Raw genomic sequence first — 140,706 nt, 5'->3', positions numbered from 1 at the left:
CTTTTCACTCTCTTGATAATGTCTTTTTTTTCTGACACAGGGTCTTGCTCTGTCACCCTGGGTAGAGTGGCATCATCATAGCTCACTGCAACCTCCAAGTCTGGGCTCAAATCTTTCTGCCTCAGCTTCCCAAGAAGAGTAGCTGGGGCTACAGATGTGCACCACCATGACTGGCTAATTTTTCTGGTTTTTTTTTTTTTTTAAGACAGAGTCTCACTTTCTTGCCTGGGCTAAAGTGCCATGGCTTCAGCCTAGCTCACAGCAACCTCAAACTCCTAGGCTCAAGCAATCCTCTTGCCTCAGCCTCTTGAGTAGTTGAGACTATAGGCATGCGCCACCGTGCCCAGCTCATTTTTTTCTATTTTTAGTTGTTTTTGGCTAATTTCTTTCTATTTATAGTACAGACAGGGTCTCACTCTTGCTCAGGCTGGTCTTGAACTCCTGAACTCAAGCTATCCTCCTGCCTTGGCCTCCCAGAGTGCTAGGATTATAGGCGTGAGCCACCACACCTGGCCTTACCACATTTTCTTAATCCACTCATGAATTTATGGGCACTTTGGTTAATTCCACATCTTTGCAATTGTGAATTATGCTACAATAAACATGCCAGTGCAGTTGTCTTTTTGATAAAATGACCTTCAGCATTTTAATATCAAGTCTTCCAATCAATAAACATGATATATCCTTCTATTACTTAGGTCATCTTTACTTTCTTTCAGCAATGTTTTTTTTTTCTTGTCTTCTTTTTTTTTTTATAATTTATTTTATTTTATTAGAGATGAGGTCTTGCTTTGTCCCCCAGGCTAGAGTACAGTGGCACAATCACAGCTCATGGTAGCCTTGAACTCCTGGGCTAAAGGGATCTTCCTGCCTCAACCTCCCAAGTAGCTGGGACTACAGGCACAAGCCACCAAACCCAGCTTGATTTTAGTAATTTGAGTCTTGTCTCTAATCAGTCCTTTCTTCTTTGTCAAAAAAATCTCGGGCACGTACACGCAGTGGCTCACCCCTGTAATCCTAGCTCTCTGGGAGGCCGAGGCGGGTGGATCGCTTGAGCACAGGAGTTCGAAACCGGCCTGAGCAAGAGCGAGACCCCATCTCTACTATAAATAAAAAGAAATTAATTGGCCAACTAATATATATAGAAAAAAATTAGCCGGGCATGGTGGCTCATGCCTGTAGTCCCAGCTACTCGGGAGGCTGAGGCAGCAGGATTGCTTGAGCCCAGGAGATTGAGGTTGCTGTGAGCTAGGCTGACGCCATGGCACTCACTCTAGCCTGGGCAACAAAGGGAGACTCTGTCTCAAAAAAAAAAAAAAAAAATCTCAAAGGCCTGTGCAGTGGCTCACGCCTGCAATTCTAGCACTCTGGGAGGCCGAGGTGGGCAGATTGCTCAAGGTCAGGAGTTCAAAACCAGCCTGAGCAAGAGCAAGACCCTGTTTCTACTATAAATAGAAAGAAATTAATTGGCCAACTAATATATATAGAAAAAATTAGCCGGGCATGGTGGTACATGCCTGTAGTCCCAGCTACTCGGGAGGCTGAGGCAGAAGGATCGCTTGAGCCCAGGAGTTTGAGGTTGCTGTGAGCTAGGCTGACGCCAGGGCACTCACTCTAGCCTGGGCAACAAAGAGAGACTCTGTCTCAAAAAAAAAAAAAAGAAAAGAAAAAGAAAAAAGAAATAGAACAATGAGCTGGCTGGCTGGCACCTGTAATCCCAGCTACTATGGAGGCTGAGGCAGGAGGATCACTTGAAGCAGGAGTTCAAGATCAGCCTTGGCAACATACTAAGACCCCCATCTCTAAGAAAAGAAAAAAAGAGAAAGAATGATGACATCTCAGAAGCCCCCCAGACCCTCTTGCAGTCACTATCAATCAAAGACAACCAGAGTTCTGATTTCCTTTACCATAGATCCATTCTGCCTCTTTTTTTTTTTTTTTTTTTTGAGACAGAGTCTCACTTTGTTGCCCAGGCTGGAGTGAGTGCCGTGGTGTCAGCCTAGCTCACAACAACCTCAAACTCCTGGGCTCAAGCAATCCTCCTACCTCAGCCTCCCAAGTAGCTGGGACTACAGGCATGTGCCACCATGCCCAGCTAATTATTTTTATGTATTTTTAGTTGGCCAATTAATTTCTTTCTATTTATAGTAGAAACGGAGTCTCGCTCTTGCTCAGAGCTAGTTTAGAACTCCTGAACTCGAGCAATCGGCCCACCGCAGCCTCCCAGAGAGCTAGGACTACAGGTGTGAGCCACTTCGCCGGGCCCAGATTAATTCTTATAAAAACATAAAGTGAGGTCAGGAGTTTGAGACCAGCCTGGGCAACATAGCAAGACCCCATCTCTAAAAAAAAAAAAAAAATGCTGAGCATTGTAGCATGTGCCCATAGTCCTAGCTACTACTTGGGAGGCTGAGGCAGGACGATTGCTTGAGCCTAGGAGTTCAAGGTTGCACTGGGCTCTTGATTGTGCCACTGCCTGTCCCCAGCCCTTAGCCTGGGCAACAGAGCAAGACCCTGTCTCTAAAAGCCAAAAAGCAAAAAAACAAAACAAAAATCTAAAGTAAAAGTAAAATGTAAGTACTAATTTCTAAATTGCATTGTTCTGGGTGACACCATAAAGTAAAACTATGGCACAGTTTCATCTGTTCTACCAATGACTTGAAAAGGAGAAAACAGACCAGGTGCCGTAGCTCACGCCTGTAATCCTAACACTCTGGGAGGCTGAGGCAGGTGGATCACTCAAGATCAGGAGTTTGAAACCAGCCTGAGCAAGAGAAAGACCCTGTCTCTACTAAAAATAGAAATAAATTAATTGCCCAACTAAAAATACATAGAAAAAATTAGCCAGGCATGGTGGCACATGCCTGTAGTCCCAGCTACTCGGGAGGCTGAGGCAGGAGGATCACATGAGCCCAGGAGTTTGAGGTTGCTGTGAGCTAGGCTGATGCCCTGGCACTCTAGCCCGGGCAACAGAGTGAGACTCTGCCTCAAAAAAGAAAAGAAAAAAAAAGGAGAAAACAAGTAACACTTAGCTCCAAGTAAAAGGTTATACTTTGTTTTCAGGCAAATTGAAATGATCTGTGTGCTACCTCCTGACATATTGCAGACAGACACAGGAAATTAAAGATTTTTTAAAAATCTGACTGGGAAAGTTCATTCCCTCAAAACCAAGTTGTGGAAAACAGAATGGACAAAACTTATTCATAATAAATATCTGAGCATTTATGAAATTCCAGCACTGTTCTAGGCACCAGGGGACCACCAGAGTCAGTAAATTACAAACTAACAGGGAAACATAGGATTGGCTCTTTCCATGTATGGCGGCCACATATTCAACTGAAATTTAAGCAAAATTGCAGGCAATGCCAACGTAAGCCCAGTTAATAAAATCAACCAGATTTTTATAATAAAATACAGAAACACAGCTGCAACTGTGAGCCCACCAAAGAAGTATAGGTTGATTGGCCAAATGAATCTGTTAGATCCATAGCTGCCTTTGAGATGGGAGGTGCTAAGGGTCTATGGATTAGGTCCCTCCAGGGTGGCAATGAGGAAGTGTTGTGCCTGCCGTACATACTGGTGAGTGATCATACAGACAGCAGAGGGGGAGAAAGGCAGCTTGAATTCATTCACTCATTCATTCATTCATTCATTCATTCATGTTCCCATCCAAAAAGCCCACTAGTTGTGAACTTTCTTCCCATATGAGCTTGCTGAGGTCAGGGACTGAGCCTCATTCATTGTCCTAGGGCAGTGCCTAGCACAGCATAGGTATTTGGTGTTTGTTGACTGAATAAGTGACGGTAAAGGACACAGGCCCTTGGGGGGCGCGGTGGCTCACGCCTGTAATCCTAGCTCTCTGGGAGGCCGAGGCTGGAGGATTGCTCAAGGTCAGGAGTTCAAAACCAGCCTTAGCAAGAGCGAGACCCCGTCTCTACTATAAATAGAAAGAAATTAATTGGCCAACTAACATATATAGAAAAAATTAGCCGGGCATGGTGGCACATGCCTATAGTCCCAGCTACTCGGGAGGCTGAGGCAGTAGGATCACTCGGGCCCAGGAGCCTGAGGTTGCTGTGAGCTAGGCTGACGGCACGGCACTCACTCTAGCCTGGGCAACAAAGTGAGACTCTGTCTCAAAAAAAAAAAGAACACAGGCCTTGGAGCTTCAGTCTTAGCTCGGACACCTCCTGGCGTTGAGACCTTGAGCATGATTGCTCGAGCTCTCCGAGCTGCGTCTTCCTCCACAGCACACTGGGGAAAACGCATCTGTGTACTAGGGAGGCTGTGAGAATGTATTCAGCAAATGTGTGCAAAGGGCCTGCCACATTGCCTGACAGGCATTCAAGGAATGTTTCCCTTGCTGCAGTTTTAGGGAATGTGCTAGGTATTTTGGGGATGCAGAGATAAAAATGGCACTGCCCTTGACCTCAAGGAGTTTGTAGACTTGTGGGAGGACAAAGTTGTAAACAGGTTAGAATACAGTGTGAATAGTGCAATTGTAACCAGAGCCGAGGGTGCTGGGGGGGGGGGAGCAGGCGACATTAAAGTCAGGCCTTGAACGATGCATAGAACTTTCCCAGCAAAGCAGGGGGGGTATGTGGGGGGCAGAGAGAAGAGGGCATGCAGAGATACGAAGTGTCGGAGTACACCCTGCACAGAGGGAATGGCAAACAGCGTGTGCAGGCTGGGCCCGGGGCGGGTGCAGATCAGCCTGGAGACTCCATGGTCCCAGCACAATGGGCCTTCTGTGCCAGCTGAGTGGTTTGTGCAGGACACGTTGGTCAGGATGCCTGTCATTCCAGCCGCCATTTCCAGACAAAATTACACCACCCACTCAGGGACGCTAGACTAAGCTGCTTTTTTTTTTTTTTTAGACAGAGTCTCACTTTGTCGCCCAGGCTAGAGTGAGTGCCATGGCATCAGCCTAGCTCACAGCAACCTCAAACTCCTGGGCTCAAGCAATCCTGCTGCCTCAGCTTCCTGAGTAGCTGGGACTACAGGCATGCGCCACCATGCCCGGCTAATTTTTTTCTATATATATTAGTTGGCCAATTAATTTCTTTCTATTTATAGTAGAGACGGGGTCTCGCTCTTGCTCAGGCTGGTTTCGAACTCCTGACCTCGAGCAATCCGCCCGCCTCGGCCTCCCAGAGTGCTAGGATTGCAGGCGTGAGCCACTGCGCCCGCGACCTATTTTCTTTTTTTTTTTTAATAGTTTTATTCAAGTATTTTATTTACACAGAATAAAATGCATTCATTTTTATATGTTTAGGTAAAGGAGCTTTATCAGAAGTATTCACCCGTGTAGCCCCCGCCCCCACCACAATCATGCTGTAGGACATTTCCATCGCTCTACGAGGTTCCCTTTTCCCCTCCCCATTTGGTAGCCCCCGCCCCAGTCCTGGCAATCACTGTTCTGCTGTTTGTCACTTGTCACTATCCAACGTCTCTAAGACTCTGTGTCAGACTCGGCCTGATGTTGTGGAGATTCATTCATGTTGTCGTATGTGTCACTAATCCATTCTTTTTCATTGCTGAGTAGTATTCCTCTGTGAGGATAGGCCATGACTTGTTCATCCATGACAAACATTTGGGTGGTTTCTGGTTTGGCATTACTATGGCTAAAGCAGCTATCAATTTTTCTTTTTCTTTTTTTTTCCTTTTCTTTTTTGAGACAGAGTCTTGCTCTGTTGCCCAGGCTAGAGTATAGTTGTATCATCATAGCTCACAGCAACCTCAAACTCCTGGGCTCAAGCGATCCTCCTGCCTCAGCCTCCCGAGTAGCTGGGACTACAGGCATGTGCCAGCACACCCAGCTAATTTTTTCTATTTTCAGGAGAGGTGGGGTCTTGCTCTTGCTCAGGCTGGTGTAGAACTCCTGACCTTGACTGATCCTCCCACTTTGGCCTCCCGCTTCAGCCTCCCAGAGTCCTAGGATTACAGGCATGAGTTACTGCACCTGGCCTTGAATGTTCTTATATGTCTTTGTGTGGACATTCTCATTTTTCTTGGATAAACAGCTAGGAGTGCAGTTGTTGGGTCTTAGGGTATATTTATGTCTAGTTTTTAAGAAACTGCCAAACTGGTTTTTTTAGAGAGAGTCTCAGCACAGACACTCAGCTTCCCTTGGTCAGTGGAGGAAATCATAGTGGAGATAGCAGCCAACTGTGTCTAAGAGGGAGAGGCAAGTGGAAAGCGTCCACACAATCACATTTCTGTCCCAGCCTAAACCACCATGGGCACTGCTACCATCCTGAAAAAGTCCCCTCTCCCCAGGACATGTGGGCCATGTGCAATGTCACATGGAACCCAAGGAGCCTCCATGAAAATACCGCAGCAGAGGTGGCCGAGAGTCCCGGGAAGCCAGAGGGCCACATGCAGATTGGGTTGGCTGTGATCCAAGAGTCCTCATGGGGCACAAGGCCTCAGGGAAGGCGGCCACTGCGAGTGGCACCAGGTAAGGAGGTGTCACACTTGTTTGGCACAGCAATTGCACACACACCCACAGGTGGCCAGTTCCTGTTTTCTTTCTTTCTTTTTTCTTTTAAGACAGAGTCTCACTGTGTTGCTTGGGCTAGAGTGCTGTGGTGTCAGCCTAGTTCACAGCAACCTCGGACTCCTGGGCTCAAACGATCCTCTGATCCCCCTGCCTCGGGCTCCAGAGTAGATGGGACTACAGGCGTGTGCCACCATGCCCAGCTAATTTTTTCTATTTTTAGTTGTTTGGCTAATGTCTTTCTATTTATAGTAGAGACAGGGTCTTGCTCTTGCTCAGGCTGGTCTTGAATTCCTGAGCTCAAACAGTCCTCCCGTCTCAGCCTCCCAGAGTGTTATGATTACAGGCGTGAGCCACCACACCTTGCCACCTTGCCTAGTTCCTGTTTTCTGTGGCATAGAAGGCAGGGCTGACATCCAAATGAATCGCACACAACGAAGGCAGAGGGAGAAGGGCAGAATATCAAGCCTGAGCTGCCAGCGAGGTCCCCTCCTCACCCACATTCCTGGTGTCCCACCATAGCGACACTATGTAAGGTGAGGGACAGTCATTGGAGAAGGCACAGGTCAGGCCACAGTTGTGCTGTGTCCCCGGTGGTACAGGACACCCAGGCTGCTGGCCTTTGCAGGTCCACACTCTGCCACCAGCAGGGCAGCCAGCCAAACCTTCCACCCCGGAGCAAAGTTTTCAGAAGATAAAACAGTGCTTTGCAGCGTGGAGACAGTAAGAGTTTGTTCCTAATTGGCTTCCTGTCGCAGTCCCCAGGGCACCTGCTCCTTGGTTCATCCTGGACCCAGCTTACCTTGACCCTGTGCCAAGTTGGCACAGGGGTGCAGATAACACTGGGAAGCATAGGAACGCAGTCTCAAAGCCAAACCTGCAGAACCGGATGAGTCTTTTGTGAAATTCCCAGGCTGCAGCTCGGAGCCCCAAGGCTCTTTGCACACCTGGGCCCTGGGTTTGATCTCAGAGGTGGCTGCTGTTTCTCTGGCAACTGGTTTCACGTTCTGTTTCAGCTCCATGTTGTGCCATAAGAACCTTCTTTGCAGGTCCAGTCTTGTTCAACATGAAAGACTTTGACCTTCCCACTGGCCACATGCACGTCTTTTTTTTTCTGCTCATCCAGGCAAACCTACTGGAGCACCAGTTTTGCAAAACAGGCCTTCAGTTTGTGTACGTGTATGTATATGTGTGTGCACATGTGTATGTACATGTGAGTATACCTGTCAATGTGTGTGTGAGTGTGTTTTACATACTTCTTGGTAAAGTTCAAGTTTTCGGATCTCCTGCTTTTCAGCTGTGAATTTTTTTTTTTTTTTTTTGAGACAGGGTCTCACTCTGTTGCCCAGGCTAGAGTGCCATGGCATCAGCATAGCTCACAGCAATCTCAAACTCCTGGGCTCAAACGATCTTTCTGCCTCAGCCTCCTGAGTAGCTGGGACTACAGGCACGCACCACCATGCCTGGCTAATTTTTTCTATATATTTTTAGTTGGCCAATTAATTTCTTTCTATTTTTAGTAGAGATTGGGTCTTGCTCTTCCTCAGGCTGGTCTTGAACTCCTCAGCTCAAATGATCCACCCACCTCGGCCTCCCAGAGTGCTAGGATTACAGGCTTGAGCCACCGCGCCCGGCCCCGGCTATGAATTTGATGCAACACAGCTATGGTTAAAAATATTTACTTGCACAAAAAGACAAATACTGTACAATTCCACTTCCATGAAGTGCCTGGAGCAGTCGCATTCACAGAGGCGGAAAGTAGAATGGTGGTTGCCAGGGGAAGAGGGGAAGGGGGCGGGGAGCTGCTGTTTAATGGGTACAGAGTTGCAATTTTGCAAGATGAGAAGAGTTCTAGAGATCAGTTGCACAATGTGAATGTACTTAATGCTACTGAACTGCACACTTAGAAGTGGTTAAGATGTTACATTTTATGTGTATTTTACCACAATTAAAATTTTTTTAAAAATTGCTTGGTCTATGAAGACATTAGTTGGGCCAAGGGCAACATACGTAACCTAAACATTTATTACCTAACCTAACCCCATAATATGCTGAAATTTAAAAAAAAAATTTTAAATGCCAAAAATAAAACAAAACAAACAAACAAACAAAAACAAAAGACCTAAATAATAGTGAATGGCTTTGTATGTAGGCACAGTTGTCAAATATGAGGACCTCACAGGCGCAGAGTATGGCTCATAGGTTAGGATGGGCCATAGATGTGGTCATGATGATATAACAAAGGTGCTACAGATACCCAGTGTGGCCTTGGGACAGACCAAGACGGACCAGTGGACATGTGGCCCCAAATAGGGAAATATCTGACCTCCAACAGGCCGAGTTTTGCTGCCGTCAGCTTTTTCTTGGGTTTCCAAGACTGCAGGACAGAGAGCGCCTGTTTTGTGGGGGAAGTCCAGCCTGCATTTATTTCTTACCAAGGCATGTCAGGACCACATTTTACAACAAGGCCTTGTTTCATTTGTTATTTTTCCTGGAAGGGAAAGTGGTATGAAAATTGTTTTGGTTTTAACACAGAATATAGTTTGTTTTCATCCAGGGCTTATTTTTTGAAAAATTCTGAGTTCACTTCAAATGTATGCAGATACCTCATAAAGAAAGGTAATAATAGAGAAACGTATTTTTGATGATTCAGATGGGATGGAGGACATTTCTGGAATATTCACAGTTTTTTCTTTCTTTCTTTCTTTTTTTTCAGACAGAGTCTCACTCTGTTGCCCAGGCTAGAGTGGGTGCCGTGGCGTCAGCCTAGCTCACAGCAACCTCAGACTCCTGGGCTCAAGCAGTCCTATGCCTCAGCCTCCTAAGTAGGTGGGACTACAGGCATGCGCCACCATGCCCAGCTAATTTTTTTTCTATATACTTTTAGTGGTCCAGCTAATTTCTTTCTATTTTTTTAGTAGAGACAGGGTCTTGCTCTTGCTCAGGATAGTCTCGAACTCCTGAGCGCAAACGATCTGCCTGCCTCGACCTCCCAGAGTGCTAGGATTACAGGCGTGAGCCCCTGCACCTGGCCTGGAATATTCACATTTGAAGATTCCTTATTAACAAATGTCTTTGATTTAAAACTAACCAAAACCTACTAATATTTTCATTATAGTATTTGTTGCAACTGAGTACTTGAATTAGTAAAAACAGTAGCAACCAAAAAAAAAAAAAATCAAAAACCAAAACTGAATTTCAGCATCATTGGGGGAAGAGACAGAGAAGAGGGAAAGGAAAAAAGTGTTAAAATAATGTATTTGAGTAGTTATATAGTGCCTTCGGTTATTTGGACATTAATTTCAGGGGTGTCCTTATAATTATATTAAATTAAAGATCTCTGAAATTATAGATCACAGATTGCCACTTTCAATGTTGAATAATTCTATAAAGTTGGCAGCTAAAATGCTGCTATAAAGTTGGGCACAGTGGCTCACCCCTGTAATCCCAGCACTTTGGGAAGTTGAGGTGGGAGGATTGCTTGAGGCCAGGAGTTCAAGACCAGTTTGAGCAAGAGCGAGACCCTGTCTCTACTAAAAATAGAAAAAAATTAGCCAGATGTGGTGGCGCATGCCTGTAGTCCCAGCTACTCTGAATCTGAGCCAGGAGCATTGCTTGAGCCCAGGAGTTTGAGGTTGCTGTGAGCTATGATGATGCCACTGCACTCTAGCCAGGACAACAGAGCAAGACTCTGTCTTAAAAAAAAAAAAATGCTGCTATAAGACCAGAATGAAAGTATGCCCATTTAGCTCTGGGAGGTCAAGCCAGCTTCATAGTCCAGGGATCTGTTAGGTTGGATTTGAAGCAGCTGTTTAACAGATTTATTTAAGCAGAAGCTTTGGTTTCTTGCCTGGCAGTGTCCTCAGCAAGAAAGCCACGTGAGCACGCAGGGTATGTTAGAGTCCCTTCAAGGACGTTCAAAGGGTTTACTAAGCGGTGGCTTCCAGTCCACGCCCCGCCCCAGAATGTCTGTTGCCATTGCCCTGGGCTAGGGCGAAGGCTCCCTGGTGATTCAGATCTAAGCCAAGGGAAGAGAACCGCCCAAGAAATTGGTTGCAAAGAGGATGATGACTTTGATTTTCCTTCCTTTGTCTCCCTGGTATGGGAGACAGCAAAAGGGAGGGACAAAAAAAAAAGCTGTGGGTAAAAACATTTAGGTGACCTGATAAATGTCTGATGTAACTGCAATTGACGCATGCAGTGTATATGAGTTTTTCAAGTGTTTTCACAGATAGTTCCCCCCTTTGCACTCCATGATCCTGCAGGTAGGTATTGCTGTCATTATATTTATGCTCGAAAAAAACCGGCTTAGAGAGATCAGGTGAGGAGCCCCGCTGATAAGAGGCAGAGCCGGGACTCAGACTGGCCTAATCCATCCAGCCCTTTGTTCCTAGTCTGCAACAATTCTCTTCTGTATGGGCCCATCGATGCTGCATTTTGTTCTCTGCTGCAATTTAGTTAGCTCAATTATTTTCTTAGTCTTTTTCTTACTCACATTGTAAATTAAGATCGGTGTAATTCCTGAGAAAATAGAAATGAACAGGACAGCCAGCCTCAGAGTGGCAAGTACAGAACCCTATCGGTCTGAAGCATGAAACACTTCCAGATGCCAAAATCACTTATCGCTGGCTTCATTTTGTTTGGCAGGGCTAAAATTAAATACTGCTTTTCAGTAGCTGTAGTGGGAATTGCATTTTGCATCTTTCATTAGACCCTTTGGAAATGACCTTGAAAGATAGAAGAACCACAACTGGCATTAACTGGTAAAAAAGAACATTGTCAAGAAAATAGTGACACTTGAAAACAGTATCAATATTTTTAAATTATAGATTTTACTGAAAGACAAGCAAAGTTCAAGTGTATGAAAGACATCACTTTAGTGGCAAAAAAAATTAAAATTTCAAGCAAGATCATTTTGTACAGCTACTTGAAGAACTGCTGCCACCTCATGGAAAATTTTTATAAACTTCCAGTTTTAGGCAAAAACCCATGTTTGCTGTCTTCTATGTCACTACCACTGTATAAAGTTACCTCGGACCAAAACCCCGGGATCTTTGGCCTGCAAACTGCAGTTTTATATCATTGTGGGTCAGTTTGAAAGTGATTATATTAAAGGAACAATGTGATTAGAAATCAAAAACTAATATTTCTTTTTTAAATAAAGAAAGAAATAGTATTTCTGTTGCAATTGAAAAAAAAATTTTTTTGAGACACAGTCTCACTTTGTTGCCCAAGCTAGAGTGAGTGCCATGGTGTCAGCCTAGCTCACAGCAACCTCAATCTCCTGAGCTCAAGCAATCCTCCTGCCTCAGCCTCCCGAGTAGCTGGGACTACAGGCATGTACCACCATGCCCGGCTCATTTTTTCTATATATTTTTAGTTGTCCAATTAATTTTTTTCTATTTTTAGTAGAGACCGGGTTTCACACTTGCTCAGGCTGGTTTGGAATTCCTGACCTTGAGCGATCCACCCACCTCGGCTTCTCAGAGTGCTAGGATTACAGGCGTGAGCCACGGGTGCTGGCCTGCAATTGAAACTAGCACAAAGGAGCTAACAAAGAGGAAGACTGTTCTCTGTAGAACTCTATCCCTGTTATTTTAAGAACACTTCTGTAACAGACTGCTGCTTGCAAGGCGGGGTACTTCACGCCTGTCTCCTTGTGAGCACACTTGAGATGAGCTACCCACCTCTGGATTCTGGAGAATTCCTTTTTCAAGGCTTAGCTAAGGGATGGCTCCTCCATGGAAACATTCTTCAGCTCACCTGGGCAGAGTGGGCTGTGTTCTCCTCTTTGTTTCTGCAGGACTCTGTGCCCACTGCTAGAGTCGTATTTATTATAAATATTACAGTATTTACCGCTGTGGCTCTTTATTTTATTTATTTATCGTTTGGTAGTAATTTTGCAGGGAGAATGTGTGGGGGGATAGCTCAGAGCTCCGACTCCAGGCTCAGATGCCGACTCAGCCTGTTACAAGCTGGATAACCTTGGGCAAGTTTTCTAGCTGCAAAAGGGAGATGATAATAGAACCCCTCCAAGGGGGCTTTATCTGAGTGTGATTTCTCATCTTCTCACTGCTACTTTCCACGTTGTAATTACCCACCCCCGGGTCTGACTCTCGCAGCCGACTGGCATCTTCAGGGAAGGGCGGGGTCTAGTCATCTCCGATTCCCTGGTGGCCAACAAACTGTGTCAAGTAGCGCTCAGTTGGGAGTGAGACGTTTAAAAACTTACTTGTCACATAAACAGTGTCACAACAATGATCGCAGAGTGGGTGTGTGTGTGCTGGAGCCATAGCTCTCAGCCTGGAGGAGCAGCCGGGCCCCTGCACGTTCCAGCTCTGCCAGCCAAGTCCAGCCCGCCATGTGCACGCTATGCCAGGCTCAGGAGGTGCCAGGCTGTGGGCAGACCCAGGCATGCCAACGGTGACAGCAGCTACCCCGCAGCCCGGAAGAGAACCCGTGACTCGCACAGAATCGTAACCCACCGGTGTCAAAAGCCCACCTCGTGGAGTGAGGTTTTCCCTCCCAGAAGCCAAGCCACACGTGTGCCAGTTGCCTTCCAATATCTCCACTCTCCCCTCCGCCCTAATTATTGTGTTAGTGTCCCAGCGCTGCTGTGACAAACTACCATGAAATCAGATGACTTAAAATACCAGAAATGGGCCGGGCGCGGTGGCTCACGCCAGTAATCCTAGCACTCTGGGAGGCCAAGGTGGGTGGATCGCTTGAGGTCAGGAGTTGGAGACCAGCCTGAGCAAGAGCGAGACCCCCGTCTATACTAAAAATAGAAAGAAATTAATTGGCCAACTGAAAATATACATAGAAAAAATTAGCCGGGCATGGTGGCACATGCCTGTAGTCTCAGCTACTCGGGAGGCTGAGGCAGGAGGATCGAGGATTGAGCCCAGGAGATTGAGGTTGCTGTGAGCTAGGCTGACGCCACGGCACTCACTCTAGCCTGGGCAACAGAGTGAGACTCTGTCTCAAAAAAAAAGAAAAAAAAATCAGAAATGTATTGTCTTACAGGCCTGGAGGCTAGAAGCTCAAAATTAAAGTGTCAGCAGGGTTGGTCTCTTCAAAGGCTGTGAGGGGAGAATCTGTTCCATGCCTCTCTCCTAGTTTCTGGTGGTTTCCTGGCAATCTTTGGCATCGATTGGCTTGTAGATACATCACTCTAAACCAGGTGTCCTCAAACTATGGCCCTCGGGCCACATGTGGGTGTTTTTGCCCGTTTGTTTTTTTACTTCAAAATAAGATATGTGCAGTGTGCATAGGAATTTGTTTGGAATTTTTTTTAAACTATAGTCTGGCCCTCCAACGGTCTGAGGGACAGTGAACTGGCCCCCTATTTAAAAAGTTTGAGGACCCCTGCTCTAAACCTACTGCTTCATGTGGCATTTCCCCTGGGTCTTCTAACCTCGTCTCATTTTCCCTCTGCTCATGTTCATCTGTGTCCAAATTTTGCCTTTTATAAGGACACCAGTCAAATTGGATTAGGGGCTCACCCTAAAGGCCTCATTTTAATGCGATTACCTCTTTGAAGACCCTATTTCCAAGTAAGGGTACATTCTGAAGTGCTGGGGTTGGGACTTCAGCATATCTTTTTGGGGGGACACAGTTAAACTCATAACAGTTATGAAGAAGATTGGAAGATTTTACAGCTGGAGGACTGGTAGAATTGCCACATTATTATTATTATTATTTTTTTGAGACAGTGTCTCATTTTGTTGCCCAGGCTACACCATGTTACCATGGTGTAAGCCTAGCTCACAGCAACCTCAAACTCCTGGCTCAAGCAATCCTCCTGCCTCAGTTTCCTGCATAGCTGGAACTATAGGCACGTGCCACCATGCCTGGCTAATTTTTTCTATATATTTTTAGTAGGCCAATTAATTTCTTTCTATTTTTAATAGAGACAGGGTCTCCCTCTGGCTCAGGCTGGTTTTGAACTCTTGATCTTGAGCAATTGGCCTGCCTCGGCCCCCCAGAGTGCTAGCATTACAGGTGTGAGCCACCACAACTGGCCAAATTGTCACATTTTTAAATTTAATTTTATTTAAAATATATATATATTTTTTAGCGATAGAATCTTGCTTTGTTGCCTAGGCTAGACTCAAATTCTTAGGCTCAAAGTGATCCTCCTGCCTCAGCCTTCTGAGTAGCTGGGACTACAGATGCATGTCACTGTGCCCAGAAAATTGCCACATTCTTAAGCTTTACAAGTGACGTTGAAGCCTAAGCATTAGAGTATTTCAGTTTTAGGGGCTACTATTTGGTTTTATTTTATTTTATTTATTTATTTATTTATTTATTTATTTATTTATTTATTTTGAGATAGAGTCTCACTTTGTTGCCCAGGCTAGAGTGAGTGCTGTGGTGTCAGCCTAGCTCACAGCAACCTCAAACCCCTGGGCTCAAGCAATCCTTCTGCCTCAGCCTCCCGAGTAGCTGGGACTACAGGCATGCGCCACCATGCCCGGCTAGTCTTTTTTTCTATATATATATTTTAGTTGGCCAATTAATTTGATTCTATTTTTAGTAGAGATGGGGGTCTTGCTCTTGCTCAAGCTGGTCTTGAACTCCTGACCTTGAGTGATCCTCCCGCCTTGGTCTCCCAGAGTGCTAGGATTACAGGCGTGAGCCACTGTGCCTGGGCTACTATTTGGTTTTTTTGGTTTTTTTTTGAGACAGAGTCTCGCTTTGTTGCCCAGGCTAGAGTGAGTGCCGTGGCGTCAGCCTAGCTCACAGCAACCTCAAACTCCTGGGCTTAAGCAATCCTGCTGCCTCAGCCTTCCGAGTAGCTGGGACTACAGGCATGTGCCACCATGCCCAGCTGATTTTTTCTATATAAGTTGGCCAATTACTTTCTTTTTATTTATAGTAGAGACGGGGTCTTGCTCTTGCTCAGGCTGGTTTCGAACTCCTGACCTCTAGCAATCCGCCCACCTTGGCCTCCCAGAGTGCTAGGATTACAGGCATGAACCACCACGCCTGGCATACTATTTGGTTTTAAAAGGGCACAGTGATCAGCATGGATGTTCATCACTGGGCTATTTATAATGGTCAAATAAAGGAATTAGCTCAATGCCTCATAGTAGGAAGACGGGTAAGTTGATTATGGCAACAATGCTGCTGCTGATGATGATAACTAATATTCCTCTTGGCTCACTCTGTGCCAGACACTGTGCCAGTGACATATGTAAGTTACCATTAAGCATAAGTTATGGTTTCCTAGCCTGATAAAGGACATCTACATAAAATTTCACAGCTAACATCACACTTAAAGTAAGACTAAAAACTATTCCCTTAACATGAAGAATAAGACTAAGATACCCATTTTTGTCATTGCTATTCAATATTGTAGTGGAGTTTCTAGCTAGGGCAATTAGGCAAGAGGAAGAAATAAAAGGCATCCAGATTGAAAAGAAAGAACTAAATTACTTCCATGTGCAGACGACATGATAGTGTGTGTGTGTGTGTGTGTGTGTGTGTGTGTGTGTATGTATATCCTAGGGAATCCATTAAAAAACACCCACAAAACTATTAGAACTGATAAATGAGCAACAAAGTTGCAGGATACCAGATCAATATACAAAATTTAGGTGTATTTCAACCCAAAAATGAAATTAAGAAAATGATTCTACTTACAATAGCATCAAGAAGAATAAAATATTTAGGAATGAATTTTTAAAAGGAAGTGTAAGACATGTACACAGAAAACTATAAAACATCACTAAAGAGGCCAGGAGCAGTGGCTCACGACTGTAATCCTAGCACTCTGGGAGGCCGAGGCAGGAGGATCGTTTGAGCTCTGGAGTTCCAAACCAGACTGAGCAAGAGTGAGACCCCGTCTCTACTAAAAATAGAAATAAATTAGTTGGACAACTAAAAATATATAAAAAAAAGTAGCCGGGCATGGTGGTCAATGTCTGTAGTTCCAGCTACTCGGGAGGCTGAGGCAGCAGGATTGCCTGAGCCCAGGAGCTTGAGGTTGCTGTGAGCTAGGCTGATGCCACGGCACTCACTCTAGCCTGGACAACAAAGCGAGACTCTCTCTGAAAAAAATAAAAGAATATGTGCTACCTGTGGCAGCCAGCCATTGGGGGACCATGGCCCCCAGTGTTCCCTAGCCCCTGGTGTTCACAGCCTCTGTGGCCCTCTCCCATGTTGTGCTAGGGTTGATCTGTGTGAGCGTTAGGGGAAGGGAAATATGATGACATTAGGTTATTCAAAGGGCTGTGGTTTCTGTCTCCCTCTCGTCTCGCTCTGGGGAGGTGTGCTGCTGTGTTGTTAGCAGGGATGAGGAGAGGCTCACGTGGTGGGAAACTGAAGCCATCGAGGCACCGAGATCTGCCGACAACCACAGGAGTGACCTGGGAAGCAGATTGCCAGCCCCAGTCGAACCTCCGTGTGAGTGCAGCCCCAGCAGCAGCTTGACTCGGCCACACTCTGGCTGCTCCTGGACTCCTGGCCTTCAGAATGTGTGTCATTTTAAGCTGTTCAGTCTCAGGTAATTGTTCCTCACAATAGTTCACTATAACAATACACTACTAACTAACTAATACTCTTTCACGAAGTAAGCCACTCTGGGGACATCTCACCTTCAGGAAGAAAAACACCAGCACAAAAGGAGGAGTCCACAAGGATGTTAATTGCCGCTTCCCTTGTGTTACCGTAATTCTGGATATGATTATCAATGACGGTGGTCCCATGCTGTGGGACGACTGTGCAGCTTTTGATAGGAAGGAGCTAGATCTGCATGCGTTCGCAGGGAGAAAACCATGACACATACAGCAAGGAGAAAAGCAGTGGCAGAGTGACACATGTGTCATCTGAGCGGGCTGCGCTGGAGGTGTCTCCCCAGTACCCACACCCCCTTCTTCCTCACCCACCGCCCGTGCACCCAGACCACAGTGCAAATCTCGATTTCTCGGGCTCCTTCGCAGCTAGGCACGACCACATGGCATGTTTCTGGTTGATGAGATAGACGCAGGAATCTATTGGGATTATGTCCTGATAAACCCATCCTGAGTTGAAAATGTGTCTATTTATTTATTTATTTTTGAGACAGAGTCTCACTCTGTTGCCTGGACTAGAGTGCCGTGGCGTCAGCCTAGCTCACAGCAACCTCAAACTCCTGGGCTCAAGCAATCCTGCTGCCTCAGCCTCCCGAGTAGCTGGGACTACAGGCATGCGCCACCATGCCCGGCTAATTTTTTCTATATATATATTAGTTGGCCAATTAATTTCTTTCTATTTATAGTAGAGACGGGGTCTCGCTCTTGCTCAGGCTGGTTTCGAACTTCTGACCTCAAGCGATCCGCCCGCCTCGGCCTCCCAGAGAGCTAGGATTACAGGCATGAGCCACCGCGCCCGGCCAGCCTGCACCATTTAACCCTGTACTTCTGTCACCTGAGAATAATGAAACTCATTTCTTATTTAAGCCACTCTGTGTAGGAGCTGGACGCAATCCCGACTGATTACCGCTTGCTCCATTTTCATTTAAAGGAGAAAAGGGAGAAAAATTATGTGTGTGCATGTGTGTGCTTAGTTATATCAGCATAAAGATGTTGAAGGATACATATATTGCCTTTAACATTCAGAGTTTGTTGTTGGTTTGTTTGCTTTTTTTTGGAGACAGAGTCTCATTCTGTTGCTCTGGCTAGAGAGCCGTGGTATTAGCCTAGCTCATGGCAACCTCAAACTCCTGGGCTCAAGCGATCCTCCTGCCTCAGCCTCCCGAGTAGCTGGGACTATAGGCATGTGCCATCATGCCTGGCTAATTTTTTCTATATATTTTTAGTTGGCCAATTAATTTCTTTTCTACTTTTTTAGTAGAGACGGGGTCTCGCTTTTGCTCAGGCTGGTCTCAAACTCTTGACCTTGAGCGCTCTGCCCCCCTCAGCCTCCTAGAGTGCTAGCATTATAGGTGTGAACCACCACTCCCAGCCCTGTCTTTTGTGGTTTTTTTTGAGATAGGATCTCACTCCATTGCCTGGGCTAGAGTGCTGTGGTGTCATCATAACTCACTGCATCCTCCAACTCCTGGGCTCAAGAGATCCTCCTGCTTCAGCCTCCTGAGAAGCTGGGACAGTAGGCGAGTGCCACCAGGCTCGACTAATTTTTAAAGTTTTTGTAGAGACAGGCTCTCACTATGTTGCTCAAGCTGGTCTTGAACTCCTGGGCTCAACTGATCCTCCCACTTCAGCCTCCCAAAGTTCTAACATTACCGGCATGAGCCACTGCACCTGCTCAACACTGATAGTTAATATCGAGGGATAAGATTGAAGGCAATGAGGCCCGGCCTGGTGGCTCACGCCTGTAATTCTAGCACTCTGGGAGGCCGAGGCGGGCGAATTATTCGAGGTCAGGAGTTCAAGACCAGCCTGAGCAAGAGCGAGACCCCATCTCTACTATAAATAGAAAGAAATTAATTGGCCAACTAATATATATAGAAAAAAATTAGCCGGGCATGGTGGCTCATGCCTGTAGTCCCAGCTACTCGGGAGGCTGAGGCAGCAGGATTGCTGGAGCCCAGGAGTTTGAGGTTGCTGTGAGCTAGGCTGACGCCACGGCACTCACTCTAGCCTGGGCAACAAAGCAAGACTCTGTCTCAAAAAAAAAAAAAAAAAAAAAAAAAAAAGATTGAAGGCAATGGAGAGATTATGACATTTTAGTTTTACTCTATATGGTTTACATTGTTATATAAAACATTTCTTAATGTGATATAATATAATAGGCCAGGCATGGTGGCTCACATCTGTAATCCCAACACTTTGAGAGGCTGAGATGGGAGGATTGCTTGAGCCCAGGAGTTTGAGGTTGCAGTGAGCTAAGATGATGCCACTGCACTCTAGCCTGGGTGACAGAGCAAGACCCCCATCTCTTAAAAAAGAAAAAAAAAATATATATAATAAAATAATGTCCCAAAACTTTGTAAGAAGAGAGGAAGAAAGAAGAAGAGTGCAACAGTGTTCGGGTTTTACCTGTTGTCACCGGACCCCAGTGACAGGGTGGGTGCCATGCAAGGGGGCAGCAGGCCTGAGGAGGCCGAGGATGTGGAGCAGGACTCAGCAGAGCTCTGCAGTTTGAGCCCACGCCGCCAGCTCTGCAGGCCCCGGTGTGGAGGGTCAGGCCCCAGCCCTGCCAGGCTAACGTAGCAGGTACCCAGGAGACCGTCGTCAGAGCCCTGTCTGGGGACTTAAGGCCCAGAGGGGCAGGTGCAGCCTGGCAGAGGAGGGAAGTGGCCAGGGAACGCTCCCCATAGAGCCTTGTCCAGAACAGGGTATGCAAGGCAGGGGCCCTGTCCTGTGGTGTAGGGCAGTGAGGCCAGAAAAAGGACAGCTGTGGCATGTGGCCCTGGCCCCAGGCTCCCCAGAGGTGAGTCCTCACTCTCAGGACCCGGTTCAGGTGTCCTCCCTGCTCTGGGGTCCCGGCTTGCGGCTGAGCGGGGCTGGGGCACGCAGGAGCCCGGCGTCTAGCCCAGCTGCAAACAGAATCGCGCACTTGGCTGTGCACGTGATCTGCGCCTCCTCGGTCAGCAGCTCCTGCCATCCCGAGCCTTCATGGCGCCTGCCCTGTGCCAGGCCCCTGTGCGGCCACGCGGTGGCGGCGGGGGTGGGGACCACAGCGCTGCTGGCCTGATCCTATTTCCTCTCTCGAGGCAGCCAGGGGTTTCCTGTCTCTCTGGCTGTCTGAGCCGCTTCCTCATTTATCTCTGGACATCTTGCAGCAGGTGCCTGGATTGCTTCTGCTCGTGGAAACTCAGACAGGCTGGGACCAAGCGGAGAGCCGCAGGGACTGTTCAGAGGAGAAAGAACGAAGGGAAACGGCAGTTGCGCTTCGCAGGGTGCAGTTAGATTCTGGGGGAGCCTGGAGAGGGAAGCAGCCACACTCCTGAAACGGGGTCTGACTGTTGTCCCCCAGCCCCCAAAGGCCTCCTCTCTGCAGCCATTGCACAGGGACCAAGTGAGACTGTTACTGGAGCCGTGGCTCCTAAGGTAGGAGTCGCCATATAAAACACAGGAAGCCTGGTCAAATTCGAGCTTCAGCTGAACAACAAAAAATATTTTTAGTGCGAGTTATGTCCCAGATATTGCATGGAACGTACTGGTACTGAAGAATGATTTATTGTTTATCGGGAAGTCAAATTTAACTGAGCATCCTCTATTTTTATGTGCTAAATCTGGCAACTTGGTGGTAAGATGGCTCAGCTTTCAAAGTTCTAATCAGATTTCCCAGAAAGGAAAGAGAGGGAGGAGGAGAGAGAACAAAAGAAAAGAACAAAGCACCTGCTGAGGAACAGAGGCCAGGCCTCCTCCCCATGCAGAGACGGAAGCCCCAGGGGAGTGGGCCGGGCTGGGGGGTGCCATGCTGGCTCAGCCGCCCACTTCCTGCAGGTCACCCTGGGCAGAGGCTGTGCTTCCCTGGGGCCCTGGGCACCTCTAGGCCGAGGATCCACAGGCTCTGGTGCCCCTGTCCCCAAGCACCATCCATTCATGGCACTGGCCCCCAGTGCCCCCTCCCTGTGCAGGGCCCAGGCCCTGGGCCCCCGAGCAGCTGGCTAGCAGGAGGATAAAGCCTGGTAAACAGATCCCCACAATCCACCAGGGATAGAATTTCTGCTTCCTCCTTCAGACAGAGCGTCACTCAGTCCCCACTGGGCCCTGCACCGGCCCTCTCCCCTGTGCCAGCAGCCACTCAGGGATCAGCAGGGGCTGCCTACAGGTGGCATTGCCTGCGATGACACTTCGCATGTCACCCAGCGGTGGCACTGCCCTCATTGCCAAAAAAAACCAAAAAACCAAAAAAGCCCTCCAGGCAGCTGCCTCATTCCACTTCTGCTTCCAAAGTCACAGCAATGAACTTGGTGAGCAGGACGGTGTTGTGGGGGGACTCGCTTTTTCCCGGACCTGCTGGGGTGGTTGGGTTGAGACAAGCTTGGGTCTCCCAGAAGATCCCCAGGGGGTTCAGGTCACCTGGGTGGGCCAGGGACCAGACTGGGGTGGGAGTCTGCGTGGCAGGCTGAGGGTGGTGTGGTCAATACTATCCGCTTTTCCCAGTGTGGGTGGGTGATGGGAAAAATGGAAGGGGGAATTTGACTTTGCTCACCAGGGGGTGACTTAGAAGCCACCACCTTCCACTCGGCTGGTCTGCCGCAGAGTGCTTTGAAAGATCCTTTCTTAGTTCACAGCATGGCGCTTGGGTTTTCACACTCACCTGTGAGATGGGCCTCCCTCACACCCACATTACCCATCTGACATGAAAAAAAAAAAAAAAAAAAGAAGAAGAAAAAAAGTGTTAAAAAAATGTTTTTTGGCCAAGCATGGTGGCTCATGCCTGTAATCCCAGCACTTTGAGAAGCTGAAGCAGGAGGATGACTTGAAGCCGGGAGTTCAAGACCAATCCAAACACCACAACAAAACCCCATCTGTACAAAAACTAGAAAAATTAGCCAGGTGCCGTGGTGTACACCTGTAGTCCCAGCTACTGGGGAGGCTGAGGCAGGAGGACCATTTGAGCCCAGGAAGCTGAGGTTGCAGTGAGCTATGACGACACCACTGCACTCTAGCCCAGGCAACAGAGTGAAATGCTGTCCAAAAAAAGAAAGAAAAAAATTACCGTAGCATAATCTGTATAACACCTTTACCATTTTAACTATAAGTGTACAATTCAGCGGCATTGCTGCGTAATCATCACCATCATTTATTTTGAGAACTTTTCCATCATCCCAAATGGAAACTCCGTACCCATTAAATGACCCCCATTCCGTCTCCCCAACCCCTGTAACCTCTGTTTTAGTTTCTGTCTCTGTGAGTTTACCTATTCTGGATGCCTCGTATAAATGGGTCCATTCAGTATTGCTCTTCTATGGCTTATTTCATGTAGCAATGGGCCTTTTGGGAAGACAACATGATCACTTTTACCTCCTGGCTTTGATGGGCAGCATAAGTGTCTTAGCCCATATGGGTCGCTGTAATGAAAATACCATAAACTAGATGACTTATAAACAGTAAGTATTTATTTCTCACAGTTCTGGAAGCTGGGAAGTCCCAGATCAAGGTGCAGGCAGATTTGGTGTCTGGTAAGGGGACCGTTTCTCATAGATGGTTAGATGGTGCCTTCTTCTTCTTTTTTTTTTTTTTTTTTACAGTGCATAAAGAATAGCATTTTATTAGGGACAGCCAATAATGTCCACAATGCTCTTCTTCTTCTCACTTGTCAGTTAATATTGAAAGAAAATGTAAATATGCATAGCTTTGTGAAACTGCTTTAAAAATTTAGGGGATAGAGATCTTTTAGACAACTGTATGTTCATAGAACAAGATTGACACATTATGTGTAAACATTACACCAAGTGTTTAGAGACAAAAGTATTTATTTTATAAACTTTATATTTAAAATAGAATTTTAATGTATCTACTCACAAAACCTAGCTTAAAACATGATACATTTATCTCTAGCTGATTTGATATTACTGTTTTACAAACAAGACTCATTTTGTAATTGTTTTATATCAAGAACCTGAACTAAATGAAATTTGTTTTATCAGAAAACATTTCCCTTTTATCTTAAAGAGTGGTTTTTATTTTTTTTTTTTTGAACTCTTTTCCTCCTAAAATAAAGAGTGGTTTTTAAATGAAGGCACCAATAAGAACTACTTTCAGATGGTACAGAATTTCTTTTTTTTTTTTTTTTGAGACAGAGTCTCGCTTGTTGCCCAGGCTAGAGTGAGTGCCGTGGTGTCAGCCTAGCTCACAGCAACCTCAAACTCCTGGGCTCAAGCAATCCTGCTGCCTCAGCCTCCCGAGTAGCTGGGACTACAGGCATGTGCCACCATGCCCGGCTAATTTTATATATATATTAGTTGGCCAATTAATTTCTTTCTATTTATAGTAGAGACGGGGTCTCGCTCTTGCTCAGGCTGGTTTCGAACTCCTGACCTCGAGCAATCCGCCCGCCTCAGCCTCCCAGAGTGCTAGGATTATAGGCGTGAGCCACCGCGCCCGGCTCAGAATTTCTTATTTCTTGAAGACTCTGTGGTTGACCACTTCTTCATTAGTTACCTGCAGCAAGACACCTTCCATTTTACTACCACCACTGAAGGAACCAAGAAAAGCTTTGTTAATGATCACTTGGCTTGCCTCAGCTGTTGAAATGAAGCACTTTACAGTCTTTGTGGCAGCAGAATATACTTGTCCATGGCTCCTATCAATGCCATGGCAAATTGGAAGAAGCTCAATATCGGCTCCTCCCACCATAACCCCCACTGCCCCCACTGCCTCCAGGACCATAGTTTCCTCCACCATATAGTCCCCCCATGTTCCTGCTACCACCAAACTTTCCACTCTTCATTGGACTATAGTTAGAAGGCTGCTGGTTATAATTTCCAAAATCATTGTAATTTCCACTTCCATAATTTTCTACTCCATAATTGTTATAACCACCTCTGTAGCCCCCACCCTGGTTGCCATATCCAGATCCTCCACCACCATATCCTCCTCTTCCTCCTCCATAACCAGGGCTACCTCCAAAATTGCCACCTCCAGGTCCTCCTCCATACCCATTATAGCCATCCCCAAACCCACGTCCACTTCCATATCCATCAGATCCTCGTCTTAAGTTACTTCCTGGTCCTGGTCCAAAATTTCCACCACCAAGATGGTACCTTCTTGCTGCGTCCTCAAATGGTAGAAGGACAAACAAGCTCCCTTAGATGCCTTTTATTTATTTACTTATTTTTAATCTTTTAATAGAGACGGGGTCTCGCTATGTTGCCCAGGCTGGTCTCAAACTCCTGGCCTCAAGTGATCCTCCCACCTTGGCCTCCTGAAGCGCTGGGATTCCTGGCGTGAGCTGGGTCCCGAGGAGTCAGAGAAGGAATGAGCTGTTGGTGCCAGGCCTCTGATGCCAGAGTGAGGCCTGTGGGTTCCCCCTGGGCACAGCGGAGGCCAGCAGGGCTGTGTTTGAGCAGGTATAGTCCTGTCAGAGCCAGGGAGGGGGGCGTCTTCTCACAGCTTCCTTTTCTTTTTCACATGCTGATTTCTTAATATCTGTGCGCCAAGCGCAGTGCTATTATTGGGACCGTGACAACACCTCTAACGGTTTTTTGGAAATGTAGGTGTGCGCGCAAGTGTGCCTGCGCCTCTGGTCCTTCCAGCTGTGACCTCCTGTTGATGTGGGAGGTCTGGTCCGAGCAAACTGAACCAGCTGGTAGTTGGCACCCGTTTCTTTCTACCTTTTCAAATGGATTTCTAGTATTCTCTTTCAAACATGCTAGGAAGAGACAGAAGAGAAGCCCCCCAGCCCTCCCCCCACCCCTTGGCTGCTGAGTCCAGAATTCACCCTGGGGCAGCGCTTGGTGGCCCTGGCTCTCAGTCCTGGCTTGGCGCGTAATCCTTCCTGGTTGTGTAACCAGGACGCAGCCCTCGATCTTTCTGAACCTCTGATTCTTCATCTGTGAAATGAAGGAATAATATTTACTTTGCAGGGTTGCGGGGATTAACAGTGCACACAAAAGCTCTTGCATAATGGCTGTGACGTTGTAGACATCTAGTATGCGGTAGTTATTCAGTGGTTATTTTTTTTTTTTAATTTTTTAATGCATATTTTCTTTTTTTTCTTTTTTTTCTTTTTTCCCCAAATGTACTGCTGATAATGCCACGATCAGTGGTTATTTTTACTATTATCTGCAGAAGTGCAGGCAAGGCGGAGTGGTTTTGGTACCTTCTGCAGTCGTGTCCTCTGCCCGCTGCCCCAGGGCTTATCCCAGATCCCATTTCCTGCCTGTCGGGTGGGCTATTGCAGGGACATTGATGTTGACATATGGGTCTTCTGGAGTCCAAACATGTGACCAGAAACAGGGAGTTCTCATTTTTTGCCCCTCATGGAGACTGGTGCAGTTTACTCATCATGCACTTGGCTCGTGTTTAGTGAGGACCGTCTAGGTCCCAGCACTACGGTGGTGCTAGACAAGATGGACACGGTCCCTGCCGTCATAAAGCTTAAAGCAGGCAGATGGGCAATTAACGACACCGAAAATAAAGTTATTATAATTGGTAGGAATAAAATGATGACTTTTAAAAAGGAGCTGAAATTTTAAAATTATGAGGTGGGAGGGGTGGACGTAGATGGGGTGGACTGGAAAGTGTGCTTTGATGAGGGGACACTTCTGTGAAAGGGAAGACAGGGAAGAGCTGCCAGGCACAGAGGGAAAGGAAGGGGGGCGGTGCTTGCAGAATGGCAGAGGCAGCCCTGGAGCTGAGATCAAGAGAGGACAGACAGGGGCTGTTGGGGTCTTGTTTTTCCCACCTCTGCACGCACAGACCTCCACCGCCCAGAACTGCGCCAACAAGAGTGGTGAGCCCTCAGCGCTACTGGCCACCAGGCTGCCAGACTCCAGGGGGGCTCCTCCACCGACTTCATGCTTCAAGCAAGTCCCTTGCCTCTGAGCCTCAGTTTCCCCACTGAAAAACCATCAATATTATTTTCCCAAGGAGCTTTCAGCTTTCATTGGGCCACTGCATGGATGCCTTAAAAGAGGAGCCACAGGCTGGGCGCAGTGGCTCACACCTGTAATCCTAGCACTCTGGGAGGCCGAGGTGTGAGGATGGCTTAAGGTTGGGAGTTTGAAACCAGCCTGAGCAAGAGCGAGACCCTGTCTCTACTAAAAATAGACAGAAATTAGTTGGCCAACTAAAAATATACATAAAGAAAAAAATTAGCTGGGCATGGTGGCGCATGCCTGTTGTTACAGCTACTCGGAAGGATTGCTGAGGCAGAAGGATTGCTTGAGCCCAGGAGTTTGAGGTTGCTGTGAGCTAGGCTGACGCCACGGCACTCACTCTAGCTTGGGCAACAAAGCGAGACTCTGTCTCAAAAAAAAAAAAAAAAAAAAAAAAAGAGGCACCACCATTCTTCTATACCTTTTCCCTTCTACCTGGGCCAGGTGAGAGGTGGGAGACCTGCACCTCCATGTCAGTAGATGACCCTTAATAAAGCTTCGATTCCTTACAAAAAGGAGGCCTTGCAGGGTTTTTGGGAAACCCCTGCCAGGAGAACTCAGGATCACCCTCCTCTTTCTAGCAACAAGTGGGGCACCTGGGCAGTGGGGGAGGGCAGCCCCGGGGGAGCAGGTGTGGGTGAGAGCTGCCTCCCCTCTCTTGTCCACCCCCCACCAGCTTTGTCCCTGTGCCCATTATGGCTTTATTACTGTTTTCAGTCAGATATAATTCCAGCATTTTCTATAATCTTGATCTTTTCATTGATACGAGATTTTTATACAAAGATTTGTATATAAAATGATTATGTACCCACCAGAATACATTCCCCGGCAATTAGAACATTTAAGATGCAGCTCCTAACACTCCTTCCCGCACATCCCTCATTTATTACTTTCCAAAGTGTTTTGTGGTTTTTTGGGGATGTGTTTACAAATCCAATAACAATTCTCATTTAGAGTTGCAAAACACGAAGCCATTTTGAACCGAGACAGATGGCAGCTAAATGAAGTTTAATTAAAGAATGAGTGCTTTGAATCAAATCACTTTTTAAAAAGTACAGTACACTGAGATTTCTGGAGAGGTTGCATAAACAGCATCTGGGCGCTTCTGCGAGGAAACACTCGGTAAGGCTTTCCTGGCTCGACGGGGGATGGGGACACACGGTGGGCATGTCCTGTGGCCTCTGACTTGTGTCCTGCACTCAGACACACCTCCCAAAGCCGGGGCTCCGGGGACAGGGGTCTGGGATGACACAAGGCAACTTCTCAGTTCAAAGGCTTTGGCTTGGGGGTGGGGAGTGTCCCCTCTTCTGCTCCTATGGAATGAGGTCCCACAGGCGCCAGGGCTCACCACGCTGGCCTTCTATGGCCGGCCACCTGCGCCCTGGGCCTGCAAGGGAACAGATGGGGCGTCCTGCTGGGGTCGGGTGGGAGCCATTTCCGGCTCTGGCCACGGATCTTAGCACCTGGGGCAGCGGGGTGAGTGCAGACAACCAACCATCCGACCAACTGACAGGTGCCAGTGGGCGGAGGGGACTCCCCAAGGCAGGCCCGCTGGGGACTGGGGAACAGGACAGGCTGGGAGGGGCCGAGATGGATGGGGGGATGGGTTACAGGAGATGGGGCTGGCCTGCTGCAGACCGTCTTGTCTCCAATTTGATTTCACAGGTCGTTTCTGCACCCAGGGCAGCCAGTGGAGGGGCCATCCCTGCCTTGATCCTGGAGAGGAAGAGGAGGGCCTGGCCCAGGGCAGGATGGCGTGGAGGGCCTGCTGGCTCCGGGACGGGATGTGGGCGGGAGGAGGGCCCTGCTGGCTGCTGCCTGGGCAGGGTGGCGCCTGCAGAGAGAGGAACAGTTTGGGGGTATGCCAGGCTTGCGGTTTCTGGCATCTCGCCAGGAGGAAGCGCAGCCCGGAAGGCTGGGACAGTCCCTTTCCTCCCAGCTCTGGGCACGGGGCTGACCTTGGGCGCTGGCAGCGGACCCTGGACTGTTCTGATCATGTACTCACTGACTCAGAACTCAGTTCCTCCAAGCCACAGGCCTCATTTCTGGACCCCCGCTGGGCCATTAGGACCAGACCCGGGGGCTATCCTGACCCCTCCACCAGCCAGCACCCTGCATGCTTGCTGACCTTGTCACTCTCTGCACCTGGCCAGACCACTGCCACCTCTTGCTGGAACTACAAGGGCCTCCCAGGTTACTCCTCTTCTGACCCTTTGCAGGCAGGGTCACCTTCGGAAGGTGCAGATCCGGGCCTGGCTCTCCCCTGGGTACCCCGGGTGTGACTCTCATTTTCCTTCTGGAAATCGCCATGGCCTGGCCTTTGAGGCCTTCCACGTGGGACAGTGAGAAAGGATGCAGCCCGCCCCAGAATGCATGGCTGGGCAAGCAGAAGCCAGGCGGAATGTCTGCCCCGTTCACCTGCCTGCCACCACGTGCAGGCACAACCTGCTGACCGTCCTCAGAGGCGCTGACGGAGGCCCCCATCGAGTCCCCATCTGTCCCTCCACGTCGCCTCCAGCCACTCTCCCTCCACTCTGGCAACTCCTTCTCATTCCTGGGATGCGCAGGTCCTCAGTCCAGGCCCCGCCTTTGCCCTAGAACGCTGTCCCACCCCGCCCGCCCCCTGCACCACCAACGCCTGACTGCTCTTCTGCTCTTCACGGACTCTCCCTGATTTCTGCACCAGGTGAGGTCCCCCTGCTTTGTGCTCCAGGGCACCTGCCTCCCCCATCAGGACATTCTGCCGACACGCCCAGCACCGAGAGGGCGGGGCTCAGTCAATGCGAGGGGAGTGGATGCGCAGCCACTGCGTGCCAGGCCCTGGACTGCCCGGCTCTCGCGACTTGCCTTTCTGCCTCCAGTCTTGTCCCTTCATCCAACTTCCCACCTGCCATCGGAGTGGTCTGAGACACAGCTGGGCCCCGGAACTCTGCTGCCCAAATACCCAGAGCTCTCTGGAAAATCCTGCCCCCTTCTCGAGGCTCCCCCAGCCCCCTCTCCAAGACGCTTTCCATCCAGCCATGGGGATGCCCTGGGCTGGGCCGCTCTCTGATGACCATCCTTAATACTCTGGACTGCACCGGAGTGAATGGGGTCAATCAGTGTCCCCCACCACACTGCGTGCTCCCTAGGCTGTTCCCGCCTGCCCTGGCCCAGCCCCAGGCAGAAGGGATGAGGGGCTGTCCCTCCACACACAGGTCCAGCTCACAGGCTGCAGGGAGGGGAGGTGGCTGCGTGTAGCTGGCACATGACAGACTGTGGTCTAGCCGCTGTCTGGCAGCGGGAGGCGTGTCTGTCTGTGGCATTTCTGTAGCTTCTCGTCTAGAGGTCACATGTCCCCAGCAGCAAAAAATAAGTGAGGTCTCTTAGGGACACCACCTCTGCCATGGCAAGGGAGGAGGGTGGCCTGGCAGGCCACCTGAGCTGGGTTTCCCGACTCCAGCCCCAGTGACAGCTGTGGCCGCAATCCCAAAAGAGAACATGCAACATTTAAGAGCAAACGCAACGCTTTTTTTTTTTTTTTTTTTTTTTACTTATTTAAAAAGGCCTTGGTGGCAGGAATATAGTGTAAAAATCATTGGAAAAACTAAAAGGCATCGATACATATCCGAATATACACTTTGTACATAAATTACATTTCCTTTAGTCTTTCTGAGTGAGGTCCTGATTCAGTACTGAGGTCTAGTAATTAAGAGGTCCCGGGAGCTGCACGTTCAGGCCGGCATAGTCCACCATGTACATTGGCCATTGCTAGAGAGAGGGACAAACGTACCGGGTTAGGACTCCAGGTGACGCGGAAAGAACACCAGAACACTTAACTCTGCTTTTGGAAGGGCTTCCTCAGATGCTATTTATTTTGAGGCCGCTGAGGCCCAGAGAGGGGTGTGACCTGTCCCGGGGTTCAGCAGTGGCCACCGAGCCTGGGCTGGAGCCCTCTCACTGTCCCATCTGTGTCCCAGGGTCTGGTCACATGGCACAGGCCTGGGGGCCAGAGGGTGGCCTGGCTCAGCACAGGTGTTGGCCCTGTGAGCGCAGCCTCGCTCCCAAGGAGCTGCCTGCCTCTCTGGGGCCTGGAGGAGCGAGGGACCCTCGGCGAGCACGCAGACACCTCGGCGGGGACCAAGGCAAAGCCCACACCTTCGGGTTCTCCAGGATGGGGTTGAAGGGAGATACAGTCAGAGGATAAAGAAATCCCCAAATCATTTTCAAATGTGTTTAAATATGCTCCCCATTTGCACTCAGGATTTCAAAGCTAATAGTTTGAAATCAGAAAGAACTTTCCAGTGTGTGCCCTTAATGAGGTTTTCCTCCCGGGTGGGAGAGAACTAACCCAGCACCACGGCAGGACAGACAGAGCTCTGGAGGCGAGTTCTCCATGCCACACGGAGCCGCCGGGGCCATGGCTGAGTCCAGCCACCCTCTGACTCCCGTTTTCCTCACCTACACACTCTGGGTGACACCCACACCCCACAGGGGGGTGGCAGGCTGGGAGTCCTGCTGAGGGGCGGGGGCAGGTCCCATCCCTCTCCTGGGCCTCGGCTGGCCCGGCTGCCCAGCGGGGGCGTGAGCTCCTGCCCGGGCGCCCGTGAACGCCCAGCGAGAGGGCCGGGCTGTCTCCTGGGTGCGACAGGCAGATGCGTCTGCATCCCGAGGCTGGAAGGCCCCACTCAGAGCCCGGTGCCTCCCCGTACCCCGAACCCACATCCTGGAGTAGACGGCCTTGCCCGAGTGAGGGGCGAGGGCCAAAGAGAAGAGTGGTCGAGTCCAGATCTGTGCAACTTTACCACGAGCGAAATCTGGTTGGTGGATGCCACAGACTCTGGGTTAGAGGACGAGGAAGAGGAAGACGAGGAGGAAGAGGAGACGGAGTTGCCTTCAGAGACCCGCTTCCTCTTGCGCTTGGGAATGCTGCTGTCTTTGGCTGGTGGGGGAAAAGACGGTTGACACTGGATGCGGGGCCGTTCTGTCTCGGCCCCCCGACCTCCCTGGAGAAGGCCTCTGTCTTTGGGGTTCAAGTCCCCTTCTCAGCATTCGAAGCTCCTGACCCCTGGGTGGCCAGGGCGCACCTGTCCCAGCACCCTGCTCCCACTCACCTGCCTGCCTTTGCTGACACTGTGTCCTCATCCCCAGGTCCTCTTATAGTGTCCCCAGACCACCCAGCCTGGGGGCCCGGCCTCCCCAGGCCTCCCCGCCCCGGGCCCTTCCCGGACCCAGAATCCCCTTGAAGCCTTAGACAATGTGGGGGAAAACCTCAGCCTCCAGAGCCAAGCGGACTCTTAAGTCCCCCAGTGGCCCTGATCCGTGAAACGTAAGATCTTGCCGGATTGCTGGGAGGATCCCACGAGACACGTGCCGGGCACTCAGCACAGCGCCTGGCCCTGGGCGAGTGCTTGCAAACTCAGAACTGGTATTAATGTGGTTGCTGTGGTTACCGCTGGTGTGTGATGGCCCTGAGCTGACAGTTCACAGGTTCGACAAGTGGACAAGCTGTGGCCCAGTGGTAGGAAACTCCACTTTAGAATCAGGAGTCCAAGTTCAAATTCCACTGTGGCCACTTAACTAGCTGTGCGACCCTGGGAAAATTTATTAACCACTTTGAGCCAAATGAGAAGAACAGGGTGACATGGGACACAAAGGAGATATGCATGGAAGAGCCAGTACCAAGCCCAGCTTGGAGCAGGGCTTGGCAGGTGTTTTGCTGCTGCCGGATGAAATTGATGTGAAAGTGTAAGACTTTTAACAAAGACCTGCAACTGTGTGCTACCTAAGCACCTTTTGGGGCTTGATGGAGGGGACTGGTGACCATGTGGACAACTAACTCAGCCAACCAGAAGGTCCTAGTGACACAGTAAGGGCAGGCTGGGCCCACGGGGCCACCATCCATCCAGCTGATGCAGAAAACCCAGGGCCTAGGGGACCATGAGGTGGTGTGAGTAGAGAAGTATGGGAGCAGGGGGTCCCCAGGCTGAGCCAGAGAGGGATTTTTGTGGGAATTGCCACATGAAGAGGAAGTCACAGGTGCTGGCTGCCACCCCCTGCCCCAGGCTGGTCCATGGGGTATGGCCACCTTGGGGTCACCATGAGACCCTAAAGACAGATGGCCACGGTGGAGGGAGTTGTGGGGGGAGTGGTGGATGTAGGTGACAGCATCCATCCTCAGAGCATTGGTCCCTATCTCTCCTCCCTGAGTCCTCCATGGGGCCTTCAGTGTCTCTGCCTTTGCCCGGAGAGCAGTTCTAAAACCCAGTCACCTCCGGACTCCGCGTCCTTCTAGTGCCATGCCCGACCCTTGGGACCAGCTCTTGACAGGAGGAGATGGCCTGCAGTTGGGCTGTGGAGTTCCAGGTGGACCTGGACCCATCTGGAGTCAGGGCTCAGGTCTTAGGAGCCAGGGTGGGGCATGGCCTCTCTGAGTCCCCTCACGGTCCCCACGGAGCAGCCACACTGGGGCCTGTGGTTTGCAGTGGTCTGTGGTCCCGATGGCAGGCTCTAGGCAGCCTCGGACTCACTATGTGGCCCTGGCAAGTCCCTCCCCCTCTCTGGGTCTCAGTGTCCCAGCAGTACAACGAGGGCAGGACTGGAGCAGTGTTGCTTAATCCAGTGCTCATCACAATCGCCCCGGGCTACGTTCTCCCAAGTCCTGTCACACGCTGGCTCCACCAGAACCGGCATGCCAGCGGCCTCCCGGGTGTTGCAAGAGGCTCTGTGTGCCCTGCAGATGCAGGCAGAGCAGGGGCCCAGCCAGGCCCGGGCAGCACCTGCCTGCCTCACCCCTGTCGGTCACGTGCCATCCCTCCCCTACCCAGGCAGCCTCTGGGATCCAGCCTGCCCCTGTCCTCTCTAGCTGACTTGACACACCATGTCGCGCAGGCTTCTTGGGGTCTGCGGGGGCTCTTGGCCCGGGGGAAAAAGGTGTGTGGGGTGAGGACAGAGTATGCTTTTCTCAAGGTAGTCGGCTATTTACGGCGTGCCCACCTAGACCCCATCTGTCTCTGCCTTCTTGAAGGCAACAGACCCTGGTCCCTAAGAGGCAGAAGGGTGGCTTCTTCAGCCTCTGACTCACCTGGCACCTTGGCATCATTGCAGATTTCTGCAAAAGGTCTGAAAAGGAAGAAAGGAGGTGGCAGTCAGAAAAGGAGGTTTTCTCTCCTTCTCACTTGCTTCCTGAATATGGGCAACACTTCCCATGAGAGACTAGCAGGTAAGATGCTGCCGCTGTTGCTGGAGCCAGGTAGGACCCAAATGAAAACCAGAGCATCCCTGCCTACCCCCCAGGATAGGTGTACAATGGGCCCGGCCAGGCAAATCACCTGTAATCAAAAGCATGTGCCTAGATTTATGCAAGTGGATATTCATCACAGCGTTATTTTAAAAATATCTTTTTTTTTTTTTTTTTTTTTTTTTTTTTTTTTTTTTTTCTTTTTTTTTTTTTTTGAGACAGAGTCTCGCTTTGTTGCCCAGGCTAGAGTGAGTGCCGTGGCGTCAGCCTAGCTCACAGCAACCTCAAACTCCTGGGCTCGAGCGATCCTTCTGCCTCAGCCTCCCGAGTAGCTGGGACTACAGGCATGCGCCACCATGCCCGGCTAATTTTTTATATATATATCAGTTGGCCAATTAATTTCTTTCTATTTATAGTAGAGACGGGGTCTCGCTCTTGCTCAGGCTGGTTTTGAACTCCTGACCTTGAGCAATCCGCCCGCCTCAGCCTCCCAAGAGCTAGGATTACAGGCGTGAGCCACCGCGCCCGGCTTAAAAATATCTTTTAATTTTAATTGTATTACTTACTTGCAGCACTATTTATATGAACAACAAAAAAAGAGAGAAGTGACTTAAATTTCCATCAGCAGAGGATGTTATGATCCATTTACATTACCGACAATTGGCCAGTCATTAAAGGGAATTAACACAGCCATAGGTGGTACTCAAGTGCCTACAAGGTCAAGATCAAGGTCATGATGGCCAGACAGGAAACAGCAACTTTTATTTACTGCCTACTGATAAGTACCGTGTGATGTCAGTTTCATTCCCCCCAAAAGGATATCTAATAGGTATACAAAGAAAAGTAGAAGGAAAACTCCAGAATATCTTCGGTGGGTGTCTCTGGGAGGTATGGTTATGGGGGTGGGTGCATTTTCTCCTTATAGTTTCTTGCATTTTCCAGGACTTTCTTCAGGGGGTAAGCTGTCCTTGAGATGGAAGGAAACCTCTATTTTTTTATTTGATTCTGTATAACTTGCCTTTTGTGGACACGTGCAAATATTATTTTAATTTTAAAGCATGTTACTATAAAATTGAAACATGTAATATAAAATTGGAAAGGAAATACATGTAGGGAAAAAAGAACAACAGAAATGCACCACAGTGTTGATTCCAAGTAGGAGACTCACGGATCATCTTTTACCTTTTTGTATTTCCCAAGTTTGCTGTGTGTATTGTTTTTAAATCTGAAAATAAACAAACTATTTATTTGTTGTTTTGCGAAAGGGCGTTACTCTGTTGGCCAGGCTGGAGTGCAGCGGCACATTCACAGCTCACTGCAACCTTGAACTCCTGGGCTCAAGTGACCCTCCTGCCTCAGTCTCTCACGTGGCTGGGGCTACAGGCGTGCCACCACGCCCAGCTAATTTTTTGTAGAGACGGGGTCTCGCTATGTTGCCCAGGTTAGTCCTGGCCTCAAGCAACCCTCCGCCTGGGCCTCTCAAAGTGCTGGGATTACAGGTGTGAGCCACTGTGCCCGGCCTATTGTATTTCTTAAAAAAGACTGTGAAGATGTCTGGTAAAATATGCATAGCGGTTATCTCTGGGTGTTGGGAGTATTGGATTACTGTTATTTTCTAAATATATTGAAATTAATGGTAAAGTCAAACTTAATTGAAACTTTAAAAATACGTAAATACCCATGACTGTCGAGGTGTGTTTCAGAAGCGAGTTGGAATGAGGACACCTGGGTCTGGATCCCAGCTGACCCACCGTGACCCCAACTCTTACCCCCCTTTCCTTGCTGTGTCAATTTTCTCACCCCGGACCTGTCTGGTGCAAGCCAGAGCGCCCTCCCTCCATCTCCCCTCCTTCTCAGATCCCGGGCTGGGCCCGCTTTGCCGGGTCCCCTCCCAGCTCCAGCTTCCCCTGGCCCCGCCCCTGTCCCTGCCGGGTGCTGGGCACTCACTGGAGCTGGTTGATGATGACCATGCGGACATGCTCCCGGGCCTTCAGGATCTTCTCCAGCCGGTGGATGTCATACGTGTTGGGGTTCCGGAAAGGGATGTCGTCGGGCAGGCCCGTGACCTCAACAGCGTCTGGGCTGTCCCGGATCAGCTTGTAAGGGACCAGCACAGGCCGGTTCAGGCCCAGGGCCTCACCTAGAGGGCACAGGGGGTCGGAGTGAGGGCAGACGTCCCCTGTCCATGGCAAAGCCCGCTAGGGAAGGGGCTGGAATCTGGCGCCCCAGCTCAGCAGCTGCCACACCCAGACAGCTATCAATCGGCACACACACCCACCACGCATGCATCAGGGCCAGGGCTGCCATGTCCCCAGGGCGCAGCCAGGCCAGCTGGGGGCAACCGGAGGCCAGGCTGGCTGCGGAGGGAGGGGGCCACTCAGGAGGGGGCCCCGAGGCACTGACCGTATTTCTCATTGAAGAGCTCCTTCACCTGCTCCCGGAGGATCACCTTCTCCCCGAGTCTGTTGGCGTCATCTTCATCTACAAGAGGACAGGGGCATGAGTCGGCACTGGCTCAGCCTCCGAACCTGCTCCTTCTCCCAGTCGGCGTGGAGAGATAGCACGCTCCCCTGCAGCTGAGCTCTGGCCTGTTGTCTATCCATCCACCTGTCCATCCATCCCGCATAGCCTTAGCTGCACCCGGCACAGGCCCGCACCAGCAGGAGGCAGGGCCCTCCCCTGAGGGGCTCACAGGCCCAGAGGGGGTGTCCCTCGGTCACAGCTCGCACCCCTCCGAGTGCAATGGGACACGCTTAGGAGGAGACAAGGGCAGGGGTCCGGGTGTCCACCCTGTCTAAGCAAGGTGGCAGGTCCCGAGGAGAGTAGCATGTGTCACGTGGCAGTCTGTGACGTGGGGTGGAGGTGGGAAGACACCTGGTGGAAGGACAGCTGTGCACAGGACTGAAGGGTGAAAGGTCTCGTGTGCTGGTTGTGGCTGAGCTTCCGGGTGGTACAGGGGAGGTGATGGTGACGGGCCCAGCGAGGCCTGGGAACAGGGCTGGCACATTGGGGACCACGCCGGCTGCGTGCAGGCCAAGGCCTGTGGCTGGGGAAGGGACTGCGCCTGGCAGCAGGGGTGGGGCCCGGGCAGCGGTCGTGCCAGCAGCGGCTGGTGCCCCGGTGAGCTCCTCCCTCCCCTCTCATGGCCCAGAGGAGCGGCCAGGGCCACGTAGCCCGGGCAGCAGGGCCCGGCTAGAGAAGGGTCCCGGCAGAGCCTGGAAGGAGCCCTCGGGCCTGTGCCAGGGTGGGAGGGGGCTGGGGTGTGGGGCACCCCCTCTCTGGGGAGCACGTGGCCACACTGCTGGGCCTCTGGGCGCGGTGGGGAAGAGCTGGTCCCAGGCAGGGTGATGGGGACAGAGCAGACAGAATGGGTCTTTGGAAGAAAACAACCTCTGTTTTAATCTTGAAAACCTCTGGCAGGACTCACTTCCGTTGAGAAGGCCGGTTCAGAACTGCCCGTCCCAGGCTGGGGCTCTGTGCTGCCCAGACCCCATGGCGGCCCAGCCTCCTGCACCCCGCCAAGGAGGAGCCCCAGCTCCCAGATCAGGGCTGTCCTGGGGCAGGCAGCTTCCCGCTCCCCATACCGACCTGAGCCTGCCCCCGGCGCCCCTTCACCCGCCACCCCGGCCTCCCAATCCCTGAAGGGCCCGGTCTGGCCGGTCACGCCCCGCACTCCTGCGTCTGGAATCTGGAGTTGCTGCGCCCCCCTCCAACCAAGGCCGACCACCCCCAGGTGCCCGAGAGATGCCACATCCCACAGCATCCCCCTCCAGGGTCCCCGTCTTGGGGACAGACGCCCCTCCCTACTCAGCCGCACCAGGGCCCCAAGCTCAGCACCTCAAGGACCCTCCTCATTCCCCGAGTCCTAACACGGCCCTTCCAGGTGGGCTTCAGGACCCCAGAGGTGGCAACAACAGACTCGACCCCACCCCAGGTCCTGCACAGGAAACCGTGAGGGGTCCTGGGCCCCAGGGCCAGCTCCTGGAGCCTGCGGGGAGGCAGCGGGCATTTCCCGTCTGTCCCCATGCCACCGAGGATTCCTCTGGGGGCAGGATCCTGAGCGGCATGGCAGCACACACATGGCCTGGACGGCACACCGCTGTGTAGACCGACACTGTGCTGGCAGCTTCCCAGACATGACCATGGCTGCCCCACCGCGGCCAAGGACTCGGAGGCTCAGAGAGGTCAGAAATGTGCCCAACGTCACACAGCCGCTGAGCGCCAGGAATACCCTGACTCCAAAACCCTGGCCTCTCCGCTCTACTATGTGCCCTGGGTTTCCTGAGGCCTCAGTTTTCCCATCTGTGGAAAGGGTGGGGCTGATGTTCAAGGTGTTTTCCTTTGATCCCAAACTTCTGTCCTCTCCTCCTCCTGTGCCGGGCGCAGGGCAGGACTCGTGGGCAGTGCCTGACAAGGCCTGCTGGCCTGCAGGAGGTGGCAGGCCCCCAGAGACCCAGCCCGGTAAGCTGAGGGCACCGTGGCTGTTGGAGGTGGCGCCGACAGTGTGGCTGTCTCCGTGCACACTGTGTCCGCAGAGCACACCCACCTGCCTCTCCCCTCGCCGGCTCCCGCGGCCTGCGGGCGGTGTGGATGGACAGAGACCAAGGCAGGGCAGACCTGGGCCCCACGCTGTCCTCCGCCGTGGAGAGGCACAGAACTTAGAAATCTGGGCTTGTGTTGCTCCCTGGATAAGTATTTCTCGAGCCCTTCTGGACGCTGTGCTGCCCCTCAAAGAGCACAGAAGACAGCCCGTAACTGTCACGCACCCGGGACCTTGTAGCAGGGACCCCGCCCCAGCCGGGGTCAGGGACGGCCTCCGACAGCCGCGCGGGGCCCAAAGCCCCACGGGTGCAGCCTCCTCCTCAAGCCAGGGCTCATCCCCCGGCCCCCAAGGCAATTGTGACAGGCGCAGGACACACAGGCACCTGCCAGCACCCTGCAGGTGCTCAACACAGGCTTGCTTGCTCGCTGGTGAGGAGATGTCCCCCTCCCTCCAGGTCTCGCCTGGTCCAGGGCGGAGAGCGCCCCCACCCCAGGCCGCAGCTAACAGGGAGGAGTGGCGCTACGGGGCAGCGGGCGGGGCAGCATGGCAGCTCTGTCCGCGGCACACAGGCCCAGGCTGGGCCCAGGAGTGGGGGAGCTGTGCCTGTCAGGACACTGGGGCCTGGGCTGCCTGAGGGGGCTGGCAGCAGCACGGGACACCTCTGGGTCGTGGCAGGCGGAGTGGTGCCTTCGTCAGCAACACCGAGAGCAAACATGGCACATGCCGTGTGCAACACCGTGCTGGGCCCGCATGGCCTTGCCCGCCGGGTCCTTCCAGCTCGCCCCAGGCCTCAGCAAGGAGGCCCAGGTTCCTCTGCCTCTGCTCTTGCTTCTGCCACCTCTGTTTTAATTTTGTTTAGAGGGACAACACTACATGTTTTTTTGTTTTGTTTTTTGAGACAGGGTCTCACTTTGTTGCCCAGGCTAGAGTGAGTGCTGTGGCATCAGCCTAGCTCACAGCTACCTCAATCTCCTGGGCTCAAGCAATCCTGCTGCCTCAGCCTCCCGAGTAGCTGGGACTACAGGCATGTGCCACCATGCCTGGCTAATTTTTTCTATATATATGTTAGTTGTCCAATTAATTTCTTTCTATTTTATAGTAGAGATGGGGTCTTGCTCTTGCTCAGGCTGGTTTTGAACTCCTGATCTTGAGCAATCCGCCCGCCTCAGCCTCCCAGAGTGTTAGGATTACAGGCGTGAGCCATCGCGCCCAGCCTCTGTTGCCCAGGCTAGAGTGAGTGCCATGGCGTCAGCCTAGCTCACAGCAACCTCAAACTCCTGGGCTCAAGCCATCCTCCTGCCTCAGCCTCCTGAGTAGCTAGGGCCGCAGGCACATGCCACCATGCTCGGCTAATTTTTTCTATATATTTTTAGTTGGCCAATTAATTTCTTTCTATTTATAGTAGAGACGGGGTCTCGTTCTTGCTCAGGCTGGTTTCGAACTCCTGACCTTGGGCGATCCACCCGCCTCAGCCTTCCAGAGTGCTAGGATTATAGGCATGAACCCTGTGCCCGGCCCATTGCATGTTTTTAAAGGCTGAGTTTTTGAAGCAAAGGGGGCAGGGGAGGCTCTGGCAGGGGCTGGAGCAGGGAGAGGACCTGCCCTTCTTGGGACTCAGAGAAACCAGGGGAGCTCCCTGGGTGGACTCCCGGGTGGGCAAAGGGGTGACCCACTCTCTGGGAGGGAAGCCGAGCCACAGGTGAGGAGCCCCCCCACCTGCCGTTTTCTGGAACCTGCCACTGGGTTTATGTCTGTGTCCCAGCCTTGCTCTGCTCATTCCTGTAGGGGAAGGGGCAACGTGTCAACCTGAACAGACACTTGTGCCGGGCTCCAAGGGGCAGGGGCCAGTGACCGAGGAAGCATGTCCACCCCCTCAACCTGAGGGGAAGGCTGAGATCCTCATTAACCCAGATGGCCCGGCTGAGCAGGCCCCTTGGTGGGCAGCAGGCAGGTCACGAGACCCCTTCCCGACAGGACCAGGCTCCTGCCCGCACTGCCACCATCCGGATCGCGCCCGCCTCCAGGGACTTCCCCAAGGACTGCTGTGGACAGCGGCCGCCTTGGCTGGAACAGGGCCGCCCTGGCGAGCCCGGTCACCTCCAAGTCCAGTCCGCTCATGGGCGGCACAAGCATCAGGAAACCGCCCCAGCGAGCTGCTGAGAACACCGGGGGTGGCCACAGCCCCGTGGGCTTGCCAAGACGCTGACTACGCAGGTTCAAATCCTGGCTTTGCTATCAGCTTGCGACGTTGGGCAACCCTTTGTTCACTCAGCGATGACAACAGAGAAGTCTGCAAAGGACTGTGGTGAGGATGGAGTGAGCACATGGACGCCAGCGCCTGGCCCGATGGAAGGGTTGGTTATTGATGTTCCAATGCCGGGTCAGCAAACCTATTCTGGGGGGACCTCCCTGAGCCCGGGCTGGCTGTAAGGGACACGATGGCTACACACATGTCCGAATGTCTCCATTTGGGAGTGTCAGGACTCCACGTCAGGGGTGCCCTCGGTGCACCTGTCTGCTTACATGCACTGTGCGGGAAGGCGGTGCCGGGGGCCAGTGCCGGGGGAGTCCCAATCTCGATTCTAACACTAATGCTGTCTGGCGTTTGGAAAGCCGCTCAATCTCTCTGAGCCTCAGTTTCCACATCCCTCAAATGGAAGTCTTGGCCTGTTGGGAGAATCTAATATCACATACAAAACAGTACTATAAAAGGGGGTTTGTTTTACCCATGGTGGAGAGAACGTGCTCAGAAATGCGTCCAGTACCCTTTCTAATGAAGCACGCCAGGGTGGGAGGGGTCGCCCTCATGGTCTGACCTCGGTGCTGTCCAGAAAGCCCTGCTGGCCTGTCCCCACCACAGTGACCTGACCTGCTACCCACGGCGGCCCCTGGGCCGTGACACCCTGCAAGGACAGGCACTCCCCCACCTCGATGTTTCTCCTGCCTCTTCCGGCACTTTCTGGGTTTGCGGTCTCCTCTGCCTGTCTGACGCAGAGCCTGGCTGCCCAGGCAGCCCTCAGCCTGCCCTCTCGGATTGCTGCCGGTTCGCCCGGGGATTAACTGAATTCTGCCCAGGGAAAAACACAGCCAGGCTGAATCACCGCCGTGCTAAGTACACAGCTCTCTCCCAGGGCAAAGTACAAGCGCCCTGGCCAGTCGTGGCCTGTCCCCACCTCGCTTGAGGTCTCCAGCTCAGAATGATGACTTCAGCCAGAGGGATGCAGCCAGCGTCAAGGCGAGTGCGGCTGAGAGGGGCTAGACGGGGACCTGCGGGGGAAGCCACAACAAGTATCCCCTCCCGTCCTGTTCCCCTCGACACAGCCCCAGGCTCTGCCAGGCCCGGGTTGGGGCGTCCAGGCATACGGGAGACCTGGGGGTGCCTGGCCCTCCAGGGAACATTGTGACATTGTGGCTATCCCGGAGGGGGGTCCCGCCTCCTGCCCTGAAGGGACCCTATGATGAGCACATGACCTTTGTTCTGGACCTTACAACCACCTTGGGAGGCTCCTCATGCAGGGAGCAGGGGCCGCTGTCAGGCGAAGCAGGTGGTGACAAGCCATGTCCCTCCCTTAAGCCCCGCAGCCTGCACACGACCTCCCCTTCCTGCCAACAGACCTTCCCTGGAGAAGAAGGTTCACCAGGAATCCGCCGCCTCTGTGCTACAGATGGGGAAGGTGAGGCTCGGAGAAGGGCAGGTCCCGCTGCCGTGGGGAGGGGCCCTCGGCTGGGCTTGGCCCCGCCTGTGGTTTTCCCGCCACCCCAGCCCTGGACACAGAGTACAGGAGGGCCCCTTGGGCTTGACGCACTTTACAAAGGGAACCCTCTGGAAATGGGACTGAGCTTGCTGAACTGCTCTTTGACTCCCCAGGACCCCTCTGAACCGCTCGGCACCCAGACACACCAGAGCCATCAGGTCACCAAATCCACAATCGCAGTGCAGGGAGCTGCTGGCGTGGGGACACACTCTCCCCTCTGCTCTGTGAGGCGGCCCCCCTGGGGATGTCCCGCCCGGGATCGAGCGCCAATGGAGACGGAAGGAGGGAGGGAGACACGGCTGAGTCGCCAGTCCCAGCGGCCCCACCTCTGCCCCAACAGGACTCAGGACAGCCGGGTGCCCGGAAGTCCCGGAGGGAGGGAAAGCGTGAGGCCTCAGCTGGCCTGGCCAGCTGGGTCCCCCACTCGGGGAAGGCCAGGGCAGAGAGGGGCGGAGGCGAGCCAGCTTCCCCGTTGCCCTCTGTCCTGTCCCCGTGGTGGTGTCCACCACCAAGCCACCACCCCGGGGTGGCTGTGAGCACAGGTCCCGGTGAAGGGCAGTGTGGGCCCCAGTCCAGCTCTGCAGCGTCGGCCCGGGGGGCTCAGGTCCACTCTCCCCCTTCCTGGGAGGCAGCAAGGAATGAGACCTGGCTGGCGATTCCGATTTTCCATGCCTCAGTTTCCTTTCCATAAAGTGAGGATAAGTATGTGCCCAGGTTGCAGGACTGTTATGTAAGAATTTGGGATGGTGACCGCAAAGCACTAGACGTGGCACCTGGCACCTGTTGCCTGTTGGTGTCTGCTGAGCGGCGGGTCACTCTCACCTGCTGGGACCCACTGTCTTCTGCACACCAGGGGGGCTGCCAGCTCTGATGGCACGGGCATGGCGGGCAGGTGGCGTTGGGCTGGGTGGGAGCACAGGGCTCCCTGCCGCCGGGGAACACTGCTCTCTCGGTCCCCTGTATGTCCAGCATCAGAAGGTGGATTATGGCTCTCGGTAAGCAGCCGCACATGCAGCATGCGGTCTGGCCCACACGCAGCACGAGTTCAGGCTGGAGCAACCCACTGGGATGGGATCCCCAGCCCCATTTGACAGACGAAGGAAATAAGGCACAGAGTGGTTTGGTGATCTGTCTAACGACACACAGCTGGAGAGTGGGAAACCCAAGACTTGAACTCCTGTTCATTTGTTTAATACTTACTGAGTGCCTTTGAGGCGTGGGACCTCTACTAAATTCAAAGAGGAACAGGGGGTTTGGGGTCTAGTTGGGAGGCAGGCAAGCAAACCGGCATTCACCCTCCGGGGGCACAGGAGAGCGGCACGTACATGGTGGCACAGTCACACCCACAGGACATTACAGAGCCCCAAGAAAAAACCAGCTACAGCTACACACTTCGACATCACGCTCCAGAAATGTAAGTGGGGAAAAGCAAGTCCCAAACTGGACGCAACGGTACCATCATTGTAAAAGTAGAAATATAAACAAAATGAAATATTTTTTGCTCAAACATTACATGCAATAAAATCACTGTAAAAATTAACTTGTGAACGGTGATTACATCATGGAGGAGAACTGCCACAGAAGACATTTTTTGGGAATTTGAGAATAGATTATATATTAGACGACAGGGAATTATTAAGTTTCCTAAGCGTGATAATAGCGCGGTGGATGTGTAAGAGAACGCCATTGTTCTCAGGAGATGCACGTTGAAATATTTAGGCATGCAGAGTCAAGATGTTTGCAACTTACTGCAAATGGAGAGACAGAAAGAAATGGGGTGTGTGTAAGTGAGAGAGAGAGAGAGAGAGTCGAGGGCGGGGAGAGAGAAAGAGGGGGGAAGGAAGGAGGGGAAAATGGCAAAATGTTAAGAATTAGTGAATCCAAAGAAAGGCTTTACCCGGGCAGTCGTTGTACTATTCTTTCATCTTTTTCTACAGTTTTGAAGTTTTTCAAAATAAAAAGTTGGAGGAAAAGATAAGAGGGAGACAAGCAGAAAATTCAGCATGTTTGTTCTGGGCAGGGAGGAGTGGGGGTGTTTTACTGGAACTGTTCTAACTTGTAGACGGTGGTGGATTCCGGGTGTTCGAGGCAGTATTTACTAGCAAGGAACAAAGGGACGTGGGGAAAGGCAAACGGAGGACATCGAGTGAGGACAACGGCAGCCAACTACGCGAGGCGGACACACGCCCCTCGCGGGTTGAGGCTCTGTCAGCTTCCATCTGCCTGTTCACAGTTTCGGCCCTGGCACCTATAACCACGCCCAGCACGTCCTGGGCACTGAATAAATCAGCGCGGAGACTCTGAGCTCTTATGTGCCAGGCACTGCTCTCAGATCCCTGCAGGGTTTCGTCCTTGCAGGCTGGCCCCGTGAGTGTCCCCATTTCAGACGAGGACACTGCGGCACAGAGAGGAGGTGACCTGCCCCGGGCTCTGCAGTGGGCACTGGGACTCAGCCCGGACTTGGAACCACCCTGCAAGGACGGCCTCTCTCTGTCCTGACTGCGTGGACAGCGGGAGGCGTGCTCGAAGCCTCGGCTTGTCATCACGGTGACTGCTCACTGTCACCTTGTTTCCACATGTGGGGGAGGAAAGGGCAGCTCGGTCTCCTGCCCAGTCCACGGTGCCATCCCTCTTGCCTCTCTGTGCGCCCACAACCCCAAAGCCACATTTTCCAGCTGCCTTCCACGGTCCCCCCGAATCTGCTCATCCTCCCTGGGCGTCTCACAGGTCCCTGGTCCCTCTCCCACATGGTCGCTCTGTGCAGCCTGCGTGGTGGCAGCCAAGGTGTCCACGTCCTCATCCCTGCAGCCTGTGAACGCTTCCCTCTGTGGCAGAAGGGACTTCGCTGGTGTGATTAAGTGAAGGATCCCGAGAGCGGAGGGTGGTCCCGGGGTACCCAAGGGCCCTACATGGAACCACGGGGGCTTAGCGGGACGCAAGAAGGTCAGAAGCAGGAGGAGACAGCATGACGAAGAAGACAGAGGCAGGGCCTACGGCAAAGGACAGAGGCGGCCTCTGTAGCTGGAAGACACAGGGACAATTGTCCCCTAGAGCCCCAGAAGCCCCTGTGACACCTCTGGCCTCACAAGTCTCATTTTGGACTTCTGATCTCCAGAACTGTAAGGCCACAAGTCTGTGCTGTTGAAGCCACTGGGTTTGGGTAATTTGCTACAACAGGAAGCTAACACAGACACCAAAGTGCAGCCCAGAGGTCATGGGAAACTGCTCGGTGTCGTGAGCAGGTAAGGGAGACGCGGGGCTGCCAGACTTCACGTAGCGCGGAGGGGACCCTCTTTTCCTGGCCCACCTTGCGTGGCATCTATGATCCTAGATTAGGCATTGTACCTACGAGGGGCAATTTTCCCCTCTGTCCCCAGGGAGCCCGAGTCCCTGCAAGATGCTCGGCCGGGTCCCTGGGCTCTGGATCTTCCCAACAACGACACAGGGAGAAGTGGGGCTTTCCCACGGGCTCCAGGGCGACACCCACGCCTGTGTCCCTCTGGCCTCACCGGCTCAAGAGCACCAGGGCTGGGTCCGCCCTCTGAGCCCACTGGCTCCTGGATGATCTCATCTCTTTCAGAGCTTTAAGTATCAGTTGTATCTTACGAGCCCCAAATTATACCTCCAGCCTGGGCTTGCCCCCCGAGCCCCGGCTTGTGCCCTGGGCTCCTCCTGCGTCTGCCCGTCTCAGCCAATGGCTCTCCCGTCCTTGCAACTCAGCCCGGATCCCCGAGGTCGAACCTGACTGCTCTCTTTCTCAACGTCAGCAAGTTCTGTGGGCCGTAGCTCCAAGATACACCTAGAGCCACTGACTCACTGCCCACGGCCGCCACCAGGCCTCGCCGGGATTATCATTACAGCCGCCCCTGTCTCTCCCCGCTTCCGCCTGTCTGTCCTCCACCCAGCCAGAGGGGTTCTGCTGAAGCAAGTTGGATCCTGTTCCTCCTCTGCTCAGCACGGCGCCGGCTCCCAATTTACTGGGAGCAAAAGTCAACGTCCTTATCCGGCCACACATGATCTTCCCCTTCCATTTCCCCTGGCCCCCTCCCTCCAACGCCCGGCAGGTGACCTCAGGGCCTTTGCAGCTGCCGTTCTCTCTGCCTGCGATGCTGTTCCCTGCTGCCCCTTCCAGCCTTTACTCCAACCCGCCCCGGCACTGCCCATGCACTCTTGCAACCCCCTAACAAGAAACACAATCTCTGTCACCTGAGGCCCTGTTTCTCCTTGGCACTCACATCTAACACCCGTATACTCAATAAATCGTATTGATTCTCTGCCCCGCCCCGCCCCCCCCCATGAATCTTAGCTCCATGGTGTTTTTATTGTTGTTGAGACAGGGTCTTGCTCTGTCACCTGGGCTAGAGTGCAGTGGCGTCATCATAGCTCACTGCAACCTCAAACTTCTGGATTCGAGCAGTCCTCCTGTCTCAGCCTCCCGAGTAGCTGAAACTACAGGCATGTGAGACCACGGCCGCCAGCCTAATTTTCCTGCTTTGCAGAGATGAGGAGGCTGGTCTCGAATTCTGGGCCTGAAGTGATCCTCCCACCTCGGCTCCCCAGAGTGTTAGGATTACAGGCCTGAGCCGCCTGTTTACTCGGTTTAACACCCCACGCCCAGCACAGCGCCTGGCCCAGACGCCCCGCCACTGTCCACAGCCGAGTGCCTGTGGTGCGTCCTGAAGCCCTGCTCGTCCTCTCCAGCCCACCCTGGGCTGTGTCCCTCCCAGGTGGCAGCGGCAGCAACCGTGGGGACTCTCAGCGGGCTAGGCCTGTGTGTCCCCCTATCTCCACCTCCCGACCTTTTGTCACCAGACCCCACCCTAGGAGGCTGCTACGATCTGGTCCAGCAAAGCCACGTGCCAGGCCAGGGTTAGTGCCCAGCCCGAGACCCCACCTGTGGCCCAGAGGCACCTTCATCAGCCTGCAGAGCTTCCGCTCAGCACAGGGTGCCTGGCCACCCCTTGGCGCTGATCTCATCCCAGCCCCCGTAAAGGCGCTGGTTGCTCCTGTCGGCTTGGGTGGTCTCAGCCGGGCAGTTTCTGAGAGACGTTCTAGAATGCTACAGAAGACTCTGATGCCCCCCTCCACCCAGGGGCACCTGGGAGCCCCCTCTAACAGCCACGGGGAACATGAGGTCCCCTCTCCCGCATGTGCAGGGGCAGGATGGGACTGCAGAGACCCCAGCTGAGTCCCTGAAGGCCGGGAAATGGTTGGGGCCTCCCGACATCCCAGTGTCCCGGCCCTTCTGGCACCCCAGAAGAAAGGCGGCTCGGGGCCAAGCCCGGGCCTGGCAGCCGGGCGCCTCGTCTGCCCACAAAGGCCTCCAAGCCCCGCCCCGCAGATGCCAGCTCTTCCCGGGAAGGCAGAAGGGAGATCATTACGGAAGCCTAATTAACAAAGACAAGCAGAGATAATTAAGTGGAGAAACATGTGGCTGGTGCTGGAATGGTGGTATCTTTAGAAACTTGAGAAAGGATGCTTTTATCCTGAGCTCTCAAGAGCAGGACAGAGTGGGAAGGGTGGAGAGGGGGTGGGGCAGGCTGGGAGAGGGAGGCAGGGGCAGGAGGGTGAGTGTGTGACCAGGGACAAGGCAATGACCCTCAGGTCTTGGGCAGGGGAAGAGAGGGCCACGGAGGTGTCCCTGTTCCACGTAACTTGAGGAAATGGAGGTCCAGAGACCTTAAGTTTAACTTATCCAAGATCAGAGACAGGATGTTCACTTATCCAGGATCATGTAGCTCAGAAGTGGTGGAATTGGTTCCCCAGGGGGCAAAAAAGTGACCTGTTCCTGCTGCTGCCACTGTTCAGTCCCTCCCCGTCCCCCCAACGCCCTTTGCCAAGCTTGGCCCACCCACTCTGGCATGCCGGCCCGCTCAGATCCCCTCTCCAGGAAGGCCATCCCACACACTGCCTGCCGGCGACAGGAGACCCCCCAGGAGAGAGGCATAGTAGGAGACCAAAGGGGACAATGACGAGTGGTGCCACTGCATGTGGGGCTGGAGCCTTTCCCCACTTGCACCCCTGCAAATGGGGTCACAGCCCTCGGCCTGGCAGCCCTTGCCCCACAGCTGAGCCTCTCAAAGTGGGCCGCGGGCGCTGCCGGGTGCGAGTTAGGTGGGGCGACCTTCCTCAGCAGCACGTGCTTTGACACGCTCCCTCAAGACCAAAGTGGAAAGCTGACAGCGGAGCCTATGCGGGCACCTCCTAGCTAACGCGGGGCCCTCCCCGGGAACTCGGGGCCTGCCCGCAGGGTGCTCAGGTTCCTCGGCCGCGGGGAGTCAGCGGAAGAGCTTGCCAAGGCCGGGTCTGCAGGGTCCAGTCCACGCTGCAAAGCCAGGCCTTCCAGGCCCTCCACGCTCCGGCCTGGCCGGCCTCTGCGCCTTGCCACCTCCCGATCGCGACGGGCCCTCCTCCTCCTCCTCGCTCCGGCCGTGCGCCCCCGGGCAGGACCCCTCGGAAGGCAGACGCGGTGTGGGCAACGCTTCCCGGTTCACAGGTGAGGAAACCGAGGCCCAGGCAGGCAAACCTGACTTGCCGGAGTCACACAGGAAGTCGGCAGCTCTGCTCTGTCCCTGGGTCCGGAGCCCCTGCTCTGGGGAAGGGGAGGCGGGGGCTATCCCAGAGCGCCCCTCCAGTCGGCCAGGAGGGAGGGCTGCACCCCAGGCTGCACCTGGGGTCCGAGGACAACTGGAAGGAGAGGACGCCGTCCTGCAACGGCCCTTTGGGTTTGCCCACGGGGAGGTGCAGCAGGGCGGCCGGGCCCGCACAGGGCTGTGGGGTGCTGTGGCTGGGCAGCGGACGGAAGTGGATCCGGTGGGCGGAGCGGCCCCTCCCTGGTTCGAGTCCCCCACCCACGCCAGGGCCAGACCAGCGTGTCCCTTCCTCCTCAGCAGGGAGCCCCTCGGGGGACAGCCTCTCTTGTGAGTGGCAGCTCAACCTCTGCTTAAATGCCTCCAGTGACAGGGAGTTCACTATCTTACAGAGCTTTTTTCTTTCGTAGCCACTGCTATTCAAGAACAGTTCTGGAATGTTCTTTATTTCCTTGATCCCTGTAGTGTTCCCCAGATAGGCTCTGCTGTCTCTTCTGAGGTTTGAAAGCAGCTGCCTCAATGCTCCTGACTCAGCTCTTTGTACCCGAGGGTCCTTCCTCCCCCCTTCTCCTGCAGGGCCCCCAGGACGTTGGGGTGCACAGGGGCCCCTCTGCCAGCCCTGCGCCTCCCAGTGGTGGCAGCAGCTGCTCCCTTTGCACCAACAGCCCCAGCCCCACTGTCCCCCTGTCTGCACCAGGCACCACTCCGGCTGCACGTGGGCTGCTGGACGTCTCGTAGGAGCGCAGACCCAGCCTTGGGGACAGGTACCACCATCACCCTTCTGGAACCTTCTGCCCTCCTCACAGCCCACTGCCACCCCTAGGCCCTAACCCCACCCGTCTCCGGGGCCCGGCTGCCTACTGCCCCGGGCTCAGACGCCCTCAGCTCTCTCTGGCTTCTCCGCCCCACTTTCGCCTTCTCCAGTCCACCTGGGGTGGGTGGAAGCGCCATTACCATGGTAACCTCAAGACAGTGCAGATCTGATCATGTCATTTCATGGACCGAAACAACCTCCAATGCCACAAGATAAAGCCCGAGTCCCCAGCTTTCCAGTCAAGGCCCTTTATGATTCCGGCAGCAGCTTTTGCTACCCCTCCTGGCACCCCGGGCTGCAGGACGGCACAGAGCGGGCAGGGACTCCGCCTCACACTCATGTGATTTTGCCTCGTTCAGGCTCAGTCTGCTCAGCTGCACAATGGGGATGTCAACAGCATCGTCCTCACAGGCGTCCACGAGGCTGCCTGTGGAAAGGCCACACACGTGGGTACTCCCCAAACGCCAGAGGGGCTGATGTCATGACCCAGGGAATGTGGGTGGCCGGCCTAGGAGAGCTGGCTCTCTAGGGGGGAGAAGAAGGGCTGTTCTTTGCCCGGGGGTGGCGCTGAGCTTGCACTGTGGCTGCCGAAACTAACCCGCTCCCGTCACAGTTCCTGGGGACCACAACAGAATGCAGATGCAGACTGGGCGCCTTGCAAGACACCCTTCCCCTCCCTCTGGCCCCTACAGTCCACTGCCCTGCCACCCTGCAAGTCCCTCTCCCAGAGGGGTGGAGCAGGAGCCCTCAGCACCCTTCTTCCACCCGTCCCATTTCTGAGCAGGGTGCCCCTCCTCTGCCATTCTCTGCGCCACCCCCATCACCTCCCTCCTGTCAAATCTGCCAGCGATCATGTTGTTGCTGTTCCCACCTCTAGAACGCTCTGGATCCCATTCCACCCTCAGGCTTCCCCCCCACCCTCTAAAAAGCGATCTGTCCTTGGCCCATTCGACTCCTCTTCCCTCACTCCTGCCTGAGACTACCACTGCCCCCAAACTGCTCTTAACCACGCCACTGCGGCCTCCGTGTTGCTCAGCCCGAGACGGTCTGGCCTCAGGTTTAGAGGGAGCGGTGGGCACAGCCAACCAGCCCCTTTGTTCAGTGGCTTCCTGGGCTTCACCCCCTCTGGGGTCCACCCCTCTCTTCCTTCTCATCTCTCCAATGCGGAAGTGCTGGAGGCCCAGGGCTCACCCTCGGACCCCTGTCCACATCCATCATGCCCAGACCTAGGCTCAAGACTTCCATTTGGGCTGGGCGAGGTGGCTCACGCCTGTAATCCTAGCACTCTGGGAGGCCAAGGTGGGAGAATCACTCAAGGTCAGGAGTTCAAAACCAACCTGAGCAAGAGCGAGACCCCCGTCTCTACTATAAATAGAAAGAAAATAATTGGCCAACTAAACACATATATATAAAAAAATCAGCCAGGCATGGTGGCGCATGCCTGTAGTCCCAGCTACTTGGGAGGCTGAGGCAGCAGGATTGCTTGAGCCCAGGAGTTTGAGGTTGCTGTGAGCTAGGCTGACGCCATGGCACTCACTCTAGCCTGGGCAACAGAGTGAGACTCTGTCTCAAAAAAAAAAAAAAAAAAAGACTTCAATTTGCTCAATGCAGAATGACTTCCAATGGCGTGTCCCCTGAGGGGTCCCTCCCTGCCATCAGACTTGTCCATCTGGGGGTCAAACCTGCCTCCGGCTCAGATCCCGCCCCCACCCCTCCTCCAGGTGTCCCCATCACAGTAACTCTGTCCCTCCAGCTGCTCAGGACAAAATCCTGAGGCCGTCTTTGACCCCTCACCCCCCACCCACTACAGCAGCGATCTCGCTGGCTGTACTTCCGACATACGTCCAGGGCTGACTCCCAGCTTTGCCCAAGATTTCTGTATCGCTCCCGTCCTGGCTTCTTTCAGGGCGAAACTCCCAGCGGCCTATCTAAAACTGTCCCGTGACACACAGTCCTGTATCTCTGTCGTGGCGTCCCACGGCACTTGTGAGTACCTAAGACGATGTTCTTTGTTCTCATCTATCCATCTGCCCCACTAACATGCAAGCAGCACAGAGCAAGAGATTTTTCCTATTCCATAGCATCTCGCCTGGCAGAGTGGCAACGAATAATTTATTTTTTTAAGAGACGTGGTTGTGCCGTGTTTCCCAGCCGGCAGTGTAGTGGCTAGTCGCAGGCACTGCAGCCTCGAACTCCTGGCTCAAGCGACCCTCCTGCCCCAGCCTCCTGAGCCATTTGGACTAGAGGTGTGTGCCACCACGCCCGGCCTCAGCAAATCTTTCTTGGACAAATACATGAACCCCAAAGGATTAACTATGAGCCTAAAGGGTTACACGGGCAGGACCGATGTTATAGCCACTGGCTGCCAGGAGGGGGCAGCAAAGAGCCAGCAGTGTGGATAGATGCGCCAGAGGGGTGGGAAAGGACAGTCAGGACCCACTGTGGTGCAGGCACCAAGACATGGGCTAGAGGTAGGGTCAGCCCTGGGTTCCAAAGTAAAACGGGAAAGACCCAGGTTCAACTCTCAGCCTCATCATGCACATGCTGTGTGACCCTGAGAAGTTTCTTAACCTCTCTGAACCTCAGTTCCCTCCTGTAAGACTGGTCCCTAGGGGAGATGTCACATGGTATTGCGAGTGGGCTTGGCGGTCAGTAAATCCTAAGTGTGACGTGGGTGTGAGGGGCTGCCCCAGTGTCCACGGCTGGGGGGCGGGGTAGTTACACAACCACCATGCAGCCTGACGAGGCCATGTCACAAAGCTTTTTAAAGACATGGCAGCATGTTTATGTTTTAAGGTTAAGTGTGTAAATTTATAGAAAGAACAACAGCGAGATGTAAAATTAATAAGCTTGAGGGAAATCTGGAAGAAATGTATCATCATAAAAGTGAACAGCCATCTGGGCCGGCAGATTTCTATATTTTCCAAATCTCTACCAGGGGCATATACTTGTAGGAAATGCAGTTTTTATGACCTGCTAGAAAGTTCTGAGGCTGTTATCGCACCAGCTACCCTGGCAGAGGCCTCTCCTTCCTCCGTTACCACTGCCTCTTCCCTGCACGGCCTGCACCGCCCCTATGCTGCCCCAGGCGTTCGTGGCCTCGGCCCCTCTGGGTTTTGGGCGCTGCCCACCTTGACCTTGTAATGCTGGGAGCAGAGCAGCAACACCAGGCTCTCCCAGAGCCCCTTCTCGCTGCCGAGCCCTCCCTGTGCCTGCACGCCAGGTGTCTGAGGACCTGTGGCCCTTGGTGCATGTCTGTGCCCAAGGGCTGGATGCCTGGAACTCCGAAAGCCGACTCCGCGGTGCTGTCCCCAGCCACCTGCCTCCGTGGCTCCTGGCCCCGTCCCCCTAACTTAACTCAGGCTGCTGCAGGCGGGTGGGGCGGCCTGGCTACACAGCAAGGAGCTACCAAGGGTGCTTGGCCCCCAGGGCCGAGCCTGGGTGGCCTCAGCCCCCAGAAAGCAGGGCTGAGGCTCACTCTAGTACAGGGGAGGGGGTGGCCTTATCATTGCTCTGCAGCCCTAGGCCCCCCACCTGGGCCCCCACCAGACCCCCTCCCGTCAGGCCTGGCTCCTGCCAGCACCCCTCCCCCAGAAATCCCACAAAGCCCCGGCCTGCAGCTCCCCTGACCCGAGGTCTGAAATCCACCCACTGTCCTCCGAGGCTTCATCCAAGTCCAAGTCCGTCTTCCTCTCTAGCCAAGTGCCTGCCCACCACCCAGCATGTCAGAGCAGGAAGGGCAGCACTAGACATCACTGGGGAAACTGAGGCCCTGAGAGCAGATGTGATGTACACAGCTGGGACAACACTTAAGACCAGAACAAAACCGGCCTAGGGGCGGCTGTCCTCCTGCCCTCTCTGGGCCCACAGGTCCGGGCTCCGGTGAGGCTCTTGCGATTTAGCACCTGATTTATCTTCACAGCACAATTTCCTTCTCCTGAATTCTCCTTCTCGGGATGGCTCTGTTAGGAAAGGCTTCCACAAGAGCCTTTGATACATGACCTAGACAATCTCAGAGCTGCTCTTATGGCACCTGCCCCCCAGGAAGCCCACTCTCTGAGCACCCCCACTGGGCGCTGTGGGCGTCTCCCCACCACCCCATCCCTGCACCGTGAACCCATTGATGGGCTTTCTCCAAGCACGGAAGCTACAGGGCAGGCCTCACAGAAGGTTCCGGGCTCTCATGGGCCTTAACAGGCAGGCGCAGGAGTGACTCTATGCACTGGGGGGGATGGCCGGTTGTCCACGGATATCTTATGGGTGCCACCATGCACACGTGACATCCAATGCTCGATGGGCCCCTCCCCGTGACTTCCTGGCACTGGGAATCCTTCTGGCACCTGCAGACAGGCCAGGGAAACAGGGACCCTAAACGGACTCAGATTAAGTTTCTGCCACTGTGCACTGGGGGCTTTTGGTAAGAGTCTAGTTTAATTTTAGAAGAATAAAGAAGAAAGTTTACATGTCTTGCATTTCTGAGTTTGCAGACTAAGGTCCATCTCATACTTTTTGGAGAGGACAAAAGAAAAAGGAAAAAGCCTCTGGAAGTTTCTACGGTGCCCAGGATAAGGCTTGCGTCTTTGGAATGATACGCCTCGCCCCTTCCCCAGCCTGGCTCCATCCTGCCGCTGCCCTAGGCACATGGAGTGGCTGCCCGGCCCCTGGACACTCCTCCCTTAGGCTATCCCCTGTGTCAATGCCACACACCGTCTTGCTCCCACCCAAGGCCCAGCTCTAAGCCACCTCCTCCAGGCAGTCTTCCCAAGCCCCAAGAATACCAACCACCACCCCACGGGCTGAGCTGCCCATCGTAGCTGGTCCAGGGTGAGACCCTTACAAACAGCTCACTCAAGGGCAACAGCCCACCTGGCACTGCCACCTCTCACCTCCTTCAGGTCACCTGGCGAGGCAGGTGTGCCTCTGTCCAGTTTGCAGGTGAGGAAGTGGAGGCTCAGAGTCGCACAGCCAGCCGGAGGGTGCAGGGACTCAAACAGGCTTGTGCCTTCCCGAGGCCCACATGTGGCCGGGGACCCACACCCCAAAGTGGACTGTCTGCCAACCCTCCTCGTGCCCTGGGCATCTATCTGCCTTGGGACCAAGGGGCCTGCTCCTGTCTCTGCCTCCCTCAGCAGGCCCGAGCTGCTGCGCCGAGTCGCCTCGGAACCCCAGGTGCTGGCCTGAACCAGGCTTCGGGGATGGCGCGATGGAGGGTTTGGGGACAGCCCTTTCCGGGGCCGAAGCAGCAGCAGCTGTGAGTACGTGTGGAGCTGGCCTGCCAGCCCGTGGGCTCCGGCCCTGCCAGGCAGACACCTGGCCCGGGGTGCCAGTGCCTGGAAAGGGGATGGCAGGTCCACCCTGAGGGCTGGGGCCAGGGCTGCCTCCCATCTCCTCTTCCCACCACCCGTCACCCCACGTGGGCAGGGAAGGCACTTCCAAGGGAAGCACAGAGGAGCCAAGGGGAAGGTGAACGGGTGGCGGGCAGACGGGCACAGAGACGGTGCCCGTTTCTAGAACTTCTAGAAGCAGCTCAGACAGCAAGAGGAGCCGCCAAGCTCCCCTAGCTGGCGGGTGGGCCCTGCTCAGTGCTCGGGGTCACCCGGGAAGGGCCCAGGGGCTCCGTGGTCTGCCCCAAGGCTGCCAGGCCCAGCCCTCCACCCCAGGTTTTCTCCCCAGAGCCTGACACTGCCCCATGCCCACAGGGACACCAGGCTGGGAGCCAGCGCTCCCTTCACACCCTGGTACAAGGACGGAGGCATCTCAGACAAGTCACGCAACGGTCCCTCGATCTCGGTTTCTTTGTTCCATATAAAGGGGACAGAAAAGGGTGACAATGCAAAGTGCTGAACTCAGCCTGGCGCACGTCCGGCATCAACAGTGACTGCTCCCTTCCTGCTTTCCAAGCTTGTTTAGAAACGTGCCGGCGTCCCTGGAAGGACATGCAACGTAAGAAAGAAAAAGTGCCCGCCCCAGAGCACCTGCGTTACAGCTGCCGGGGGACCCTCCTTCTGGACAGGGGCCGGGGCAGAGGGCTGGCCGAGGGGCGCCTCGCTGCCTCTCACTCTCCATCAGCATGGGGAGGCGGGGCCGTCCTGGGCCGCCCAGCGCCGGCGCCGCAGACACCCAGGGCAGGGCGGGCCAGGGCTGGAACCGGACTCCGGGGCCTCTGCGGTGACGTCAGTCAGCTTGGAGCCTGGCAGGTCCACAGAATCTGTCCCAGGGCGGGGACGGGCCAGGGGCCCTGGGCAGTACCGGGGAACGTATGTCCCGGTTCCTCTGGCCAATGAGAGGGGGGCTGCGAGTCCTCAGGCCCGCGCGCTCTGGGAGCACAGGAGCACTGCGCCCTGCCCGGTCCTGCGCTGCCCAGCCGGCTCCCGGGAAGCCCCTGTTTCCAGGCGGTCATCTGGCCCTGGCAGCCCCCAGCTCCGCCTCTGCCGCTGGCTGGTCTAGGCCTCTTCGCGGGTGTGGGTGACGACGGGTCCCGGAGCTGCTTCAGAGCACGGGCCCTGGGGCCTGCTGGGCCACCTGCTAGCCCTGGGACACAAGGCGCCCCACTGAAACACCGAGCCTCAGTTTCCCCTCTGTAAGGCAGGCTCTAGCGCCTACTTCACAGATGTGATGAGCACACAAGATGGCCCCTCCGTCTGCCCACGCTGTCACCCCACTGCCTGCAACACCGCCTGGCCCTGTGGGAACTCCTGCAACACAGGTGACGCGCACCTGCATGAAGTGCTCAGCGCGGAGACAGACACCTCCTGGCCAGGTGTCCGCCGGGGCCACAACCACTGCATTTTGCTGCTGCTACTTCCCTCAGCCCCGCCTCCTAACGTCATGGTAAGTGTCCGCACCTCTCAGAGCGCTGGGAGCACTCTGGGGCCCAGTGAGCTCCCCACCCCTGCGGTCCCGACCAACACCTCCCTCCCCCTCTGCTCTCCAAGTCTCGTCTTCGCCTGAGTCCAAGCGGGGCCTTCCTTACTCCAGAAAGCTCCCAACTAGCCCTCATCCTCACAATCCCCTTTTGGGGTCCCCATGGCCTGATGGTGGCAGCCACATCACTAAACCCCCCAGTAAGTTGCGCACGCCAGGCATGTCTGTCCCTCCCGTTCCATGGCCTTCTGCCCCTTCCCGAGAAGGGGCACTGACCCAGGCTGGCCCCTCCCTCCTAACCCCAGACTAGGTAAAGCTCAGAAGTCACCGGTGCCACCACCCCTTTCTCTGCCCCAGGAGACCTGAGCCCAGATTCCCGGTTAGCCTTCCGCTATCTACCTGGGGCAGGTGCCCAGGTGAGGTGGGAGAACAGAAGGGCAGGGGCCTGGCTTCTGCTCCCAGGCCCCAAACCTGTGTCCCACAGTGGGCTCCCTCCGGCCTCTGGCCCCAGCTCCGTGGCCAGGGCCCATGCCCAGCGGCCCCCCCACGGCCAGCGCCTCTTACCAGGCTTTGGGATGAGTCCTTGGAAAGGCCTGGAAGAGAAAAGAGGTAGGGGTGTCAGGGGAGAGCCTGGGGGACCGGGCAGCCACCCCAGGATGCAGCAGCGCTGGCCTCACCTGGGAGCTGGTGAGAAGAGTTTGGAGCCCACCCCAGACCCACTGCAGCAGAGTCTGCCTTTGCTTTATTTTTATCATTTTTAATTTTATTATTATTATACCTAAGCATACACCTCACAACCCGAGGGCCTGCATTTTAACAAGAAGCCCAGGAGATCTGTGTGCGCGGGACATGGGGCCAACGCAGCAGGCCCAGCGCTGGCAGTGCCACCTTGTAGGAGGGTGGCTGGCCCTCGTGTGGGCTCTGCCCCAGCTGGCCTGTGACCTCAGGCGGATGGCTCGTCTCGAGTCCTTCCTCACTGGTGCAGGAGCAAAGCCTTTCCCGGGGCTTAGGGGCAAGTGAGCAGGTGCTGCTGGACGGTAGAAGGTGCCCACAAGGCCGCCCTTGGCATGGTGGGTGGCCGGTCCCACGTCTGTCGGGCTCCGTCCACCCTGGCTGGCCTGCTGTCCCCCTGGGGCCCCCAGAACCCAGGATGGTGCCGGGAAGGCCGCCCCGTGCAGCGGGGAGGGACGGAGGATGCCCTGGTGCAAGCCCCGGTCTGTGCTAGTCCTGCCTCCTCCCCTCCCCTTCCCCCGAGTACCTGGTGACCGTGAACTTGATCTTGTCAGCCACGGCAAGGATCCTCTCCAGGTTCTGGGAGCCGAAGGTGCAGGGCTTTCGGAACGGGATTCCGGGGGGCAGCCCCTCGATGATCACGGAGCCGGGGTTACTCTTGATCCTCTTGTAGGGGACCTGGACCGGGTACTTGATGCCCAAGGCTTCCCCTGCGGGCGAGAGGGACGCCCTGCCCGTCAGGGCCAGAGGCAGCGCAGGTGCGCGTTCACGGACGGGGAGCAGGTGCGTGGCGGGAGGGCGTGCACGTGGGAGGGTGACGGGCTCCGGAAACCTCTCGTGTAGCAGGGGCTGATGCTCCCCAGCTCACTCAGCCTGGGGACGGGCACCCGGCGGGCACAGCGGGCCCTTCCCTATAACCTCTGACCTCCCATCAGCCCCGCGGGCTCCGCCACACCCTGGCTCAGGCCAGCCTGGCCGGAGAGGGCAGACTGCCCTTGGAAGCAGGCGAGCCCGGCCACTGCCACAGCCAGCCAGACCGCGGGTCCCCTTTCTGCATCAGGGCTTTGTTGCCGAGGTGCTGCAGGGGGCTGTGGCCCTTCTACCCCAGTGGCTATGCCTCATGGTGGCCTGGCACCTCTCTGGGGAGGGCTGCCACCGCCCACAGGGACAGGGGCGCAGGTGCCGTGGCCGTGGAGGGAGGCTGTGAGGCTCGGCTGCAGCCCACACCTCTCAGACTTGAATGGTGTCGCCCACAGGAGCCCCGCCCCAGGCAGAGGGATGGAGCTCACTGCTGCGCCCTCAGGGGCTTGCCGAGAGCATCACCCCAGCACCACAAGCTGCCCCTTTAGGAAGACATGCGGCAAAATCTGCACGGGTCTCGGCACTAGGAGAACCTGCTGACCTTTTTTGCACAATAAGCTAATTTTTGTCTCATGGACACTGGGAATTGGATAACTGACTCCTTTTCCCTTTTTACTTTGGCTCCCAGGAAACTCAGAGCCTGATTCGTGCCCCACATCTAGGAGGTACAGAATTTCTGAGTCTTCATATCGCCCCTGGCTTCATGCCATTGCTCCAGCCTGTTTTTTCTTTTTAAAATTGAGATATAATTCACATGCCATAAAATTCACCATTATAAAGTATATGATTCAGTGGTTTTTAAAATATTTACAAGACTATGCAACCATTACCACGATCTCATTCCGGAACATTTTCATCACTCTAAAAGGAAACTCCGTGCTCAGCAGCAGTCTCCCCCACCTCCTCTTCCCCAGAAACCACTCATCTACTTTCTGTCTCTGTGGATTTGCAGTTTTAACTTTTTACCTGACTTCGTTGCTGACTAGTTGCTAAGCTATTGCAAAGAGATTCTTTTTGATAAAAAAAAAAAATCGGACAGAAATGAAAATGTACACCCTACATTCCAGAAATGGGAACACGGCCGTCCCTGCCTCCTGACTTCTCTCCACCACTGGCTCTTGGCCCCATGACCGATGGCCTCCGTGTTGACAAATCCAAGAGACACTTGCAGTTCTGGCAGCAAAATCCAACACAGATGACCAGGCATCCCCTTCCTTGAAACCCTCTTGCTAGTGACCATGACACCACACGTTCCTGATTGCCCCTCTTTCTGGCCACCCGTCCCCCTTCTCGGCCTGATCTCTAAGCAGGGGGCTCCTGGCCTGTGGTCTGGGCCTTTCTTTTCTGCCCTCTTTATGCCCCTATGGGTGTCCCATCTACATTTGTGACTTAATTTTTTTTCTTCTTTCGGAAAAAAAAAATACTTCATTTATTTATTTTGTTAGTGAAAGAGTCTCACTCTGTAGCCCAGGCTGGAGTGCAGTGGTGCAATCACAGCTCACTGCAGCCTCCAACTCCTGGGCTCAAGTGATCCTCCCGCCTCAGCCTCCTGAGTCTCTAGGACTATAGGTGCGCACCACTATGCCCAGCCAAGATTTCCTTTTGTTAGCACAGTTTTAGGTTGACAGCAAAACTGAGAGGAAGGTATGGTAAGTCTTCATGTAACATCATCGTTAGGTGCTTGGAAACTGCATCTTTTTTTTTTTATTATTTTTATTTTATGAGACAGAGTCTTTGTTGCCCAGGCTAGAGTGAGTGCCATGACATTAGCCTAGCTCACAGCAACCTCAATCTCCTGGGCTCAAGTGATCCTTCTGCCTCAGCCTCCCGAGTAGCTGGGACTACAGGCATGTGCCACCATGCCCGGCTAATTTTATATATATATATTTTTAGTTGGTCTATTAATTTCTTTCTATTTTTTTTTAGTAGAGACAGGGTCTCGCTCAGGCTGGTTTTAAACTCCTGACCTTGAGTGATCCACCCGCCTCGGCCTCCCAGAGTGTTAGGATCACACAGGCGTGAGCCACCGCGCCCGGCCAAGGAAACTGCGTCTTTAAGTGAAATGACACATAATAAAACTAATTTTCTTTTCTCGTCAGCTCACAATGGAACAACTTCAAATGAAACAATGTTATACGAGGACGTCTTTCCCCTCAAAGTCGTGGTTTCCAAGCGCCTAGCAACCTTAAGTGAGGACTTAACGTAGTACGGAGATTTCCCACACGCCTACCCTGCTCCGAGCACAGCCTTGCCCGCTATCCACACCCGCACGAGGGTGGGATTCATGCGATTGTTCCAATCGATAACCCTACACTGACATGCTGTCGCCCAAAGTCCACAGTGTTTATTAGGGTCACTCTTGGTGGTGAATGTTCTACAGGGTTGGACAAATGTATAATAACACATACCCATCGTTACCTTTATCACGGAGCATTTTCACTGACCGGGGCTTAGTTGTTATGTCCCATCCAGAAGTCTCTTCTGAACAGTGGACTTGGACATTCAGCTGCCCACGGGTCACCTCCGCTCACGCCTCAACTCAACACGTCTAACATCTTCCCCCCCTCAGCGAGGGTGCTGCCCCTTCTCCCTGCCTGACAGTCCGGTGTCTGCCTGTCCCTGGTGGCTGGTGTGTGCCACCCCCTCCTTTATCAGGGAAATGCCCCACCTCCTGTGACAGTGACAGGTCAGGTGACCCAGGCCTAAGCCAATGAGTACAGGGTGTGTCCCTGCCACCGGCATTGGGTAAGGAGTGGACATGTGACATTGGTTCTCATTGGGGACCAATGAGAAACAAGGGGAGGGCTGCCAGGGAATTCTGGGAAAGAAATGACCTGGCTCCCTTAAAAGCTGGTGGAGGAGCCAAACCTCTCCCTTCCGGGGCATGCTGATGGGATGCCTTGATCTGCTATTAACATTCCACAAGCAAACGGGATGCCAGACTCTGACACCAAGGAAACAGACACCAAGGGCATTCCTGAGCTGCTGGATCCAGCTGATCCTGAAGGCCACTCTACTGTTGACCTGCCTATGGTATGAGCTGTGGCGAGCTGCACTGTCTAAAGACAGCCACGCCAATGTTCTCCCATCCCACGAGCCCCTCTTACATGCGACACAGACACTCCCCCACAGAAAACTGGAGTCTGCATCCCACTCCCCTTAAACTTGGGTGAGACTTTGTAACTGCCCCAACCAAGAGCGCCTGGCAGAGGTGACCCTGTGCAACCTCTGAGGATGGGTCCTAAAAGGCAACACAGCTTCCTCCTGGCTGTCTCTCTCGCTCTCTGGGGACACATGTCTCAGGAGCCCTGGCCAGTGAGCAGGAGCTCCAGCTCCCTGTGTCTCCCTGCTGGAGAGCTCACGAATGGGGGCAGTGGCCTTATCAAAGTGGCTCCAGGGAGAACCCTCGTCCCTTCTACCGTGTGGCACGGCAAGAGGACAGTAAATCTGCTGGTGCCTTGATCTTGGACTTCTCACCCCCAGAATAGGAGAAATCCGTTTCTGTTGTTTATACGCCGCCCGGTCTAAGGTGTCTTGTTGTAGCAGCTCGAGTGACCAAGACGGGGGTGATCTCTTCTGCAGTCAGAGTAACGGGCCAATGCGCCGATTAACCCCTTTTGTCACTGAGGCCTCTGAGCTGGTCTCCCACGTCCAGCCCCACCCTCCGCACCCATTCACTGTCCTCACGCAGCCAGGAGGGTGCTTTACACGTGCAAAGCGGCTCTGGGCACTTCAGTCCTGATGAAGTACGAAGCCAATACCGTGGCTCCCCCCGGGCCCTGGGAGGTCCAGCCCACCCCCCAGCCAACTCCACCAGGCCCCTCCCCTCCCCATCAGCGCACACGCTTCAGCTTTCTGCGCCTTCTCCGGACAAGCCCCAGGGCCTTTGCACATGCCATTCTCCCAGCCCAGCGAATACCCGCCCTCCAGTCTTTGCTCGATTAACTCCTTACCACCCTACAGTTATTTCTTCAAGAAGGCCTCCCCTGTCCCCAATCTAGGGTATCTGTTTTTCTCTCTCTCGACCAGTCTGCTCCTTTCCTACAGAACTTGTGGAACGTTTCCTCGCCGTCTATCAGATTCTGTCTGTAGCTGCTGTCTCACCGCACTGGTCTACAAGGCCGCTGAGGGCAGGGACTGTCCGCTGTATTCACTGCTGTGTCCCAGTGTCTGGGACAGGGCCTGGCACATAGTAAGTGCTCAAGAAACACGTGCAAACGGGAAAGCGGCGTCCCGAGGCAGGAGCTCAGCTAGAACTGGGCAGCTTCCTGCTTCCCCGCCCACACCGCGGGCTCTGCCCAGCCCCGCCGTGCACACTCACCGTACTTCTTATTGAACAGGTCCTGGACTTGCTCCCTCAGCGTGTTGGCGATGTCGATGCGTGAGAGTCTAGCGTCGTAATTTTCTGCAAAGTGAAAAACAATTATGAATTTGGGCTGTTAAATTAAAAGGCACTTGGTGACTTTTAAGGAATATGATTTTCTAATTAGGGGGAACTCCTTCTCTGGCAATTAACAGATCCTTGGAGCGGCCCCTCAGAGCCCTTCAGAACTCGCATCTTGATGGAGATGTGTGTTTTTCCGGAAGGACGCACACTGTTGCGACAACAGCAGTGAGTTGGAAATTAAGGTAATTGTTGACATTTGAAAACCTCCAAACCAATAAATAAGCCCTGGAGGGGAGAGACACCGGGACGCGCAGATTCCCGGGCGAGTCGGCGGGGCGGGGCGGCGGGAGGCGAGGGGGGACAGGGGCTGGCAGACCCAGCAGCCCGGCCGCATGGTGGGCGGGCAGTCCCACGGAGGCGGGGCCGGCCCAGCAGCTCCCAGAGGGTGTTTCCTAGGGACCCCTGTGCCAGCACGTGCCAGGGGGCCTCGGGCCACCGTGAGCTCTGACCTCGGAAAGATGGAGAGATTGCAGCCTGGTACCGCCTCGGGGAAGGATGACAGGGGGATGGCGGGAGGGAGGACGGGGTGATCTCTGGGCACGTGGGCCAGGCTCCTGGCGGGGCTCCCACTCTGCTAAGGGGGTTGGGCACGAGGAGAGAGACTGCCCTCATCACAGAAGGTTCCAGCTGCCTCGAAAGGAGTAAGAGAGACTGGAGGCCACGAGCAGCCGCCCCTGGGACTCGGGTCCTCTCTGCCTGGCCCCCCAGCCCTGGGGCCCTTCCTGACACTGGTCCCGCTGGCCCTCCCAGGAGCCCCCACCCGCAGGGATTCACTCGCAGCCGCACCCCCAGCTCCTCCGAGCTGCCCAGGGGGACGTGGACGGCCGTTCAGCCACGTGCCCGCTGGCAGCAGGGACAGGCCTCTGCCCTCACTCGGGCTCCACAGGGCACGGCCCGTCTCTCCCTCAGAGCCCGGCCCCTACCTGCTGCTCGGTCCCCACGTGCGGACCCCTTGAGCCTTCACTCACGTACTTCCCGTCTTCCCTGCCCCTTCCACCCTGTCCTGGCCCAGCCCTAGTCCTCCTCCTCCAAGGAGCCCTCCTTGCTTTCAGCGACCTCGCCTCCTCTGATCTCGAAGCACTAAGAGCGCGGCTGACTGCTGGACGCCTCCGCTCCTGCCCTCTGCCCACCCGGAGTCTATAACTCGAGCTGCCAGCCCGGCCCCCAGGCCCTCCCCACCGCCAACCTGGCCCTCCAAACCCAAACCAGGTCAAGGTCATGGCACTGGGACAGCGGACCTCACTCTGAGCTCAACCTTACCTTGGAAGCCCTGTCTCTTCAGGCTCTCGTCCACAAGAGGGTCCCCGGAATCCCTCTCTGGGGGCGGGGGGAGAGAAGCCGCGGTGAGGAGGAAGCTCCTGGGACCCGAGGTGGTACTGGTGGGGCAAACCCGATGGGGGCAGGGAGAATGCCAGGGAGAGGATGGAACCAGGACCAGGAAGCAGGAGAAGGGGTGGTGGCGGCAGCCTGGGCCCTCCCGTACCCGCCTGTGCCTCGGCCCGCGACCCTGTGCAGGGTACCTTGACTGTCCGCGATGGGCTCTTTGACTCCCTCGGTGAGTAGCTCAGGCCTGGAAAATACCACAAAAGCAGGGCCATCACCCAGGTCCCACCAAGCATCCCTGGGACTGCCCGGCCCTGCCCTTTGGGCCTCAGTCTACTCATCTGTGTGATGGGCACCCCTGGCTCTGGACAATCAGGGCTGGGATCCCTGCCACCCCAGGGCACCTGTCCTGCCGGCCCACATGTAGGATCTGGGGGGCTGCACTGGACCTTGGAGGGTCCAGCCAGGACTGAGACTCACCCACCCTGGACTGGTTGGGCTAACACGCTTGATCTCAGTTCCGGGCCAACATACAGTGGCCACTGCCCAGAGACAGAGCATGCAGCCTCAGGGGCCTCCCGCGGAGCTGACTGTAGAACAGGTGGGGCTAAGAAGCAAGAGCTCCAAGGTGCAGGGAAGGTCTGAGAGACGCCATGTGGCTTGGGGTCAGGAGCCTGTGGGACTGGGCCTGGCTTTGCACTAACGTCTTTACCTCCATGGGCCCGCAACGCCCTGCACAGACACTGCCAACCCTCTTCACGGCGCTGACCCTAAACGCCCATGTGCAGTGCGACCCTGGCCACCAGAGCAGGCCGGTCTGGGGCCGGGGAGGGGGCTGGGGGCTGCGGCAGGTGGAGGGCACTGACGTCAGGCTGGCCACGGGGGTGCTGACAGGGGCTGTGGGGGGACACGTGGCAGAGCCATTCTTTTCGGTCCTCCGAAGGATGTCACAGGGCAGGGATGCAGGGCCCGGGCTCAGTGCTGGCGGCCTGTGTCTGAGGGTGAGGCCGCCCGGAGAGGTGACGAGCTCGCCTCTGTCACGGCGTGGCCAAGCGACAGCACAGAGGAGACCCTGCCTGGGAGTGAGGCCGAGGGCCGGGCTCTGGGGCGCGCCCAGGCTGGGCGGCCCGCGGTGAGGATCTAGAGCCCTCTCTGGCAGCATCTCCCGGGCACTGGCTTGGTGCCGGGCACTGGGCTGGGCTCACGGGGCCAGGGCTGGGCTCACGGGCACAGGGCTGGGCTCACGGGCACAGAGCTGGGCTCACGGGCACAGGGCTGGGCTCACGGGCACAGAGCTGGGCTCACGGGGCCAGGGCTGGGCTCACGGGCACAGGGCCGGGCTCACGGGCACAGGGCCGGGCTCACGGGGCCAGGGCCGGGCTCACGGGGCCAGGGCTGGGCTCACGGGGCCAGGGCTGGGGGAGGAAGGAGGCACAGCCGGGCCTTGCACCACAGCCAGGAGCTAGAAGAGGCTTCAGATTGCATCCCATTCCCTTCTCCTTACGGGGAAACTGAGCCCCAGAAAGAAGAAGTGACTTCCCAACAGTCACCGAGAGTTAGACGCTGAGCAGTGCTCCCAGCGCCCAGGCCAGCGTGGTAACAGTGCTGTCATCTAACAGCAGAGCCAGCCACCGAGGTGACGAGCAAGCCCAGCAGCCTGCGTCACCCACTGCCGGCACCTCGCCCGCCTCCCTTCCACACAGCAGGCGGGGAGTGCTCTCCCGGCTTTAACAAATGTCCTGTGCGCTAGCTGTCCCTGCAGGGCAGCCATGGAGGGGTCAGCTCACGGGGGGACTGGCAGGTGATCCGGCTCCTACCTACCCTCAAATGGCCCGGGTGCTTCTGGCTCTTGGCTGGAGGGGACAGATATGGCAAGCAGCCCCCGCATTTGAGGCCCTCCTGAGCGCTGGCAGCTCCCACCTCCCACCCTGACCCCTCCCCTGAGCCCACCAGGCACCCACTGGCCTGACCCTCTCTCCCGATAGGCCCCTGGAGCCACTTGGAGCCCAACACCCAATAATCAGCAAATTCTGTCGGCCCTGTCTTCAACACATTGCCTGGACCTGGCACCTTCCACCATGCCTGGTCTACTGGGCCCAAGCTGATGGTCCCTCGTGGGCCCCTGTCCCGCCCACACCCCCCAGATTGACATCTACCCTGTGCTGGAGTAATTAAAACAGACCAGGCCGGGCACGGTGGCTCACACCTGTAATCCTAGCACTCTGGGAGGCCGAGGCGGGCGGATAGCTCGAGGTCAGGAGTTCGAAACCAGCCTGAGCACCCAGGGTGGCAGCGAGCACTGAGGCCCGTCTCTAGAGCGCTCTAGTAGAGTGAGACCCGTCTCTACTATAAATAGAAATAAATTAATTGGCCAACTAATATATAGAAAAAATTAGCCGGGCATGGTGGCACATGCCTGTAGTCCCAGCTACTCAGGAGGCTGAGGCAGCAGGATTGCTTGAGCCCAGGAGTTTGAGGTTGCTGTGAGCCAGGCTGATGCCATGGCACTCTAGCCTGGACAACAAAGTGAGACTCTGTCTCAAAAAAAACAACAACAAAAGAAACCAGACCACACGTTATTTGCCCTTCCGCAAAACCTTCCAGTGAGTTCTCAGTAAATTTAAAATAAAATTCAAACTCTTTAAGCCAGCCCACGACCTGTGTGATTCGGTCCCTGCTCTCTCAGGCCTCACCCCTCACTAGCCTTCCCTCGCTCACTCTGTGCCAGCCACAAGGGTGCCTCAAAGCCTCAAACACACAAGCACAGCCCTGCCCCAGGCCCTTTGCACCTGCTGTTCCTATTGCTTAAACATTCTTTGTCTGCATAACTGGCTCCCTCGCTTCTTTAGGTCTCTGCTCTGACACCACCCCCTTTAAACAGGTTCCTCCTGCCCCTCTTTGCCCCCTTACTCTGATTTATAACCTGTCACAGCATTTATCTTTAACTGACATTATACCGTGACTTCATTTGGTGGGATTGGCAACTCGAGGGCAGGAATTGGTGGCGCTGGCCACTGGACTGTAGCCTGGAACACGGTGGGTGCTCAGGACATACTTGCTGAAAGAAAGAACCCCACACTTGCTGTTATCTCTTGGGGTGCCACCCTCCTGGTGTAATAAGGGGCCTGGTGCAGGACAGCTCGCGCCCCAGTGGGCCTCAGTGCTTGCTGCCACCCTGGGTGCGAATGATGCTGAGTGTCCCAGCTTGGGGGCCGTCTAGTCCCCCAGGGGAACAAACCCCATGAGCTTCCTCCTTTTTGCCACTTACAACCAAACCAGCCTAAATTCACCAGATACGACAGCAACAGAGAAGCAACAAGCACAAAAATACATCCCTAATCCCCTCCTCTTTTCTTTCTTTTTTTCTTTTTTTTTTTTTTTTTTTTTTTATCTTCCAATAGCTAACAGTGCATTTCCATCTTTTTTTCTTTTTAAGACAGGGTCTTGCTCTGTTGCCCCAGCTAGAATGTAGCGGCATCATCACAGCTCACTGCGACCTCAAACTCCTGGGCTCAAGAGATCCTCCTGCCTCAGCCTCCTGAGTAGCTGGGACTACAGACATGTGCCACCATGCCCCGCTAATTTTTCTATTCTTAGTAGAGACGGGGTCTCACTCTTGCTCAGGCTGGTCTCGAACTCCTGGCCTCAAGCCATCTTCTCTCCTTAGCCTCCCAGAGTGCTGGGATTACAGGCGTGAGCCACCGCGTCCAGGACCCTCTCCCCTTTCCTATTCAACAGCTGCGACCGCCTCCTCCAGAGAGACTCTTCCCCCAGCTGGGCACAGAGGCTAGATACGCCGACGCCACGCTGAGCCCTCAGTGACAAAAATGAGAGAACCGGGGAAACAGAAAGGGCCTGGAAAAGCTCTGCGTGGACCGTCCAGTCCCGGGATGCGGGGGCACTGCCCACAGCAGGGCTCTGATGTCCCCAGCCAGGACACCCACACCTGTCCAGGGAATATGCAAGCCGGCGAGCAACTGCCACTCTGCATCTGGGAAGAGCGGGCGCTGCCCTCCTGAGACCAGGAGGGGTCGGGCTGGCTGCTCTGGGGCTGGCCGGTCTGGGCCAGGCAACCTCTGTTTGAGAGTAAAAGAAGAATAAAGAAAACAAAAGCCTCTGCCAATCCGAAGGGGAAGATGGGCGCTTGGTGCCATTCCTGGATGCTGGGCACGCCTACCTCTTGATGACGAACTGGATGCTGTTGCTGGCTTCCAGAATCTTCCGCAGCTTGGCGATCCCAAAGCAGTTGGGCCTGCGGAGGGAGATGCCTTCAGGCAGCCCCACCACAAACAGCTCCTCTGGGTGCATCAGAAACTTGGAGTAGGGCACCTTGACGGGCTCCGAGATGCCAATGGCCTTGGCTGCGGAGACACAGCTGCTGTAGGGCCACCCAGAGCCACGGGGCCACGAGCCTCAACCCCCGTCTCCCACGCCTGTGTGGGGGGCTGCAGCTGCCAACCTTCCTGAGGAGTGAGGCGTCACCCCCAGCCTGCAGGCAAGGAACCTGGAGCTCAGAGGGGACGTGGCTTGCCTGAGGTCACAGAGCCGCAGAGCAGCAGAGCCGGGGACAAGAGCCCAAACCAGCAGGACCCCAAGGCCCACGGCCAGTCCACGCCCTCACGCCCAGGCCGTGCAGAAGCTGAGACCCAGCGCCGCTCCACCCGAGTCCACGGGTCCTCATCCCCCTGGGAGGCTCTCCAGAGCGTCCCTCCCGCCACCACAAACACCCCCAACCCCTGGTGTGGCCCAACACCGCGCCTGGAGAACGAGCCAGATCTGAGGCCCAGGCCGGGCTCTGCCACTCAGCCGCGTGGGGCCTCGGACAAGTTCCGTCCCTTCCCCAGGCCTCGTCTTCCCTCATCTGTAAAATGGGTCTTAGGACACGGGGTTTTGTGAGGATGGGACGAGAGCACGTGGGAAGCACCTGGTCTCCTGCCTGGCAAACCTCAGGCGCTTAACCCCTCCCTGCCTTCCGTCCTCTCCCTGGACTCTTGGGTAGGCAAGTTCTCACTAGGAGTCCTCCTGGGACCCTGAGTGAGGGTGTCGGTCCGTGGGGACAGAGGGCCAGTGTGGTTACAGTGGAGACAGCAGCCTCTCCGCCCCGAGGCCGGCAGTGAGTGAGGCGGAGAGCAAGTGTGAGTGTGAGCGTGAGCGTGAGCAGGAGTGGGAGCAGGAGTGGGAGCCAGGAGGCCCGGCTGCCGCACCGCAGAGGGGTGGGGTTCTCCGGCAATGCCTCAGTCTCTGTGGGACTCTTGAGCAGGGACATGGCTGGGTGGCCCTTTCCTCCCTCGTCCCTGTGCAGGGAGCAGCTGGCGGGGGGTGGGTGTGGGGGGATGTGGCCCAAAGTCCTTCTGCAAACAGGGAGGCTGGGGGAGGGCTGGGATGCCCCGGCCCCGGCCCCGGCCCCGGCCCCGTCCTTGCTCACCGTATCTGGTGTTGAACAGCAGCTCCACCTGCTTCCGCAGGGGCCGGATCACGTCGCCGTGGCTGTCTGGAAGGCAAAAGGCAGCCTGTTGAGTCTCCCGGGTGGCAGCTTCTCGCCTCGTGTCCCAGCTCTGCTGCCACCTAGAATGACCCTGTGGTGGGACCCTGGAATGGGGAAGGCTGGGGTGGCAGGGCTGTGTAACCTATTTCCTCAGAAGCGTATGGTACCCCCAGACAGGTCCACAGTTCCTGGCTCACATGCCTGTTTGAGAAATCAGGTCTAGGGCATCACCAGCCTGGATGGAGATTTGGAAGGTTTGTGGCCTAGGACTGACAGTCTTACTAGATAAGCATCGCCCTCTAGACTGGCTCCGAAAGTGACTTAAACAGTGGGTACGGCCAGGCCCGGTGGCTCATGCCAGTAATCCTAGTACCCTGGGAGGCTGAGGCAGGAGGATTGCTTGAGCTCAGAAGTTTGAGACCAGCCTGAGCAAGAGTGAGACCCCATTTCTACTAAAAATAGAAAAATTAGCCAGCCATCATGGAATTTGCCTGTAGTTCCAGCTACTCAAGAGGCTGAAACAGGAGGATCGCTTGAGCCCAGGAGTTTGAGGTTGCAGTGAGCTATGCTGACCCCACTGTGCTCTAGCCAAGGTGACAGAGTGAGACTGTCTCAAAAAAAAAAAAAAAAAAAAAAAGTGCACACTAAGCCTGCAAATTGAGTAGGCTGCCACTAGGTGGCAGTGGACTTCCATTAAGACTTCACAGTTCTTCCTGCCAGGCTGAGTTTGGGGAAGTGACAATTCTCTCCTCTGACAACCCCTCATTCCATTCCGGGGTAGATACTGCAGAGATGGAACATACCCACCCTCACCTTGGTGTCCCTTCCTGTCCTATTTCCACTCTGAGAAGGGAGTGAGCAGTGTTCTTGAGAACGAGGATGTCTATCAGACACAAAGCCAATTTTGTGCTTTCAGGCCTCAATTCTACATGCTCAGAAAGACTAGGCTCAGACCCCCATCTTCAAATCCTAGAAGGCAGTAGGGGATGTACAAAGCCAAAACCAAAGTCTGGCAATGTCCCTTGCTAGAGCCTGCACCTGTGACCGGGAACCTCCTAGTTCTGGAAGACAGGTCTATAAATCTCCTCCCACCCCCACGCCAGGCTGCTGGAGAGAGATGGGGTGGAGGGAAGGAGCAGACCCAGAGACACTGAGGCGAGGCAGGGAGGGGTAGGGGCAGGATGTGGGGGGTAGACGGGGCCTCACCCTCCACGGGCCTCTCCTCGGGCCGCAGGTCCTCGTTGGGGCCTTTGTCTAAAAGAGAACAGAGGACACTGGGAAGCCACGTTCATCACGTCCTGGCCCTGCAACCCCAACGTCAGACCAGACAGGTGGGGAACAGCAGGCTGGTGGGCCCCGACTCTGGAGCACATCACAGCGCCCCCCAGACGGGGTCAGGGACCTCGATTCCGTACGGTGCCTGCTCCGGTCTCCACGTGGAGAGCGGGCTGAGATCATCAGCACCCCCGGGGCCAGTGCCAAGCCAGTGTGCTCTGGGCATTGAGGACATGCGGGAATAAGACGCGGTCCCGTCCTCTCAGTGTGATGGCACATGTAACAGGTGATGCCAGATAGCGGTGACGCCATGACGGAGGCAGATGGGGGACAGAGGGAGAGGCAGGCAGGGGGTGTGGCACTACGCCAGGCAGGTGGCAGGGCCTCCCTGACGCACTGGCACTGGCTCTGGCCTGGACTCAAACTTGTTCCCAGTGAGGGGTAGTGCAGTGAACACCTGGGGAGGCAGGTGCCAGGCCTGTACAGGGGTGGCAGGGCGGTCCCCTGCTGGCCTTGGAAGACTGAGGAGGGGAGGCGTCCTGCGGGAGGGGCACACCTGGGCTGGACGCCAGCATCCAGGAAAAGGGCAGGGCGGGAGGGGCTGGGGCGGTGGGGGAAGCACCGTGAGGGTGGTAACCTCAGAGCTGGAGGATGACATGCAAGTGTGAAGAGTGGGGAGGACTGACGGGGTGGCCTGACTTGGCGGCCGAGGTGTCACTCCAGGCCTAGAGGAAGACACCAGGGGGTTTCAGCACCTGGAACAACAGGCTGGGATCGGTGACCCCAGAAGCTGGCTGCAGGGCTGTGTGTGGCCAGCTGCTGTCACACACAGGACTGACCCTTAAATTCCTGTTTCAGCCACGGCCTGGGGCTGAGCAGCTGAGCAGCGGAGCAGGCTGGACCCAGGCCCGCTGCTGCCAGCCCGTGTGGGGCACGCAGGGACGACTGACACAGCACCGGACTCCTGTCCCATGGGAGCCCATGGCGGGGGAGGGGCTGATGCAGGGAGAGCCGGCAGGGCCTGCTCAGGAAGGACGGAGGGAAGGTGAGCCCGTGGCTGGGACGCAAGACGATGCCTGAGGCTCAGTCCACTGAAGGTGCTGGAAGGCTTCGCCTATGCTCAGCGCCAGCGCAAAGTGAGGGCCAGCCCTCACCTCCACTTCCCTGGGGAAATGGGCTCATACTGGCAACAGACGCTGTGCCACGTGGTCCTGCCTGCAGGCTTTATTCCGGCCATGGGAGCAGAATCCTCGAGCTGTGAGCACTGCAGTGTGAGCACCCTGGAAACAGCTCTCAGCCAGACACGGGGGGTGGGGTGGGGTGGGGTGGGCAGCCCACGCCCCGGCTCCCTCCCTGCCCGCGTTCACCCTGAGGTGCACAACCTGCACACGCTGATGGTTCCTCGGCTGGTTCAGCTGCCCACGGGGATGACTGGCCTGAGGACACCCCTCGCGGTCCCAGGCCCACCTCCCACGCCCAGCTGGCGTTCCCTGGGATCTCCCAAATAAGTGAGCGCACCCAGAGCCCTGTCTCGGCGTCGGCTTCTCAGGGATCCCAAACACATAAACTATTTCTGCCATTTCTAGACAGACAGGGGCAGAGAGGGAGAGGGGAGCATGGTGGGACGGAAGGCACAGGCAGGCTGGCAGGGGCGGGGGCGCCTGGGCCAGGGTGCTTGACCAGCAGTCACAGGTAGCTGTATGCCCCGTGGTGAAGGAAGCTGTCCTCACGTCACATGGTGGCCTGTGCGGGACAGCAGAGGAGACGCCTGGCCGGGGGTCTGCCCCACTCTGAGCTGCCGCGTGTGCAGAGGCACCTCCCCAGGCTGCGACCACCACCCAGGCAGGGCCAGGCGCGGATGATCAGATCAGCCACCCGCAGGAGCCCCTCGGGCGTCCGGGGGTCCGTCTAAGGAGGGGCTCTGGCAGCCTTGTGCTGTGGGTGCCTAAATTCTAAACGTGGGGGACCTGCCTGGCTCCCCACCCAGGCCTGGGGGGCGGGACCCTCTTCCCCTAAGCCTGTCCACGTGGTCCTTGTTCTGCTGGTTTAACATTGAGGACCTAACGGGAAACAACCTCAATCAATGACCAGCCACACGCTGACACAGTGACTGTCAGGCAGGAGCCCTGTACGGAGAATCCGAGAACCTGAGGTCTGGCCCGAGGCTGTGTGACTTCGGGGAGCTGGATGAGCCTTGCTGAGCAGCCTTGCTGCTCTGCCAAACCAAGCGGGGCTGGGGCAGGGGGGCCTTTCCAAGAGAAAGGGCGCTGTGTTCATGAGTGCGCCCCACGGCCCGCAGTGTCACGCAGCCTCGGGCCTCGAGTGCTGTGCTGGAGACCCCCACGGCGCTCTCGGGCACCACCGTGAGCCCAGCCAGGCGCCACGCAACTCCTCAGCCACCACGCCACGCCGCCAGCTCATCCTGAGCCGGTGGTCACCTAAACTCTCCAGAAGCTTCCACCACTGCCTGCTGTCAAGCCACACCTGGCTTGTGCCTGGACAAATAATATTTTTTCTTCTTTACGAAAGTGTTAAAAGTGCAATCATAATTGATTTAGGAACTGAAAAAGACAAATCATTTTACCCAACGTAGCTACGGCTTTGGTATATCTGGTTTCCCCCAGTGATTATGTGTGCAACAGAGTTGTAAGTAGAACACAGTCAATTTTTCATCTTGCTTAATGTCACAAGTGCCCACGTAACGTCACTCACGTCTTTTGGTGCCTGTGTTTAACGGCTGCGGAAAGCCCACCAGGAGGATGCGTTGATGGTCTCTCAATAGTTGGACAGGCTCTTTGCAATTTGTCACTGCCGTCATTAGCACTGCCACAAACACCTTCGTGCAGAAAACGCTGTCCCCATTTCAGACAATTTCCTATCACTGGATTCCTGGAGCCACCAAGGGGCGTTTCCTTTTTACGGCTCTTCAAGCTGACAAACTGCCTTAAAACGTAACTTGCCAAGGTGCAACCTTACCAGCACCACGAGTACCCGTCTCTCCACGTGCTCACAAAATCCCCGTCCATTCGGAAGGCGCGAGAGGTGGCCTCCCTCCCCGCCTCGCTTCTCCGTAGCTGCAGGTGCTTACTTGCTGTCTCCTTCTGTTATTTGGCCACTCGTCCATTCGAGGGGTGGCCGATGCTGGGACGCATCACCCGACGCCTGTTCAAGGAAGAACTTGAGCCTGGCACCAGGGGTATGATCCGCAGACAGCCCCCAGCAGTCGCTCCTTCAAGGACGGCCCCTGCTGCAGAGAGCCGCCCAGGCTGGCCAAGGTCATGCCCTTCTGGGGAGGCCCGCGCCCATGGGTGCTTGAGGTAGGGGTATAAAGGCTACAAAATCCCAGTTCCACTTGGAGCAGCGCTAAGGGCCGTTCTGGCCCCAGAGCCCCCGTGGGGCTGGTGGAGGCTGTCGCTGGGGCCGCCAGCCTCACGGGCTCTGCTCCTCCCTCTGTCCCTTCCCTTGCACGCATGTCGCTCTCCAAGGCAGCCCCTGACAAACATCCGCACACTATACAGGGAACACAAGCTGACACACATGTCCCTGAATGGTGTCTTTTTCTGGCGGATTCCAGCCCAGGCCGCAGGAACATCATCTTGGGGGAGGGACTGCTCGCTCCTTCCTGTGGCATCTGCAAACTGCGAGACCTCACTGCTTTCCACACCTTTATCCAACGAACCGGTCACTGTCAGAGGCGGGACCCCACCCTCCAGGACACCACGGGACACCTTCCGCAGCTGGAGGGGTCCACTGCAGCCCGGCTTCTCCAGGGCCTGTCCTAAGAGTCAGTTCACTCCTAGAGAATGACCCCACACTGGGTCCCTGCCAATTGCTCACTGAAATCTGTTCTAGAACCTCGCCCGAGACTGACCCACACGAATCTCTACCTGCCTGTGACTGGCGTCAACCCTCATCCCGCAGTCCGGTTTCCGCTGTCGGCTCATCTTCCATCTGCCTTGACTTCTCGAGTGCCACGGATGGTGGCTTTTAGGTCTCACCTGCCCGAGACTCAACCCGTGACCCAGGAGATCTGAACTCATCCGCAGCACGAGCCTAGGTCCTGTCTTCCCTGCGGAGCCTTCGTCTCTCCTACCGAACTCGGCCTCCCGTGTCCTCCTCACTCCCAGCTCTAGAACATTCTCCCTGATGGAGAAGATGAAGGCAAACGAGACACAGAGATGTTCTGCCTTGATTCTGTCACCAACGGACAGGGCACAACCCACCTGGGCTTGCAGGAAATCTTCGTATGTTTTTTTCCAGTCATTTGTTTATTTTTGGTAGAGGAGAAATTTAAAAAGGGCAGAAAAGCATATAGAATATTAAAACAAACACCTACGTACCCATCCCCCAGAAGGAATGCGTGCTGGCATTTTGTCATATTTGAGCCTGATTTTTTGCACAAAACATTATGAAGTCGAGTCTTCTTTGTTGGATTCCTGTTTCCTTCCCTTTCCCCCTTCCTCAGGAGAAACCATTGTACGTGCTCATCCGCGTACTCTACGCGTGCGTGTCTCTAGTGCCACACGACATTGTTTGTGTTTCCAGACTTAGACAAATGCTATGTTGTCTGTCTCCTTCTGTGCCTGCTTTATTCCACCAAATACTGCGTCTTGGAGGACTCTGTGCGCACTGCTCATTTGAACGCTGCCTACTCGCTTCTGAGTGCTACCCTCACGCCCTCCCGGCCCCACGAGCCCGAGCAGGACCTCGAGCACAAGGGAGACAAGCACCAGGAGTCTCCTTGGCCTGGCTCCGTCTCCATCACATAGCTTTCCAAACTCCAGTTCATTTAAGTTCCACCATCACCTTCTGCCACATTCGTGAGCCTTCTGTACTACTGTTTACATACCACTTTTCTTTATGATGATTCACTTTTTAAAAACTTTTAAATTCTTTTTATTATCCATAATAGCACCTGTTGATAATTGTTGCAGCTGGGAGCTGGGTACGTGAGATGCATTCAACTAGTCTTTTCAATTTTGTGTGTTTTTGAACATTTCCAAAGTTAAAAAACAAAAACCAAAATCCAAAATATATAGAACCCAACCTTCTCGCCTAGATTATTAGTGCAAGAGTCTGTTTCTGTCTCTGTCCCCATTTCTCTGCTGTCCACTCGCAACCCCAAGGCCAGAGTAAACCCTGCTGAAATGTCCCATGTTAGCCTCGGTGCCCCAGCAGGTCCCCATCTCCTTGGTCAAGCCCCCAGTCTTTCTTTGATGTCCTTGTCCTAAATGACCCACCCCACCACCTCTCTGACCTCACCTTCCACTCCCCTCCCCCTGCTCCAGCCACTCAAGTCTCCTTACTTCTCCTTGGACATGTTGGGCACAGGTGACCTCAGGGGCCTTTGCACTTGCCACTCCCTCTGGAAAGTTCCTTCCTGATATCTACATGGCCTTCCTTCAAGTCTTTGCTCTAATGTCACTTTCTCAGTGAGGTCCTCTGCCACCCTAAGCCTAACTACTCACCCCATGCCCCCAACGCTTCCCCTCCTGGCTCTGGTCCCCCATAGCACTTGCCACCATCCGACTTTCTATCTTATTTATTAGTATTTGCTTATTGTCTATCTCTCCACATGGGGACGTCAACCCCACGAGGGCAGGGACTTCCATCTGTTTGGTTCACGGTTTTGTCCCCAGTACCTTACACAGGACCTGGTACACAGTAGGTGCTCAATAAATAGTTGTTGAATAAATGGACAAGTTAACCCAAACAGGCAGCCCCTGGGGAAGCTGTAGTAACTAGTTACAGATGGAGCCTTCAAGTTTTCTGGAAGGAGCCTGGCCTGGGCAGGGGGGTCGGGCATGTCCTAGGCTTCCTGTGAGAGGTGGTCGGCACCAAGAAAATCCTGGGGGCTGCCCGGCCCGCCCCTCCCTGCTGCTCCCCAGGGAGGGTCCCCAGCACCGCCAGCCCCGGGCCACTTCTTACCAGTCAGCATCTCCATCCCATAACCAGAATCCTCGGAGGGCAGGTGCCCGGGCAGCGAGTCCGTCATCTCCTCAGAGGTTGGCGAAGGGTCTAGAGACAAAACTCCAAATGACAAGGGCATCTCCTGCCTGCCCCACCTCTGTCACAGTCTCTTGGGGACCCCCACAGAGCAGGACCCTCAAGGAAGCCACGTGCCGGTGCACTGGGAGGGTGGGCACGGAGCCCTGTGGGCTCCCGGGAGTCCCCCCCATGCTGAAAGTGAGGCTTGGCGGGGACCTGGGGTAGGGGTCCAAGTCTCGAATCAAACCTCTCCCTGCAATGTCTTTTTCTCTGCTCTCTGGCCTTGCAAACCCCAGGACAGAGAGGTTAAAGTTGGGGGAAGCTTCCAGAAGGTGAGGGCTGAGAGCACCGATTCCCAATGTAGAGGGAAGGCACAGCCGGAACAAAGCACTCGCCACCCTCATGGCTCTCGGAACCGCCCAGAGAAACGATGGTCCGGAGAGCCCTTCTTGACCAGGACAGGCCCTTGGGGGGCTGATGGGACAGGCCTGCTCCTGCGGGCCCAGGGGCCCTGCTCCTCGAGCCACTTGATCCCGGGGGTGGGGGGGTCTGCCCTCCAGCACCTGCCCCTCACCTGGGACGGTGACCTGAATGATGTCCAGGTCCTCTGGCTCGATTTTGATTGGCCTCAGCCCGCCCAGCTCCCCGGAGGTTCCTGCGAGGAGGAAACGAGGGATCCAGTCAGGTGTGGCACGAGCTTGGCCGGGCAGGGCGAGTCATTCCAGAACATTCTTGTGTCTGTAACTTGTTAGTGAGTCCCTAGGAAAAGTCATGTCAGCCCCGGCTCCTGCCTAGGCCAGGAACGGAGGACGGGTGGGTACTCAGGCTGGGTGCCCTAGCGGCAGACCAGAGGCAGGGTGGCTGTCCTGATGCCAGGACCTGTGGCACCAACCCCCCACCCTCCCTGCCCCTCTGTGGCTCCCAGAATGCCCTGCGCCTTGGCGGTGTGAGGCCTGGGGGCAGGGTGGGCAGAGGAGACTCCAGTACTCAGGCTCTGGGTCAGAGCTGGTCCCCTCCCCACGGCTGTGGGCTGGGGCTGGGGCTGGGGCCACCCTCCCGGCCCTGCGGCCCCACGACACACAGTGGGTCCTGCTCCTCCTCACCTGGCCCACAGTCTTCAGACACGCTGCCCTTGTCTGACCTGTGAAGGGAAGCCATGAAATGACATGGCAGCAGCCTTGGCACGGGCTGCCCTGCCCCCACTTTGCCCCACCAGGTGGCCAGGGGCCCACAGCAGCCGCCAATTCCGACACTCCCCCCCACGTCGCCCCTGGCCCCCAGTGCCCTGTCTGCAGGGACCGCAGTTCCCAGGGCTGCCTGGGGAGAAGCGTCTGGGCGTCCACCCTCCCGACCGGCTGGGAGCGGCGAGGCTGGGCTCAGCACGGTGGGCTTGGTCCATGCTCAGGGTGCGGGTTGAGAGCGGCAGGGACTGCCAGCCTCGAGGGGGTGAGGAGGTCTGGAGAGGGACCGGGGAGCGAAGGTGGGCAGGGCCCGTGGGACGGTTGATTTGGCCAGTTCCCACCCTGTCTCCCAGAGCACTGCAGGGGGAGCCCGGGCTGGTCTCGGGGAGCTCAGACCCTGGGTGGGGCGCACTGGTGGGTGGTGAGCAGGCCGTGCGCTGGGTGCAGGGGCTGGTGGGCACCAGGGCAGGCGTCTGACAGAGGGTGGGCATTTAGAGGCTTCTGAGAGAGCGACATCAGCCAGATCCCGAGGGGGTGGGTGACAGTCGTCCAGGTGGAAGGGAGTAGGCGCCATCTCCGTCCTCCCTTCCCCTCCCTTCGGAGTCTCCCAGCCCGAAGTGGGGTGCATGGGTGTCTGTGGGTGATGCCCCATGTGCCTATGAGGGTGCTGGGCTGGTGGGAGCCACCCCAGGCCCTGTCCCCCTCTGCAGGAACACGGCCCCAGCACGGAGTGGGGGTGGCCATGGGCTGGGAGGGGGGCAGGGCCTCACCTCGCATTCCCGGCCAGGTCAAGGATGGTGGCCCGGGAGACCTCCGCAGAGGTGTCATCTGGCGGGCTGGCTGGCTCCAGCTTCGTGGGGTCTTTGGTAAACTTGTTCCCTGTGGGGAGAGTCAGGGGGGTCAGGACGAAGGCCCTCTGGCCTCCTCTTGCCTGTGGGGCACCCGGGCAGGGGCCTCCATGCGATGCTCGTGGGGGATCCCTGGGGCTGGTCTGGCTCTGCCTCTCCTTGCGGGCTCCTGCCCAGATGACAGCCAGGAATGGTCCTGGGGAGATGCCTCTCCGGGAAGAAGGAACGGCAGCCCCAGGGCTAGTGGAGGCCAGGGATCTGGGAGGACAGGGCAGGAGGAAGGAAGGGCCGTGGCCACAGGTGGCTGTGCTGCCCTCAAGCCACTGCTGTGGCTGAACCAGCCCTCTGGGAGGGGCCGGGGCTCCCCCAAGGGTGCACCAGGCTCTCATTTAATTATGCCAGGAACCCGGAGGAAGGCACTCCACCCTGCCACTGCACAAATGTGGAAACTGTCCCTCACCAGAACTCGGGGGTAGGAACAGAGCTGCCTTCACAGCACTGTTGGAATTAAATAAATTACAATAAAATATGCCAACAGCTTACAAGAGAACCTGGCCCATGTCAGGGCTCAGCAAATTTTAGCTTTATTATTTCCTACCCAGGGCTTCCCACGCCTCGAGGTGTTGTCCCAACAGTCTGCAGGCATCTGGGAGCCCGGGGCTGTGTCTGTCCCAGGACACAAAAGCCACAGCCCAGACTCTCCCCCCACCACCTAGGGGAGGGACTCAAGGGACCTGGGTCCAGTGTGACGACAGCTCAGGGACTGTTGGGGCACTAACTTGGAGGCGTCAGAATGGACTAGGCGGCACCCACATACCTGTGAAAATTCGCTCATCAAACATCCTGGGGAGAGAAGAGAGACGAGTGTGAGAATGTGCAGCTCGAGGGCTCCCTGGGTCAGGGAGACGCCTCTAGGCCCCTGCTGGTGACGGTCACTGAGCCCGCCACACACGGCTACAGCTGCAGACCTGGGCCCCAGGCCGGTGTGCACGCGGAAGGAGCCGCCACAGCCCAGCACGGAACATCCCAGACCATGTCCCCACAGCTAGGAAGGCACGGGCCAGGCCGGCGTGGTCCTGGAGGGTCCGACCTGTTCACCACGCCCTAGGGGCCTCTTTCCCCACCAGCGCCCGACGGTGAATGACTCATTTGTCACCCCAGCGGCCTTCACCCAACCCCTCTGTGTCTCGCTCAGTGGAAGGCACAGGAAATGGCCATGCAGGGTGACCCGGGGACCCTTCACACCAAGGGGGCCCAAGCAGGGAATGGCCGACCCTTCGTGGAGGAGGGAAGGGCAAGATGAGGCCCAGAGGAGGCTGGGGGAAGGGAGGCGCGGCCTTCATTGCTGTGCTCGGGCCCAGCCTCTACCTGGGGGCGGGGGGATGCATGGAGGGGACCCAGGCCAGGAAGACGAGGCTGCGGCACAGGTCAGCGAGGGTGGACCTCCGCCTGCCTCCTCTCTTCGTTCTACCCTCAGCTCCACCCGGCTGGTGGCCGCTGGGTCAGGGGTCTCAGGCAGCTGGCTGGGGGCTGCAGCACCGTCCTCGTGCCATGACCAGAGGATGGGCCTTGGTCACAACACTCAGGCTCTGGAGGTGACGTGGGCTGAATGAAGGGGTCTCGGAGCCCACACATTCAGCACCGCCTGGGCTGGGGTGGGGGGGCACAGCCCGAAATTCAAACAGATGCAAAAAAGTCAGTCCCAGAGTAGAGCCCAAGTGCCCAGCAAGCCTGGGCGTGACTCCCGGGCTCATCCTGGGAGGCCGGGCCCCCCGCTGCTCCCGGAGGCCCGCGTACATCTGGATCCCACAAGGCTGAGAAGCAGCCTCGGGGAGCATTTCTGGGGGAAACTGGCGTCCGTGCTCTCGGGCCCCTTTCTCAGCCCCTCCCAGCCACGGCGGGGCTGCCAGCGCCCACTGCGCTTCTGTCATTTACGTGTCGGGCACGTGGCGGGGGGGGGGGTCAGGACAGCACCAGGGGCTCACACCGGTCCCAGGGTGGGGGTGGGGTGGGGGCAGATGTCAGGGAGAAGGTAAGACGCCCTCACGGCTGCCGGACCAGAAGGCTCGCCACGCACTGACGGTTAAGGCTCCACGCATAGTCCCCAGTTCTAGAATCTTTTCCAGATACTTTCTCTTCTTAAATTCTGCCCCTGAGAGGTGAACTCAGACACTCAGCTTATGTGAGAGCCTGGTGGGAACAGGGGCCTGAGGATTTTGCGGCCAGACCTTGGCATGAGCTGGGGTGAGGGGACCTGGCACCACCAACGACGAGACGCACAGGCCTTGCCGAGAGCACCCCGACCTCCCCCACCCCGAGTGGCCCGCAGACTCTGCGACAGGGAACAGACTAGCTCCTGGCTCCACCGTAAGCCCTCTTCTCTCCTGACCCACGTCTGCCCGGACGATCTCAGATGCTTGCTCAAGGGGTCTGGGTGTGCAACGGAGAAAAATGCACCAAGGACTCAGAATGCAGCAGCCGCTGTTCCAAGTCACTTAGTCTCCAATCAACACTATGGGGCGGGGACAGTTATCAGGTCCGTTTTATTTTTTTTTTTTTTTTTGAGACAGAGTCTCGCTTTGTTGCCCAGGCTAGAGTGAGTGCCGTGGCGTCAGCCTAGCTCACAGCAACCTCAAACTCCTGGGCTCAAGTGATCCTTCTGCCTCAGCCTCCCGGGTAGCTGGGACTACAGGCATGCGCCACCATGCCCGGCTAATTTTTTATATATATATCAGTTGGCCAATTAATTTCTTTCTATTTATAGTAGAGACGGGGTCTCGCTCTTGCTCAGGCTGGTTTTGAACTCCTGACCTTGAGCAACCCGCCCGCCTCGGCCTCCCAAGAGCTAGGATTACAGGCGTGAGCCACAGCGCCTGGCCAAGGTCCGTTTTATATAAGTGAGACACAGAGCAGTTAAGTAACTTGCTCGAGGACACACAGCCGGGAAACGGGAAGCATTCGAACCAGGGCCACTTAGCTATGCTTCCAATCACGCAGGAGGTGGGGCGAAGGAAGAGGCTCGTGTTATGGGACAGCTGCTACATGCCAGGCTGTTACATCCATGTCCTCATTTCACGTTGAAAAACCTTTGGGGTGGGGGGAAAGCACTGTCCCTGTCTTTACAGATGAGGAAACCGAGGCTCAGAAGATAAGCCACTGGTCCAAGGTTATCACGCTGTAAGAGAGTGGCCTTAAGCCGGGTCCGCCTGACGCCAAAGCCGCCTCCTCCAGGAAGCCTCCAAGACTTGCTGCGCGGGTGCCGCTGGGCCCTGCACACCAGGAATGTGTTCTGATGCGTCCTCGGCTCATCCCATGGGTGGTCTGTGACATCCTCAGCAGAGCCCAGTGAAGGGCTGGGCTGCAGGTGCACGGCCGACACCGGTGGAGGATGAAGAGGGCTGCGGTTTGCAGAGGAGCAGGGAGCTCGAGATCAGCCACGGCGAGGGCCTAACGCCATGCTCAGGGACGTGAGGGGACAGACGCAGGGCTGCCCGTACTGCTTTCTTCTCCCCTAGCCTCCTGCCAGGAGCCAACTGAGGGCAAAGGACTTAGGCAGCAGCAAGAGAGCTTTAAGCTAGACACAAGTAAGCACTGCCTGGCCAAAGGGCAATGGATTTTAATCCCCCCGAGAATCATTTGTCAAATGGGGCCCCAGTACATGTTGTGAGGGTACAAGAGGCGGCTTGGACGAGGTCCCACTGCCGCACGCCAGCAGGTGAGGAGTGCGCTGAGGGGGAAGAAGCCGCCTGCTGCCAGAGGGTGACATTCTTTCCGAATGAGGGCAAAGGAGGGCTTTTAGAGGCAGAGGAAAGCAAGTCCTGAAAGACGAAGGTAGGTGGGAGGGCGGGTAGGAGCTGCCACGGGCAGAGGGGGCTCCAGCGGGCTCGGAGGCGGCAGGGAGGAAGCTCCCGTGCGGGACAGCCGCCCAAGGGTGCACCCGATCCGGGGCGTGGGAAGCCAGAGCGGGCACTGAGGCCGGTAGGTGGCTGCGGGCAGGGTAGTGAGAGTATGTTTTATCCTAGGGGCCAGAGAAGGGTTCTGAGCCGGAGACCCGCACAGTCAGAGCTGATGTTGGAACAGTCTCCCCCCTCGGCTTCCCTCCTATCTCCCGGGCCACCCCATCTAGGCCTCCATGGCCCCGGCCTCCAACGAGGGGGTCCCTGGGGTCTCTCTGGACCCTCTTCTTGTATCTCTTTCTTCCCAGCCACGGTGACAGCTCTCAGATTTTTCTCTTTTTTTTTTTTTGAGACAGAGTCTCACTCTGTTGCCCGGGCTAGAGTGCCGTGGCGTCAGCCTAGCTCACAGCAACCGCAAACTCCTGGGCTCGAGCGATCCTCCTGCCTCAGCCTCCCAAGTAGCAGGGACTACAGGCATGCGCCACCATGCCTGGCTAACTTTTTCTATATATATTTTTAGTTGGCCAATTAATTTCCTTCTATTTATAGCAGAGACGGGTCTCGCTCTTGCTCAGGCTGGTTTTGAACTCCTGACCTTGAGCGATCCGCCTGCCTCAGCCTCCCAGAGTGCTAGGATTATAGGCATTAGCCACCAGGATTTTTCTCTCTAACCCGGACCTCTCCCCTGAGGCTCCCCTTGTCCTGAGCGTCTCCAATTTAATACACCCGAGGAGAACTCATCGTCCCATCCCCCAATCAATAAACTCAGACTCAGGGGTGGTCCCTGTCTCCACGCTTCCCCAACCCCCCTACATTTGATCCACAGCAAACCCTATCGCAGCTCAACATGTCCCCAAACCAGCTGTGCTCTCCCTCTGCCCACCATACGGCCCCGCCCGGCCCCATGGCAGCCGGCGTTGGCCAAGGCCTTGGGCTCCTCGGGAGTCTCTGCCCCTGTCTCCCTAGCACTCTTCCCCCCGCAGCCAGAGGGTCCCCCGGATCCCGGCTCCGGGCTCCAGCAACCCTGCAGAGGTCCTTCCCACGGCCCTGGGACAATGCCACGCTCTGAGCCGGCCCCCCCTTCTGCCCTGGCCCCTGCCTCCTCACAGCCCTGCACGTCTGGGCCGCGGGCACGTGCCCACCCCTCTGCCACTCTCTCCGCCCGGCAGTCCCTTCCCAGCCTCCCAGCTGTGTCCTGACAGACGGGACTCCTCTCAGAGGCCCCGATCACCCTGGTTCCCGGACCCGCCCTTTTCTCTCTCCCCTGTTCCCGTTTATTTCCTAAGTTCTACGGGGAAGCTCCCAAAGGCAGGAGCCCAAATCTGAACAAGCATTCGTTCATTCATTCTGCAAATACACACTGGGCACCTACTACAGCCCAGGATTGCTCCAGGTGCTGGAGACTCGGCAATGCGCAAAGCGCAAAGCGCAGTCCCCGCCCTCAATCCCTGCTCACGCCCCGAGGCAGCAGGCGGTGGGTGAGTGCGAACACGTGGGAGGGCGTCCAGGAACAGAGTCTGGGAAGTGCGCAACGTGGTCCTGCCTGGAGGCAGGGGCTGCAGGACCCGCCTCTGGCCGCCCTCCATCTCTAAACGTTTAGGAGGAAGCGTGCCAGGAAGTCTGGGCGTTGCTGGGGACTCTGGCGCTTGCTTGGTGGGAGGACAAGGCTGGGGTGGCACAGGCTGCGGTGGCAGGCGCCCTGGGGCTCCCTGGGGCTGCCGCTCCGGGGTCCATCCTGCTCTGCCCTCTCCCACCCACACACGCGCCAGGAGGAACCGGCGGCCGGGAGGACAGCAGAGGGGGTCAAACTCCCAGCAGACGAGAGCGGGAGAGGCCGGGAGCTCTGGGGCCCCTCTGACAGCAGGAAGTCCAGAGGCCTCAGGTCTTCCTCAGGGGCAGGGAGACGCCGCTTCTCGGGAACTCACCAGGGCCGCACCGGGCCAGGCGCTGTGCCTCCACTTCCCGCTCGCGCCTCGACAGGCCACACGGCTGGGAATTCTCTCCCAGGCCCGTGGCGTTCTCTATGCTAAGTCCGAGGACCCCTTCATCCCGCCCCGCCCAGGGCCCCGCCCCACCCACAGGCCGGTCCCCCGGGCGGAGCCCACACCTCTTGATGACGAAGTGGATGCTGTGCCGTTCCTCCAGGATCCGCTTCAGCTTGGGGACCCCATAAGTGCAGGGGCGCTTGAAGGGGATCTTGTCTGGTATGCCCACGATTTCCACGGCCTCTGGGTCGCAGGCGATCTTCCTGTAGGGCACCGGGACCATGTGGTCCAGGCCCAGGGCTTCCGCTGGAAGGGCAACGGCAAGGCTGAGCGTGAGACAGAGGGCATGGGACAAGCGGGGCCCCGGGGTTGTGGTCACCATCACCTCCCGCCACCCCGACACCATTCTGGCTGTGCGGTGACCAGAGGAATCCTGCTCAGACATCAGATCATGTCACCTGGCTTTTTAAAAAAACATCCACGGACTCCCATCTCACTCAGTGCAGCTGAAGGCCTATCTATGTGACCTCATGACCTCTGACCTCATCTGCCCCCTTCACCCGTTGGCCTGTTCCACCACCCCAGACCCCTTGTTGCCTCCCCCACGCCAGATGCACACCCATCTCGGGGCTGTCTGCCCAGATCGCCTCCCCCGGAGACCCCCACGCCGCCCTCCCCCTCCTGTCACCAGGTGTATCTGCACCTCATGTGCCCCTCCCACCCCGACGGCTTTGCCTGTCACCTCATCGCTACCTGACGCTGCAGCCGCACTCATCCCTACCTACGTGTTCAGTGTTGGGAACAGAGCGCCACGGCAGCGAGGGCTTCGTTACCGCCCTGGCTCTGCCTCAGATGGGGCCAGGCACACAGCAGGTGCCCCCTGTGGCACTGGGGAATGAATGAATGAATGAATGGCTGAAGGACACGCCCAGGCTCAAGGTCTGCCCTTGGCGGGGCGACTCCGGCCGCACAGGTGTGCACAGGTGTGTCCTCTCCTCCCGGGAGGGGCTCGGCACGCCCTTCATTCACCAGCGCCACACATGGGACGCCGGCCAGGAGCTGATGGCTTTGTCAACAGCACCGAAGTCGGAGTCCGGGCTGGTGACCTGGTTCCTGGTGCTGTTCCTCCAGATCACTGGGCCTGGTCTCTCGCCATTTCAGCCACTCACTGACACCCCAGCCCAGCGTTTCCATTCATTCGCTCACCAAATACTTCTTAAGCACCTACTACATGGTTGACATGAGCTAGTAATTTCACAGGTCCCCATTCTCCCCAAGGCCTGGGAGGTCTCGGGGACAAGCAGCGCTGGTCATCCACTCTCACCTCCCCATGTGACCGTCACTGTCCTCTCTCAGGGGTCCCACATCTCCTCTCTGTTCCTCATGCTCTGTGTTCCTGCAAGTGCCAGCCCGAGCTGGACCCCCTCCCGCCACGGCCTGGCCAGGGCAGCACAGAGCTGTCTGGGCCCTACAGTGGGCGCCGCTGACATTGTTTCTCTGTTGTTGGGGCACAAGTCTGCGTTGGTGGCTTTGGCAGCCAGATCCCACTGTGAAGTCGCACTTAGCTTGTTGTCAAATTAAACCCTCGAAATCTCAACAGCTGTCAAACCATTTCTCCCTCACCTCCCTTCCCCCAGCCCCAGCCCTGGAGCGATCAGTCCTTCGAGTCCACGTGAACGCGTCCCCGTCTCCTGGGGGCAGCTGCAGGGAGCGTGCAGAGGGAGCTCCGGCCTGAGGAGGATCAAGGCCTCGACCACTCCACACCCAGCGCTCCTTGGATTTGGCCCAGGGGCCGACATCTGGAAAAGCCCAGCATCCTAGAAAGCCCAGCATGTGCACAGGCGGGAAGACTGCTGGCCACCAGGTCTCGCCCCGGGCCGCTGTGCTCCTGGCGGGGGTGGAACCTTCCCGAGGCAGACAGAGCCGGCTCCTCCCCAGTCCTCTCCTGCTACTGCCTGTCGGGCTCACGCCTGCCTGGGCGGGGAGGGGCTCGGGTGCAGGTGCTGATGGCTCTCCCAGCTACTGAAGGGGAGAACAGGGACTGGGGGCCATATCAAAGGCACCCAGCCTAACCCAGAGTCCTCGCTCAGCCCCAGCCCAAGTGCCCAGGCCTCCCCACCGCTGGTCCAAACCAAAGGGCACCTCCTCCATGAAGCCAGCCCTGACTCCCGCAGCCTGCTGAGACATCACCTCCCCTGAGCTCTCCTCTCTTCCTGACCTCAGCCACCGTGTGCTCTTGCGTACTGGTGCCCGCCACTCTGTGCCCCTGCTCACTGCTGTGCTGCACGAGCCGCCTGCAGAAGCCCCTTGAGACCAGAGTCACCTGAGCCCCCCCGCCCCCAGTACAGGGCCTGGCACAGGTGGGGGCTCAAGATGCACGAGCGGCAAGTGAATGGACAGGGAATGTGTAGGAAGGCAAAAGGCGGCTTGCTCTTCCCACCTCAGTGCGCTGGGAGTTCCCGCAGCCACTGAGCCTCTCTGCCCGCCTCGGCGCCATCGTCCCCACAACTCTGGGCAGGGCCACTGTGCACAGGACGTCCCTGTGGCACACCTCAGGCGGCATCAGCCACGCCACGCCTGTGTGGTCCCTGAGTAGTCTGTGGGTGCCTGTGTCCTCTCCCCAGGGACCGAGAGCCCCCCACCCAGGCAAGGGACACTGCGTCTGACCACTGAGTAGGGTTCACACTCAGTGTGAACTCAGGCTCGGGCTCGCTGCGAACTCGGGCTCGCTGAAGGCTGGGCAAAGGAGCGAGGAGGGCCCCAGGGATTAAGGAAGACAGGGGTGAGAGGACACAGCAGGGGCCCGAGGCCGAGAGCCAGAGGTCCGGGGGCCACTCGGCCCAGCCCCACCTTCCCGCCACCAGTGCCTGGGCCGCCCTCCTGGCCTGAAACTCGCCAACCTGGAACACCCCACGCCTGCCCTGGTTACGCCACCTGTATCTGCTGCCCAGCGTGGGGTGGGCTGACATCTGCTCTGAGCCTGGCTCTGTCCTGGGTGCTGGGGACACAGACAGGGGCTGGCGCAGTCCTGGCCCCCAGGGAGACAGAGCAGGTGAGGCACATCAAGTGCACGTGTAACAGACAGAAAACCATCAGGGCCTCAGGGCCTCCTGGGCCCAGGTTGGGGACCCAAAGGCTTCCTGGAGGAGGTGACTACCAAGCCGAGTCTCAATGGCTTGAGACAATGAGGAGTTTGCCCCACCGAGGCGTAGGGCACAGGCCAAGGCAGGGGGCAGGAAGCAGCAAGGTGCCGTGGGGACCGGCAAGCATGTGAGGCAAACAGATTTTTCTGGGCGCTCTGGACAGTCCCCCACGTGGGAGATCTCCCCCCGCCCCGCTTCCCACAGCGGAGTCCAGGGCTGGGGCTCTGCCATCAGTTCCGCCCCCTGAAGAATCTGGAAGGGAAATATTGACACAACCACCCCCTACCCAGACAGGAGGAGCCCGCGCCGGGTGACATGAGCGTTGACGGCGCGCGGGTGCCAGCATATGGCTCCCGCTGTCGTGTTGGGGAACACGAGTGATTGCCACGTAATGAGTGCTCCACACGGCTGCGGGGCAGCGGCGGCCGCGCCGCCCACTCACCATATCTGCTGTTAAACAGGATCTGCACGCACTCCCGCAGCGTGTTGATGTCCTCGGTTTCCTTTATGAAGGCGTCCCACTTCTCTATCAAAACACAGGAGGCTCAAGTAAGCAGGGCCCCGGGACGCCACACTCCCCCCGACACCGTGACCACCGGCTTTCTCCACCTCTGAGAACCCCCAGAGACCAGCCCTGGCTCTCCCGCCCCCTCCCACCTCGGACCTGCACAAACCCAGGCTGCCCTGAGGGTCCTCGCCCCCACCTGCTCTCTCCTCTTGCCCCAAAGTTTGCCTCTGTCCTTGCCCACGGGTGCCGTGTGCCGCTCCAGGGTGGATGGGCTCCACCCATCCACCTTGGGCCCGTCCTGCCCCAGACAGGCGGGAGGGTGGGGGAGAGGGGTCCTCCCCAGGGAGGGACAGCCCGAGTCTGGATGTCAAAGATCTAACCCTTGCACCTCCTACGTCTCAGGTCTCCCCTGGCGTTGGTCTTGTCAGCTCCCCCAAACCCTCAGCCCTGCTGGCCTCTCGCACAAAGCCAAAGCCCCTGCCTCGATTTAATATTAATAACAAGAATGATATTTGGTTCGTTATAATTAGTAAAAGTAACACCTTTAATTATGTGCTTATCTGCACTAAGTACTTTATGTATATAATACATATCTTCTTTCATCCCTCATGATAATCTTTGAACATAGATGTCATTCCCATTTTGCAGAGAGAGAAACTGAGGCTCAGAGAAGCTGGGCACCTTGCCTGAGATCACCCAGTGAGACTCGATCCCAGCTTGTGTCCCTTGCCCACTGGCCTCCTGTGACGCTGTTCCACCTGGATTCCCAGGTCTCCTCCCTGCGGGGCCAGATCTTGGTCAGGGGAGTGGGTGGGGGAGGTCTCCATTCTGATCCCAGGACACTGGGTTTTCTTCAAGAGCCTCTTCCTGGAGGTGAGGCTCAGACCCCCACAAAGCAAACCTGCTGCAAACCTGCTTCATTCCTTCTTGGTACAACTGAATCCCAAGTTGTCCTGCTCTCAGTCTCTCTACCTGGTACTTTATAAATCTATCCACATATATTTTTTTTTTTTTTTTTTTTTTGAGACAGAGTCTCGCTTTGTTGCCCAGGCTAGAGTGAGTGCCGTGGCGTCAGCCTAGCTCACAGCAACCTCAAACTCCTGGGCTCGAGTGATCCTTCTGCCTCAGCCTCCCAGGTAGCTGGGACTACAGGCATGTGCCACCATGCCCGGCTAATTTTTTATATATATATATATCAGTTGGCCAATTAATTTCTTTCTATTTATAGTAGAGACGGGGTCTCGCTCAGGCTGGTTTTGAACTCCTGACCTTGAGCAATCCGCCCGCCTCGGCCTCCCAAGAGCTAGGATTACAGGCGTGAGCCACAGCGCCCGGCTATCCACATATATTTTTGATAATTTCTTCCTTCAAGAGGTAGAGTTTAATTCCCCTCCCTTTGAGTGTAAGCCGGACCAAGTGTCTGACTTGTACTGGCTACAATATGGCAGGAATACAGTGATTTCTAAGGCTGGGTCAAAAAAGACATGTGGCTTCCTCCTTCCTCTTAGCTCAGGAACTCTGAGGGACCCAGCTGCCATCTTGTGAGGACGCCCAAGCAGCCCATGCGGGCCGGCAATCACGGGGAGGAACGAGGCCTCCTGCCGACAGCCACGCCCGTGAGCCTGGAAGCAGCCCCTCCGGCCCCAGTCGAGCCCTCGGATGATGCAAGAGCACGCTTCCATTTCAGTGAGCACCACACCTCCAGCCCCGGATCCCGCCTGGCCGGGGCGCCGCCGTGGGCGCTGTCCTACCTGACTTGTCGTGGACGATGGAGAAGAGGATGCGCTTGGAGGCGTGGACGTTCTGGATGAGAGGCCCACCAGGTCCCGGGGGCTTCTGTCCTGGACAAGGAAAAGGGACAGGTTCTAGCCGGGCCCCAAGAGGTGTTCCCCAGGTCCAGCCCCGGGGTACAGGCTTTGGCCTGTGACTGGGTAACACCTGCCAAGGAGACCCCAGAACTGAGCCCTATGATTGCACACTCAAGGCAAGTTCCCTGACCCGGGGCCTAAGACATTCTGCCGTGGCATCTGCCACTCTGACGCCAGACCGGCAAGGGCGGATGCTGGAGGTCACCGTGTCCGGGTGGCGACACTTGTTCAGGTGTGTAAGTCCTAAACCCCGCTCAGCCCACACACTTGTGACTTGTGGAGGGGGTGTCCTTTTCTCTCCAAGTCACACAGCTGATATAACTGACAAGCACCTACTATGCGCCCAGCACGGACCCAGTGCTTTAACACAGAACACGTGGGCCGACTGGAACCATTTGGCAGATTTATCCAAACAGACTGCCGGGCCCCACCCCAAAGTTTCAGATTCAGCAAGACAGGCAGGGCCTGTGGACATGCATTTCCAACCTGCTCTCGGGAGATGCTGCCGCCGCCACCAATCTGCCACAGCCCCGTGAAGCAGGTACTGCTAGCACCCCCATTTTACAGATGAGGAAACTGAGGTTCAGAGAGGTAGAGAGGAGGAACAGGAGAGGAGCAGGAGAGGAGCCCAGGTCTCCCTCACACGCAGCTGTTCCTTCTCCTGTGCCCCAGAGCCCTTGATCCAGGCTGTATGTAGCAGGTGCTCATTAAGTGCATGTGGGCTGACCAAGAACACTCACTCCCTTCAGAGTCTCCTCACAGAGTCCCCCAGGTGCGTCTTTGTCCCAGGCCAAGGACACTGTCCTAGATGGCTAAGCAGAGGCCCGGGGTCCCAGGGGTCCCGGCCAGGACACTGTCTGCCCAGCCCCACCCTGTGGCCCAAACCTGCCTCCTTCCAGCCTGGGAGGGCCCAGGCATCCCGACCTGCCCTGGGAGGGTGTCCCCGCATGAGTGGCCTCTGTCCCACCCCCCAAGACTTGGAGGTCCCAGCAGCGGTGTTACCACAACAGTCGAAGTCTTGGGCACCGGGGGCCTTGGGCTCTGGCACGGGCCGGCCCAGGCCCAGGTCGCCGGGGGCGAGGGGGCAGGCGGGCGCTTCCTGCTTGAGCTCTCGGATGGCGTGGTTGGGCAGCGCGGTGCTGTACAGGAAGCTGGCCACAGAGGAGGAGGTGGCCATGGGGGGCAGGTCCTGGGGTGGCACCTTGGGGGCCTGGCCATGCAGGCCACAGTCCCGTGACCCCTTGGGGATCAGGGAGACGCCGTTCAGCTCCACCAGGGCCTTCGAGTCCCGCCCGCCGTCCTCGAGCGGCCTGGGTGGAGGGAGGACACACGGACGGCTTCATACACCTGCCTGCTGCGCCTCTTCCTCCCCAGTCCCACCTTCTGCGGAACATGACAGCCCCGTGAGGAGGCAGGATGGGAGCTCGTCCCCACTTTACAGGTGGGGATGGGGCCCCGGGTGGCCGTGCTGTGCCCAGGGCCATGCAGTGAAGCCGCCAGACGTCCCAGGCCTGCCCTCTTCTCCAGCCCACTGACAAGATCTCGTCAGATGTGGGTGACTGTCACCCCTCTCCTGTCACCTCCCTTCTTCCCTGCTTGAGCACTGCAGAGATGAGCTAAACCTTAAGCCCTCAGGCCATCCTCTTGCCAAAGGACACTGGGCCCTGGCCAGCCTAAACAACCTCCCCTCCCCTCCATCCCTAATCAACCCGATTCAAAACCCCAGCGGGCACATAACACAGCTTCTCCCACTTTTGACACCTGGAGTGGCTACTGCTGTTTCGTCCCAAGCCACCTCTCTTCTAGACTCTTCACAGTGCAGGAGTGCTCTGGGAAACTGCCGCCACTCAGCAGCCCGGCTCAGGTCCTGCTCTGTGACTGCACTTTGGCCTCACCTCCAACTTCAGACTGGGAACCTTCACGACCAGGGTCCCCCGTGGGTGTCTTAAGTTCCCTCCCCCCTGGCTGGATAAGTGACAGGTGGCTGAGCCAGATGGCACAGTGGCCTTCTTGGCCTGCCCTGGCCGGGCGCTCGTGGTCCGGCCCGAGGTGCTGGCCCGGCCCCGGGCTGCCCGCACTCACCTCTTGAGCTTGAAGCGGATGCGGTGGCTGTGCTCCAGGATGGCCATGAGCGCCTTGGGGTCGTACTCGGCCGGCCTCCGGAAGGCTAGGCCCTCGGGCAGCCCCTGCACGGCCAGCAGCCCCGGCTCCCTGAGCAGCCTCTCGTAGGGCAGCGGCACCACGCTGGCCCTTCCCAGGGCCTCGCCTGTGGGGGCGTCGAGAAGAGGGGCCTGGTTTGAGAGGGCAGCCAGGCTGGGGCCAGGGCCAGTGCACCCCAGAGCCTGGGCCCTGTGGAGTGGCTACCCCCAGGGTGGGGCTCCCACAGGCCCCTGGCGACCGCAGACCTCACGCAGAATAACCCCATGCAGGCAGGGGCAGGGCGGGAAGGGCTGTGCACGAGGCCCCGTGGGTCGTCTGCACCCGAGGGCCTGGGGCTCCCCCACCGAGGGGTCCCGGCCGGCCAGGCCCCTGTCCACTTGGGGCACCTGGCTCCAGCAGGGCCTCGGGCAGGGCGTGAGGAAGACAAAGGGGTGGCAGAGAAAAGAGGGCACAAGGGACAGAGAAGAGGGGCTTGCATGAGCCAGGCCGCAAGGAAAAAGCAGGAGGGAGGAAGAGAGAGAGGGAGGCAGAGGCGAGAGAGCAAGAAAGACAGGAGAGGAGGAGTTTGGAAAGGGACAGGCCAGAGGAACAGACAGACCAAGAAGACTCGGGAGCAGACCAGGGGAGATGAGCTGGGGACCAAGGGCTGGGGGATGGCCGTGAGGACATCTGTCATCACCCCCATGTGGCAGTCCCCAGCCAGGGCCAGAAAGCAGCCTGTTCCCTCATGGCCACCTGCGATTCTGCCCAAAGAGGTCAAAGGACACTGGGGGTGGGCAGGGGCACAGGGGCTCTGGGAACAGGCACTGCTACTGGTAAAAATGCCCACGGAGGCACAGCCAGATGTGTGTGGCAGTCCTCCCATCCCTAGGTGGCCAGTGTGCCTGCCCAGGGCCTCCGGGCCGCTGGCCCCCCTGGGCCTCCTCCTGGCATTGGACCAGCATAAGTTTCCTCGCAAACCTCTGCTCCACAAAACCAAGGGCTGCAGTAGGGAAGGGATCAAGCAAGTCAGAAATAAATGAGGTGGGACCCGAGGGACCAAAAGGATCTGCCCAAGGTCACCTTGGGAGTATGAAGGCCCGCTGGGGCCCCAAGACCCTCTGCAAACTGACACTTCCCAAGGGAGGCCAGGTCTCCTCTCCTCCCCCTGCAGGGAAGACTTGGCTGAGCAGTCAGCTTTCACCCAGTCATTCAACAAACATCACCTGAGCACCTGCTGTTGCCCGGCCCTGCAATGCAGGCTGGGGGGAGTCAGAAAGGGCAGACATAGCCGCTGACCCTGGGCTCCTGGGCTAGTGAGGGGACAGGGTACTGCAGGTGTCCAGAGGGGCTCAAGCCAAGGGGTGGGGCTTCTTGGAGTTGAGCCTCGGGGCATGATGCAGGTGTCCACTAGACGGGACGGGAGAGGCAGTCCCAAAAGACATGGCAGTACTGAGGCAAGGACATATGACATGAGCCAGAGTGGGCTAGAGGACAGGAAGTGGCTCTGTGAGATGGATCAATAGGGTCTGTGCCCCCGGGTGGGGAGATGAGGCTGGGAGGGGACAGGGATGGGCATGGTGGGACCCATGGTAGGATCATGCTGAGGGTAACAGGAGCCCCTGAAGGCTGTGGAGGGCAGACCTTCATGGTCAGACCTGTGCTTTGAGAAGTTGCCCTTGATCACAGGGCAGGTGAGGGTAGCAGGGAGCCAGCCTGGAGGTCATGGCGAGCCTGGTGCCACTTCTAGGTGGGCAGCAGGGATGGACGTTGTCAGGGAAACCGGGCCAGGTGAAATAGCCACACCCTGGGGGGCAGGGATGAGTGGGGTCCGGGCCGGAAAATGCCCCCTGCCTTGGGGTCCACTTTTCCACAGGTTCCATGGGGGCAAGGGGGGCCCCCTCCACTGGGTGGGGACTTGGCCTCCCACCCACCCTGGGGGCCCCAAATGGAATGAGGAAGGATCTTACTATAAAGAACATCAAACACCTCCTCTACCATCTTCCGCAGAAGGTACACGTCCGAGCTGTGCTCTAGGGAGGACCGTGGGATGCTCCGGCCGCCACCCTCGCCCCGCTGCACCTTCTTGGGGTGCTCTGCCTCCGGATCCTTCCATGGGGGCCCTCCTGTGGGACACAGAGCATGCAAGGCCACAGTGAGCACCTGTCTCACCCCCCGACCTTCAGGTTCAGATGTCTCTGCCCTGTGGTGAGGCCTGAAGCCAGGTACCCAGTGTGGTGCACAAGTGAGTGAATGAATGAATGAATGAATGAATGAATGAAAAGTTAATGAGTGAGCAAGCCTGGCCCTGGCCAACCCGCTGAGGGCCAGGGCTGGCCATCTCAGAGTTCCCAGTGTCCAGCATGGAGCCTGGGTCTCATCCCTCGTGACCTCTAACTTGCTGTGTGACCTTGGGCAAGTCCCTTCCCTCTCTGAGCCTCCATCTATGAATGCCCCCAGGAGATCAGCTGGCCTGGCGCAGACCTGGGTGTGATGAATGTCTGTCCCACGCGCCCCTGTCTGCGCTGACACTAACGCTCTGTCTCAGCCAGTCTGGGCCCCAGTTTTCTGCTCTGCTGAAGGAGGACACAGTGGGGACCCCACCCGGGAGGCCGTGGGCTGCAAAGAGCAGGTTCCCACCAGGCTGGGCCAGGTGGGGACCTGGGAGTACTGGTGGATCCTTGGAGAATGTGCTAGAAGCTGCCTCAGAAAGGGGATGAGGAGGGCCCCACAGCCCCCGCCCAGCTCGGAGCCTGCTCTCCTCTGGGATCTGTGAAGCTTGAAATAAACCAGCCGCGTTCCCGGTGCTATAAATAGCGGCTCTGCCCGGCTCCGGGAAGCCAGGTGCGCCCTCCCCAGGCCCCGCCAGGAAGCTGGGGAGTCACAGGTCCTGCCAGTGGCCACCCTGCCAGCCCAGCCACCGCCCGGCCTCGGCGAGGGCGCAGGCTCTGCAGGCTGAGTGGGGTCGGGTGGGCTGGGGAAATGGCTACCCCCCTAGTCACGTCATGCCATGCCCACAGCCGGGGGATGCCCTTCCCGAGGTGGCTGATCTAGGGACGTAGTGTGAATGCTAATAATAGTCATGACAACAGCTAGCGTCCGCCGAGTGTGAGCTCAGTGCCAGACACCGTTCTGATGCTTGCCAGGCATGAATTCGTCGAACCCTCGGCCACCCCACGTTCTGCCCTTTCGCAGACCAGCAGGTTGGGGCCCAGCAGGCGGCAGGTGGCAGAGCCGGGACGCAGACCCAGGCGGTCTGACCCGTGCTGTCTTGACCTCGTGCTGTGCCATGGTCATGGCGTCCCAGGCCGTGGGCTCCCGGGCCTGCTTGGGCGTCGGCCTCCAGGGCTAGGGCCAGGCCCTCGCTGGCCACAGACGTGAGCTGGCCTTGGGGATCTAGGGCGCGGATGCCGCTGTGGCGTGCGGAGCAACTGCAGCCGGGCGGGGTGGGGGGTACTGAGAGGCCTGGGTGGGAGGCAGAGGGGAGCCGGGGCTTCCAGCTGGGGGTGCGGTGGGGCGGGGCCAGAAAGGAAGAAAGGACATGGCACATGGCTCAGCACAGTGTAGCCAGGCCCGAGCACAAGGGGCCGCCAGAGCCGGTGGAGGCAGAGGCGCGGGCTGGCTTAGGAGGCTCCTGGAGGGCCCGGAACAGCGGAGATCTGGGGGTTGCAGAAAGACCCCTCTGCCTCAGGGCTCCCGGATGGCGGGGCAGGTCTATTCGGAGGGTGACCAGGACGCCCCGGCAAGGCCCTTGGAGGTGCCCGCTCTGCACCTCCCAGGTTCTGAAGGAGCGCGCAGACGGGGCGAGGGTGTCAGAACCAGACGCCTGGCTCGAGCCCCGCCCCCACCACGTGCCCGCCACGTGTGCCTGGGGACGGGTGTGCCACTCGCGATCTCATCTGTAAATCTGTGCCCGTTTCCTGAGCCCGCCGGGGAAGCACGTGAAGCACCCAGCGCATGGCTGGCCCGGAGCGCCGTGTCTCACGACATCACTGACAGCTCACGCACGTCCTGCCCAACTGCGCCAGGAGCCGGACACGCGCCTGCGCCAGGTCGCTTTGCCCCAGGAGCCTCCCTGAGGCGGCACCCGGATGACAGCAATGGCAATGACCATGACAGTGCCCGTCCCGCAGGGCTGACGCCAGGGTGGGCTGGCGCTGGGTGGGCGCCGCGCACGCAGGCGCTCGATAAACCTTAGTGGAACGAGTGTGCTTGGTCCCTGCGCTCGGGGACGCGCAGTCAAGAGGAAGAACCAGGCAGCGACCCCAGGCTCAGTGTTCTCGTCTGTAAATGGGCAGATGCGGGTGGCCCTGGCCGCCCTGGGGTCCAGCAGCCGGGCTCTGTGGACTCAGGGGCTGCTGGATGATTCCAACAAAGACCGTGGCCTCCCCGACAGCGCCACACTGGGAGGCTCAGACAACCCATCTGGTCCGGCTCACCCCCAGCTGGGCCACCCAGCTGGGCAAGGCTGGGACCCAGAGGCGGGCCGCAGCGCCGCCCTGCAGACCCTGGGGTACTCACGGCAGAACCTGAGGAAGTCTGACTGCAGCTCCTTCCGCGCGTTCAGGAACATTCTCCCCTTCTCGGTGCCCACCACGAAGGCGCTCTCATCGTGCACGGCCACACAGGCCACTTCCGCGTTCAGCTTGGAGAGTGCTGAGCACTGTGGTGGGGGGTGTGTGTGAGCGGGAGGCCCCCCCCCCCCCCCGCCCGCTCCAGAACAGCTCTGGTGCCAGCTTTGGGGCTGAGATGTGACCTCCCAGCTGCCCGAGACCCCCCAAGCAGCTCCAGCGAGAGGGCGCCCCCCCTCCGTTCTTGGTCCCAGACTCTGCAGCAGGAGTGAATGAATGACGCCCCAGGACTGGCTGTGGGGGCTGGAGGAGGGAGGACACTGTCCAGCAGAGGTCCCCCTTGCTCGCGGTAAGCCCCGGCCGCAGGGATAACCCCGCCCTGGGCTCTGCTGGCCTCCACAAGGCCCCCAGGAGGAGGTGGTGGGGTGCAGCCCAGGAGAACAAGGGGCTCCAATCCCTTCTCGGCCACTTCCTGCTGTGGGACGGGGATAAGTCACAGCCTTCTCTGGCTCGTTTCCACGTCTGCAGCACTGGGGACGGGCAGCCCAGCTCCAAGCATCGCACCGTGCCCGGCCATGGGGATTGAGTGAGGACTGGCTGGATGAAAGGGGGGTTTTTTGTGTTTTTTTTTTGAGACAGAGTCTCACTCTGCTGCCCGGGCTAGAGTGCCGTGGCGTCAGCCTAACTCACAGCAACCTCAAAGTCCTGCACTCAAGCGATCCTCCTGCCTCAGCCTCCCAAGTGTCTGGGACTACAGGCATGCGCCACCATGCCCGGCTAATTTTTTCTATATATGGTTAGTTGGCCAATTAATTTGTTTTTATTTTTTTAGTAGAGATGGGGTCTCGCTCTTGCTCAGGCTAGTTTCCAACTCCTGAACTTCAGCGATCCACCTGCCTTGGCCTCCCAGAGTGCTAGGATAAAAAGGGTTTCTAAACTGGGATAACCTATGCGGGTGTACAGGCGAGCTGGCTGCTCACCCCAGACTTGAGGCTGGCAGCCCCACTGCACAGAGGCCCCCATGCAGGGGTCCCTGCAACCAAGACCACCAGCATCTCAGGTCTGACCTGCACCCCCAGGAGAAGCCTGCCTATCAAGCATGTGGCATGCACTTGGCACCTGACAAATGCTGCCAGGACTTTTATCTGAGTCAGGTGGTGTTAGCTGATGGTTATAAAGTCTGGCATCTAATCAGAGCTCTGTGCTCTGTGACTCAGGACGGCTTCCTCAACCTCTCTGGGCCAGCCCCAGCCCGGGGAGAGGAAACTGGGGATGGCCTGGAGCCAGCGGGCCTGCCCCACAGGGTCTCCACGGGGCATTCATTTTCTGCTCTTCAACATGAAAACGAAAGCCTGCTGTTCCCTTTCTCTGCAGTAACACTGTAGGACATTAACAACAAACGAAACAAATAAACTCAGCTGTTTCCAGCCAAGGAGCGGCCATGGGAGCTGGAAAAGACCCTTCATGGCAGGTCACTCCTCAGCTGAGGAAGCCAAGGCCACTGCGGGGAATCGACTCGCTTGAAGGTACACGGAAGATGGGGGGGGCGGGCGGGCGGTCGAGGGGCTGGGATGGGGGTGGGGGCTGCTGCACGTCCCTTCCGCCCACTCCCCCTACCGACCACCAAGGACCTGGCCCAGAGCCCTGGAGGATGCCGGACTCAAGTCACTGCCAAACAAGTGTCATTGTCACCCATGAGGGTCCCTCAGGAAACCCTTAAAGGGCCCAGGGACAGGGGAGCCTGTCTCGTTCCAGCCACCAGGATAGCCAGGGCCATCGGCTGTTGTGAGGAGGCGCTTAATAAACACCCCTAGGCCAGCACCGCCCGACGGAACTCTCTGTGACAGTGGACATGTTCTATTTCTGCCCTGCCCAATCCATAGCCACCAGCTCCAGGCACTTGAAATGAGGCCAGTGCAAATGAACAACTGAATTGTTTATTTTGTTTCATTTTAACTAATTAGAATTTGAGTGCAAATAGCCACATGTGGCTAGCGGCCATAGTATCGGCCGTGGCGGCCCACAGTGGCACCAACGAGCTATCAGTGCCGTGGGGACACACGGTTGGGCTCCTAGGCCCCTGCTGTGAAGGCCACTCTGCACAGCGGGGCACCCAGCCAGCTTCCCCAAGGGTTCTCCCTAAGCCGTCCTTGAGCTGCCTACAGCAGGAACAGCTTGAAGGAGGCCCCTTGTCCTCAGGGAACTGTAGGCTCTGCACCCGGAAGTCCGCTTTAAAAAACTGGTCATGCTGTGTGACTTCAGGCAAGGTACTACCCTCTCTGAACTTCAACTGCATCATCCTAAAATGCAGGGGTGCAGCTGACTGATGCCATATAGATTTTTTTAAACACTCCCCTACCCTGCATCACAGAACCCTCCCCCAGGAAAAGGCTGGAGGAAAATGACACTACTATGTCCTCATTTGGGATAAACTGCTACAGGTCTAGGTACAGAGGCAACGGGGGCAGAAGAGTGATTTACAAGGCCCCGCTTCTCTCTCCCAGCCCGAGACGCAGTGATAGCTCTTGCTTTAACGTCGGGGATCATGCTCTATACTGCACTGCTGCCCACACATAGCTACCCCCCAGGTAACCTGCTAGGAGAGAGACCTGGGGTCTCCCAGGGACAGGATGAGAATGGCCAAAGGGGTGGAGGGGCAAGGAGGCGAGGGCCCGGAGCCAGCATTTATTCCAGGGCTAGATTTTATGTACCTGATGTCACTTAAGCCTCCCGCCCTTGATGTAGGCACTGGCCCAAGCTGCAGATGGGAACACTGAGGCTCAGGTCAGAGAAAGCTCCTCTGAGTGGCTGAGGTAGGACTTAAGCTCTGACGTCTCCCAGGGCTGGGGGGCCCACCCTCCTCAGGCACAGGCGGGGACACTCACCATGGAATCTAAGGCAGACACGAGGCTGGTGATGATCTCGTCTTTGCGGGCGAAGGCGGAGCTCCAGCGGTCGGGCCCACAGCCGTTGGCGGGGATGTCACAGCGCTTGCCCAGCAAGGCCATGGTCACCTGGTGGAAGGAGGCAGCGCGGTGGGCACAAGGCACGGGGCATGGCACATGTCGTGGCCACCTGCCCCCTGGACTCCCAGGTGGGGTGAAGAAAGGGCTGGCTGTCCCTTGGCCCTAAGGCCTTTACAAGTGATGGAGGTAGAACCTGCCAGGCCAGGGCACAGATGGCAGGATAATGACACGCAGTGGCACATCCCCTGAAGTCTGCACCCCTCAAACCGAGCCCAGCACCAGGATCAGTCTGCTGGGCAGGCCCCAACTGCTACTTCTCCCCAGGTGTGTAGTTCTGGCCACGGCCCTCCCTTGCTCACACACCCTCTGTGGCTCCCTACTGCCCACATTAGCTCTCGACTCCTCAGTCTGGTATTCTGGTTTCCTGGCCTGGACGCCCCAACCCCGTCCCTCACACCCCATGCCCCAGGTCCCCTAGGCTCCACCAACCCCCGACGTACCAATGTCCTCCATGCCTCCCCAGCCCGAGCAGGTTCAGTTCCCCCTCAAGTGCCCTTCCTGTCCCTGCTGTCATCTGCTAATTAGCCCCAGAGCTTTTATTTACTTATTTATTTATGAGACAAGGTCTTGCTCTATCACCCGGGCAGGCATGCAGTGGTGCAGTCATAGCTCACTGCAGCCTCTAATTCCTGGGCTCAAGCCATCCTCCTACCTCAGCCTCCTGAGTAGCTGGGACCACAGGTGCACACCACGCCAGGCTGATTTTTTAAAATTGTTTGTAGAGAGGGGATTTATCCTGTCGGGAAGTCCTCGACTGGCCCACCTCCCACACCCAGGTGCCTCTGAGCTCCTCCATCATGCTTCTGTGTCAAGCCACATGCTCCCAAGGGCAAGGCCACTGCCCCAAGGCCCCTGAGCCTCAGGGATGTAGCAAGAAACTGCAGGGCAGAGGCCATTTCATCTCACACTGGGCGTTCCCCAAGGCAGGACTTTGTCCCGTGGTGGTGGGGCCCCTGGAGGCCAGAGCTGCACCCTCCCCTGCACTGGGGCTCCTGTCGTGGTGCCCAGCGTGGCACATGCTCACTGCCCCCGTACCGCCCAGCCTGAACCGGGCACCACGAGATACAAAGCTCAGACCCCCTCGGTTCCTGGTTCCAGCCTGCCCTTCCTCCCTGACCTGGGAGTCAGGTGTGGGGAGCCACCCACAGGCTGCCTCCTGGCCAGCACCTGCCCCCAGCCAGCGGCCACGCACCCATTCAAGACAGGGAGGGGCAGGGACCCTCGGCTTCCCTCTCTGGGTTCGGCCCCAGTGCACCTTGTGTGGCCCTGCCCGGTGCTGGAGGCAGCGCAGGGAGGGAGCAGGGAGCAGGGCCACAGACCTGCAGAGGGGCCTGTGAACCCCACCCTCCGCCTGCCACCTGCAAGCAAGCAGTCTCTGCACACACCAGGCAGGGGGACTGTGGGGCCGGCACCTCAAAGGGCACGAAGCCCGGGGTGTCTTCTGCTGCTGCGGCTGTCCCTGCAGACCATAAGCTCTTCACAGGCAGGGACCAGGTCTACCCGCTACTGCTGCACCCCATGGCCCACCTCAGCGTCCAGCACGAGTGACACACCAAGGTGTGTGGTCCCAACCACAGACTGAGGCCTTGCAATTTTATAAAAGTTTGAAATCTATGTTATTAAGGGATGCTGAGGGTATGACAGGCCATGGATAGAACACAGGCCATGGATGGGACATGCCAATGGACCAACAGGTGGCCAGTGGCCCATGGCTGGGGACATTCCATAGCATGAAGCCCACCTGAGGGTCTGAGTGTGACCAGATTCCATAAAGGACCCAGCTGAGAGGTCTGCCCACCTGAGAGCTTGACGGCTCCCCCCTCAGCCACCCCCGCCAGCCCATCCCTTGAGCCATTCCCAGAAAGGCCTGCGACCGCCAGCCTCCCAGCTGCCGAGGCCCAAATCGAATCAGGGCAGAGCAGGAGGCACCAGCCAGCGCCCGCTCTGGCCCTGGCCTCCGGGTCGCCCAGACAGCGCCGGCTCCTTCCGGCAAAGGTCCTAATCCATTTAGGAAGGAATCAGGGAGTGAGGGACGAAGACAGGGAAGGGGGGCTGGGTGGTGGGCTGTCCCCTGACTCCTTGTCCCGGCCATCTGCGCTCGCAGGACCCTCTGCCCTGAGCTAGAGCCCAGGTGGGTGCACTTAGAAGGGGGTGAGAAAACCGCTCCCTGCAAATGCTCAGGGCCTGAGGGAGGGAGGGGCAGGTTCCATGGGGCGGGAGCAAGAACGCTGGGTGTGGGGACAGCCAAGAGGAGACCCGGGTCTGCTAGGACCACATCAGGTGAATCACTGAAACCCCGAGTTTTCTCAGTTGTTTTGTTTCGAGACAGGGTCTCACTCTGTCGCCCAGGCTAGAGTGCAGGGGTGTCATCACAGCTCACTGCAACCTCCAACGCCTGGGCTCAAGCCATCCTCCTGCCTCAGCCTCCCGAGGAGCTGGGACTGCAGACATGCTCCACTGTGCCTGGCCCGAGTTTTCTCATTGCAAAGCGGGGCTGGTTCTAAACAGAAATGCAGGGGAGGGAAACCACCCAGTGGAAAGGGAACAATACGGAACAGAGGACACCAAGCATGACAGGCAGCTGGCCATGAAGCAGGTACCTGAGGATAAACAGGAATAAACAGGAGAAACGCCCCCAGGAAGAGGAGACAGAGGCCGCAGCCTGGGCAATCCCATGCTGGTTAGTGGAGGACAGGGGAGCTGGGAGAAGGGCCGCCTCCAGGCCACTACCCTGTCCAGCATCCTTTGCTGGCCACGCCAGAGCACAGGATCCTCACTGATCTCCATGCCCCTCCTCTGTCCCCACGGTCCCTCCTCCAGACCCCAGCCAGAGGACCTCAGGAAGCACAAACCTCACATTGCCAACCTGCTCGGAAGCAACCGATGGTGTCACTGCACACAGACTGACCCAGGTGGCCCTCCCTGCCCTGCCCCCTGTGCACTGGGCCCACGGCACCTCCCTCTGTCCCCAAACACACCACATGCAGCCCCCTCTCTGCACTCGAGGCTGCCCCCGTGGAGGGCTTCTCCAGGCCGGGGCCTTCCTCCCCTGCCGCCTTCACCCGGTCGACAGCTCCCGGAGCGCCTTCCCCAGCCACCCGCCAGCAGCCCAGCCCCGCACTTGCCACCGGGCTCCTGGTTTCTTCACAGGATCTGTTGCAATCAGAAACAACCTGTTCCCGTACTTCTTGCCGGAACTTCCCACCTGGAGCGTGACCTCGCGCCTGTGTGGGTTTTCGTGGGCGCTCAACAATTACGCGCAGAACTGACAAATGCTCCGGTTGGCCGACCTGGGCTGCAGCGGGAGGTCCCCCAGCCACGGGCAGAGGGTCTGACAAGTCCCGGCCCCCCAGCTCTCAAGAAGAGAGCAGCAACATGGGAGACTGTCCCTCTGCATCACACAGGAGGGACAGTCTAGGGAACAGAACGTGATGGAAAATCCAGGTGGCGGGGGGGTCCCAATGCTCCCGCGGCTGCAGTGAGGGAGGCTGCGGGGTCAGACGGATGCCCGGGGCAGGTGCTCCTCAAGGCGTGACCCCGGGACCTGCAGCGTTGGCGTCACCTGGGCACTTGTCAGAAATGCCCAGAGGGGGCAGCCGTGTGTCTGGGTTACTGTCCCTGCGACAAACAGCATCGGTCGTTTTAGAGTTGAGGGAGGGACCCGCCCGAGGCTGCAGCCAGCGTGTCTGTCTCCAGACACGTCCTTGCTGTCCACGCGTGGAGGGAGGACCACGCTCCCCACACGCACAGCGACGCGGGGCACAGGATGACCAGCCGGTCAGATGCAGGGTGGACACACAGCCAGGGTGGCCAGCTCGCCCTGGGTCGCCCAGGACTTCCCTGGGTTTAGCACAGAAAGTTCCGTGTCCTAGGAAACCCCTCAGTCCGAGGGAACCCCACGACGAAGGGACCAACAGGACGGGAGCCTGACACTTCCCAGCAGCCAAGAACGCAGACAGATGCTAATGAGCAATGCACTGGTGGATGCTAAATATCCATCTTTTGGGGCCAAAAAAATCAGCCTCCTTTAATAAGGTGAGAGACGGGGCCTGGGGGCTACTCAGGGAAGGGGACAGAGAATGGGGAGGACAAGGAGGAGGCCAGGGCCTCTTTATCCAGGAAGATAAAGGTGGGGAGAGGAAGCCACTTTTTTTTGTTTGTTTTTGTTTTTTGAATTTTTTTGAAACAGGGTCTCACTCTGTCACCCAGGCTGGAGTGCAGTGGTGTCATCATAGCTCACAGCAACCTCAAAGTCCCAGGCTTGAGCGATCCTCCTGCCTTGGCCTCCAGAGTAGCTGGGACTACAGGTCTGTGCCACCACACCCGGCTAATTTTTTTGCATTTTTTGCAGAGACAGGGTCTTGCTATGTTGCCCAGGCTGGTCTCAAACTTCTGGCCCCAAGTGATCCTCCTGCCTCGGCCTCCCAAAGCACTGTGATTACAGGCGTGAGCCACCACACCCAGCCAGAAGCCACTGTCATCTCCAAAGGCTGGGTACAAGCCTGTTTTGTGAAGCCACAAAAGGCAGAGCTGGGACAGTGGAGGGAAGTCAATTGGGCAGAGCCTGGTTCTGGGTCCCCAGGCCATGGGAAATCTGCTGTGTCATCCCAGCCCCCCCACCAGCTCCTGACCGGGCTCTGCTCACCTGTGAAGCAGGCTGCAGGTAACACAGCTGCCACCAACACCTGCTGGTCCAACGCCCAGGCTCCTGGACCCACCCATCAAAGATGTGAGGTGACAGGTCCCCTGCCCAGCGGGCCCAGGACACTGCACTTGTAAGTTCTCAGGGGATTCTGAGAGGCAGCCAGGCACAGGGCGGGGTGATCCCTGGGGACGTTCCTGACTCCAGGCCCCGAGAAGCTCGGCTTTTCCTGCCTGCGCCTGCCCCCTGCCTGGCCAGGGACTCCTCGCCCAGACGGTGGCAGCTTTCAGAGGTGGAGGCTAGCCCAGTCCCGGAGCCAAAGATTAGCCAAGTTCTCTGTCCCTGTCTGAGTTGGTGCCGACCCAAGGCAGGCCTGACTCCAGGCTGGGGACACCCAGAGGAGTCCGGCCCAGAGAGAACTTCATTGGGGCCTCTGACCCCACAACACCCTGCACCAGGCGCTCTGAGCCCCCCAGGAGCACAAGGGGGTGCCGCCATTGCACCTGTCCTTTCTGCTGCCCACGGCCTGGACGTCTGGGGAGACAGGTGCCCCCTAGGGCAGGTGCCAACCTCCCTCTAGTGAAGCGTGTCTAGTGGGAGGTGGGAATAGGGTGTGCAGGCAAGAGAACAGGCCCCACGACGAACCTCCCAGCTCAGCCTAGTTTAAAAACTCCCCTCCGCCACCCACCACCCTAGATGCCTTCACGGGACACCTAAGGGGTCCAAAGCCAAAATGGTGAGTGCAAGGAAGTGTGACCTGACTTGACATCTGGCCCAAGGGCTCGGCCCCTACTCTCTGGCGTGGGCTTAGAGGACCGGCCCATCCGGAGGGACGGAGTCACAGGCTGCTGCCTAAGGGCCGAGACACTCAGGCCCTCGCACGTCCCAGAGGAGGGACCCTGCCCAACGCCCCGGAGCTGGGGTACAGCCAAGCTGGTATCTGAGCCCAGACCACACTGGCTACACCCTGGCTCCCTCCACCCCACGCCGCAGCCCTCAAGCCCCTTCCCTCACGACACAGCTCTGCCTGCCCCCGGGGCTGGCCCGCGGTGAGTGGCAAAGTCCACCGGCATCTGCTTCCTGCCCAGGGGGCCCAGGAGGCAGCAACTGAACGTTGGTTTCTCCTTCTCAGGCCTGCCCTGGAGCTCGGCACCCAGACCCCCTCCTCTCCTCCCTCCGCCTGGCATGCCCGGAGCTTCAGAAAATCACATGCTTAAAGCAGCAGAGTGTGAGTGTGCGTGTGTGTGTATGAAAGAGAGAGAGCAGGAGGGGGAGAGGGGGGAGAGGGAGCACATATATGTGATGGAAAGAATAGGGACAGTTAAGAAAGGGAGACACACACACTCGCGTGCACACACACACGCACACACACGAACAGCCTGGGCAGAGTGACGAGAGGGCTGACCCTGGCTGGGGAGGATCACTTGTCCCCACCGGCTTGGGGTTGAACCAATGAAACAAATGTCACAAACTCTCCTGCAACGGGCAGCCCGTCCCTCCACCACACTCTCAGAAAGCCCCTGGAGGTGGCTCCCCTAACCCACTTCCCATGTGCGGGGCTGAGGCTCCAGCTGGGAGGAGAAACAAGCAGCTCCAGCCCCCAAGATGAACTGTCAGCGCGGCCAGGCCCTTAGCAGCAGCACACATGTGGGGTGCCTCAGTCGGGGGTTCTCAGGCCTTCTTTACACGGCACACGCACTCATTCATTCATTTGTGGGTTCATTCATTCAGTCACTCATTCCTTTCACATACACTTTTCTTTTTTTTTTTTTTTTTTGAGACAGAGTCTCACTTTGTTGCCCAGGCTAGAGTGAGTGCCCTGGCGTCAGCCTGGCTCACAGCAACCTCAAACTCCTGGGCTCAAGTGATCCTATTGCCTCAGCCTCCCAAGTAGCTGGGACTACAGGCATGCACCACCATGCCCGGCTAATTTTTTATATATATATTAGTTGGCCAATTAATTTCTTTCTAATTTATAGTAGAGTTGGAGTTTCGCTCTTGCTCAAGCTGGTTTCGAACTCCCGACCTCGAGCAATCCGCCCGCCTCGGCCTCCCAGAATGCTAGGATTACAGGCGTGAGCCACCGTGCCCGGCCCACACACACTTTTGAACCCTGAAGGCTACACTTGTTCCCTGTGCCTACCGGCTACCCAGCTAGGTCACAGTAGGACAGAACAGAAGCCACCTCCGCCTGGCCATCAGCTGGGTCACAGTCCCAGGCAGAGAGCTGGAAGGAGGGGCAGGGGACAGCCTGGATGCCTTCCTTGGCCATCCTTTGCCCCACCACCCCCAACTTATTCATTCAACACCAACCAGGAGCCTGCTCTGTGCCAGGCCCCGCCGGCCCTCCTGGAACTCACAGGGCCAGTGTGTCCACAAAGAATCATAGGATCATGAAATGAGGACAAGTGGAAAAGTTTGCCTGGATACAGAGCTTGACATGGGGGAAAGGGTTACCCACATTTTATTCGAACGTTTTATTTATTTAATTTTGGGCGAGCAGGGTCCTGCCAAAAAGGCTTCCCTGAGTTGATGACAGTTGAGATGGGTTTTGAAGGGTGAATAGGAGTTCTCTGGGTGCATGAATGGAAGAGTGTCATTTCTGTGGACAGAGGCAAAGGGAAGATGCTTGGCTTGGAGATACACAACCTTTGCTCCACAGGTAAAAAGGAGTTTTGGAGAGTGTTAATACAATAAAAAGGCAACCCACAGAATGGGAGAAAATGTGTGTAAACAGTATATCTGATAAGAGATTTATATCCAGGATCTTAGAGAACTCTTAAAACTCAACAACAAAAAACAAACAGCCCAACTGAAAAATGGGCAGAAGACTAGAATAGACATTTCTCCAAAAAAGATATACAAATGGCCAATGAGCACATGAAGAGATGCTCAACACCATGACCATTAGCAAAATGCAAATCAAAACTACAATGAGCTATCACCTCACACTCACCAGGAGGCCTTCTACCCAAAAGACAAAACAAGTGTTGGTGGGGATGTAAAATGGTGCAGCCGCCATGGAAAACAGTATGGTGGCTCCTCAGCACATTAGAAATGGGACTACCATACGTGCCAGCAACTCCTCTTCTGTCTATATAACCCAAGAGAACCAAAAATAGGCTCTCAAAGAGCTTTGTCTACTCGTTTTCATAGCAGCGTTATTGACAACAGACAAAACGTGGAAGCAACGCAAGAGCCCAGGGATGGATGAATGGATGAAACACAGTGGTACACATGCACAGGGGAATCTTACTCAGCTTTAAAAGGAAGGAAATTCTGACACGTGCTACAACATGGATGTACCTCGAGGACTTTATGCCGAGTGAAATGAACCAGACACAAAAACACAAGTACTGCACGATTCCACTTGCAGGAGGTGCTTAGGGTGGTCCAGTCCCGAAACAGAAAGTAGAATGGTGGTCGCCATGGTTGGTGAGAGGGAATTGTTTAATAGGTATAGAGTTTCGGTTTTACAAGGTGAAAAAGTTCTAGGGATGGATGGTGGTGATGGCTGCACAACATACGAATGCATTTAATACCACTGAACTGTATGCTTGCAAACAGTAAAGATAAATTTTATGTTATGTGTATTTTAATATAATTTTTAAAAATTGAGAAAAAGGAGAGAAGTGTTCAGTTGCTCTTATTGAGTGTCCACTCTGGAGCGTCAATCCTAAGCTTACAGTGGACACTCAGTGGCCTTCGCTGGAAAGAGGCGAAGACGGGTTGGAGAAAGAGGGGGAGGAGGGACTACTTGACAAGGACATCTTTGCCCCCCAGGTGAGTGTGAGCACTGGCAACCCAATACACACACACACGTGCATACTGACATGCATGCACATGCAAGCACATAGGCACACTCACACGCTCGTGCGAGCCCTCCTGGGCCCAGTGCCAGCACAACCTGAGCGTGCTAAGAACACTCACAGAGAAGCGACCACCCCAGGGCCAGCCGTGCTGGGACACAGAGATGAGCAGGACACAAGCCTCGTCCTCAAGGGGCTCACCGTCCCGCCAGGAGTCAGGCCACAGAGCAAACTGCCCTTGTCCTCCCCAGCCTGCAGGACCCCGGACACACCCTGCCCTCGGGCATGGCCTTGGCACCCGCTGTGCCCTTGGGAAGAGACACCCCTGCCCTTTGCGGGACCCCTCTTAGCTGTTGCTAGGCACATCAACACCTCCTGCGCTGTCCTTGGCTGGGCGCCCACAGCCTCTTCTTCCCTCCTCCCCAGGATGGGGGTACCTGAGCCCCCACGGCACCAGGTCCTGGGGAACAGGCCCGGTTTCCTCCACCCGTGTGCGCCCGGGCCTGCCGAGTACGGGCCTGCTACTAAGGCCTGCAAAGGGCCTCCCAGGGGAGGGGCTGTGTACGCAGGCTGGGAAACATTAAGAGACATAAAGAGGGTGGGTGGCAAGGAGTGGGGCCCTCAGACAGCAGGCACAGCTGAGGCCCAGGCACTGAGGCAGGAGCGAGCCTGACGCAGCGTGGGGTCCGCGCTGAGGCTCTGGGGGAGCAGAGGTCGCCAAAGCGCTTTCAACACAGATGCGGTTGGATTCCGGGACTGCCCAGCGGAAACGCTGTGCCCTGGGTCCCGGACTCTGAGCCAAGGTGAACAAAACCCGGCCATCCTGACGCCACCCCATGGAGAGCCCAGGTGGTGCCAGAGATGCCTGAGGAGCCCCGGCTGTATCCCAGCTCAGGCCCCAGGACAGAGGGCGAGGACATCATGAACATGACCTTAACCCACCTGGCTAAGCCCAGTCACCCCCCAACCTTTGAAAGATTAAAATAAGAAATGACTGCTGTTTGACACTGCTAAGCTTGGGGCTATTTGTTACGCAGTCAGAGGTAACCGATACACCCAAGGGCAGACCATGCAGATGCTGCTGTACGTCCCCAACAGGCGACTGATAGGGAAGGTGGACAAAGCTTAGATATATGGTTTGGGGTGTCCACACACACGTCAACAAGGTCCCCCCGACATGGAGAGAGCTGAGGTGGGCAGAGGCAGGGAGTCTGCACTGGCTGCTTCTTCCTGCCGGCACAGATGACGGGAGAGCCCGTCTACAAGAACGGCTGCTTGAACGTGCCCTTAGGAACTCGTGGTAGGCTCGAAAATGACCCCCAAAAGACAGCCACGCCCCAATCGCTGGGGCCTATAAAAGCTACCTCATATGGAACAATCGCTTTCGCAGATGCGACTGAATTAAGGATCCCGAGACAGGGAGATTACTCGGGCTGATCCGCGTAAGCCCTGAAGGCCATGGCAGGTATCCTTCCAAGAAGAGGGCGGAGGGAGACTGGACATACATCCCGAAGGGAAGGCCAGTGAAGACAGAGCAGAGATTTGAAAACACTGGCCTTGAAGACGGGGTGGTGCAGCCACAAGCCCAGGAGTGCCGGCAGCCACCAGAAGCTGGAGGAGACCAGGAATAGACGACGCCCCCTAGAGCCTGTGGGGGGACCGTGGCTGCCGACACCTTGACCTTGGCCGGATGGTGATGATTTTGCACTTCTGGCCTCCAGAACTGCGAGAATGGAAATTTCTGTTGTTTCAAGCACCAAGTGTGTGTGTGATGCGGTGTTGCAGCCCCCTCACTGCCCATACCCCACCTCCCAAGGACGTCCTCAGCTCGGACAGCTGCAATGCTCAGGCCTGGGTTTGCTGGAAAGTTCTCCAATCCCTTCCCCACGGGAAGCACCACTGGAAAGGGCTAGATTTTTCTGGACACCGGGGAAGCGCCTCCAACTCGAGTCTCCCTGCCCTATGGACCAGCTGGGGTGTTGGAGCCGATAGAAAAATATACGCCCAACCACGCAAAAGGCAAAGGCAAGCGCACACACCACCCAAACACGGCCCCCGCACCATCCGCTGCCATATGCTTGTGTTTCTTGAAAAAGAAGCTTGAGAGAACAAACAAAAAAGAGATTTCTCCCCTTCTGGAGGGGTGGGGAGGGCATCTTTCTTCCCAGCAGCTCCACCCTCCCACCAGATACTCCATCTCCTGTCCCAGGGGCTCCCCAGGGGCATGGGACTGCCGGGGGCCCAGGATTCCTGCCCCACCCCCACTGACTGCCCATCGCCATGGCAGGGCAGCTGGAGGGGTCTTGCACGGGCTGCAGTGCAGGGGTAGGCAGCGTGCAGTGTGCTCAAATACCCAAGTCCCAACCCTGGCTCTGGCCCCAACGGCTGTATCCTGAGCCCGCCCCCCCCAATTGTGTCCTGGTATCTCTGGGCAGCTGGGCACCCCCAGCCCTGGGGGTGAACCTTGGAGATTCCCTAAAGCCTAGATCAGGATGCTCCCATTCCTTCGCTGGGGCTGGTGTAGAGAGAAGCACAGAACCCAGTTCTGGCCACTGAGACGTGAGGGACTTCTGGGAGACTCGACATTGCCCTTAGAAAAGGACGGAAACCAGTGATGTCCTTCTCCTACAACAATGGATGTCCCCAGCCGTGACAGCCAACTGGGGGCCGTGAGAAGAGCCAGCCCAGGAGGTGAAGGCGTCACAAGGAGGACAACAGGGTGGCCCAGGGGAGAACCTGGCCCTTCAGGACCCGGGATCTGCCACCCCCGGGGTTCAGGTTGGATAATCAATGTCCACACTGCTTGAGCCACTTCTAGTGCAGGTTTCTTTTACTTGCAGCTAAAAGCATCCTACTTACGCCAGCCTTTTCCAGTTGTGAAGTCACCTGTTTTTGTTTCCTGGTCTATTTGATAATAGACCAAGTTCCCTTTCTGTCAGCTTGAGAGTCCACATCCCCCTCTGCGATCTACAGCAGGAACCTAGGAGTCTGCGTGTGCTGGGATTCCTTGTTTTATTTTCATTCTGGGGGGCTCTACCTCCAGTCCCATCACCCCCTTACTGCGATGCCTAAGGAGGCACGATGTTCCGAAAAAAATGGAAGCCATGGAAGCGAAAGTGAAAACTTTGAGAAGATTAAAATAGAAGCAATTCTTTTGAAAAAGTCCTCCATGTTTCTGAAATGACTTCGTTCGTTGAAAATATAAAAATGTATTATGTATAAGTTGTTTTCCCAGAATTACCGCAAATGGGCTATATTAATTTCAAAACTACGGTTTAGTCAGAAGTCGCCAATTCTGGATTTAATCATATTTAAAATGCATAACAATTCTGTTACCAATGGAATTACAGTCTTCTGAGCTTTAAATAAGTTAAGCTTTCTTGTACATTTAAAAAAATTGTTAAAGTAATGTGGATAGTTTATCTTTCTTTGGCTTTTAAAAAATTTCCTAGAGATTGCAAAAACAGTTGTACTTTGGGGGACTTAGCATTTCTCACAATATCAAGCAGATCTGGAAAGCTTTCACGTTCGAGAAGGATACTGAGAAAAAAAGAGAAGTTATCTTGTATTTCTCTCATCTATATCGAGTTCAATTTTTGTCTAACGTGTCTTCTTTCTTTTTTAGAGACAGGGTCTTGATATGTTGCCCAAGCTGGACTTGAACTCCTGGGCCCCCCACCTCGGCCTCTCGAGTAGCTGGGACTACAGGCACTCGCCACCACGCCGGGCTGAGCTGAGTGTGCTAGGATTCCGAGGCAGACAGACAGGCACTATACAATCTTCCCCCCTGCCTTCCTCTACTACCCAAATCCTCCCATTCCTGTGCTCCTATGCAGCCTGGCCAGGGAGGCATTCCCAAATAAAAAGGCAGAGCTTCCTACAGAGCAGGTGTTGGCTGCCCAATCCCCTCCTCATCCTCCTGCACGGTAGCCGGAATGACCAAAGCCGCTTCCTAGGAAGGAGGAGCCAGCCCCTCTCCTATCCTGGTCAGCTGCCCTGGGCTGGACCGCTTGCCTCCAGGCTTCCTGGTACAAGAGAAACCCCTCCCCCTTAAGCCTGCTTCTCGGGTCCCTTGCAACTGAACACATCCCTATGGGGACAGAGTCCAAGGTACGCACCTTCAAACTCAGATTCGCTTCTGAGTTTCAGATTCGTTTCCATTTCAGGCCATCACTTTTTTTTTTTTTTTCATTGAGACAGAGTCTCACTCTGTTGCCCGGGCTAGAGTGCCGTGGTATCAGCCTAGCTCACAGCAACCTCAAACTCCTGGGCTCAAGTGATCCTCCTGCCTCAGCCTCCCAAGTAGCTGGGACTACAGGCATGCACCACCGTGCCTGGCTAATTTTTTCTATATATTTTTAGTTTGCCAATTAATTTCTTTCTATTTTTAGTAGAGACGGGGTCTCACTCTTGCTCAGGCTGGTTTCAAACTCCTGACCTCGAGAGATCCACCCGCCTCAGATTCCCGGAGTGCTAGGATTACAGGCGTGAGCCACCACGCCTGGCTAGGCCACCACTCGTTTTACTTCCTTCTCTATGTTGTCTTACTATATTTTATGTTTCTTTGTAAGTCTTTAAAATCACTTTTGGGATAAGGTGGAATACAAATAAATAAAAACAGGATGGGCACGGGCTCAGGCCTGTAATCCTAGCACTCCAGGAAGCTGAGTGGGAGGATTGCTTGAGGCCAGGAGTTTGAGACCAGCCTGAGCAACATAGCAAGACCCCGTCTCTATAAAAATTTTTTAAAAGGAAGGAATTCTGACACATGCCACCATACAGATGAACTTTGAGGACATGATGCTATGTGAAATAAAATAAATGCTGCATGATTCCACTTGCAGGAGGTACCTAGAGCAGTCAAATTCATAGAGACACAAAGTAAAGTAGACTAGTGGTTGCCAGGGGCTGAGGGGGAGGTGGGGAATGGGGAGTTTCAGTTTTGCAAGATGAGAAGAATCCTGGAGATTGGCTGTACAACAACGTGACTGTAGTTAACACGACTGAATTGTACACTTAAAAATGGTTAAGGAGGAAAATTTTATATTACATGCATTTTACCATAATTAAAAAAAAAAATAGCAACAACAGCAGCCATAACTATTCCCCAAGCACTACCAAGCACATACCAAGACCATTACGTGGGGCTGGTGATGCACGCCACCTCCCCAAACCCCGAGCTCTGGCCCCTCACGTCCTATGCTCAGTCCACGGTCACTCATGTTACACCGGAGGAAGTTTCAGGGATACAGGCTTTGATTCATCACAAGGAAACACTTCCCAACGGGGACAACTGTCCCAGAATGGAAGAACAAGCGGCCTCATGGGCACTGGGCTCCCACCCCAGGGGGTGTCAAGTGGAAGTTGCCCCCCTCCCGAGGGCTGTCAGAGGGTCTCTGCGCCTTCCAGAGGCTGACGCTTTCTACAAGGATCCTTCGCCAGGGAACCTGGGCTGGGGTGATTCGGGCAGAGGTCAAAGACAGTTTTGCTTTTGCTCTACTTAGCAAGTGAGCCAAGCTGCTGAACAGGATCGTAAGAGCAAACTTCAAACACTTTAGAAAACAACCTGTCAGCACTTGGTGTCACAGCACTGAGCTGGATGGGCCCCTCATCCAATCACCGCCACGCTCAACTGGGGAAACCAAGGCCTGGAGTGGACGGACTGCATCCTAGATCTCTGCACACTCAACTCGGGTTCTCGCCACTACGCCACGTGCCCTCCCGGGGGCTTATTGCTCTGCTACTTGAAAATTCTTTCCCATTTGCTAGAGAAGCTCCTTTAGGGAAACAAACTTTATTTCTTTGAAAGTGGGCAATAATGATTCGGGCACTACTCCAATTTCAGCACAGCCCACGTGTGCTCCCACTGCCGCCAGCCCTGGGGCCCAGTCTGCTGGAAATGTCAGCAGACACACAAACACACTGCAGACGCTGAGCCTCGCGGATGTGACGGAAGAACCCAGGAGGGCAAGGTCACGCCGTGGGACTCCACTGACGTCAGGTCCAAGAACAGGCCAGATTCCAAAGGTAGATGTCAGGACGGTGGTCATCCTGGCAGGGTGGGGGTGGTGGCAGTGACTGCAAAGGGCGTGAGAGGGGTTTCTGCGGGGCTGATGCTGTTCTGTTTCTTGATCTGGGTGCTGGTCACCTCGGTGGTGTGGTGTATAAATGTTTATCAAGATGTTCACTTGCAATAAATAATTTTTTCTTTTTTTTGAGACAGAGTCTCACTCTGTTGCTCCGGATAGAACGCAGTGGCGTCAGTCTAGCTCACAGCAACCTCAAACCCCAGGGCTCGGGCGATCCTCCTGCCTCAGCCTCCCGAGTAGCTGGGACTATAGGCATGCGCCACCATGCCCGGCTAATCTCTCTATATTTTTAGTTGGCCAATTAATTTTGTTCTATTTTTTTTTAGTAGAAACAGGGTCTCGCTCTTGCTCAGGCTGGTTTCAAACTCCTGACCTTGAGCGATCCACCCGCCTCGGCCTCCCAGAGTGCTAGGATTATAGGCATGAGCCACCACGCCCAGCCAATAAATAACTTTTTCTCAATAAAAAGATTGCAAAAGATGTCAGGTATTGGGACACCCAGTTAGGCCAAGTTGTCCCTTTCTAAATTCTGCCCTGCAAGTAGTGAGGGTGTGGTCCTGCCCAGAGGCCGAGGCCTCCACCAACAGCCTCCCCATCCCCCACCCCATCACCAGGGCAGGGGCTGGAGAGCCAGCCGGGGACGTCTCTGGAGATCAGACCCCACACCTGTGGCCGAGCTCTTCCTGGACCGCCAGCTCAGGAGCAGGGGGTCTCGCGCTAAATCCCAGCTCGCCCCACAGCGGGGCCTGGGGCCCACACAGTCCTCTCAGCAAAGTGATTTGGTGACATTATGACATGTTACAAGAGGTTTAATTTTAACCATGGTCCCATCCTTCACCCCAGACCTCCTAATTCTATCAAGGTATCCTGAGTAAACTATCCAAAACGCAAAGACGTTGCACCAGAGCTTTCACTGCGTGCATCCACTAATGCACACGGCTGCACACAAATACAAGCTGACACCAACGCGGACACGCCCCCAGGTACACGCGCAGGAGCCTGAATGCAAACTTTGGACGGCCCTGCCGGCAGGCTGGCTCCAGAGGCGGCTTCCCTCTGCTCTTCTGTATTTTGTATGTTACTCAAGGTCGGTAGGTATTGCTTTTACAATGTGGAAAGAAGTAACAGAAACCTCATTCTTTAAAACAAAACAAAACCAACCACCCAACACAGCCGCTCCAGCCCAGGACGGAAAGAGGGCCCCAGGCCGGGCACAGGGCAGGCCCAGGAGGCACACACTTCGTGCCGCCTTCCAGGGGCCTCCAGAGGAGCCGCCTGCCTTCTCCCGGGAGCAGCTGGCGGCAGGGGCAGGTCTGCGGCCCGGCTGTGGGAAGCCCCACCTGCCTTTGGTGCAGGCTTCTGGAAGGCAGGGCTTCCCGGCTCTCAGCTGCAGGAATGGGCTCAGGAAGGCGGCGTCACCTCTCAGCTCGGGCCAGGCCTGTGCGCTGGGCACTCAGAGGACCCCAAAATCAGGGTTCTCCATTTCTCTCCTACCCTGGAGGGGACAGTAGGGGCCCTGTGGGCAGTGAGAGGGGTCCAGGCTGCCCCCACACTGCCCCGACGGGAGGGAGGGGAGGGAGGCCGGGCTCCGTACAGACAGCTCCCGGGCTCGGGTTTCCACCCCGTTATTTAAAGCCCAGCTCTTGGCTCCCGGCGGGCGGGTGGGCAGGGGCGGCCGCTGCCTGCGTGACCAGGATGAGAAATTGCAATCCTGACGCGGGCCTGCGTGCCTATGGCAACTGGCGTCGTGGCCTTGGAGACTAATCTCCAGGCTGCCAGCCGGCAGGGCCTCTCGGGCAGGGCTGCAGCTCCCTGCGGAGGCCCTTGGCTGGGGACAGGCCGAGCCCCTCTCTGAGCAGAGGAGGGGCCGTGTGTCCCTACGGCAGGGCCCCTAGCTGGGCTCACAGACCCACACGCTCCCACACCCTCTGTCGCACACATGTGTGAGGACACGGCCTCCCCATGCATCGACGCCATCACACTTTGTCCCCCAGGGCCTGGGACCTACAGCAGGTGCTCCCGCCCTGCGGGATCCTCAGGCTGGGAGGGGATAGGACAATGACAATAAAATAGGCTTTGGAGGGAAAAAGGCTGAAATGCAGCGTGACGATTTGAGCCGAGTGATGGCTACGTGAGGATACAGACAGGGAGAAACTCATCACATTGCACACTTCGGATTTATGCCTTTTACTATAAGTAAATTACACTTCAGTTAAAGATAAAAATAAGAGACACGGCAGATGCAGAGGGGCGGGCGGGGCAGGAAGGGACGCTCCCCCGAGCATCCCGGGGAGCCGAGTTTGCAGGTGAGGAGGGAGGTGGGCACTGTGCCCAGGCCCTGCCATCTCCAGGGGATGCCTGCTCCCCCCCTGCAGCACCCACCTTCCCTGGAAATACAGACTGAGAAAATACTGAAGGCGAGTTTGAAGGAGTGCCAGATTCCGGCCGCCAGGAAACCCAACCCCCAGCCTGGGCCGCCCCCATGCCGTGGTCTGAGGCCTCGGCCAGAGGCTGCGGGAGGGGACAGGCCCGGCCCTGCGTGGCTGGAGCGTCCGGGGCAGGGCAGGAGGCGGTGAGTAAGAGACCAGCACGGCCGCAGGGTGGGTCAGCACGTCGGCACCAGGAGCCCTGAAGGGTGTGAGCAGTGCGGGGGATCCCGTAGGATGTGGCAGATGAACTGGAGGGACACGCCTGGAACCTGGAAACCAGCAGCCACTGAGCTTCTGAAAGGCCTGGGCCAGGGACAGCCAGGCCTGAAGCAGATGGCAGCGGAGGAGGGGGGGACAGAGTGTTGGGACCCTGGGGTGGGGGATCCCAAGAGGAAGGTGGCTGGAGTGACCCTTGAGGATCAAGTAGATGATGGTGCCCCTGGCCCTGCAGGGAACAGCAGCAAGGAAACTGGAAGAGAGGAGGCTGAGCCACTGAGCATGGGGCCCGGGGCTCACCTGTATCCTGTGGGTGAAGGGTTGTCGGGGGCTTGGGAGAGGTCTCTGGGCTGGAGGGACAAGATCTGAGAGAGGTGGGGGCGGCAAGGCCCCCTCCATGGATGGCACCACCCAAGACGAATGTAGTGGGAGAAACCAGAGGGAAACTGAAGGTGAGACCTTGAGGCACTCGGGCATTCAAGGAGCAAATGTGGGAGAATGAGTCGCGGAGGCAGCGTAGGGGCTCAAGAACCTACAAGGAAGGCTGGGATGGCAGCACGCTGGGTGGGCAGGGGAGCCGGCGGGGCTGGGATGTGGAGGCTGTGGGCATCTGGACAAAAAAGCATGTAGAGAAAGGGGCGTGTCATCATCGCTCACTGTGACCTCTCACCTGGGCTCTAGCAATCCTCCTGCCTCAGCCTCTGGAACAGCTGGACTATGGGCACGTATCACCACGCCCGGCCCCTGGGCCTCATTCTTTAGGACAAGGAGACCTGAACCAGGAGGGCTGGGCGGAGAATGTGCACAGTCCCTGTGCTACAGGCCAAGCTTCCCAGGTCCTTCCAGATGGATTCCAAAGCCTTTGAGTTCAGGACACAGGCCCAGGGGACACTAACCCCTGGGGTCTCCTTGCACTTACCCACAGGTCCCTGATCGCAAGCCAAGAGCCCTCTGCCAATCCCGCCCCACCCCAAGGCCAGCTCCAGGGTTATTGCTCCTGGCGGGAAGGCATGTGCAGGGCGTGGAGGCCGGACCCAAAGAACAACCCACTAGTTAAAGGGAGGTGGTGGTCTCCCCAGCCCCCCTAGAGAACAGGGGGAATCTGTTTTATGACTGCTGTCCCCCAGAACCTAGAGCGGAAATACTAGCTGGGTGGATGAAGGAGAGGATGAGGGAGGAAGCCAGGCAGTGCAGGGGACACAAGTGGAGCTCGCCCGGCCCCACCTCCCGGGCATGCAAGGCCCCCACGCCCGCACTGGTGCCTGGCTGCACCAGTCCGCACCCCCTACTTGTGAGGCGGGGGGGGGGGGAGCACACTGGCTTTGGAGTCCCGCAAAGCCAGGTTCAAGTCCCCACCCAGCTCTTCCCAGCCAGTGACCCCCAGGACACTCCCGCTCTCCTCGCCCCAGCACCCAGGGAGCAAAAGCGTGGCGCCCATTCTCGGGCTCTCAGCATGGTGGGACCCTGTGCGAGAACATGTGAACAGGGCCTGGGGGGCCTGCCCACTCACCAAACGGCAGCGGCCCTGGGGATGGTGGCTTCGTGCTGATGTCACCCACAGAGTTGCTGTCCTCCCCGACATCCCCCTGACATCAACGCGGGCAGCTCACAGAGGCATTACTGTCCCCCCATGCATGGGGGCCCCGTGGGAATGGCAGGCCTGGCATTCAGCTGGGTGCCAGGGAACCCCGCACCCCAGTCCTGGCGGCCCACCTGCACAGCGTGTGGATGTTTATTTGTTCTTAAGCAGGCGTCTGAGAAGCTCGGGGGCTGGGTGTCAGGAGATGGTGGGAAGAAGCCAGCTCTGGGGTGGTGCCAGCCCCCGGGGCGCGGCGGCGGGAGGCCTGGGTTCCTGTCTCCCGAGAGGGGGCTCTCGCCAGACGTAAACATGCCTTCTCAGAACAACGCGGGGCGCAGCGTCAGGCCCTCTCTTGCCGGGAAAAGGCTGGGCAGGAGAAAAGCTGATCACTGGCGGGTGATCTAATCCCAGGCTTGCTCCCACCCTCCCACTGCCGGCTGCTGCCCACCCGGCCCCCCAACCTCTGGGCTGCTGGGGGTGCAGGTAGGGGTCCCAGGGAAGGGTGGCCAGGGGACCAAGAGACCTGGCTTCTGAGCCCAGGTGCCACCCTTAGGGGAAGCCTGGGCCCCACCCCATCTGGGCTCCTTTCCCCATCTGTCAGTTGAGAACTTGGGCTAGAAGTTGTCCGAGGGCCTTTCCAGCCTCTGTCCCCGATGGAAGGACCTCCACACCCTCTCCCCGGGTCTGCCTCCACACCTGCCCCGACCACTCCAGAGCACTCCTCAGTCACCCAGGCCCCTCCCCTCATACTCTGACCTTATACCCAATGCCACATCCCCGGGGCCCTTTCTCCTGTACCCCCCACACCAGGGGCTCCCCTAGTCCCAGTCCTAGGTCCCCCACCCCCCTGGCATCATACCTATCTGTCAGGTGCTGCAGGGCACCAACTAACTGCACAGCATTTTCACTGCACCTGTTATGACCCAGGCCTGGGAGGGGGTGAACCTGGCCCAGTCCCTGCTCCAGACTCCTGGACGGGGAAAGAGAAGCTAAAGTCTATGAATGGTGACCCAGAACACTGCCAGCCCCCAACCACAGTGACTGCAGCGTGGGCACAGGACATCCACCAGGAACTTGGGTCTGCCAGGCCAGGCTGGCTGGGACTCAGTAATACAAATAACAGGTACGTATTGGCAGCCCCTTCTCACAAGCGCCACCAGCCCACACACGTGACGACCCATTTCACAGACAGGAGCACTGAGGCCTAGGGATTAGGAGATGTGCCAGTGTCGGGGCTGTCCAGCTCCAGGGCAGACATTCCTGCCATGCATGCGGGGGAGGCTTATTAGTGCAGGTGTCCATCCCTCAGGTGTGTCAACCACTGGCCACCTCTACCCACCCGAGACCACGCGAGGCTCACCCGAGCCTCTGGCCACACAGTAGCCCCTTCCCTGCCACCCCCAGGGATGGGAGAACCTGGAACAGCCCAGCCCAGAGACCAACATGTGGCAGCCCCTCGCCAGTGGTCTCAGGAGCACACACGGGGCAGCACCCAGGACCTCGGGGTCTAGTCGCAGCTCGGCCCCCCACGTGGCTGTGTGATGCTGGATGACTTGCTCCCCCTCTCTGGGCCTCAGTCTCCTCCTCTGATAAAGACAGAGCAGAGGTGGGACGGTGAGAGCCAAGCCCAGGGGCTGATGATTCCTTTTCTAGCCAAACCCTGCCTGGGCTTCGGGCCCAGCTGGGCCTGGGACTACTGTTCCCGGAAGCCATGGTCCTGCTGCAGCATTGGCACTGTCATCAGCAGGGCTACGGCGTGAGTGGCATCTTGCAAGCCCTGCAGCAGCCCTGCAGGCACCACAGCGTCCTCCCCACTTTACAGATGAGGACCTGGAGGCTCAGAAAGGCTGGGCAACTTGCCCAAGGTCACACAGCAGGAAGAGTCGGGAGCCAGCTTCAAAGAGAAGTCTGCTGGGATCCAGAGCAAACATGCACCTGACACCCCCCCCCCAGACGATGTCCCCCGAGCAGCCCCCAGGCAGGGCTCACCGCCAGCCCCCTGTCCAGACTCGCACACAAGCATCTGCGGCATGGCTGAGTGGCTCTCCCAACATGCTCACTGTTCCAGACTTGTCTATTCTGCCTCCTCGGTGGAGGACGAGGGGCCTCCCCTCTGGGTGAGGCCTGAGTCGGGCTTCCTGGAGGCATCTCGGGCCCGGAAAAGCAGAAGGGACTCCAGAGGTATGGAGACGTCATTTTCTGAGCCATAAACAGGGCAGTGGCCCCAGGGCGGCGTCCTGTGCTGCCAGCCAAGGTCCTGGGCTTGCCGGGCTGTGGGCTGTGTCACGGAGACAGCACAGAACTCCTGGACCTGGACCCCAGACTCTGGCCGCTCAGTCCACCCCTCGTGTGCAGCGGCGGACTGAGCGGGGCAACCAGAGCAGCAAGGAGCCACAGGTTTACGCCCAATAGGAAGCCACCCCACCTCATGCTCACGGAAGTCTCAGGAGCGCTCACAGCCCCAAGAGACAGCCCGTGCGGGCAGTGGCACGGCACCAACACCAGAATAAACCTGGGGCTACGGCACCGAGACTGGGTTCACCCCTCCTGGCAGGGGACACTGCCCAAGACACCTCTCTGTCCCCAGGGTCTCCTGGGGTCCCTCCTGTAGGAAGCTCTTCAGGTTGTCAGCATCGGCCGAGGACCGCATCTGCTGGGATTTCCCTGGACGGGTTAGGAGGCTTGGGGGTTACTCTAGGTGACGCAGGGCTCCAAAGAATAGATATCGGTGTCCTTCTTCCCCTGCCTGTCCCCTGGGGCCACTGATCATGCTCACACCTCACCATAATCAGCCATGTGCCAGCCCCCATCGTGGACTCTCCTGTCCTCCTCTGGCGTGTTTTGGATGCCTCAGCTGCTCTCACTGCCCCCATCCTGTCCACCAGGGGCAGCTCCAAAGCCCCCCCCCCAGGAGGCTGGATGTGCCCTCCCACCACGGGCCCGTCCGGCCTCCTGACCCAGGAGCAGGACACAAGGGAGGCTCAGGAGACACCTGCAGGACAAGGAGCCTGGACCGGGAGTCAAGGACGTGGCTTTGCATCCCGGTTCTCCTGACTCTGGAACCTTAGTCAGGTGTCTCCCCAGCCCTGTGGCCTCAGCTTCCCCATCTGAAAAGGAGAAGAGGCCAACATATTCTGAGGCCGCCTCCACCTCTAACATTTCGTGGTTCACCCCATCCGGGAAGCTTAGGAACAGGGCAGGGGAAGGAGGCCCAGGAAGGGAAGAGGAGGGGTCCCCACTGAAGCCCGGGCGTGTCACGTTAGCCAGCCCGACAGACAGACCCAAACTCAGCAGCGACAGGTAGAAGGAGAGGCAGCGCCAACTAGAACAAATGGAATGACTAACCCTAAACGGGGTTAACTCTGGAGAGGCTGGTTCCAAGTCCAGGCTGGTTTTTAAACTGGGGTGTAATATACACACAATAAAACTCATTCTTTTGAGCTATATTTCTGTGAGCTTTGACAAGGCATACAGTCATGTAACTGCCACCATAATCACAATACAGACCAGTTCATCACTCCAAAAACCCCCCAGTGCTCCCTGGTCAACCCCCACATACCCCAACTCCCAGGCAACCCCTGATCTGCTGTTCCTAGTTTTATGTTTTCCAGAATGTCATATAAACGGAACCATATGGGGTGCAGCCTTCCGAGTCTGCTTCCTCCACTTAGCATATGCTTTTTTTTTTTTTTCTTTTTTGAGACAAGGTCTTGCTCTGTCCCCCAGGCTGGAGTGCAGTGGCACAATCACAGCTCACTGCAGCCTTGAACTCCTGGGCTCAAGCGATCCTCCCGCCTCAGCCTCCCAAGTAGCTGGGTCTGCAGGTGCACACCACACCCACCTAATTCTTTCGTAGAGATGGGATCTTGCTATGTTGCCCAGGCTGGTCCTGGTGCTGAACTCCTGGCCTCAAGAGATCCTCCCACCTAGGCCTCCCAAAGAGTTGGGATCACAGGCGTGAGCCACTGTGCCCGGCCAGCATATGCTTCTGAGGTCCCCCCACGGTGGCGGTGCACCAAGAGTTTGTCCCTTTTTGTTGCTGACCAGTATTCCTCGACATGGAGGTACCAGTATGTTTATCTAATCTCCAGGTGCCCATCTGGACTGTTTCCAGTTTCAGGGGATTATGAATAAAGCCACCGTTGGTATTTCTCTTTAGGTTTTTTTTTTTTTTTTTTTTTTTTTTTTTGAGACAGAGTCTCGCTTTGTTGTCCAGGCTAGAGTGAGTGCCGTGGCATCAGCCTAGCTCACAGCAACCTCACACTCCTGGGCTCGAGCGATCCTTCTGCCTCAGCCTCCCGAGTAGCTGGGACTACAGGCATGCGCCACCATGCCCAGCTAATTTTTTATATACATATCAATTGGCCAATTAATTTATTTCTATTTTATAGTAGAGACGGGGTCTCGCTCTTGCTCAGGCTGGTTTTGAACTCCTGACCTTGAGCAATCCGCCCGCCTCGGCCTCCCAGAGAGCTAGGATTACAGGCGTGAGCCACCGCGCCCGGCCTCTCTTTAGGTTTTTGCGTGAACCTTTCATTTCTGCTGGGTAAATACCTAGGAATGGGATTGCTAGGTCATATGGTAAGTGTTGGCTTCACTTTATAGAAAGCTGCCAAAACTCCATAAAGACAGCACTGAGTGGTTGCCAGGGGCTGGGGGAGGGGAGGGGACATGGAGAGGCAACTAATGGGACACGGGGTTCCTTTCCAGGGTGATGAAAATGGTTTGGAATTAGATGGTGGTGATGGTTGAGCAACTTTGTGAAGATACCAAAAGCTACTGAATAGTATACTTTAACATGGTGAATTTAATGCTGTAATATCTTAATAAAGACTACTAAGAAATAAATAAACAATTGCCAAATTCTTTCCAAAAATGGCCGTATGGCTGTACACTCCCACTGGCTGGGCACGAGGGTTCCAGCCCAGGCCGGCTTGTGAAGGTGAGAGGCCTGTAGCTTGTCCTGGGTCATGGTGACAGGGACTAAGGCCTTGAGGTAGGAATAAGGGATCCCTGGGCTGCAGGCTTCATGGGCTGAGCAGAAAGGAGCAAGCTGAGTGGGCACAGCAGGTGACTGACACTGCCCCCCCACAGATGGGATCCCTTAGGCCCCAGGGCATGGGGCAGAGCTCAGAATTACCCACGATCTCAGTCCTCATCCATAGTCTGAGGACTCCTGGTGGGCTCTACAATCCCTCCAAAGACTAGGAGTCAGCCCACCCACTACCATTCCCAACTCCCTTCTTCCCCCTTCAGGCCAGGAGGCTGACTCCTTTGTCTTCCTGGCTCCCTGGTAACTAGAGGACACCATGGGATCTGGGTCTAACCTGTGCGATACTGGAGAATTTGAAGAGGAGAAGCATTCTGCCCTAAGAACTTCTCTCCATCTGGACCATGGGTGTGAAGGCTGGAGGGGATGCAGCCACCGTGTGACCATGAGGCACAAGCATCTTTATGAACAAAATCCAACATGCTACATCAAAACCACAATGAGAACTTCATACCTACCAGGATGGCTATAATTGGAAAAGACAGACAATAACTAGTGCTGGCAAGGATATAGAGAAATTGGAACCTGCATAGCTTGCCTGTGGGGATGTAAAATGGTGCAGCCACTATGGAAAACAGACTGGCAGTTCCTCAAAATGTTAAACAGAGAATTATCATATAACCCAGCAATTCTACTCCTGCGTATTTTACCAAGAGGACTGACCGAGTACATCACACAAAACCCTGTACGTGAATGCTCATAGTAGCATTATGCATAATGGCCAAAAAGTAGATACAACCCAAATGTGCATTAACTGATGAACAGATAAACATGGTACATCCATCAAGTGGAATATTGCCTGGCCATAAAAAAGAATGAAATTCTGACTCATACTACCACGTGGATGAACCCTGAAAACATTATGCTTATTGAAAGAAGCCAGACACGAAAGGGCACATGTTATATGATTCCATTTATATGAAATGCCCAGAATAGGCAAATCTATAGGGACAGAAAATAAATTAGCGGCTGCCAGGGCTGGAGGGAGGAGGGCATGGGAGTGACTGCTTAATGGGTCGAGATCGTCAGGACGATGAAAACGCTCTGAAATTAGACAGTGATGAACACTGCACAACTCGGTGGGAATATGACAAAACACTGAATTATACACTTAAAAGGAATCATTTTAAACTAAACTAAAAAAAAAAAAAATCCAACACGCTAGGGAGGAAGAGAACCAAGTCCCTGGAGACATTGCTGAGCCATCACCCCAGCCTCGGGCCACCTACCCACAGGCTTTTTCTTGGGAGGAAAGAACAAACCCAGCTTTGCTTGAGTCTCCGTCAGGTTTAATGTCTAAACTGTCTAAATTCTGCCACGTTTAATACTTACATTCTTACTATATTGAATGGTCGGGTTTGCCATTACCTGTACACAATGCACCCCTAACCGGCAGGGAGCCACCTCTCTTTGCCACCTGCTGGGACAAGGAGGCTGTGGACACTGGGGAGTGCCTGTCCCAGGCTGGCGGTCGGGACCCAGCAGAATATTAAGTTATCCGGCACAGTCCCCGCTGGTTGCCTCCGGAATGCCACATACACGCGTGCACGCACACACACACGCGTGCATGCACATCAGCGTGTGTGTCTAAATAGCCCAGGGGATTAACTGTCCCGACGCTCCCACTTGTGCTGTTCGCCACACCAGCTGCCCTTCACGGAGGGAAACCCCCCAAATCGGGCTGTACCCGGCCCAGACAGACACGGTGTCCCTCGCTGCCATCGCCACTGCCTCTGAGAGCCACCGCCAAGCCGGCAGAGGCAGCGAGTTGGTGTTGGAGGGTGGAGGAAACCCCCCAAACTTCGAAGGACCCCACCCAGAGTACTCGGCCCGAGCCTGCTTCTAGTCCACTTCACAAGCCTGTGCTAGACACTCGAGCTGCACCAGGCCGGGTGCTAAGGGCAGGGACGCAGAGGGACAGCACAACACGGCCCCACTTGCCACAAGGTGACACTCTGGGAAGGAGACAGACAAGCACAAGGGCGATCAGAACCCTGTCTGCCACACGGGCTACGGGGGCACGGTGCAGGCACGGGGGAGGGCACCACACACAGACCTGGGGGGGACAGGCAGGGAAGTTCCCAGCCACAAGTGACTCCCAAGCTGAGTCCTGCAAGCAGGATCAGCCCGGACAGACAGCATTTCACACACTGAAAGGAGAAGCAGCAGCACACTGGGGAAGCAAGACAGAGCACAGCATGTTCTAGAACCTGATGGAAACCCCTCGTAGCCGGCACAGAAACAGGCAGGTCCGGGCCACGCCTGGCCTGTGGTCTCTCCCAGGAGCAGTGGGAAGAAGTCCTGAGCCGCCAGGAGCGAGGCGATCAGATAAAGGTCCTCGCCTGGACCCCACACGGCACCCCAACCATCACGTCCCATCTCTGCCCCGTGAGTCCCTAGAACATCCATCCCCCGCCTACTCCTCCTTCCGAATCCACCTGTCCTGCAGGCTTCCTTCAGCTGCACCTGGGAGCAGGCGGGTGGCCCCAGCGCCAGGGCAGGGCCAGGCAGCTGACAAGCGCGTGCATGGCCGATGACCACACCCCGAGGGGCAGACAGGCCAAGAGGGCTAACCAGTCCTGCCCTTGGGGCTTTCCGAGCTTGCAGAAGCAGACGCTAAGGTGTGCCATGCCCCACGCTCCCTGGGCACAGGGAGTATGTCCCAGAGGGGCAGAAGGTAAGAGCAGAGCCGGAATGACGGAGTCCGGTCCCTCTCTGGGTGGGAGGGGGGCTCCTGTAGGGCCAGCTTCTGGGGCCATCATGCCACAAATCGAGGAAATGTTTAACCACGGCTGGGCAAGGTGGCTCACGCCTGTAATCCTAGCACTCTGGGAGGCCGAGGCAGGCAGATTGCTCGAGGTCAGGAGTTCAAAACCAGCCTGAGCGAGACCCCGTCTCTACTAAAAATAGAAAGAAATTAACTGACCAACTAAAAATATATATGTATAAAACATTAGCCGGGCACGGTGGTGCATGCCTGTAGTCCCGGCTACTCAGGAGGCTGAGGCAGTAGGATTGCTTGAGCCCAGGAGTTTGAGGTTGCTGTGAGCTAGGCTGACGCCATGGCACTCACTCTAGCCTGGGCAACAGAGTGAGACTCTGTCTCCAAAAAAAAAAAAAAAGAAATGTTTAACAGGGATGGCGGCCAGCTTCCCCCAACTGAACACACTGATCTCCCCCAAGAACCCTCCAATACTGGACAGGAAAACTAGCCTCGTTTGTTCAGATGAGGCTCAGAGAAGGCCCATCACTTGCCTGAGGCCACACACACAGCAGGTCAGTGGTCAAGCTGGGATTTGAACCCAGGTCTATCTGGCCTCAGTGGCCCTGACAGCTCCATTGCACCCTGCTGCCAAGTGGGGAAGGAGCCAAAGGAGCCTCGTGAAGGTGGGACATTGGCCTCTGACCCAGGGCCACCAAGAGCATCTCTGCTTGGATGTGCTGAGAACAGAGCACCTCTCGGGGAAGGCTGGCCCAGGCGGGCGGTCAGTGGAGCAGGCTCAGAGAGGGAGGACATGGTTGGCCCACCTGCCCAGAGGGCTGCGCCCACAGCTGGGAGCCAGGGTGCCCACGGGGAGCAGGGCCCTACCTCCTTCCCAAGGCCCTGCCTCTCCCAGCCTGGGCCTCGCTGCTAGAAGCTGCCACACCTGAAAAACCAGCTCCTGGATAAACATGAGACAGACACCAGACTGGCCCAGTCACAAGACCCCCTAGGAGCTGCCAGGACCACCCTGGAGCTGGGTGGGTGGGCAGGGGTCCTGCCTGCTCCAGGGAGCCACCCAAGAACACCCAAGGGCCCTTCTGCGCAGGCCTAGCCTGTGCCTGCATGGGGCAAGCCCCTTCCCGGGCTTCGGCCGAGTGCTGGCCCCAGGGTCGGACCGAAGGGTCCAGCTTCGAGGACTTTAGGAGACACAGTAGGGCTGAGAGGCAACGGTGGGGCGTGGGGGCGACATGCTGGGGGTGACCCAACTCATGGGGAAAGGCTACAACAACCTTTAATAACAAGGAAAAAAAAAAAACCCCAATCTCTCAAGACACACAGGCAGACCATGCATAACCCAGGGAGCTCCGTTTTCTTGGGAAACCCACCAGTTTACCAACAGGAAACTGACAGGCTCCCTGCTCCACTCACAGAGCCCACCCGAGACCCTGCAAGGTGCCGGCCGCTGCCTCCACTTTCTAGATGGCCGAACCAGAGCCCAGCCGACTAGGTGACCGTCCAAGTCACATGCAGTGGGCAAGTGGTGGGCTGGAATCGGCCTGCCCAGAAGCTTCTGTGCCCAACCATAATCTCGGTGCTGGCCATACAGACGTGCATGACGATGGCTACTGCTCATGCAGGGCCAACCATAGGCAGTGATGGATCGCAAATGTTTTGTCAACCAAAATTTTATTGAAAGCCCTGACAGGTAAAAAGTGGCCCAGGGGACCCGGCAGTTGGAACCCCACCCATCCCCACCTCCTGCCCTGTGGCAGCTGGTGCCGAGCCCTACAGGGCGCTACAGAAATCCACAGGCCTGTGCTACCCCAGCTGAGTTTCCCCAGCGGCCCTAAAAGCCAAATGTTCTGGTCTCCTGTGTAAAGATGAACAAACCAAAGCCCGGAGATGCGACAACACCAGTCCAGGGTTAGGCTGCCCTGCTCCGTCTGACCCTAAATCATGCTCTTGACTGCAACAGCAGCCTCACTCCCTCCTTCCCTACCCCCAGAAGAAGTCCTGCCCTTATTTCAGGAAAACAAGGAATTTCCACCCCAAGCTAAACAGCGGCAGGAGCGGAGACCAGAGACACACTGCCAGGGACCCCCAGGCTCCCCAGGGGTCGGGGTACACAGGAGACAGGCAAGACACCCCAGGGTGCACTCTCCCTCCCCGGTACTGCTCTCAACTCCCCAGCTGTCCTGGCCCCACTGCCTCAATTGTCCCAGAGCCCACCTGGATGGCGGGAGGAGGCCCCGAGGGCAGTGGCAGGCAGGTGTAATTTCATCGTGGGGCTCACTGTATGAGTCACCAGAAACGGAGGATGAAATTCCAGCTCTGAGGACAGAGATGTGCAGCTCTCCTGGCTCAGACTCAGCTCTCGATGGTGGTGGGGGCCGGGTACAGGGATGGGGTGCAGGCTGCGGGGCCCCTGCCAGCTAGATGGTGCCTTTGTGAAATTAACAAAAGGCACCCTTCTTGTGGGTGGTCCCGAGCTGGTGCAGGGCCTGCAAGCTGGTTCCCTGGATGTGCACCAAGGGGTAGTGGCCAGACACATGTGGCATATCCGCACGATACTACTCAGCAACCCAAAGGGACCGGCTCCCAGTGCACCCGGCAGCACGGAGAAACGCATTGCGCCTAGCTAAGAAGCCAGACTGCAAGGCTGCCCACTGTATGCGTGCATTTATGTGACACTCTGGAAATGCAAACCTAGCGAGAACAGATCAGTGGGGGCTGGAGCAAGGGGAAGGGACAGAATACAAATGGGCTTGAGGGAACTTTGGGGACAATGGGATTGTTCTATGTCTTCATGGGTTGGATCAGCAGTCCCCAGTCTCTTTGGCACCAGGGACCGGTTTCATGTAGGACAATTTTTCCACAGAAGGGGGTGTGGGGGATGGCAGAGCTCCGCGGCCCGGTCCCTAATAGGCCATGGACTGGTACTAGCCTGTAGCCTGGGGACTGGGTACCGCAGGGCTAGACGACACACGGGGTGCAGCCCCTACGATGTGGGCATCTGGCTGAACAGCCCTCGTAGCTCGACAATATTCATCACAGAATGCAGAGTGAGCCACTCCTGCGTGCAGCCCAGGGCTGGAGGCCAGGACCTAATGAGACCCCCTCAGACCCGGTACCCTGCAACTGTTTACTGGCTGGTGGAGAGAAAGACAGAGGAACGGACAGACAGATACAGCTCCCTCTTACAGTGGCTCTGCAGTGGCCAGAAAATGCACCTTGAGACCCCCCCAGACCCTGACCAGCACACAGGCCTATCCTTAGAGAGAAGCAGCCCAGAGGGTCCTCCAGCCATGGGGCATGGGAGGGAAAAGGCCCCAGACCCCAGCTCGCCCACCCTCCCCACCCACGTGCCCTCACTCAGCATCCTCAAGCTCCCCAGCACCCCAAGCTGGGCCCCCACCTCAGGCCTCCCACCCTGTCCCCACTCCAGACCTGCACCCGGGGCGTCCCACACACCCACGTTGTGGAACCCCCAAGGTGCCACTCAGGGCCCTGCCCAGCACCTCCCGGCCACCCCCACTCCAGGGGCCATGGCACAGGCGCAAGCAATTCCTGGCACCCACCGTGCTGTACTCACCCCTCACCCACCCAGCAGCAGCCCCTCAAGCCCGTGAGCACCTCAGAAGCGGCATCTCCCAGCCCTGAACGGGGCCATCAGAGACATCTTCTCCCAGAGCTCAGGCCTGTTTTACAAATCCTATGAAAATCCTCATTTGGTGTCTAACAGGGTGTTTCCAGCAATTTCCCCCTCTTCCCAGCATCTCTGAATATACCGTATAGATCACCTTGGCCAGAAGATCCTGAATACAACGCTTCCCAGATGGGGGGTCCCTAAGTGCCCCAAGACCACCCCAACTACACCCTCCACGCCACGCAGGCTATCGGAGATCAGGACCCTCGGGCCACAGACTGCAGAAAGCTGACCAGGGACATTACGAGGACCAGGCAACAGCTCCGCCTGACCCAACCTTGCTCCACACCATCCGAGCCTCCCTTGAGCCCCGACCCCAACTCAGGATCGGCCACACTCGGGCACCCCCTCGGCCCCCAGCAGTCTCAGCACCCCAGATGCAGCAGCCGTGGGGCTGCCAGATAAAATGCAAGACCCCCAGCTCGGTCTGAACTACAGACCAACGACGGGTGAGTTTCTAGAAGGACGTCCCAAACACCACACTAGCTGCTGCCCATCTCAAATCCACATTTAACTGGCCGGCCTTAGTTTTCATTTGCTAAATCCGGCAACCAAGAGCAGGTGGCCCTGAAGGAGGGAGACAGGTGGGCACACAAATAGCTCCGGGTCAGCCAGGCCCAGCTCAGGGCCAAGAGGAAGGGTGCTTGCAACGAGAGCTCTGCTCGCTGCCCAAGACACCCCCTCGTTCACCCCAAGCCCGTGCGGGGTAAGCAGAGCCTCACCCAGCTCACGCGGAAACCCAACTCGGCTCCAACCGCACAGGGCTCTGCGGTCCCTGTTGTCATCAACGGTGACCCATCACACTGAGTCTGAAATGACAGGATGTACTCCCCCCACCCCTGCCCCGGGAGCAGTAGGATCACAAATGGTCCCAACCAGACAGCCCTGAGCAGGAGGAGCCCAGGCCCCACCCTGCTCAGCTGCTACTCATGAAGCCATAAACCTAAGAGCACATCAGCCCAGAGAGGCGGGAATGGGACCGAGGACACATTGTGCAGGGAGGCAGGAGGGGTTACAGATGTCAAACTAGGGTGGGTGGAGGGGGCTTACTGCATGGTTCTCTGCCCCCTAAACCCCTACAGGCCAAGAGCCCCTCTGTCACACCTGGAGACACCTGGGCTTAGAACCTCCAAAGTAGGCCAAGAAAGTGGTGGGGTCCTGCCTCCCTTCCGGGGCGTGGGGCCTGGGCTAGCCCCACCTAGAGCCCCCTACACCTCCACCCCAAAGGCCCTGATACGTCCCAGCAACAACCACCTGTCACTTCCCACTGTCTTCAGGCCAGGTGTGTTTGTTTCCTCCTGAAAACTATCCCCCACCACCTCTCCACCTCTGTTGTGAATTCCTGCCGGGAATCCCCTTCCAGTCGCCCTAAGTCCCTGTCCCACAGGTCCCACACTCTCCCGGAAGCCCTTCAGTCAAACCTGACTCCAGCTTGTGTCCCAAGCCTTTGGGCCCAGGTCCCACTCTGCTCCCCAGTGTCTGTGAATTACTCCGTGGGCCTTGTTCCCCGGCTGTCCCCTGAGGCCTCTGCAGGGCCCACGGAGCTGGGCACACACTCCTGGCTTGTCCCTATGAACCTGGAGTGTCCCTGGCTGCCAGGCATGTAAGAGACAGATGCCCACAAACAGAGCCAGGGAACTGAGAGAAAGGGAGGATGGCATTTGGGAGCAGAGCCCCAGGCTTCGGTTTGGGGAAAGATACAGTCTGGGGTCACGGGGAGACAGCGGGCCCCAGCAAGCTCAGGGCAAGACCCTGGGACTCCTACGGAGTGGGGACCTGCCCCAGAGATGAGAATTTAGGAACAGGAGAGAGTCTGCTTAGTGATTTGGGCCAAGGCTCAGTAGCAGGATTTCATTCATTCATTCACTGAGACAAGGAGTCATTCGACAAGCACCTGGGAAGCAGGCCTGATCCCTGCCTGTCCCTAGCGCAACTGAGGAGTCAGAGGGGAACACCTGAGTGAGATGGATGTTGAGACAGACGAAGGACAGGATGTTCCGGGGACACAGAGGTAGCACCTTGGCCAGCCCTGGGGACAACCAAGGACCAGCTCGAGGACACGACAGCTAAGCCAAGTGCTGAAGGAGGACAGGAGAGAGGCAGATTCTACAATCCCCACCCTAGGCAGGCAGGGCCATGGAAGGAAGCCCCCCAGGCCCCTGTGGGGAAAGGTGGGGAGAACCTTCGAAGTGAGAGGAACAATGTACGCGGAGGCCAGGGGTGGGAGGAAGTCAGGCCATTCAGGAAAATGGCAAGATTACAGGATCCAGCAAGTGGGCCAAGGAAGCAGTGGGTGGGCAGAGGGGAGAGACTAGACCCGGAATGAGAATGTTCTGGGAGCTGCAGTCTGCGGTTCCAAGGTCACGCTTAGGACATGAGTGTCCCAGGCCATCAACCTGAGTTCCTAAGCCAGGGTCTCCTAACCGAGTCATTACCAAACCGTGGACACCCTGGTCTCTGGAGTCAGGGAAGCTGCAACAACAGCCACCTCCAAGACCCCCTCGTTACGTCTGCCTTTCAGTTTCCAAGCACCGAGCTCTGCCGACTACCACCTTGTCAGAAGGCTGGCCGGGCTCCTGGGAGGCTGCCTTAAATGAACAGATAAAAATTGCTTGTGATTAGCACATTGCAAATAAATGACCCTTCTCTGAGAGTTCTCTTAAGTAGGTTAAGCACGCCCTTTGACGCTGCCTCCGAGACCCAGTTTTGCACCCCTCGGCCCTAAGTTCCCCCACATTTCAAGTGTGCGGGCGATGAGTGTCTGCGGAGCGCTGACCCCTCTTCGTCTCCTCCGCCGGGGTCCTCTGGGACCCTCTGAGTCAGAACTGCCAATTTCTAGGTCATCCTCAGAGCAGGCTACAGAACGGGGTGTGGACTTGAGCCTGCCACAACGCACTAGCACTAGCGAGTGGGGGGTTACGACATCCTGTCACTCAGGGGCCAGGCCTGACCCTTCGTCCACAGGTGCCGGTTCAGAAGAGGTCAGAGTCTACCTCACAGCCTCCCGGGCCCCAATAGGTGGTTTGTGATGGCCACCTGCCCCCTCCATCCTCGTGCCCAGTCCCTCCCTGCCAGCAGCCACCAGCCTCCCACCTCCTCCGGCTCCGAATAAATAATCGATGCCGGTGCCCTTTCCCTTCGGAATGACGCGGCTGAAATAAATGGGCTGCTCCAAGGCACCTCCCAAGTCCCAAGGCCCCAGGCAAGGCCCCAGGGCAGTGCCAAGGAGTGAACAGCCCGGGCCATGGGGCCACCAAACACACAGAGGCAGATGATGGCCACAGGGGACCAGGGTAGGCTCTGGCCACCCCTCCTCCGTACTCCCAGCAGTAAGAGAAGCCCCTACAAATGCCCACTCCTCTAAAGGCTGTCAGGGACTGCCCTACCCCCACGCCACCAGGCCCATCCTGGGGCAGCCCCACATCACTGTCCCCACTCTGTCCAGGAGTCAGCGCTCCCCGACATGCCCTGCAGGGAGACTCCTACAAGCCAAGCACCCTCACTTCAGCTGTGATGGGGACCCAAGGGCCTCCCACCACAAGTCTGGTCCAGGGAGGGAGGGTCACCAGGCCAGATGCCAGAGCTCCAGCCCTCCCCAGCACTGTCAGAAGGGCAGAACTCTCAGCTGCACAGGCCCCCCTGCCCTGGGCCCAGGCCAGGCTATGGTCCCCTCTCCCTGGCTGCAGGCCGGGGCTCAAGGCCATCATTCCCAGGGACTTAGGATGGGGGGTGGGCCCTCCTCTCCTCTCTGCCCATCGGCAGGAACTCAGAGACCACCCACAGATCGGGCAACCCCAACTTGCTGCTCTGAGCCCTTTGTCCCCCACCCCCTACCCCAGGGTTCAGCTGCCACCACTCAGGCCAGCCCCCTCCCTGGGGACCCCAGCAGGAACCACTGTGCTGGGGCAGTGCTCTCGGGGTAGGACTCAGCCGGTGAGTGCGGGGCGCGGGCAAGGGGCCGCCCCGGCCCGGGAGGGCGGAGGTGAGGGGGGGCGGGGGCCGCGGCCTTCCCAGCCCCCTCTGCTCCCACACTGGCGCCCGCCGCCGCGGGCAGCACGACTGACCTCATTCGCCAACTGCAGCAGCCTGCGGGCGCCGGCCCGGGACGCCCCCCACCTCGGGAAGGGCCGGGGGTGACAGCTCCCGGCTCCCACCCCCTCCCGGCAGGTGGGGGCGGCCGTCCCTCCCCTCCCCCGGCCCGAATTATAATCCCAGTCACGTGCCTCCCCGTGCACCCAAAAGCCGGACTCGGATCCGGTAACACCTTGAGGGGGAGGGGCGGGGGCCCCCGGAGCGGGGGGGTGGGGGGCAGAAGGGGAGCAGGGCCTCGGCGCCCGCCCCCCGCAAAAGTTTCTCCTACCTTGGAGGATCCCCAAGCGCTCCTGCCAGCGGCGCCCCGGCCCCGGCCCGCGGCCAGGACTCAGCCTCCTGCCGCTGCCTCCTTAATTAATCCGGGAGAATGGGGGAAGGAGAGGCAGGCGGCGAGGACGGCGGCGCGGCGGGGCGGGGAGGGAGCGGCGGGGAGGGGGCGGGGGGGTCGGCCGGCCGGGGGGCTGGCGCGCGGCGGCCCCCACCCCCGGCGCGGGCTGCGGCGGAGGGCGGGGCGGCGCGGGGAGCGGAGCCGAGAGCGGGAGCGCAGGGAGGCTCTTTGTTCTGTAATCCCAGTAAGATTGCCAGCCATTCGCCCCGGCCCTAATCCCAGCCCCGCGCAACACCACCCTCCATTGGCTGCCATTTACATACGGGATTAGCCCGCCCCGCGCCCCGCGCCCCGGCCTGGGCACCGCGGGGGGAGCGCGCCGCGCCCCCGGCCCCCGGCCCGCGACAGGGGCGGCGGCGCCCTCGGCCTCCCCGGCGCCGGATTAGAGAGTCCTGGCGCGGCGGCTGCGGGAGAGCGGGGCGCGGGGCCGGGGGCGCGGGGTCAAGGTCACCCAGCGGGCGCGGGGAGGGGGTGCGGGGGCATTCCCAGGGGAGGGAGCGGCGGCCCTCCAGTCTGGCTCAGGTTCGTCCAGGGCTTGGCCCAGGTGCCTCTTTCAGCCTTTGTCCCCGGGGATGTGCGGGAAGGCAGTGACAAGCCCAAGGTCGCAGCGGATCCAGCTGGACTCCGGGGCCCATCTTGCGTGCCCAGCTCGCCCTCCTGGTCCCTCGACCCAGGCTTTTACTCCTGCCCCCCTCCCCACACACACACCATACCGCGGGCCGCCCTACTGAATCAGGGAGCACACTTCCCATCCTCCCCAAAGCCATAAATCCTAATTCAGCACAAGGAACACAGTCATTCGCCACTTGGTGCCCTGAGCCCTGCGCTAGGCTGGGCTGCCCAGAGGGACACACCCGAGGCAGGCCCCAACCCCAGGGAGCTCCTGGTTTACAAGGAGAGCCAAAGGTAGACTGAGAGTCTACTGGGTCCTAGCAAAGCCCACAAGGTCTCTCCGTGGCCTCCCTCGGGCCCTGCTGGCCACACACCAGGTGCTGGGTGAGGGTTAACCTTGGGTGACCAGGGCTCCCCAGATGACGAGCCAGGCCGTGTCCACAGCGCCTACCCCAAGGGAGAGCCCAGAGGGGCCCTGCTGCCCACAGTGGGTGCTGGGCAGGGCAGCAGGGGTGGGGAATGAGGCCCTCCGTTCTGTGCTGCCGCCTTGCCCTAAGAGGGCCTGGGGACACCTTGAGGCACCTTGCTATGTGGCCCCCTCAGACCCTCATCCCCAGAGCCGCGTGCTGGCCCTGGCTGGGCAGCATGGCTAAGACAGAAAGCCACCTGACCATGTGGCTTCAAATCCTGGCTCTTCCTCTTACCACCCATGTGAACTTGGGCAAGACAGTTCCCCTTGCTCAAGTCTACGCTTCTTCCTTCCTGCAGCCACTTGGTCCACCACAGCGTGGCTCCTATGGTGGACAGCACTGGTGATGGCCCCCGCTTGTTTAGCATCTACTGGGTGCTGGGCATGTCACATTTATGGTCTCTAAAGCCCTTCTGCCCACTGACTCACGGTGTCTCCAATTACATCTGCACTAGCCCAGGAGGAATCAGGGTAAGGCATGGCCTGGGGGGCCCAGCTGGGGGAAGCTGATCTGGCTGAGCTGCTGGTTTCTGGGCAGAATGCTTCCCCCACCCCAAGTCCTGGACCCCAGGGCCTGGAAGAGCCTTTGTACTGCCCTCTGCAGGCAGAATGCAGAACAGCTTGTGGCATGCTCGGGGTGGGTGTGGCCTTCCTCCCTGACACCCAAACAGCCAGCCTCACCCCAGCGGAGACCAGGGGGCAGTGTGGTACAACACTGGCGTGTCCAGGCCACACTGAGCCACATGTGATCTCGGTATGACGCCTGGCTCCACATGTGCTGTGTGTCCTAGGCTAAGTCAACTGGCCTCTCTGATCCTCCCGCCTCAGCCTTTGTAAGTGCTGGGGTTACAGGCGTGAGCCACCGCACCTGGCCCCAGCAGCCTCATGTTACAGGTGCTGCAGTTGCAGTGCCCGAAGGCGGGTAGGTCCACAGCAACCCAGGAGCCAGGGGAAGCAGATCGGACCTCAGGATCCGGTCCACTTCCTGCCGCTCCTTTCTGCCATCCCCATGGCTTTCCTTATATTTTCAGGACGATTATTTTATCTGATAGTTGCTATCCATCCTTTAAAAATGAGGCTTGAATGTCTTCTGGAATCAACGACTCCCGTTTCCCTTCAGAGGGACCTAGCTCCTATCCCATCATGGAAGCCAGAGGGAAAGTAAGATCGAGGTATGGGAATGTGTTTCCGAGGCAGGATCCATAAAACAACGTCACAAAAGGGCGAATGCAGTCTGTAGCCTAGACGTCATTGATACGTGTTATGCCCAACAGCCGGGGTGCTCGGTGGTACAGGGACCAGGCAAGGGGTAGGGGGAAGGTGGCAGGCTTGCTGGGCCCCTGTGTCTGTGACCCAAACCTCCAACCTTAGCTTGGGCTGTCTCCCCAGGAGTCTGCTCATCACCTGCCTGGGCCCTGTCCTCCCAGCTCTTGGTACCCAGAGCTCCTCTGGGTTGCTAAAAAACCAGAAATCCCCTCCCTCACTGGGGTATCTGATCTGCAGAGCAACCTCTTAGAGTCCTCCAAGGCTTCCAGAATCCCCAAAATAACACTCTAGTGCTGGGATTCAAGTACCCTGGCAAGCTGGGGTGGGGACACTTGGAAGCAGGGAGGACCACGTTAGGACGTGGGCAGTTCTGAAGCCTCACCCTCCCAGGTCCCGGGGTTCGGCCCCATTCTCGGTCTAGCTCAGCACTGTTCCACAGAAACAAACAAATGCATGCCATGTAAACTTCAAATTTCCTAGTAACTGCATTAAAAAAGTCAAAAGAAATGGGTGAAATTAATTTTAATAAGACATTTTATTTAGCCCAGGATATCCAAAAATGTTGTCATTTCTACATGAAATAGTATTTAAGAATTGTTATTAATAATAAATATTTAAAAATTGAGCTTTTTTACATTCTTGTTCTTATGCTAAGTCTTTGAAAACTAGGGGCTCGTGCACACTTAACTGCACATCTCAATTTGGACGAGACAGACTTCACATGCCACATAGTGGACCATGCAGGTCTAAGAGGATCATTTTCTGACCCTGTTTAAGTCACAAAACCCCTTTCCAATAAATTCTCACATAGAAGTTCAAGTCGCATAAGAGATAAGTGTGGCACTGCACTGGGTAGAAGCAGGATTGGGGTCACTCTCGGGTCCCTTTATGCTCTGGCTCCTGTGAGGGGCCCCTGGAGAGCCCCAGCCCTCACCTTCCACCCCCCCCATCCCCTACTCTGCACAGCAGCCTTTGGAAATGCAATGGTGACAACAGCTAGCATTTATTGAATGCTTCTCATTTATCGGTGCTAAACGTCTTACGTGTATCATCTCCGTTAATCCCCAATGAGGGAGGTGACAGTATCTATCATGCCCATTGGGAGGGATAAAGGGACTCAGAGGTGCCTGAGCTGGGAGAAGCTGGGGAACAATGTCACTGCCCTCACATCATCCACAGGAGGGGCCCCCGCTTGCAGAATCCTGGCACTCGGCACCCCGCCCCGCCAGCCCCCCAGCCCAGGGGGAACCGGCAGGCTTGGTTTTCCAGCAAATCCCAGGCAGCTGCTCTGTGAAGCAAGTTCAGTGATAAATGAGTGAGCACTTAGAACAACTTCAGGTCCAGAACAGGAAACATGGAGGAGAAAGGCTTCAAAGCAACTTCCCCGACACTGGGAAAAAACCAAGAAACCAAGGGCGCTTGGGGGGGGGCGGTCCACTCTGTTTGTCTCTTTGCACTGCCTGGGGTGGAGGGGGTCTCAGTCCCAGCCCCACCCTGCCAGCTCCTCAGGCAGCAGAAGGGTGCTGGGGAGAGGGGACTCCAGCAGCCAGGCACCCCTCCCTGCAAAGCTGGCACAGCAAGAAGAGCATCGGTCTGGGCCTGAAACGCAGCTGCATCATTCGGGGACATTTCTTTTCTCTGAGCCTCGGCTTTCTTTCCTGCAGAGGGGCTTCCTAATGCAGCCCATGGCCTGTGGTGAGCCCACTGCCAGCCCAGGGCTTGGCACAGAGCAGGGACCAGGCGTGGCCAGTGGATCAGCCAGGTTGTGGGGGCAGGTGGGAGCATCTTCCATCTTGGGTCAGCCACTGACTTCAGGGGACCTGGGCCTCAGTATCCTCATTTTGTGTGCTTGCTAAAAGCACAGGGCCAGACTCTTCCAGGAGACGTGTTGGCTCAGACGCTGGGAGTTAGGAGAAATGCTGAGGACTCTCCATTTTAGAACACGGTCCCCAAATTTTTTCAATGCCAGCTCAAGTATGGGACTTCATGCTCTCAGAGGACCTCATGCTCTCAGAGGACCATTCGAGCTCTGGCTCTGCGACGCTCACCAGCTCACAGCCATGACTGCTGGGGCCATGTCCCCCATGCCACCAGGCTCCCAGCGCCAGCTCCTCTGTCACAGCCGCCAATGCCCAGACCAGCAGCCAGGCCTGGCATCCAGCTGGGCTAGACTGGCCCTGAGACGCGATTCCACTGAAGCACCCTTTCTGGGCCAGGCGTCACCTAGACCCAGTCCCTGCCCCTGGGAGTAGTTGGGGAGTGTGCGGTGAGGAAGGGGCCCTGGGTGCGTGCGGGAGCCAGAGGGGGCACCCTGCTTAGCCTGTGGAGGGAGGGGGATTGCCAGGGCCACGCCCCTCCAGCTCTGTGGGGAATGGTAAACCCACTGGACACTGCCCTCCGCCCCACACCAAAGGCCAATTGGGCCGGGAGTTTCACCACCTGCTAAAATATTTCTCTCCTGCCCCAGGATTTTCTGGAAATGAAGGACCCTGCTACACTCCCTTGCCCCCAGGAAAAAGCTTCACCCGGGGTCTCCCTTTCTGCCCACCAGCCTTCTGTACCACCGCCACCCCCACTCCTCAGGGAGGGGTGTGGCCCAGGCCTTGGACCCAAATCTTTGCTTTCCCTTAGCAGGTGGGCGTGCCCCTCTGCCCGGGTGCTCTGCCAGGTCAGCCCCTCACTCTCCAGAGCTCAGCCTTCCTGGCCGCTCTGGCCCGGCCGCCCCACCAAGCCTCTCTGAGCCCCTCAGCTCCTCTGTGCACCAGACCCAGTGGAAATCATGCATGGCTTGGGCGATGATTGGATCTGACCCACCCATTAAATTCTAAGCCCCTTGTGAGGGCAGAAGGGGGTTGTCCCCAGTACCTGGCACCTAGTGTAGCACACAGTAGGGCTCTGTAAACATTTGCTGCATGAATGAATGAATGCAAACGGGCCTCATTGGCCAAAGCAAATTGTTGGTGTCTATTTTTCTGTTTCTCTCTATCTGTTGTTTGCTTGTCCTTTTATGTAGCTGTCACCGGCAAAAATGGGGGGGGGAGGGTTGTCCTAGTCTTTGTCTCTGCCAGGTCTCTGTCTCTTCCTCTCTTTGCTTCTCTCTGGGTCTGAGGCTGGCTGCCCAGCTCTCTCTCCCTGGGTCTCTCGTCTTTGTCTGTCTCAGGCAGCTGTCCTTCCTCTGTCCCTATCTCTGAGCCTCTATCTCTCCCCGCTATCTGGGATCTGTCATCTCTCTCTGTCTCTACGTCTGTCTCTCTCAGGGTATCTCTGAGCTTCTGTGTTTCTCTCTCTGTCTTGGTCAGTCCCTCCATTTCTGTCTCTGTCTCTGGGGGTCTCCATTGGCCTGCACTCTGTCTCTGTCGTCTCTGCCTCTCGGCGCCTCTGCCCCCGCTGCCTGTGCCGCGCTCTCCTCCGATTCTCCTCCGCTGGAATCTTTAAAGAACAGAGAGAGGCATGTAATTGAGCTGGGGCCGTCTCCATGGTTGCAGCTGTGGAGTAACTGAAAGATCAATTTGGAACGACCGTCTCCGTAATAATTGCACCTTAATAGTTTGTGCGAGGCGGAGTGGGGCTCTGTGTAAGGTGGTCAGGACAGCCCCGGGACCCTGGCAGGAAGAGCCCACCTGGAGCCACCAGTGTCCCCTGGGCCAGGCCTCAGGAGGGGCCATGGCCAGAGACAGGAGGGGACGGGAGGGGCTGGGAGGAAAGGAGGCCCGTCTCACCTCCCCCCTCCCAGAGGTGTCCCTGCCTCCTGCTCTACCCGCTGCGCCTTGCTCCTGTGCCTAATTTATGCTTATGATCAGAATTATCAGCAATAATGATAACATGATTATAATTGCCGAGCTGCCTGGCTCAATTGCAGTGCTGTTGGTAAATATTATGATAGAGTGTAGCGTGAGGTCACTGCCTCCCAGCGCTGCAGGAGGGGGTGGGGTGCTGCCCGGAGATCCGAGGCCCCTCCCCCGCTCCCAGCCAAGCCCCCCAGCCCTCCACCCCAGCTCCAGAGAACTTGCTGCTCGGCTGCTGGCTCGTCCATCTGAACAAGATCTACTCGCCTGTGTCTAACCTGAGATGTCCCTGCTTCGGCCCCAGCACTTAGCAGCCTGCTGGGGGTGGGGGGCATGCCATCTGTCACCCCACCAACAGAGGGCACCCCCAGCTGGGTTTGACTGCAGGCTGGGGGCACTCTGAGGGGTCTTGGCAGAGGGCTTTGGGAGGGACAGGACAGTGCCCCAGGCACAGCCCCTGGGGGACAAGGGACATCTCTGGCATCCAGAGGGCCCCCCTTTCTGCCCAGAAGGGAGGGCAGAGGCCCAGAGTAGGATCAGGCATTTAAATGGCCCCTTTAAGACAGCCCTACCAGGATCACTGAGGACAGGAACAGGAAGAGCCCATTTCAGCCACCACGGCCCCACCCGGCCTGGGCCCTTGGCAGCCTGGCGCTACCTTCCGTCTGTGCTAATCTTCAGCGTGTGTTTAGAGAAGGCTGCCGGGCTCTGAGCTCTGGGAGGAAGAGCCGTGATGCCCAGGCAGGGGTGAGGCAGCTTTGGGGATGGGCCCAGCACCCCACGGGGCCACTCTGCAAGTGGCAAAC

The 140,706-nt window shown here is 56.8% G+C and overlaps 1 protein-coding gene and 1 pseudogene across 3 annotated transcripts; one reads left to right on the top strand and one right to left on the bottom strand.

Moving 5' to 3' along the window:
• The first annotated feature begins 21,673 nt into the window (after positions 1 to 21,673).
• LOC142862521 (uncharacterized) lies at positions 21,674 to 21,761 on the top strand (annotated as a pseudogene).
• A 7,735-nt stretch (positions 21,762 to 29,496) lies between these two features.
• Positions 29,497 to 133,910, bottom strand: GTF2IRD1 (GTF2I repeat domain containing 1). Of its 3 annotated transcripts, XM_075995384.1 has the most exons (27): positions 133,649 to 133,910; positions 98,924 to 99,052; positions 95,989 to 96,130; positions 93,438 to 93,593; positions 91,411 to 91,594; positions 90,331 to 90,638; positions 89,212 to 89,301; positions 87,395 to 87,478; positions 83,932 to 84,115; positions 78,746 to 78,771; positions 77,851 to 77,959; positions 77,003 to 77,040; positions 76,474 to 76,554; positions 75,840 to 75,929; positions 69,843 to 69,890; positions 68,577 to 68,642; positions 67,329 to 67,512; positions 63,349 to 63,398; positions 63,089 to 63,145; positions 61,703 to 61,786; positions 57,047 to 57,230; positions 56,353 to 56,381; positions 35,626 to 35,703; positions 35,170 to 35,362; positions 33,067 to 33,104; positions 30,788 to 30,924; positions 29,501 to 29,753 (listed from the first exon to the last, which is right to left on the bottom strand). In XM_075995384.1, the coding sequence occupies exons 2-27, from the start codon at positions 99,044 to 99,046 to the stop codon at positions 29,685 to 29,687; spliced, it is 2,832 nt and encodes a 943-aa protein (XP_075851499.1). In that variant the 5' UTR covers positions 99,047 to 99,052; positions 133,649 to 133,910; the 3' UTR covers positions 29,501 to 29,684. The 3 variants fall into 3 exon arrangements, with proteins under 3 accessions (XP_075851498.1, XP_075851499.1, XP_075851500.1); XM_075995383.1 differs by having other exon boundaries at positions 29,497 to 30,924; positions 133,649 to 133,871; XM_075995385.1 differs by lacking the exon at positions 63,089 to 63,145 and having other exon boundaries at positions 133,649 to 133,868.
• Positions 133,911 to 140,706: the final 6,796 nt, after the last annotated feature.

The sequence above is a fragment of the Microcebus murinus genome, chromosome 19, assembly GCF_040939455.1.
Source record: "Microcebus murinus isolate Inina chromosome 19, M.murinus_Inina_mat1.0, whole genome shotgun sequence".
Lineage (NCBI taxonomy): Eukaryota > Metazoa > Chordata > Mammalia > Primates > Cheirogaleidae > Microcebus > Microcebus murinus.
The sequence above is the reverse complement of the archived record's forward strand: the minus strand, read 5'-3'. Positions and strand labels throughout refer to the sequence as shown.

What these genes read in the sequence shown, in the direction of transcription:
- GTF2IRD1 (XM_075995383.1), bottom strand. Translation starts at nt 99,046, where the DNA reads ATGGCCTTGCTGGGCAAGCGCTGTGACATCCCCGCCAACGGCTGTGGG. An exon ending in CATTCAGGTCACCGTCCCAG is followed by an intron (nt 75,930 to 76,473) that starts GTGAGGGGCAGG and finishes TTTTGTCTCTAG; the next exon opens with ACCCTTCGCCAACCTCTGAG. An exon ending in CCTGTTCAATAAGAAGTACG is followed by an intron (nt 57,231 to 61,702) that starts GTGAGTGTGCAC and finishes TCTCGCCCGCAG; the next exon opens with GGGAAGCCTTGGGCATCAAG.